Source organism: Coenobita brevimanus, chromosome 57 (genome assembly GCF_032717465.1).
Source record: "Coenobita brevimanus isolate Jiangsu-jjx chromosome 57, ASM3271746v2, whole genome shotgun sequence".
Classification (NCBI taxonomy): domain Eukaryota; kingdom Metazoa; phylum Arthropoda; class Malacostraca; order Decapoda; family Coenobitidae; genus Coenobita; species Coenobita brevimanus.
This window is the reverse complement of record NC_137010.1, coordinates 15,603,991-15,746,404: the sequence shown is the minus strand read 5'-3', so window position 1 is coordinate 15,746,404 and position 142,414 is coordinate 15,603,991. Positions and strand designations below refer to the sequence as shown.

The following is a 142,414-nucleotide window of genomic DNA, read 5'->3' as shown; positions in this document are numbered from 1 at the left end:
GGGAGCGACCATAGATCGTCTCTACCTTGACACTGTTAGAGCGACCATAGATCGTCTCTACCTTAGGGGCGCTGCCTGGAGTATAGTTTCTGACTCCACCCCTAGCTAACTCAGTGATTCCGCCACGCGAAGGTAGTGTCTTTCGCCTATGGTGGCGGCGGCGTGGTGGTTGAATGTCACAGGGGCGCACGGCCCGGGCTGACATGCGTCGTTGTTGCCCAGAGTGGTGATGGCTAGTGGCGGCTACCCCGTGGGGTCCGAGTGGGGGTGTCGGCATTCTCGTGGGCGAACTCCGTTGTTTCTGGTTCGCCCTGTTGTCGGGGATATTATGGTATTCTCCGGGATATTCTGGAGTACCGTATGTGTGTCTGTTAAAGCCACGCATTTCACCACCGTGTTCTTGAAAAAAGTGATGTCCCTGTGGCTGGAGGTGGAACGCTATAGTGTTCCTCCTCGTAACATAGGGTTTGGGTGGAGTCACCCCCTCCCTACACTAATGCCATGTTTCCTAACCCTACGATGTATAACGCCTGTGGTTTGTGTAGTAGGAATGATACATAAACATAACTCATACTAATATAACTGTAATGAAAGTGCTGACATGTATCAAGGAAGAATAAAACTATTCTGCATACTATATTATACGATAATAGAGAAACGTGGCATAAAAATTTGGCAGTGTTGCTCTAAAAATATTCTAATTATTATTTACTTTCCCAACACTTCTAACATTGCTAATTAATTTAGCAAGTATAATTGCAAGAAAATTTGAAGGGATAAAAGTGGGAAGAGGCGATCCTTTCATAATTAAAATAAATATATCAAACAGCTCTGGGGTGGCAGCACTCACGCGACACGTGTTTGTGTGTACGCTGTGGGAGGTCACCAACCCCCTACAGGATTTAGGCCTATTGGGGAAACCTCTATAAAAAAAACGCGCCGTGACTTTTACCTCAAGGGTGGTGCGGAAATAAAGTCAAAATTATAATCCATACATAAAAATGGAAGTAAAAAACCATGGATGACACATAACAAAATCTAGCGAGAGAGAGAGAGAGAGAGAGAGAGAGAGAGAGAGAGAGAGAGAGAGAAATAATAATAATAATAATAATAATAATAAAACTTTATTTCCACTAAACAGTGGGTATTCTTATACATTATACAGTAGTACAGCATACAGTATGAAAGTTCTATACACAATATAATACAAGTTGATACATATGGTGGAGAATAGTGACAGAGAGGTAAATGGTTTAAAAGGTGTGGGGACACTTAGGTTAAAAATAGATCAATTAAGGGATTTAGGAACGAAGGCAGTGGGAAGGATTAAGACAGATGGGATTGTAAGATTAGGGAGTTTGAGCAATAGGGTAGAATGTATGCTCTCAATAAAAGTATAGCAATTATCAACGGCTAATTATTATACAGGTGTTGATGGTGGGGGTCTATATTTATAGGAGGTGTTGGTGGTGGAGGTATAGCGGGTGTTGTTGATGGGGGTGTTGTTGGGGGTAGGGGTATAGGGGGTGTTGGTGGCAGGGGTATAGGGGGTATTAGAAAAACGGAGATCACAAGAGGGAAACAGTGTCAAGGTCATCGCTGATGGAGAGGTCAGCTCGGAAACGTGGCAACAGTGCAGGGAGGGGGTGACTCCACCAAAACCCTACGTTTCGATCTGTCAGACTATAGTGTTGGGGGTGGTGTAAACGGGCTGGAGGTGTCGGAATGTGTTCTGCCAGGCGACAGTGTAGGAATTTTCCTCCTGTGCTTGGTCATAGGTGAGGAAGAGGGTGGAGGGGGCGGTGGTGGACTGGAGGATATTTAACAGGTGGTGTGGCCCGCGGAGTCGGTGGTTCTTGGTAAGGGTAGGGGCCCATACGGCCCGCTTAATTCTCATGTTGCTTGGTGTGGCTGTCGGTGTGGTTGGAGGTTGAATGCTGGATAGAGTGGGTGAAGGCCGGGTTTTGTGTCGCGGTAATGCGGCTTTGAGTCTCTGGGGAGTACAGGTAGGAGGGATTTGGGCCTGATGTAGCTTGACGGTGTGTGTGTATCGGGTGGGTGGGCATAAGAGTCGGCCGGAGGGGGTGGTGGTGGTGGTTCTGAGGGTGGGTGTGGGTGGGGAAGCAGGCGTGCGGGGTGGGCGGGGTCGGTTAGCGCGGGCCGTCGCGCGCGTTGGGAACACGGAAGAAGGTGAGAACGTCGGAGTGGGCGTGCGTAGGTGTGGAGGGGAGAGGGCGGTGGTAGTGGGTTGTCCTGCAGGGGTGGCGGGGTGGGCGGGGCACTTGGGCTTGGGTGGAAAGGGTGAGGCGGCGGAGGGAAGGGGTGAGGGTGAGCGAGGCGTGGCGGGTGCGATGTCAGGTGCGGTGCAGGGGGTGGTGGAGGCGGTGGAGGCTGAGGTGGTAGGGGAGGTGAATGAGTTAACTTTGTGGGCGGGGAAAGCGAACGGTGGTGAAGTGATGGCGGTGGGTGGCGCGAGGTGGGAGGTGGAAGGCAGTAGACGGGGGGAGGTGGTTTTAGGAAGTAGGTTAGGGGAAGATGTGGAGAGGGTCCTAGGAGGCCTGTGAAGAGGGAGGCCGGTTTTGTGTTGCGGGAGTATAGTGGTGTGTGGGGTGGGAAGGTTAGAACTAGGGGCAGGAATAGGGGAAGGTAGAACAGAAGAGATAGTGAGAGGGGGGGAAAAAGAAAAATAACGTTCTCCCCTGTCGTAGACTGGGGGAGAGGTGAGGTGGCCCCCGCCATTACGGTGGGATGCGGGGGCAGGGGGGCGCTTTTTGTTTTTCCCTTTTTGTTTTTTCTTCCCCTGGGGCTTAGGGGAATTTGCGTATGGTGGGGAGGTTTGTAAGCGCCCTCGTGTCATTTGGCTGCACTGGGCAGCTTCTATAGTCGGCCTTGCGCCCGCAAGCGCCTGTGGTGTGGCTCGCACCTGTTTACAATGGTGCCACGTTTCCTCAACTTGCGATGTGAAACGGAAGCTATTTATGTACAAGGCATCACAAATTCGATAAATTCAGATGAATAAAACTTACACTTGTGTATTTTGATGGATGAATCAACAGTAATCTAATTATGCATAAAATATTTATACAGTAACACAGAAACATGGCATACATATTGTACAGTGTTGCTAAAAGAAATAGCAGTCACTTTTAATGTTTTTTAGCGTAGTTTTAGGGTGGGTAATAATATTACAGTTATGGATATAAGAGAATGAGCCTGAAAAAAAAGAAGAAATATGCCAATATCCAAAGTAAAAGAAATAATTCATATAATTCTTGTGAGTGGCAATACTTACACATCCATCTGGCCTAAAATAAATGTCCCAAGGGAGAATGAGGAGATTCAATGTCCCAAGAGAGAGAGAGAGAGAGAGAGAGAGAGAGGGAGAGGGAGAGAGAGAGAGGCATGCATTGAATGCATTGTCGGCATTACTTAATATAACAAAACCAAATTAACAAATGAAAGCACAATTATAAATAACTTATAAAAGAATCAAAAGTACTCAGGGTGGCTCACATTTCCCGCCATGTGGTAGGTGAATCCAGCCCCCCCTTCCCCTTCCCTCCCTTCTTAATCCCTCCTGGGTGTCTCAGGTCAAATCCCCCTTCACACTTCCCCTCCCCCCTGGACCACCACCCCAACAAACCCACATCCACACTCCCACCCACACCTACACCCACACCCCACTACGTCGGGGTGTATGAATCAGTAACGTAACAAACCTCTCAGCAGACAGTAACTTTGACACTCCATCTACTACTAAATATAACAAAACCAAATTAACAGATGAAAGCACAATTATAAATAACTTATAAAAGAATCAAAAGTACTCAGGGTGGCTCACATTTCCCGCCAGGAGAGAGAGAGAGAGAGAGAGAGAGAGAGAGATAACGGTATAGAAAACGTGGCAACACTGTACACAGGTGCGGACCACACCACAGCCGCAAACGTGCGCGAGTCCTACTATAGCTGCTCACGGATGTCGTGAATCGGACATCCGTGGTAGCACGGAGAAAATTCCCACGGGTTGATGGTGATGAGGTCAACGGGGAATTGATTTATTTCGCCGATGCGTTGAGGGGTGGCATGGACGGCTAAAAGGCGCCTCATTAAACTGATATCTCTATCCATGTCTCCTGTTGGATCATGGATAGTGAAGTGTTGTCTTACAACACTTGGGAGTACTCTGAGCAGAGTATTAAATGTGTGTTGATCCCGGGTTTCTTCATCTGCCTCCGGGTAGGCAGCAGTAACCAGGCGTCTTGCCTGTAACAGGGTATTATCTAAATCCCCGTCATAAGTAAAGCTATCCAATTTGGATAGAGCCACCACTTTCCCTAGTGATGGGGTGATGGCTTGGACCGTGAACTTGGTAAAGTTCTGCCAGGTGAGTTCTGGGACAATTTTTGGCGCAATATTTGCTGCGGCTTTACCCAGTAGTGGTAGTGTGACTGCAATTTTTTGTTGGTCATTATCGAAGCCAATATCTAGTAAGGGTTTAACTATTGCAAGATATGTGTGAATGTCATACTGGTCAGGGTCAAACTTGGATAACTGGACATGCGGTTTAGTTGCCATTTTTCCAAATATTTCCTATTTACCTCTCTTCTACGCTCGGATCTAGAACCACCGCTGGCCACCAGTGTAATGCTGAGTTGAATTTGGCTCGACTTCTCGTCCCAAATCAACTCAACACGGAGTGGGGTCCTCTTTCGAGACCGGAGCTAGTGCAATGAAGAGAGGTAGGACATAAAAACCTTCGGCAACACCATACACGTGTATTATTTCAGTCAAACACAAGACATTTCAGTAGACATTACATCACAATATAGAGCAATACAAAACCTTATCCAAAATATTGTGTATCTCGCAGGATACTAGCTTCCTAGATATTAATGACAATACAACAAATCTTAGTACTAGGAGTACAGTAAATACCCGTGCGCGCGGAGCGCGTGAGGGGAGAAGGGGGGGGGTTTGTGATCTACCAGGAGGGGGGGGGGAAGTAGGGAGACACGGAGAATGACTTAGAACGGCGAGGGGGAAGTTATGGTAATATTTAATGAGGCCCGAAATTAGCAAGGGAGTTTAGGTGTTTTCTGTTGGCAAGAATTCTTTGACAATTAACTCTGGTTCTTGTTTGAACTTTAAGAGCGGGGGTGAGGAATGGAGAGAGTTTTTAGAGATAGCGTGCGGAGCAGGGGAATATAGTTATTACTCGCTGTCCTCGTTGTTTTGGTGACACTAGGTTTCTGTCCGCACAACTTTTATATTACACATCTCCCCGATATGTTATGTAGGCTCGCACTTCCCAATGCGTAACAAAGTCGGAACCCTCGTAAATTCTATTCCACTATATTACTCAGAGCTTAGCCAATAGCACTCCAATAATGTGTTAATCTTTCTTCGGGCTCTAGAGAGAAGTCCTTAGAAAACTTCGGGATGACACTCTCACGTATTTTCACTTGAGGTCTCTACCCACATTCTTGCCCTTTAACGGAGTATTATGTCCTGGTTTACCCCAATGGAAATTACATGAAATTACTGCACTAGTCTTATTCTAAGAGGAAAGGAGTCACACTTAACCTACTTCACGATTATTACAGGATCACTCGTATTTCTCGTGGAGAGAAACACGGTTACCTCAGTGATGATCCGGTCGGACTGAGGGCGTCGTCAGGGTAGGGCGAGCCGGGAGGGCACGGGGCGACTCGCTAGGGCGTCCTCTCACGTCCGGGGGTTTCCGGACTGGGCTCCGGTGTAAGGCCCTTGGGACTGGGGCCGAAGAGGGCTAGGTACCTCTGGGTCAGGTCCCGGCGTCGCGGGGGCGTGGTGAGGTCTCGCCCGGGTGTCCTAGGGCGGGCCGGAAGAGGCGACGGACTGCGGTCTCCTATGAGCAGGGGCGCCGACAGGGGAGGACTGCGGCAGCGGCTGTCACGGGGGCCCGACAGGTGGGTCTTCTCAAGGGCCTCGCGCAGGGAACAGAGGCCGGGGGAAACAGGGAGGTCTTTCCTCCTTACTATACCCTGGGAGCGACCATCGATCGTCTCTACTGGAGTGCTGAGGGAGCGACCGTGGATCGTCTCTACCTGAGCTTTCAGGGAGCGACCATTGATCGTCTCTTCCTGATTTTTATGGGAGCGACCATAGATCGTCTCTACCTTGTTTTTATGGGAGCGACCATTGATCGTCTCTACCGGAGTGCTGAGGGAGCGACCGTTGATCGTCTCTACCTGAGCTTTCAGGGAGCGACCATTGATCGTCTCTACCTGATTTTTATGCGAGCGACCATAGATCGTCTCTATCTTTTTTTTTATGGGAGCGACCATTGATCGTCTCTACCGGAGTGCTGAGGGAGCGACCGTCGATCGTCTCTACCTGAGCTTTCAGGGAGCGACCATTGATCGTCTCTACCTGATTTTTATGGGAGCGACCATAGATCGTCTCTACCTTGTTTTTATGGGAGCGACCATTGATCGTCTCTACCGGGTTTTGATGGGAGCGACCATAGATCGTCTCTACCTTGACACTGTTAGAGCGACCATAGATCGTCTCTACCTTGACACTGTTAGAGCGACCATAGATCGTCTCTACCTTGACACTGTTAGAGCGACCATAGATCGTCTCTACCTTGACACTGTTAGAGCGACCATAGATCGTCTCTACCTTAGGAGCGCTGCCTGGATTATAGTTTCTGACTCCACCCCTAGCTAACTCAGTGATTCCGCCACGCGAAGGTAGTGTCTTTCGCCTACGGTGGCGGCGGCATGGTGGTTGAATGTCACAGGGGCGCACGGCCCGGGCTGACATGCGTCGTTGTTGCCCGGAGTGGTGATGGCTAGTGGCGGCTACCCCGTGGGGTCCGAGTGGGGGTGTCGGCATTCTCGTGGGCGAACTCCGTTGTTTCTGGTTCGCCCTGTTGTCGGGGATACTATGGTATTCTCCGGGATATTCTGGAGTACCGTGTGTGTGTCTGTTAAAGCCACGCATTTCATTTATTATATCTAATTATGTTTAAAAATATCATTGTTTTACATATGGCGCCAGATGACCTCGCTGTTGTGGCTCAATGATTTGTTTTCATTCAATCACTCTCTCCCTCTTTCCTTCCCTCCCTTCCTTCATCTCTCACTCAGCTGCACTCACACTGCCCCTGGTCTTCCTCCCCCCCCCTCTCTCTCTCGTCTGTGGTATTTTAGGATACATTTTGGTTATTTTCTTTTACGTTACAATGTACATATTGTAAATTTGACTTTATTTCCACACCACCCAGGAGGTTCCTCTATCCCTCACAGGTCGGATGGGTGTGTGTGTGTTGCCGCTCACGAGGGTTTAATGTATATATTTTTTTTACTAAGAAATTGACATATTTTTACTAATATTCCAGCACATTATCTTATAATCATAATTGTGACATTATTACCAACCCCAAAAATACGGTAACAGCCAATAAAAGTGACTACTTTTTTTTAAGCAACACTGTAAAATAATTATGCCACGTTTCTGTATTGCCGTATAAATATTTTACACATAATCAGTTTACTGTTCTTTCATATATTATAATACACATGTTACCAGTATATTGTTATGTGTTTATCTTATTGGGATGCCTATTACATATATCAGAGCCGTTCACATAGCGGGTATGGAACACGTTGCCACATGTTCGTGCCCCACCTAAACCGCCACTTAAGATTGGTACCACCATAGGTGCTCTAAAGACGGGAGGCCGACCCTAAAACACCAAGCATTACAATAATTGTCCAGCTTATTTGTATTTGTGACATCTGCTCGTTTCTGTGTAAGATTTAGTAATACACATGTAAGGTGTTGCCTAAAGTTTGTGTCCTGCCTCTCTCTTATTTGTCTAAGCTCCGGTCTAGAAAAGAATCCATCAGGGATGCGACCCTAACATTACAAGCTGCTCGGTGATGAGAGCCGAATTAACCCTAAATTGCAACCTCTTCAGGTTATTTTACTTAAATCTGGATCTCTGCAGTATCATCACTGAGCTCTATAATATGCAGAGGCTATCTCTGCAGCCGCGCAGCGAGCAACTTTGGGCGCCACATTCCCGCACTCGTCGCCTCCACCACTGATTCGCGGTTGCCATGTACATAAGCTACGCAGTGGGCCATGGCACTATATTTTCCGAATTCATCGGCTGATTTCAAAAGGCGTGGGAGTCGGATGTAGTGCATAATCAACATCAGCACCACCCTGCGCCCCTGGGTTCGGCGCCGGTTACACAAACTACGAGGTATCATCCTTCTAGAAGTTCTAGTTCTAGTACCCATGAGAAAGCCTCTTCATACTATCGAGCTCAGTGCGTGCCAGAGCTAGAGAATCCCTCACTTGCGCAATAAAAAGGCCACTGAAGTGACTGAACTGACACGTCACAAAGCCAGCCAGGAGACAGGACGTGTGTGCTGGGCAATCCCCAGGTCCTGTCCTCCCCCCTTACTGTTTTTTAACCCGCCCATACCCCACTGACCGGGCTAATGCATGGCCTGGCTTGCACTGTAGGTGCAGGGGATCTTTGAACGAACGACTGAACTGATTCAGTGACTTTGTAATGGTGCACAAAAGTACTTTTTTTTTTTTTTTTTTTTTTTTTTAGGATGCAGAGGATACATCAATAAACAAAGAAAATAAAATTACATAAGCGATAGGTTAAGTTACTGTTTGGTAAGGTTAGCATCACTGAGCTATATAGGGTTAACATAAAGTAGGTTAGGTTAGGTCAGGATAAATAAGGTTGGGTTGTTACGAAAGTTACTTAAAGAATTTCTCTTCTGACTTGAGTTCAAGATAGCAGACGACACGCTGCTTGGCCACAGGCTGCTAGGGATAAAGTCTATAAAGAAAAAGGAGAATACGGAGTTTTGAACAGCCACGGTGAGTGTGGTGTGGACATTACGAATAGGTGTGGCACTTTTGCGGTTTTCCACGCTTGTCTGTCCACGACCTTCGCGCTGCAGCAAATTTGGACGTCCACGAGTCCCTGTGTGATAGCCCCTTGAGACAGAGAGTGGTATGTTTGGTGCAGTGTTATCAGTCACAGGAGTGAAGTTATGCTAAGCCAAGTGTGCTAAATTTGCCCAAAATATGCCATAATGGAGAATTACGTTTTTCAGAATATATGCTAAACTGTTCATTACTTGATTATACTCCTCTTTAATACATAGAGTAACTGCAGTTGTACGAAATACGAGTTGGTAGAAAAAACTACCGCATTTACATGTGGACCCACACCGATTTTTATCCATAATTTCAGAATGCGGTGTTTTATAGTGTTTTTCATTTGAATCTGATACTCATTTCGGGCGGAAATGACCCTTTTTCAAGCTTACCCTCCCTCCCCAGTTAGGCAGATCAGGGGAGGAAGTTTGAGAAAACAGATGATTCCTGGCAGAAATATCAGAATTAAAATAAGAATAAAACACTGCATTCTGAAATTCTTATGAACACCAGAATCAATGGGAATTACCAAAACCTACCCCAGCTCACCCAACCTAGAATTAACTTAATGTAAAGTAACCAAATATCACCTCGAATTAACCTAACCAAACGTAACCTAACCCTAAAGGTTGCCTAATGAATTACTGAGCATCCTCATCCAATGAGTCATCACTTGGTGTTGGTGGGGGCTGCCACACTTGCTGACCTTGATGTGGGTAGAGGCGACCAGCTTCAGTGAGAAAATGGTGCTGCAGCTCCTATTCAGGATGTTGCTTGACGAAAAGGCACAGGGCAAGGTGTTGATAAAGGAAAGAAGCCCTGATGCCTGGCCTCTTCACCTACTCCATGATGTCCAGCCACAGGTGCTTGATGTTTTGAGTGTGGATTTGTAGATCTTCAGGATCCATAAAATGTTCTCTGTGATTAATCATGAAGTGCTCGTAGCTCAGTTAACTGAGTCCGAAATAAGTACCCCCATGAATCACTGATGATAGTAGTGTACTTCCAGGCAAAATATAGTGCTGAATTAAGGGGTGGATAGTGCCACGATCCCATGTTTCCACAATAGGACCATACTGTCGAATGACAGACCATTTTTTAGACACGTTCAACACCTCCAAAGAGCCAAATCTGTGAAAGGGTGCAGCCAAGTAAAGATTTCTTCCTGACAGTCAGTGTCTCATCTGTTTCTACAATGACGTCAGGAGCACCAATGGCTTGCCACTTTTTGAACCAGTGGTTAGTTACCTCGCTGCTGAATGACCACCAATCCTCAGAGGTGCACCCAGATATCTCCAAACAACTGATCACTGTGTGGTGGTCCCAGTGTTTGCTTAGCTAGTGATTTACAAACAGAATAAGTTTCCAGGGAGGTAGGTGCACACCATCAAGAAAAGTTCCCTTGTAATCCGACATAGAATAATCACAGCAACGTTGTTTTTCTTTTCCACTACTAGTAGGTAATATGTGTGGGAGAACCTCCGAAGGTGTTCCTCCTCACAGTAAATTAACTCAGTATTGTGCATAGGACGTGTAGGAGGATTCAGTGGTAGAACTTGGTGATGCCGTAAAAATTCAGTTACACTAATGTCTTTTTCATAAAAGGAGATGATTGCTGTAAAATAATTTTCCTCACATCCTCCGCACCCTGTCATGGCTGAAGGGGACTGAAAAAATTCAAATTTGAATCTGCTGCATGGTGACATGGTCTGTGAAGTGCTGACAGCTGTGACTAGTTTGACTATGATTGGATGATAAATGTTTGGCAGTATGGCATGCTTTTGACGCATGTGCAGTGAAAGCGCACTGGTCACTTTCTCATGGTCTTCACAGAGGACACACCTTCCTGTGACTTAAAGTTCGCCAGAATTAGAGAAACACATTAAAAATCAATATCTTGGAAAGTAAACACCTTCGCTGAGTAAGACCTATATAGAAATTAACTACAGTAAGTCCTCGTATTTGGAAGCATTTTACTTCGACGCCTCGTTTTTCACCCAAGAAAAAAGTTTCCGAGTTGTCTCACAATTCGCAAATTTCCCCACAATTCGATGCTCCCAGCTGGCAGCCAATGACGCTTACCATTGCTCATTTTTTAGCAGCCATCTTGCAACCACCCTGTCCACCATAACCGACGTGGCAACCACCTTCGATGCATACGTCAGGACTGTGCCTGAGTCTACCAACATCCTATCGACCTTGAGTGATCTGAAGTCTCAAGTGATGGCCGTCTACAACAGAAACATAAAGGAGCAGAGACAAGCCCGGATCACTTGATATTTTCATGAGAGACAGAATGTGGCTGCTATTCTGCAAGACTTGGACGGTGCCAGCAGGGGTGGATGAAGGAGGAGAAGTGGACAGAGAGGAAGTGGAGGTGCTGGAGCCTGAGTTCAGCTTCGAGGGCTTCGGCATAGGTGATGGGGCTTCCTCAGAGAGGCCCATGTCACCTAGTACCAGTACCTAGCCCATCTACCCTCAACACACCTTCACCTGCCACTCAGGCTAGTCTTCACTTTATTTCTGGTAAGGATTTTTGGTGTTGCAGCTCTTTATAACTGCTTTAATATCTTTTCAGGTACATGTTTATTGTGTAATGCTGTTTTAGCACTAGTAAACACTCTTCATTTAATTTTGGGTAGGGCCTGTTTGGTGTTATAGTACTTTCTGATAGGGTAGGTACATGTCCTGCCAGAAAGCACCTCTATTTTTCCCATTGATTCTTAACTTCACACTTCGACATTTCACGTTTCGTACGGTTTTAGCAGAACATCCACATTGCAAAAAACGAAGATTTTCTGTACTCAACATGATCTACAATATAAAGTAAATATGATTCATTGCTGTCTTGTGGGTCCACTTGTAAAATAATACCAAAAAAATGTAGTTAGGCTGTGTATCCAACAGGATAATCATTCACCGAATAGAGAATAAAAGATGAGCAAAGGTGTTCCATGGGTTTTATGGCTGTTAATCTGACACAGCCAGAAGAATTACATTTTGCCCTTCGTTTCGTTTCGTTTCGTTTTTAAAGGCTCCAACATACTTGCATGTGTCGGCCTTGGTCACCTAATGGCGGCTCTCCACGCTGCACGATCCATTGCAGCCTCCCTGTTCAGTCCCTTAACCCTAAGGTCACACTTAATGACCTCGTCCCATGTCTTTCTCGGTCTACCCCTCACAACCCCACCCCCAATATTAACACTTCTCACCTTCCTCACCCAATTATCATCCCCCATCCTCTCCACATGTCCAAACCACCTCAATCTACCTCTCCTCATCACAACACCAATACACTCCAGTTCCATCCTACCTCTCAACTCTTCCATTGTAAACCCAACACCTCCAGGCCTTGGACGCAGGGACGCACTGCACATCCACCTAATCATTGTCATTTCAGTACGTCTGAGCCGGCTAATGTCTTCCTCCTTCACTGCCCAGGTCTCACTACCATACAGCATTACACTCCTAACACATGCTGCATACAAAGACCCCTTAGCACGTAGGGAGAGCCCTCTCAATGTCAGGAGAGGCAAGAGCTCCCTGAACTTCTTCCAACCACTTCTCACCCTAGCCACAGAGCTAGCTCCAGCCCCACCTCCAGCACACAACATGTCTCCCAAATAACAAAGCTCTTCCACACACTCAAGAGATTAGTAAATAAAACATTGGTAGTCATTATATCTCCATGGCTCTACATCTAGCAACATTCAGTTTCATTTCTCCAAGATGTACTACACTATGACCAATGTCACTCAAGGTACTAGTGTCTTTGTAAATTTTGTTATGGATTGTTTTGGACTAAATAATAGCTTATACACCCCTCAATCTCATGCCCTCTCCAGCTATTAAATAATTTCCTAATGCTGCTTTTCAGCCTATTCCGCATCTGTGTCTTCGTCAAGTTAGTCAAAGAAATGTTCCTTAATCAGTCACCATTAGAAACTGGAATGCTTTGCACTGCATAATTTATATTGGTGAGGGTTAAATATTCTCCAGTTCTATAATACTTTAGTGCTACCTTTCTCTACCATGTAAGTGATATATGGATTCCTTCACAAATTACTGTATAGTACCGTATGTACCATACCTACTAATGTTTATTACAGCATCCCTGATGATGGTGTGTGTGTAGCATAACCCACCACATATGTGTTTGCTGAAGGGTGTGTGTGGCAAGATCAACTGCCTCCTGCTGTTGTATATGTACTCTGAATACCTTTAGAACAATATAAGTTTCAGTTAATCAGCCAGTCTGCCTTTTTATCAGAGGAGCTCACCATCAGTGTTGGTGTTTTGTGATAATATTTGTTTCTTCATCATTTAATATCAGTGATTTCCACTCTTTGTCCAAGTCTTGTTCTTGTTCCTCAGCAACAGTTCCATAGATCTTGACAGACATATCTTTGGAATTTATGCATGTCGTTCCTCCAAACATTTGTCACTAGACAAAAGTGGAAATATTTAGATCATACCACAAATTCATAAATTTGGTACCTGTAACCCAGTGGTTTGCAGCTAAGAAATATTCTAAACATTATTCTAGACATTGCAGGATTATGCTAGAATTGTGCTAAATGATCCATCATCTATCTATCTATCTACAGTATAGCCTGACGCCCTAATCCCGCAAAGGGTGGCCGCAGACAAAACGCCTCCAAGTCGCTCTGTCATCCACCATTTGACTACCCTCTCCCCAACTCACCCCCCCTCCCTCATATACCTCTCGACTCCATCCCTCCACCTCATCCTCAGTCTACCCCTCCCTCTCCCTCCCCCCACCTCACCTACATACACCCCCTAAGTCAGTCTTTCATTCTCCATTCTCTCCACATGTCCATACCACCTCAGTGTATTTCTCCTAATCTTCTCTACCACATCCACATCCACCCCACAATGTTCCTTCACTTCATTCATCAACCTGTCCCTCCATGTCACTCCACATGCTCCTCTCAAGTAACTCATTTCCACTGCTCTCACTCCTGACTTGTTCCCCTTTTGCAAGGTCCACGCCTCGCTTCCATACGTCAGGGTAAGGATCACAATACTATCATGCAGTGACTTCTTAACTTCCATACTCACCTCCCATTTCTCATCACTGCTTTCAGTGAACCAACAACCTTCCTTCCTTGCTGTACCCTTTCACGCACTTAATCCCCCAAAGTTCCATCCTTACTCATCACACTACCCTAGTACTTGAATGCACTCACATTCTCCATATCCCCACCATCCAACCTCACTGTACATTCTGTGACTTCTTTCCTCTCAAACACGATAACTTTACTTTTGTTTACATTAACTTTCAGTTTCCTCCTCCTACACACTGTCACAAATTCATTCACCAAACTTTGCAACTCCCATTCATCTTCCCTCAACAATACTGTATCATCAGCAAACAGCAACACCGAATCTTCCAAGTCTCACCCTCATTCATTAGAGCCACCCCCACATCCACTGCCCTACCTTGCACCTCCTTTACAACCCCATCCATGTATATATTAAACAGCCATGGAGACATCACACAACCCTGTTTCAGTCCCACATTGAGATCAAAGAACTCACTCAGCTCACCATCCATTCGTACTGTAGCCCTAGCTCCTTCGTACATACTCTTCACAGCATTCAACAATTTCCCCTCCACTCAATATATTCTTAATACCTTCCACATACCTTGCCTATCTATTCTGTCATAAGCTTTCTCCAGGTCCATGAAGACAGCATACACTTTCTTTCCCTTCTCTAGATACTTCTCCACTAAACATCTTAGAACAAATATCTGATCTACTCACCCTTTTCCCCTTCCTAAATCTTCCTTATTCTTTTTCAACTAGCTCCTCTGTCATATGCCTAACCCTATCAGTGAGTATTCTCCCATATGTTTTACCAGTCACACTAAGTAGGCAAATACCCCTGTGGTTGCCACATGCTTCTCTCTCCCCTTTTCCTTTGTATAAAGGAACAATTATACCTGATTTCCAGTCCTCTGGAACCCTTCCCTCTTCCCAAGCCAATCTACACAACTTCCATATCCACTCCACAACAATCTCACCCCCATACCTCAGCATTTCACCACACACTCCATCAATTCCTGCGGCCTTTCTCAACTTTATCTTCTTTGCTTCCACTACGTCCACCTTACTGATCTCTTCCTCCCTCCTCTCATCTCTTCTCCCAGCCATTCCCCAACCACTTATACTCACACTGCTCTCACTCTCTACATTCAACAAATCCTCAAAGTGCTCCTTCCATCTCCTCAATTTCTCTTTCTTCTCCACCAATAATCTATTATTCCTATCTTTCACTCCCCTACTATTTCCCCCTTCACACTGCCTTACTTTCTTTACCTCCTTCCAAAACAATTTCTTACTCTCCCTCCATTTCACACTCAGATTCCTCCCAAACTCTTCATCCACTTTCTTCTTACTCTCCTTCACCAGGCTCTTCACCTCCCTTCTCCTGCTCACATATACCTCTCTCTTTTCTCTCTCATCTTCTCCTCCACGTCTACTCACTAACCATTCACTATATGCCTTCTTTTTTTTGTTCCACAGCTCGTTTCACCTCATCATTCCACCATGCTGTCCCTTGCACACACTTGCATCTACTCCTCACTCCACAAACCACCTCACACGCTGCGCCTGTCTCTTCCATAAATATCTTACATACGTCTTCCACCCCTTCCATCTGCTCTAGCTCATACCTTCCCAATCTTTCTTTCACAATGCTCTTATACTCTGTCATTTTCTCACTATCTTGCAAATTCTCCACTCTTCTCACAGGAGCTGTTTCCTCCTGTCTTCCCCTTCGTCTCCTCAACCATTTTCTTTGCAGCTTTACCTTGGCCATCACTAAGTGATGGTCCGAAACTCCATTCCCCCACCCTCTCCACACTCTTGCATCCAACACTTGTCTTCTCATTCGCTTATCCACACACACGTAGTCTATCATTGCCTTTCGTTCAACAAGTTCACCATCCATCCTCCTCATTACTCTCCATGTATACCGGTGGATCATCTTATGACGAAAGTAGATGTTGGCTATTGCCAACCCCTTACCAGCACAGATGTCCACCAAAGCACTACCATTCCCATCTACTTCAGCTGGCACAACCCACTGACCAACCATTCCATCCACTCATATATTCTCAACTTTGCCATTCATGTCTCCAATCAAAAGCACTCTCTCGCTTCTCTCAGATTTGTCCATACATGCTTCTACTCTCGCCCAAAACTCTTCTTTCACTCTTGCCACTTGGCTCTCTGTCGGAGCATACACACATACAATCGCCCATGCTTATATACCTACTTTCATCCTCACCCATACAATCCTTGCACCCACTGTTCCATACTCTCTTATATTCTCCTTCCAATTCTTGCTTATCATCAGACATACTCCCTCTTTTGCCATCTCATTCTCATTAACTCCCGCACATATACCTAAACCATATTCCCATTCTTTCACCTTTTCAGCTTTCCATTTAATTTCAACCAATTCACATATATCCATTGTTACATCCTCAAGCACCTGAACACTCTCTCTCTCTTTCACTTCATCATTCACTCCTCTCACATTCCACGTTCCCACCCTCAGAATGTCCTTTGTCCGTTCCATAGTTGTCAACGTATAGTCTATCCTGGTCCGAGGCGCTTTATTCGCTTGTTTAGTTAGTTCTTTTTACGGGGTGGGGCACTAACTCACCACCAACCCTTTTAGTCGCCTCATACGACAAGCAGGGATACTGGGGGAGTATTCTTGAAACCCCCCTACCCCCAGGGGGTTCCATTATGCTAGAATATAATGCCAAACACCAAATCTGAGACCAAATGTGGTGACCATCATTCAGTCACATGATGTAGTGCTGCCTGCTTCATCCTTCACTTTTATCATTCTTTGTCTGCCTTCCTCTCAGCCTATTTGTCCCCATCTTTCTTATCACTTTTTTTTACTATTGTTTCCTTTTCAGATGGCCTTACACTGAGTGCCAAGCCAAATAGTTTCCTGTAAGCTAGGAAATCATTTACAAAACTGGGTGGTAACCAAATAACCAACCCATACATGTTCCCTATGTGTCAATAAGTGGGTTGGTGGAGGGTTAATTGACTAATTGCAAAGAGGTCACGTTCGGTAAAACCAGAAGTTCAGTAAATCCGAGGGTCCCTCCTTCAGGTTGGAATTCATTCACTTGTGAAAATAAATGATTACAATATCATATTCTAGTACAAAAAAATGAAAACTATTCCCATTTTACACTACCAGTAACTTGACCAATAATTTTACCCTTTTGCAACTTATTTCATTTCCAGAGGGCCATGTAATGCATCCCATTTAACCCCTAAAGACCTATGCCTTACGATCATGCTTTTGTGTAATTTGACACGCCAGCCTATCCTGCATGATCGATAAAGACACACCTGGGGGAGAGTAACTCCGCCCTATTGGTGATGTATATGAGATCAGACCAATGAGAGCTAGAGTGTCTGGGGTGGTATGACGTGATTGGCCTCCTAAGGTGGGGGAGAAGGAACCCCCCCCTCCACCATCACTTTACCTCCCACAGCCCCATTGCATCATCTCCACATTGTCCCCTCTCAACCAACCATACCCCGACATACCCTGTACAGCGGTGTGTGCATAGCAACCCTTCACCCTTCTCCCTCCTCCCCTATCCCTCCTCCCCTCTCCCTCCATCCTTCTCCCTCCTCCAGCCACACACACTCCACCTCCACTTTTTGCCTGGCTTGTTTTGTTGGTATGGGCATATGCCAGACTGACATTTCATGCCTAGGGAACACTTCACATTCACATTAGTTATGTGTATATAATTTCATTCATTGCCAGACGCCATGTATCCCAAACGGGGTGGCCAAGGCTTAGAGTTAATTGTTTTACAGGGAGGGGCACTAATCCTCCACCAACCCCACTTGACACGTAGGGAGAACGTTATGCCAACAGCATCTGGTGTTCCCAGGCGGTCACCCATCCAAGTACTAACCAGACCCAACGTTGCTATTTACTGTAAATAAAGCATTTTCTGTACATTTTCTATTTTCACCCATGGGGGATTGGTAACTTTTTTGCATCTTTGACAGGTGATTGTGCAGTAACTATTTGGTCAGTCTGGCTGAAACATACATTTCCAGGTGTGTAAATTCAGTCTCTTGAAATGTGGAAGAAAAATTTTTACCTTGGTGAAAGTCGAAAAATCGACCCTGTTTTGCGGCTGGAGGGACAGACCTCCTGAGCAAATTGCATTCTTTAGGGGTTAATGACCATTGTTCAGTATAGCTGATGAAAGTTCAGTGGGTTCAGAGGCATTCGCTAAATCTGAAATCCATTATGTCGAGAGTTGTTACAATGATGGTCTACTTTTACCATACGGTGATCCCTTGGTTATAGCAGTTTTCATTAGCACTGTGAGATGAAAATTCTCACTCCTGCTATTATAGTGCTTTTTTCAGCTCAAAAACATTATTATCGTACGCCTTCGCTGGGTCAAGCCTGTGACTCTCAAATACTGACTTGGTGCATCAAGTGAGCTGTTTCAGTTGGCCAAGAGATGAGTTTCGTGAAGCATTGCCCCACACTGCGAAGTTGTGAAGAGCAATAAATGGTCAGATGCATGCTAATATTTTCAGTTGTTCAAATTATAATGCTCATTTTGTGATTCATAAACTTGTAACACAATATATGAGGCCGCTAATAACATAGTGTACCGAACGCCATATGTTGAAAACGTAGAAAAACAAAGTTAAAGTTGTGTAATTTTCAAAATACCATAACTTTGGAACTAGTGAATATTTTTTAGTGCCTTTTTTTTTTTTTTTTTTTTTTTTTTTTTTTTAGCTTGAAGTTCGTACTTTCGTGTCATGCTAATCTTGGTAGAAGAGAAATTAGTAGCAATCTGGAAGGTACAACAATAGCTGCGTTTTTCTCCAGTGTGGTTGAGAAGATTAGGAGAAATACACTGAGGTGGTTTGGACATGAGGAGAGAATGGAGAATGAAAGGCTGACAAAGAGGGTGTATGTAGGTGAGGTGGAGGGAGGAAGAGGGAGAGGCAGACCAAGGATGAGGTGGAGGGATGGAGTTGAGAGGTATATGAGGGAGGGGGGGGTGAGTTGGGGGGAGGGGGGAGGGTAGTCAAATGGTGGGTGACAGAGTGACTTGGAGGCGTTTTGTCTGCGGCCACCCTTTGCGGGATTAGGGCGTCGGGCCATAGATAGATAGATAGATAGATAGGTTATTGAGAGACAAAACAGTCCCACCTCCCCATTTAGTCTTAGTTATTCCACATATGTCCACTTTTGCACCCTCAAGCACCTGGACAATCTTTCTTTCACTTCATCATTCACACCCCTTACATTCCATGTCGCAGTCCCTACCATGTCCATTGTTTGGTCCTTAGTCATCACCTGTTGGTCAATCCTGGTCTGAGGCTTCTTGTTAGGGAATACGTGTTGGTTTGTAATGAGGTTACCACCCAGCATGGTAAATAATTTTCTGGTTTACAAGAAATGATTTGGCAAGCTATTTAATGTGGAGCAAAACAGAGTACCGCTACCCTAAATGGGTGGATGATGGGCGTCCTCACCTAGCACTGATGTCTACTGAAATTTATTACAAGTCTGACATTACATATTCATTCACTGGCCCTACCTAACCTGAAGTGTCTGACCTAACAAAATAATGTAACCTAACACAAACAGAAATAAAAAAACCTAACCACACCCAACCCATCCCAGTCTAAGCTAACTTCACTTGCCTATAACCTAACCTAACCTAACCAACAGTAACAGCCAAACATACCAGAATAGCATAAAGTAGGTTAGGGTAGGTCAGGATAATTTTTCATTAAACTTTTTATAATTTTGCATTAAAGTACCTACTGAAAGTGGAAATACATGAACATACAAATCTTTCACCACCAGGCAGTCAGCTGACTTTTACAATTTACCGATGTGAATATCATGATGCAGTTGTGCAGTTGTTGAGTGTGCATACTTAATGCCCAGAATGCCTAGTTTACTGTTTATTTGTGATGTATTTGTGACATTATATATACATATAAGTGCATTATTGAAATTTTAATTACTGTAATAGTTAGTAAGGCCATTGAGTGATTTGCTTCTGACTGTTGCTGGCCTTTATACTCACCTCAACCTGTAGGCCTCTCCTGAACCATGATAATGATGTACTGTATTTTTAAAAGCAAAATTTTGGGGGGACATGTGTGTGTTATATGGTGAGAAATACAGTAGGTTGGGTTAAGTTACAAAAACGTACGTTAGGTTTGAATGAACCAGTGCTGATAGGGATAATTTTGTGCCAAAAATAGCCTTCCAAGATGGTACCCTTCTGTCTTCGGTACATCACAAGATGGCATCCGTGCCTTTGGCACTGTTAGGGTTCTAAACATTAACCACCATAAAAATTATCAGAAAAACTTGGAAAACAATCTTCAGTAATAAGTTAAAATCTTTGCTGCAACTTATACAGTACTAAACTGTACATTTACCTTAACGAGTTTACAGTTAGGGGCAAAGTGAGTGGTGGGTCAAGGTTCAGTGATGTAGGTGTACTCAGTAATAGATAAAATATTCCCCCCTATTTTGCACTTGTCATCACTTTCTATTAACCTAACCATACCTATGTGTGTTTCTGGTACTTATCATAACATTATGTATTGTATTTGTTGGTCTAAACTGTTGTAAAAGGGAAAATTTGGATTTGAGCTTAGAGTGCCCAGGACCAATTAGGATAAATCCTATAGTGTCTGTGTATTGATTATCATGCAGTTCTGTCATGACGTGCCATGTTCATTACCAAAAAGCGCGATAACCGAGGGATCACTGTATATTCCAATTAGATACAATACTGCAAGGATGAGGAGAACTCATGATACCCTAATTTTTTTTCAGGTGCACAAGACAGCAGCTTGCAGTAAAGATACGTGTGGCATTTTCTTTTGCAGAGTGTATAGAGTATTATATAATTTATAATGTTGGAGAAACCAAACCACAGCATTTGATACACCTTATCAACTGCACATGACCTGATACCTCATCACAGTGTGTACCTAAGAATACAGATAGTGTTGTTAGACACAATGACAGGCAAACAAATGGAGGCATTAACCCTTTTACACTTGAATCAAGCAATGCTGCTGTAATAGTCCGGTGTTAACAGACGGGTTAACAGTGCTACTTGCTCATGGGGCTTAGACTGAAACAAAGGACACACCAGCCTTGAAAAAGAAGAGGTGGCCAAGAAGGAAGAAGCCAGTAAAGAAACTGAAGACTGGGTGTGATCATTGTAGCGGAAATGCCAGTGACAGATACAAGAACAGTTGTGACCGCAGCCAAGAAAAAGAAACAAAGACGAAGAGGGAAACCTTCAAAGACTAAGAACACTGATAAAGCAGTGTCTGGCAAAACAAGGAATAGTTTAGATGTTGCATGCATATCAGAGAAATCACAAAATGTAAAAGTTGAAAAGGATGACACTTCTGACCTGACAAAGAAAAATGAGCAAATGGTTGACAGAACACAAGGAGTTAGCTTTCAGAATAATGATGTACAAGTAGCTACTAAAGTGGAGGCTCAGAAGAAAAAGAAAAATAGTAGGAAAAGAAAGAAATCCATCCAGGGGAATTGCATAGCAATGCAAGCATCAGAAAGTGCTTCTAAATCATATATTAAGTCTGTAAGCAAACCAACAACAGAATCTGAGTTGCCAAATACACCCAAGCCACAGGAAGCGTCTAAGAAAAAGAAAAGCAGAAATATGCAAAAGAGAAATCAGGCTAATAGAACTAAAGATGGAAAAGAAGTTTGCATCAGTAATCTGGTACATACCAGTAATGAGAAAAATGGCGAAGAAATTGCTGCCAAGAAAATGAAACTCTCACTAAAGGAGGAAGATGCAGGACTACAAAATCAAGATCCTTACACAAAAGTAATTGTAAAAAGGAAGAGAAGGAGGCAAAGGAAAAAGAAATCTGTAAAAGACAGTGACAGACAGACTGATGATATAATGGCAAACACATTGCCTCTTACCTTGAATTCTCAGCCAGCTAAGGAAGAGGAAACTCCTGTTAAGTCTGAAACAACGGAAGGAAGTTTTGAGCTGAAGCCATCAAAGGAAAAAGAGCGGAGGAGGAGGAGGAACAAAAAAAAGAAGAATAACCAAGTACTGGGAGAGGTAGAAGTGGGAGGAGCAGAAAAATTGAACCAAGAGACTGTTGGTCAACCAGACCCAGAAGATGATGGCAATACACAGCCAAAGAAAAAAAGGAAGATAGAGATGGATAAAAGCATGACAGAAACATTTACCACTATTTCCATTGAAGTTCCAAAGCTTGGTGTAGCTCACATGAAACGCAAGGATAGCATTAGAGAGAGTTGGAATGAGGACAGGAAAGGTGGACAACTATGGCAGGACACTAGAGTGGAGGTGATAAAAGACCCTTTCACGTGCTGTTACCTGCCGAATTTCCTGAGTGACCCCACGTACCTGAGTTGTGTGAAGGAGGAACTGGCAGACCTGGAGTTGGTCACGAAAAATAATGACCTTTATAAGGTAATTATGTTACCCAGTACAATAGTAAAATGTTAAAAATAGAGAAACAGCATAGTTATATAATAGGACAGTGATTTTGTTAACCACAGATATTGTAGTAGTTTTGCCATTCTGATTACAGTATACCAAGGGTGATTGTCTTAGGAGCTAGTGGTAACAATATAATGTTTGTGTATTCTCTGCCTGTCATAAAAGGTGATCTGCTTAGAAGGAATAGGAGGAGGGAGTTGGAAGTCCATCTACCTTGCCCCCATTTTATCACTGTAAAATAGGGATGTGCTAACTCCACCACTTACCACTTTTATTACAAAGAGCATCCCAGCTTATGTTATATAGGAAAAAAGAGTGATCAAAAAGCCTTGCACAAGATCTCACAGCCCCGTATTTTCCCAGGCATTGGGTTAGGATTAGGATCAAACAGAGTAATTTTAATGTTGGTCATAATGACAACTGTTAAGTAGCTACCAGGTACAGTAGTTTATACAGAAACCATTGGTGTCATTTTTCCCACAGTTCCATCAGACCAGTGACCTTAGAAATGTGGAATCACCTTACATAGCAGGCCTCAGACACTTTCTGTATGGGGAGTTCCGAGAATGGTTGAAGCAGGTGACTGGAATACCACTCAGTGACAAAGTTGACATGGGCTGCTCAAGATATGAATATACAGGTGATGTAATTTCATTGTTTGATTTTTTAGATGCACTTTGGTATTCATTGCAGTAAAGAGCAGATTCATTTCATTAGCTGAGAGCAATTTTGTCAGAGGACTGATAGAAACCATCTTAATTATCCCTTTCCCTTCTGTTCTTCCCTATACCAAAGGTGTTTGATTCAGGCTAATAGCTGGCAGTGATGGTTATCTGAGTATAGGCTTTCTTTTTGTGAATTATTGTTGGTGTACAGTATATAGTAGAATTCCAATAATCAGACAGTACAATATTTACCATATTACACTGGTACTGTATATCCATTTTTTTTCACACACAGTACATATTATTATTGCGTTATGGTAATATGGATAGGTGCTGGCAAATTATACTGTATATAAAGAAATGTTGTTATTGTCAGGACTATCATGGGTGCTGTGCTGAGGGTAGATTGACACAGATAGTTTGTCTGCATGTACTCTGTTTATTGTTTATTTCATTTAAGGACTTCCTGGTACTGTACAGTACTGTAGCCAAACTTATTTAACTTTCCAAACTGAATTTAACACTTAATATGATGATGACTTTATTGTGTTTCTGCTTTCACCAAATACTCTTATTTAACTTAAGATGCCCTTCATAGGAAGGGCTTAGAAACACACCAGTACACCTTCAGTACAGTGATGTCTTTTTGCTTTATTCTTGTTACCAGACAATTTCATTCATAGTGACAGGGTAAATACTGTTAAACATTGTGTTTGGCATTAGATAAATGTCTCTGTCATAATTCTTTTGCCTATCCAGGAACTTATCAGCAGAGAACCTGCATGACTAAACACTCTCTTGATTGCTTTGCCATTATAAATGGCAAAAACTAATCCCATATTACCTCCTTCGAGGCGTAAGGGCCTGATGCTAAGCTACTGTAGTCCAGTACAGTAAAGGGTAGATGACCAGCCTACTTCATTTGATTGATAGTATTACATGATCAGTAAACCTCAAGTCACTTCTTGGGATTTGTGCTAATGCACACATCTAGGCCATCATTCTGGATTGACTGATCACACAACCACTAGATTTTACACTTCTGGCTAATGCTCAAACAATCCTCTAACCTCTCATACCTCTCCCTTATAATTACTCAGCTCTCCTCTCCCATATTGCTTGACTGAAGTCTTCAATGTAGAATCAGTCTTTTACAGGCAGTCCTCATTGTAAGTTAGGGGTGTGGTTTCATTTTTCATGATTTTTCTCATACATTTGGTACTGCAAATAGGAGAAACTGGCAGATCAGCTTTATAGGTAGTGTTAGAGTTTATATACTTTAGTTTTCTCTCTCTCTCTCTTAACCTGAGGCGTCCCGTCGACGTATGGGTACATTGCAACATTTTGCATTTGCCAGTCCCGTCGACGTACTGGTACGTTGCGCAATTGCAGGGTTCATAATTTGCACAATTTTCAATTTTCACGTATGATTTTTCATACGTATACACGGGACACCTTCCTCTATTCCTCTACAAGATGCCAAGCAGGGACAATGCCTTACACCGCATAACCTCCCCCCCCCCTGCACGTCATTGTCTTGGCAATTCACCTGTTATCAGTGACCTGGCCAATAAAGACATTCAGGGCCAGAGTGATTCCCCAATCGATGACAATGTGGAGGACAAAGTTTACATAGCATTAGAGGAAGAAACAGTCAGAAATGATGATCAGGTAATGTGGCAAAAAAAGGTCAGGTATGGTGATGAGTTAGTGAGTGAAACAATGCTTATAATGCCTATATTACTGTTTGAAAACCAATATACTCTCGTCCTACATATAAATTCGTACCAAGTAAATAAATAAATACCGTTTATGAGTGGTGTGAAATAGTTACCCTCCTATAGAACTCGTTTTCTTTGGTGCCAGTCTGTTAGAAAACCCAGTAAGGTAAGGAGGTACTGCTACCTGGATCGAGTATTTTAAACCTCAGGTGAGCAATTTCTCTATGAATTTTCGATGTTTCTCACCAAAACCGGAGGTTTAAGCCAAAAAAAAAATTTTCAAAAATTCCTCGGGATTGGGGGGTGTCGGAGGTGCGAAATAGCTCGGGACGTGACGGGTTAAAGTTTATTGTTGCCAGTCTACTTCCAAATGGTTTTATTCAGCATTGGAGAAACTTTTTGAACTGGAGATGTTAGATATATCTTTCATTTACCACTGTCCTAAGAAGGTACCCCAAAAGCTGAATATAGTTGTGTAGAGGGAGTAAGAATAAATCATTAAAACATGTCACCAGAATTAAAGGCTTAACCCTTAGCCGCCGGGGGGTTCCCGGCAGCTGCACACTCCTCCCTACGGGCGATTTCCGAGACTTTGGAAAAAATGCCCTTATTTCAAACCCTTATATCTGACAAACTATAATAGCTAGAGAATTCAGTGAAAGTTCATAAGACTCACCAATTCTTCCTCTTTCCAATGAAGGTATTCCGAGGTCTCTAGGTGGTCTCGTCGATGAGTAAGGTTGAGTTGAAGACGACCAGTTTTTCACGTTTTGGCGTGTGGCTCCGAGCGTGCGCCGCTGACAATGGCCTTGGCCCGGCCGGCTAGTGTTGGCAGCACTGACTAGAGTGGTGATTGTAACGCTGCCCGTGCATCCTTGGAATGCGGAATATTCCACGCCGTGAAAATGAGTCATCACCCGGTTCATGTGGCTCACCCAAGGATTTACCGCCCACACCACCATGCCACTATGCCTTCTAGGTGTGTGGGAAAGGAAATATCTCGTTGTTTTTCTGTACTCACTTTTTCCGTAAATAATCATATTTCTCCTTTACTAAGACATTTAGAACTGCACTTATACATCACGATTACGGGTAATTGCACTTTGACAAGTAAGTGCTGTTGCTCATTCATGCATGATCATAGAGTATGAGGTAATTATTTGTACTGTAAATCAGACTGCTTTGTACTAATCAGGATTATAGTGAAAATCATATAAATGTTTTACACAACTAACATTATTTGTACATCACATCACAGATACACTGATGCTCATATTTGGCATAATCCCCCTGAGTATTGAGTGAAATAATTTATGTATAGCGAAGCAGGTATTATTCATTGTGGCCCTCTCACAAGTGGTTTTCTTTCAGGTAACAGGTAAGCAAACTCAAGGTATATCCAATAATTTTCTAAGCAATATCCAATAAACAGTATTAACTTTATTGCACTTACTATATGCACCTGTAGAACTTATAAAAAACTTATATCTTAGCACTTCCTATAATTCACCTATAATATCACACATTTCACTCATTTATGAAAATACAGGACACAAACTTCTGCACTGCTGTACACAATTTACACTTCCCCACACACCTGCTCAGTACTCATACCACTCCCGAAGGGCCTGATTGTGGAGATTCTGCCCCTGAAGTGGTAGGCTGAGGTGTGGGAGAACACTGGAGGAAGATACGTCGGCAAGCAGGCGGCGAGAGTGTGGGGGAAACGGCTCTGCTGCGTTTTTTTCCGCAGATGACCGCCAGATCCGCGTTACTTTCCCAACGCCCTGGGTCATCTTGCGCCTCCTCATCGCCGCAGTCATCACTTTCGTAGACTGTCCCTTCTTCCTGGAGAAGTCGGAGAGCCCTTTCTGATGTCGGAGGGCAAGTAGGGGTTGGAGGGCAAGAGAGCTCGCTCTCCACGTCATAGCTTTTTTTCTCCTCAGAGGATGTACTCTAGCTGAGTGTACGAGAGGAGACAGTATCGTCAAGGGCACTCCCCAAGGCACTATCACTAAGCCCTTTACATGATACTAAGGACTGAATTTTTGCGGCGGTTGATGAGGCAATCGGCCCTTCTTGCGGTGGGACGGAATCGGACGATGTCAAGAAAGATGACATGGGTCTTCTCGCTACCACTGCTGAGCACAAACTGAACTACACAACTGCGGGGTACCTAGGGGTCCTACCTACCCCATAGGTATCACAGTAAATGGTCCTGCACTCAAACAGTGGCAGGAAGGTGAGTGCGGTATACCAAGTCAACCGGCGGCCCTCCGCTTCCTGAATCCTATTGTGCATACACGTCAGCCGGCGGATAGGGGTTAATAATAGATGTGAACATGAAAAAAGTGATAAAATAATAATTTACTGTACAGTAAGTGCCACTGTATTGAACTCTGCCACCTCAGAATTGCTTTAACACCCACTTTGCTGGTCCCCACACAAAATGAAAGATATAAACAAGATTGAGAGAATACAAAGAACAGCAACCAAAATGGTCCTATGTCTGGCAAATCTGTCATACAGAGAGAGGCTGGAAAGGCTGGATTTTGCCTTTCTTAGAGGAAAGGAGGGAGAGGGGCGATATGATTGCAGTGTTCAGGACCATGATGGGAGTAGATAAAATTGACAGAGATCTGTTTTTATGGGATAAGAGAGTAACAAGAGGACACGGAATGAAACTGAAGAAGCCAAGCTGCTTGAAGGATATCAAGAAACATAGTTTTCCCTATAGATGTATAGACCTGTAGGATAACCTGGACAAAGAGATCGTCCAGTCTAAAAACTTAAACGAGCAGAATTTGACTTATTGAGAAATAGAGATGGGACCCCACAAGCGTAGCTCATTTCCTGTACATCACAACTTGGTAAATACAACTAGATAAATACACACACACGTATCCTCATACCTAGTTGCATACTCACTAATTTTATTTCATTATTAGTCATGACTGACTTTCACTCACGCTTGCAGTGTCACCTGTCCCCTCACTTTCCCATTTTCACTTTCTCTTTAGCTTTCATTTTTCTCATTCATAAAAATACTCACCAATGCCAGGCAAAAAGACTCACATTCTCTTACACATCCAGTCACACTAACTCTGTCTTGCAATACAATATTTCCATTAACTATTCCTCAATCTCATTCAAACTCTTACTTTCTCAAAAGCCTGCCACCTCCTTTCTTCTACACTCTCACATTCCTGATATTTTTCTTGAGCTAACCCACATTTACATTCATAGTATGGGGTGGGAGGATGGGGTTTAGGAGAACCAACAAAATTTATGATTCCGTTTTCACTTGGCTGATATGACCAATTAATGGATTTGCTAAACTGATATACAGTGGTCAGATCTGTTGTATTTGCAAGGGGACTTATACTGTGTTACCTCAGTACAGTAATATCTCGATATACAATACCCCTAGATGCGATACCTCGGCTTAACGATGGGGGTAGAAATACCACCATACCTGGCCTAACGATGGCCAGACCCCAGTTTAACGATGGGTTTTGATTTTTTTTTTTCCGATTTTGATGATATTTTAGACTAAAATTGTGTTTTTAGGTTGCTTTATAAACTGTTTTTAGACTTAATGTGTTGTAGCCATAGGTGAGGTGTACATTATCATTTTGGGATACAGTCTTCTAAGCTTGATTTTTTTTCCAGACTTATATTTGACAATTTTCAGATTTTATTTATTGGTTTAGTGAGTTATTTACAGGTGTTAGGCTAGGTTAGCTTCCTTGACAGCTGTTAGGCCATTTATATTGGCTTTAACCTTGTTTTAGGGCTCATTTGGGTGGGTTTTGGGCTTGGTTTGGAGGAAAACCCAAGGCTGGTAAACACTCCACATTATTATACTTGTACATGTTAAAAGTACCCCGATATACAATACCCCGCCTAATGATGGGGTTTTACCTAACCAATTACATCGTTAAACCGGAGTATGCCTGTAATTAGAATCAAATGCATCCATAACTCATAGTCTTGATAGAAAACATCATCTCTGGTTCCTTTCATACTCTCAAGGAGCTCCCCAGATGGGGATGGCTATAACAGAACCATTATAAGATATCCTCTCTCTCTCTCTCTCTCTCTCTCTCTCTCTCTCTCTCTCTCTCTCTCTCTCTCTCTCACACACACACACACACACACACACACACACACACACACACACACACACAAAATTATGGTGTTCCATACTATTCATTTGTACTGCATGAGGTCTCCTTTCAATATTTCCATTCATTTCAAAAATTTTACTTGGCACCCACCCTGCCTGTGTCAGTCTTTCTGTGTTTATACTTTTTTCAGTTCAATCCTGTTTGTCCATTCAGTATTTCCACATTTCACTCTTATTGCCTTTGTATTACAAACTACATATTTTGCAGTATTATTTTACACCATTGATCCTGATTATGCCTAAAACTATTCAGAAGAAAGGTGATAGGAAGCGTTATGGGGAACACACTGAGGTGGTTTGGCCATGTGGAGAGGATGGAGGGTCAAAGACTGACGAAGAGAGTGTATGTGAGTGAGGTGGAGGGGGAAAGAGGGAGGGGGAGGCCGAGGATGAGATGGAGAGATGGGGTGGAGAGGTATATGAGAGAGGGGGGTGTGAGTTGGGAGCAGGGGAGTGAAATGGCGGGGGACAGGGCGACTTGGAGGCTATTTGTTTGTGGCCACCCCAAACGGGATTGAGGCGTCTGGCAATAGATAGATAGATAGAAGAAAGGTCATATATATAACTTGTAACCTAAAAGGTTCTCCAGTCTGCCCAGGTTTCTCTCTTATATGAGTGTCAAGTATAACCATTTCACACATCATGTCACCCGATCACAATGGAAATCCTATTTAGAGGTGTCAGTACATTCCTGTAAAAACACAGATGTTACCTGAATGACCATTACTACAATACTTTATGGTGGAAGGAAAGCCAGAGAAGAACAGCGGTCTGGATGAAATTGAGTGTGCTTATGTGAATGGGTGGGTGGCTTGTTTGGTGGGTGAGGGAGGGGAGGGGAATACTGTAGGGTAATTTCTCCAAAATTTATACTGTAAATAAAACACAATGGTTTGCACATGTATCACAAAAGCTTGTAGTGATACCCCACTGCTCAATAATATGGTCAGAGTTAATACTGTTTCATCATACAGGTATATATTATATGAGTGAAAGTAATTTTCTTACCCTCTTCCACTCTTCTTCTTCCCTCTGTACACAAATAATTCTTATTCCCTACACCACACCACCCGTCATCCCTCTGCACTCCTCTTCTCTTTGTACTGAGTGCTTGGACATTCCATACTTTGAAACTCCAGGCTTTCAGACCTTTCACAAGGAGATTAGCAATGCTAAGTGTTAAAAACTGAAAATTTGGTCAACTGTACATTGAGAGAAACTGGCAGGTCAGCTATATAGGTAGCCGTGGAACTTTAATAAGCAGTTCTTCTGTATCTTGCTGTGAGATTAAGAGCAAAAAGAACATCAAAGTAATAGCATGTACAGTAAGAAAACTTACTATATACATTTCCAGATGTGCTACTGTGCCATGATGATGAGCTGGAAGGGCGCAGGCTTGCCTACATTCTCTATCTTGTGCCACCATGGAGCCAGGAAGATGGTGGTACACTGGATCTTTTCACCACTGATGGTTGGTTCACAAAATTTGATATGTGTTTGATCAGCTGAGTAAGGTCCATATATTATGACCTCATAGTATTCCCAGTCTTTCAGAAATATTAGTCTGAAATTTTGGTTTGGTCTCTGAAGTTCAGAAATGGGTAGGAAAAACAAAATCATTGGTATGTGATCAGCAGAACACTAGAATTGTGTATCATTGTTTCAGCATTTAAATATTCTTAAAACCATCTTGATTGTGAAGGACAGTAATAAGTATATTAATTAGCTTGGAACAACAGCATCAGTTGTTGTTGCTTTGGTACCTGTGATTATGCTATAAACAGCATACTGTAAATTAGACCCACTACAGAGCAGAGACCCAGTTTATTGGATGTTTCACCAAAGCTGCCTCCTTCATGAATAACACACACACAGGATACAGGTAGTGCCTTAAGTAGGCCATACAATGAGGTGACTGTGACAACAACAATGACATATGATAAACAGCCTAAACTATCAGCCTGGCTTCCTGCTAGTCAGTTGGGAGGATAAAGGTTTAGTTAGATTAAAGAACCCCTTATAATGATTCATATTGTTACAGATAGATATATGAGCTGATTCATAACCTTAATAGTGTCATTTACTTGCCTCAAGAATTTCGTATCACTCTGTCTCATTTTGTGACCCATGTCTAATCTGTGTTTTACCATGGCATTATTCAAAGTACAGTAAAGCTTTTCATATCCTGTTTATGTTCCTTAATTCTCTTCTCCAGCCCTGGAAATGTCTCCCCAGTATAAACCGTGTCACAATTCAAACAAAAGATCTCAAAGTTCAGTAAAATCAACTAGTGTACCAATAGCAATGGCAGAAATACTGTACAGTGGTCCCTCGTGTTTAGTGTGTTTCAAGTTACCGATTTTTGCATTTAGCGATAGGTTAGAAAAGGTACCAATCCCGCGCATTTAGCGATTGTCTTACGCGTAGAGCGATGTGGGGCGCGAAATGCCTTGCCCATCTTCCCACCAGAGTGCCATTGTTATCATTGTTGTGAGCGTCTGGTGACCTTGGGTGCTTTTTTTTTCTCTCATAGTGCTGAGCATTGGAGTTTTTGACTAGTGAGTAGATGTATAACCATACAGTACTGTATTTGTATAATTTATTGCTAATACACTGTTTCATTTTCATCACTTCAAGTAGGAAATTGGGGGTCAAATAGAGTGACTTTGAGGATGAAGCAGACTAATTGATATTTTTCCCATATAAAGTACACTTCGCATTTAGCTATTTCGCAGTTAGTGATGGTTTCGCCAGACAAATTAACTCGCTAAATGGGAGGGACCCCTGTATATATATGTCTCTCTCTCTCTCTCTATACATATATATATATGTATCAAGTGGGGTTGGTGGAGGATTAGTGCCCCTCCCTGTAAAACAATTAACTCTAAGCCCTTGGCCACCCCGTCAGGGATACATGGCATCTGGCAATGAATGAAAATGAAATATGTATATATACATATATATATACACGCATATATATATATATATATATATATATATATAAATATATACACACATGTATATATATATCTATATATATATATAATATCAATCGATCTCTCTATATCTATATACAGTCGGCGCAATGGAAGTCTGGACCCTCTAATTCGCACCATATATTTGGTAGGGTCCAAGAAATATTGTAGGAAAATTCCTGTAGTTGGTGGATTTTTTTCTGGTGGTTTCTGGTGACTTTACAGGCTTACCACCACATGCTGTGAGTTTATGAGCTCAGTGCCATCCTGACTGTGGATGGGAAAGCACGTCAGATTTTCTTGTCCTGGCTGTCCATTGTTAATTTCAAAGCTCTCGTTTTCACGCTCTCCTCTGCTTTAGTGAATCATTGGAGATGGGTCCCAAGCAAGGATCTTGCTAATGTTTGACATACACAGCTCAGTCCTGCCTTCCATCACGCTAGGCTGCTCAACTTAACTCTGTCTGGTGCATCAACATGATGACACGTGACGCCCTCTGTGAGGGGTGGTTGCGCACTAGTAGAAAATGGCATTTTTGAGCCACTCCTTGCCTCTGCCTCGCGTTCTGTGTGGTAAACTCGCGCATTAAAGGGTTTTTGGTTATGATTTTTGGTCACTCGTGCACAAGGCGAATCACGCACTGTGCGAGCCCACTGTATTTCATTTTTTTTTCATTTCGTTTCATTTTTTAAAGGCTTCAGCATGCTTGCATGCGTCGGCCTTGGTCACCTAATGGCGGCTTTCCACGCTGCACGATCCATTGCAGCCTCCCTGTTTAGTCCCTTAACCCTGAGGTCACACTTAATGACCTCGTCCCATGTCCTTCTCAGTCTACCCCTCATAACCCCACCCCCAGTATTAACACTTCTCACCTTCCTCACTCAATTATCATCCCCATACAGTAAATCCTTGTTTTTCACTGCTTGGATGTTCCACCAAAACCTCGCGAACTGTGAAATGTCGAAGTGTGAAGTTAAGAATCAGTGGGAAAAACTGAGGAGCATTCTGGTAGGACACATACCTACCCTGTCAGAAAGTACTATAAGACCAAACAGGCCCTACCCAAAATTAAATGAAGATTGTTTGTTAATAAACATGTGCCTGAAAAGACATTAAAACTGTTATAAAGAGCTGCAACATCAAAAATCCTTACCAGAAATAAAATGAAGACTGGCTTGAGTAACAAGGGAAGGTGTGTTGAGAATGGATGGGCTAGTTCCCGATGTCACTAACCAAGGAGAAGCTGCCACTTTTCACCAGATTATTTAATTTTTGACATCAAAGTAGGTTAACTAAACCCCGGTCATTTTATGGGCCCCCTTTGTCATTGAAAGGAAGGGAGAAATTATAACAATATTATTTTAGTCACTGCTACAAGGAAGAGAGGCTGTAATATAGTCAGATAGAATAAAAAATTGGTGGGCTGAGTCTACCATCTCTGTATTGGGACGGTTATTATTCTTTCCTTCCTTAAATATCGATAAGCTTTATTTTACACCCATTTCAGGTATTTATCCATAAAAAAGATAAATAGTGTTACGAGCAACGTAATGATTCTTTGTTAAGAAATAGTAGCACGACACGGCTGAAGATCGTTCGTTATGATCACAAACAATAACACTCTCATGTGTGTCTACTGCCCAGCTGGACCTGCTGTGTATTCACGATATGGCTGAAGATCGTACATTACAGTCATAAACAATAACAAACTCACCTGTGTCTACTGCTCCGCTGTACTTGCTGTATAATGATCATGGAAAACTGTTACATAGAAAAGTGGACAGTGCCTAGACTGAGCATCGGTACGCATCGTCTGCTGAGTGTTGCTGCCGGCTGGGAGCATCATATTGTGGGGAAATTCGCTAATTGTGAGACAACTCACAATTTTTGTCTGCGGCCACCCTTTGCAGGATTACGGCGTCAGGCTATAGGTAGATAGATAGTGAGACAACTCGGAAACTTTTCTTGCACGAAAAACGAGGCATTGAAGTAAAATGCGTCCAAATACGAGGATTTACTGTATATATGTGTGTGTGTATACTGTATATATATATATATATATATACACACACACACACACACACACATATATATATATATATATATATATATATATATATATATATATATATATATATATATATATATATATATATATATATATATATATATATATATATATATATATCATCATCATCCATTTGAGTATGCACTGCAGGACCGGCCTATCCCGACCGATTTCGGGACGATACAGCCAATGTCTCTACCAAGTGGCTTAGGCTCTCTGATAGAGATTGTGTGTAGGGTGAGAAGTGCTTGTAAGTGTAATTGTAGTGCTAGAGTGGCTTTGGATGTGTGTGTAGTTTGTGAACCAAGTGTAATCGGCCCACGCAAGCCAAGCAACACTGGTTCAACCACGGCACCCCTTGTGTCCGCCAAAGCAGTACTTAGCCGGGTGAACACTCCCAAAGTTTATTACCCTGGCTGGGTGCGAACCCTGGTTCACCTGTGTAAGAAACGCACTCTACCACTGTACCACAGAGGCTCCATATACTGTATATATATATTTACAGTGGAAGCTCGATTATCCAGGCTCGGATTAACCAGCTTTCGGTGACCGAATGATTCAGTGGTACAGTAATACTTAAAATTATCTGTATGATAGCTCCAGTTTAAACAGGAAGCATCCAGTTGCTAGTGAGCGAGGCATGGGTAAACCAGAGAGAGTCTGCCCCTCCTGCCCCCACCCACACCTCCTGCTCACAACTCGATCACAAGGGTGGTAGGGTGGAGTTTGGTGAGGCAACTGATACACCTGACCTAGCCTAACCTTGCTTAACTACCTAATAATTTAACCTAATTTAACCTAACCTAACCTGGGCTCCAGTTGGGAAATTGGGAAGCTAAATCCAATTTTGCGTACGATGAGTTTCTTCCATTATGCCTGAAACAATCGTATGTACAACTTAAAGAACGTGATAATAAAGGAGGAAATCTTTCAGGAAGAGAAGGTAATTTACTACCTTCAAAATAGAAAAATACAGAAAACAAACTGGAGGAATATGAAGTGAATTGGTAAAGTCTTTAGGCTGTATGCTTAGATGAAAATTAATGGGTTTCCCAATTTTAGAGAATGAAATGGAACAAAAATGTCTGCTAATCAGAAAAAAATGACTCATCTCACGTCTTCTCGTAAGTTAGCATTCAGTTCTGCATTCTTCGTTAGATATCGCGCTTTCCAACACATTTCGTACCGACAGAGCAAACAGTTATTTCTTCGTCGTACATTTACTGTTCATTCTTAAGTGTACTGCATGTGTGAAAGAGAGTATTAATACAAACAATAATGCATTCCATTAACCTTATCAAAGCTGCTAGCCTCGAACAATGCTTTACTGTACCGGTGTCAGGGATGTTGAGTTAGGAAGAGCTAGAAAACACTGTGAACAATTATGGGAAGGGAACGAAGGTCGCTGGTATATTTACACGACCCTACTCTAACATCCCAAACAGTCAGGCAGCCTGCCATTTCATCTCAGTTGTTTTTGCTGATATGTTTAAATGCTAATGTAACATGCACCCTAATTATGAGTAAGTTTCTTCCATTATGCCAGAAACAATCGTAGGTAGGGCTTAAGGAACGTTATGATAATAAGAGAGGAAATCTTTCAGTGAAAGGTAATTTACCACCCTCAAAACAGGCAGAAAAATACAGAAAACAAACTAGAGGAATATGAATTGAATTGGTAAGGTTATTAGGCTGTATGCTTAGATGAAAATTTATGAGTTTTACAATTATAGGGGATGAAATGGAACAAAAATGTTTACTAATAAGAAAAAATACTTTCATCTCACATGTTCTCGCAAGGTGGCATTCATTCCACATTCTTCGTTCGATGTCGCTTCCCAACACATTTCGGACCGACAGAACATACAGTTATTTCTGCTCCTTACAGTTAAGTTTACATTTACAGTATTGCACATTCTTTTTGGTCGTTCTTAAGTGTATGTGTGAAAGAGAGAGTATTGATACAAACAGTAATGTATTCTATTAACCCCTTCATGGCTGCCAGCCTTGAACAATGCTTTACTGTACCGGTGTCATTGACGTTGAGTTAGGGAGAGCCATAAAAACTATGAACAATTATGGGAGGGGAACGAAGGTCACTGGTATGTTTACACGACCCTACTCTACCATCCCAAACAGCCAGGTGGTCCATTCATCCCAGATGTTTTCGCCGATATGTTTAAATGCTAATGTAACATGCACCCAAATTTTATATTTCAATGCTAATGTAACATGTCCCCTAATTTTAATAATTCTTTCACGAATCATAGCAAATCACAAGATGGGTTTAGGGGGGAGGGGAAAAAGCCCAGTGTACCAGGATGAGTCTTTTCACATTGGTAAAAAGAAACTGATTTTATAACTTTGATGATGATGGTGATGAAAAAATTGTTCCAAGGTCTGCCTCGGGAGCACGCAAATTTCTGAACTCACGAACTTTGTGGGGGGTGAAGATACTCTTTGCTGTAAGCAGTAAAAACACCTTACCAAATCAGTTCATCCTGATAGTCTGTAATATTTTTCTGATTATTTCTGGGTTGGTAAATAAACGTTTTTTGTTAAATCTGTTTCCCCGCTGTTTTTAGCTGTTCTGGTGTGACGGCTCTTTGTTTGATTCGTTAACGTAATGGCAGAAGACACTGTTCTAATCTGTGTTTAACTAAAGGCCTAACGTAGCTTAAGTGCACCTGATAATTTAACCTAACCTAATCTTCAGTTGGGAAGTTGGGAAACGAAGTCCACATTTGAGTACGATGAGCTTCATCCATTGTGCTGGAAACAATCGTAGGTACAGCTTAAAGAACGTGACGATAATAACAGGGAGGAAATTTTTCAGCAAGGAAAAAGTAATTTACCAAAGTGAATATAGTCTGAAAAATACAGAAACAAGCTGGAGGAATATACATTGAGCTGGTAGGGTCTTTCTGCTACTTAAAGTGTACATTTACTGGTAAATAAATCAGTCTAACGGTACAATACTTGTGTTTTGTTTCCACCGGATTAATCGTTATTTCGGACTAATCGGGCACCCCTTCACACCATATAGCCCGGATAATCGGGCTGTCTCTGTATACGGTACCCCAGATCTTCCTATCCAAAATCACTTAATCATGGCAGTTGTTTCAGAGAGCCTCGAAGGGCCCAATACCTGCCCAGGGTCCCAACCAAATGGGCAGATTCGTGTGGCCATGTGAAATGTGAGAGGTGTGAATGAGGAAAGCAAGAGAGTGGAAGTGGTGAATGTGTTCAAGAGGCTGAGATATGCCGTGATGGCATTGTGTGAAACGAAGATGAAAGGGTGCGAAGTGGAGGAGTGGGAGGGTGTGAAATATGTAAGATCGGGAATGAATGGATGAGGGAGATGCAAGGAAGGAGTTGCTTTGTTGATGAATGAAGTGTGGCAGAATGGAATGGGAGACTACAAATGTGTCAGTTTGAGGTGTATGTGTGTCAAGTTCAGGTTTGAGATGGTGAAAGTGGCAGTAATTGTAGCATATGCACTGTGAGAGAACAGCAGTGAGAGAGAGAGAAACACAGGTTTTGGGATGAGCTGGGTGAAGTAGTGGGAGAAATGCCCAGGAGCTATAAAGTGATCGTGATGGGGGATATGAACGGAAGAGTAGGCACTGGTCCTGAGGATGACATAATGGGTTGTTATGGAGTAGCAGGAGAAAATGACTTTGGGAAGAGACTAAAGGATATGCATCAGGAGAGGAGGTTGTGCAACTCATATTTCAAACACAGGGATGCACATAAATATACATGGTATAGAGGGAACAGGGATCATGTTGAAAGAAACCTGATTGATTACATGCCGTAGAGAGGTCAATAATGGGAATGGTTGCTGATACGAGGGCCATGAGAGGACAGTGTGGAGGCCTGTCAGATCATATGGTTGTGGTATGCAAGATCAAGCTGAGAGGAGTGAGGTGGACCAGGGGAGAGAGGAGCAGTCAGGGAGAAAGACTGAAAGTTGAGAAGCTGAGGATCAGAGAAATGGCAGATGATTACAGGACCAAAGTAGAGGAGGAGTTAGAATTACTGAATTGGAATGAAATGGATCTGGACAGCCTGTGGAATGCATATAGGGATTGCTTAGTCAGGAATGCTAAAGCAGTGTGTGGTGTGGCAAGAGTAATAACAAAGAAGAAAGGTACAGCATAGTGGGATGAGGAGGTTAAGAAAGCAGTGGAAAAAAGAGGAAGAAGTGGCTAAAGTGGTTACAGGACAGGAGTTCAGTTGAAATAAAAACTGAATATGTTGAAGGTGAGAAGCATGTAAAGAGACTAGTGAACAGGAAAAAGGAGGTAAATGATGATCTGGGAAGAAAAATGAATGCGAACTACTCTGAAAATAGAATGTTATTCTGGAAAAAGGTGCAGAAATGTTGAAGGGAAAGTGGAAAGAAATGTGATAGTGTGAAGGATGTAGGTGGTAGATTATTAATGCATGGGGATGAAGTAAGGAACAGATGGAAAGAATATTTTGAAAGCCTGATGAATGGGAATAGAAAGAGCAGAGCAGCTGTAAACATGATTGGTTTTGGGGTTGTGCAGAGAAGGAATGCAGTACCAGGAGAAGTGACACTCACACAGGTGAAAAGTGCTGTGAAGCAGTTGAAAAATGGGAAAGCAGCTGGGGTTGATGAGGTGTATGCAGAGATGATTAAGTGTAGTGGAGAGAGAGGAATGAAGTGCTTGTTGGAAATATGTAAGAAGGCATGGATGAGTGAAACTGTACTTGCAGAGTGGAAAAAGGCCGTGATTGTACCCCAGTACAAAAATAAAGGTGAGCGAAGTGAGTGCAAGAATTATCGTGGCATAAGTTTATTAAGTGTGGTAAGGAAGGTATATGGAAGAATTATTATAGAGTAAGTACGAGAGATATCAGAAGTCCTGGTGAGTGATGAACAGGGTGGCTTTAGGAGAGGCAGAGGATATGTGGACCAATATTTGCAGTGAGACAGATAGTAGAGGATTCATGTGAGAAGGACCATGAGGTGTTTATGGCATTCATGGATCTGGAAAAAGCATATGACAAAGTGGACAGAGAAGGATTGTGGAAAGTTTTGCGCATGTACGGTGTAGAGGGTAAGGTGCTAGGTGCCGTCAAGAGTTTTTATGATGGTAGTGAAGCATGTGTCAGGGTTAATGGGCATCTGAGTGAGTGGTTCACGATCGGTGTGGGCATGCGACAAGGTTGTGTGATACCCCCATGGTTGTTCAATATATATATGGATGGAGTGATGAGAGAATTAAAAACACAAATAATGGCGAGAGGGATGGTGTTGATAATGAATGGTGATGGATGGAACATCTCAAATTTGTGGTATGCTGATGCAGTACTGCTTGCAGGTACCAAACAAGAACTGGATAGGCTAGTGCAGGATACAAATTGTGTGTGTAAAATATTGAAAGGGGTGTATTTTTCAGAACATGGGCAGCCTAGCAGCATTGTACGGTCGCTTGTTCCAGAGTGGAATGCATTTGCATTCTTTGAGGTTTCTCCAGTATCATTCCATCAGGTACGCTTATGTTGAATGAATGATTGATGAATTGTGTTAATAGTGAGATGAGGGAAGTGTGAATATGAATAAGTTGTGTGTTGAAGAAGTTAATAATGGAATTAGATGTAACAGTAATAAACATTCTGTAATATGAAACAAAATTTATGATCATGAAGCAAATAAGAGGACTTAAAAGAATGATGTGAGGAGAGTTATAAGACGTCTGGTATATTCTGTGCCAGCCTACTTATCCCTAAAGTTGCACCCTTTCAGGCATTATCAGAAACTCATAGAAATTCATTGTGAAATTTACTAATATATATATGAACGTACTGTGTTTCACAGGTCACCATTTTATTGAAGAGCTTCATCCTATCAGAATTCTTTCATTCCCAGAACTGCATCTCTTTGGAACTCACTTCCCCAGGGTGGTTTTCCCCCAGATGTCAACCTATGGCTGTTCAGGTCCAACTGTTATAGATTTCTTATTAATGGAGGGCACCTGTAATCTAGTGTATGGATTTTTTTTTTTTTTTTTTTTTCTTTTCCTTGTGCTCTGTTATGTATTAAAAAAAATGAATATCCATCCAACCATCATCCAATCCTATGTCACCTCATAAGGAGCATAGGCAAGTTAGTCCTGAAATTTAAGATGAGAGTGACCAACCTGACTCATCCCAGAGTGGCATTACGTGAGCAGTAAACCCCAACCACCCTTTGGATATAAACCTACACAGGTTCAATCCGATTGGAGCACCATAATTACCCATTAAACCAGCAGGTGCCATAATTTGGTTATATGGTTAAATAAATGAATAAATAACCAGCTATAGGTAACTTCTTTCGTTTTGTTTCATTTTTAAAGGCTCCAACATGCATTAACACATCAGCCATGTCACCTAATGGTAGCTTTCCATGCTGCTTGAACTCTGGCAGCCTCCCTATTCAGTTCCTTATCCATGAGGCCACATTCTATGATTTCATCCCAGGTCTTTTTCAGTCTGCCTGTTGCAACCTTACCCCCATCATTAGCACTTCTCACTTCCCACACCCAATTGTCATCTCCCATCCTCTCCACATGCTCAAACCATCTCAGTCTACCTCTTCTCATCACAACACCAAAACACTCCAGTCCTATCCTTCTTCTTAAGTCTTCCATCGTAAACCTAGTCTCCTCCCCAGGCCTTGCATTCAAGGACGTTCAGCACATCCACCTAATCATTGTCATTTCTTTATGTTTGAGTATGCAAATATCCTCATCCTTTACTGCTCAGGTCTCAGTAGCAACATTCCACATGCCGCATGGAACAATTCCTTATCACAGAGGGAGAGCCTTCTCAGTTTCAGGAGAAGCAACAGCTACTTGAACTTCTTCCAACCACTCTTCACTCTAGCCACAGAGGTAGCTCCAGCCTCACCTCCAGCACATAGTTTGTCTCCCAAGTAACAAATGTCTTCCATGCACTCAAGAGACTCACCAGCAGGATCAGTCCGTTCCATCCATCCATCCATCATCAATTCCTGTGTCGCCCCATGAGGATCATTGGAACCTGGAGCTAAGCAAGTTGGTCCTGACATTTAACCCTATAGGAAGACGTCCCTTCTGACCTAGGGATAGGAAGACCTGTGCCAATTGGATACACTGAAGGAAAATAATTAAAATTAATATACAAAGATGTTTTATTCAAAACTAATGGAGCTGAAATACAAATATAACTCCTGTGGAGACCAGATGACTAGGAATCAGTTAAACTTAGCTAATATAAATACATTTTATAAGTTACTTGAAAAAAAAAAATAGTGAAGGAAAAAGGTAGTACTGACTTATTTTCTTCCTGAAATGCACATACATGGAATTGAGCAAAAAAACTACCTAAACCTTTAAATCTAATACCTAAATATCACAGAGTTGGCCTGCCAACCCTGGGCTCCACAGAAAACTGGGTGCCTGGCATAAATGGAAACAGGTAATAAATATATACACCTCTGCCCTCAAAGCACTCAGTCAATTTGTCAGGATCCTGTTGTGGGTCCTTGTGAGGTGTACGGCCGTCACACCACCATTAGGGTCACTGGAGGAGGGAGCTGGGATGAGTATAGCAGTCAGAAGTTTCCATGCAGGAGTACACTATTCATTATTTTTAACTTTTAGTTTTCTTGTATTAAATAAAGCGGTTGTTTAGTGTTCTTGTATTAAATAAAGTGGTTGTAAACATGCACATAGGGTTTTTCATTAGTTATATAAGGAAATGGGGGGTCCAGAGGTGTTTTTAAGGGGGGGCAGCAGATATCCGCGGATTTTTAACATTTGCGGGTGTCTCTTTTACCTAACCCCCATGAATGTTAAGGGATGACTGTATAGTCGGACAACCCCCTGGCGCAGCCATTATAATCCCAATTTTGCTGACTGCACACACATAATTTCAAGAAAATTATATTAAAATAATAAGATTACATTAGAATGTTGAATATAAAAACAAAAAATAATGCCATTTACCTTATTTAGAGGTCAGCCTGGCTTGCTGGGAAGGAGGGACAGTATCTAAGGCATGAGCCGTCTGTTGTTGCCCCGCGAGGTGACCGTTTGCCCCGGCATCATTATTGTCACTGTCACTGTCACTGATATTTTCTCCTTTCATTGCCTCAGTCGCTTGTAAGAATCCTTGAAAGTCATTCTCTTCCTCTTGACTTGATGACGTTGAAGGCACGGAGTCGGTGGTGGTGGTGGTGGTGGTGGTGGCTGTGATGGTGGCGGTGGAGGTGGAGCGACTAAAGAATTTGGTGATTAATGTTTGCAGTCGCTTATTCGCTCCCTCTTGGTGTTTGTCGGTGTAATAACAAAGCAGTCTCTCTAATCCCTGGCACATCTCCTCTGCACAGAATTTATCATCATCACTGGTCTTGACGACTTCTTTGAGGTTATCCATCGCCATCAAAATCTTGGAGAAGTTACTCATGTTCACTACTTCATCCATTGGTTGCATTTGTGGTGCAACCACTGCACTCTCATGCTCTTGCCTGGCCAACTCATCCTCTTCATCTACACAAATCATTGCACTTTCTTCATCCCCTACTGTCCATATTTCTTGAAGTTCTTCTGCGATTACTTTCAAATCCTGCCACTGACTGTGCCGCCGCCAACATTGTTTGGTCTGATTCAGACACCTTTTGGACCTGGCTACCTGGCTCTTTGGGGCACAGGTGGGGGACTAGAGCACACCATGCATGATGAATTGTTGCAGAGTTTACATTGTCCCATGCTTCCAGCAAAAAGTCCACGGCGTTGCTTATGGTGAATGACTTCCAGAAGTGTGTCATTGTCATTTCAGGTGTTGATTGCTCAGTTACTGGCTGTGGGTCTGGTAACTCTTCAGGGTAAGGGTCATCCACATCCAGGTCATTAAAGAGGTCTTCTGCAGCGATCTGTTGCAATTCTTCATTTGTTTCTGTTTTGGATTTGAGGTAGTCTTAGACACGGATGTAGTAAAAATTCTTAACATTGCAGATCACCTCCTGGTCGAGGGGCTGCACCAATGAGGTTGTGTTGAGGGGCAAAAAGAGAACTTTAACATTGGGATGGATATCATCCAGGTAGGCAGGGTGGCTGGGAGCATTATCCATCAAAAGGAGAATCTTAAAGGGAAGGTCAAATTGGCAGCAAAGCAGGTGAGCATCGGGACCAAAGTGGTTGTTCATCCACAACTGCATGATCGACGAGGTCATCCAACCATTAAAGGAGCTGCACCAGTATGGACAAGTTTGAGAGGAGCGAGAGAGTGTTGTTGATTGGAGATATGAATGGCAAAGTTGGGAATGTACGAGTGGATGGAGTGGTTGGTCAGTGGGGTGTGCCAGCTGAAGTAGATGGGAATGGTAGTGCTTTGATGGACATCTGTGCTTATAAGGGGTTGGCAATAGCCAACACCTACTTTTGTCATAAGATGATCCACTGGTATACATGGAGAGTAATGAGGAGGAGGCATGGTGAACTTGTTGAACGAAAGGCAGTGATAGACTACATGTGTGTGGATGAGCGAATGAGAAGACAAGTGTTGGATGCAAAAGTGTGGAGAGGATGGGGAAATGGAGTCTCAGACCATCACTTAGTGATGGCCAAGGTAGAGCTGCAAAGAAAGTGGTTGAGGAGACGAAGGGGAAGGCAGGAGGAAGCAGCTCCTGTGAGAAGAGTGGAGAAATTGCAAGATAGTGAGAAAATGACAGAGTATAGGAGCATAGTGGAAGAAAGATTGGGAAGGTATGAGCTAGAGCAGATGGAAGGGGTGGAAGATGTATGAAAGATATTCACGGAAGAGATAGGTGCAGCGTGTGAGGCGGTTTGTGGAGTGAGGAGTAGATGCAAGGGTATGCAAGGGACAGCATGGTGGAATGATGAGGTGAAACGAGCTGTGGAACAAAAAAAGAAGGCATATAGTGAATGGTTAGCGAGTAGAGGTAGGGGAGAAGATGAGAGAGAGAAGAGAGATATGTGAGCAGGAGAAGGGAGGTTAAGAGACTGGTGAAGGAGAGTAAGAAGAAAGTGGATGAAGAGTTTGGGAGGAATCTGAGTGTGAAATGGAGGGAGAGTAAGGAATTGTTTTGGAAGGAGGTAAAGAAAGTAAGGCAGTGTGAAAGGGGAAATAGTAGGGGAGTGAAAGATAGGAATAATAGATTGCTGGTGGAGAAGAGAGAGAAATTGAGGAGATGGAAGGAGCACTTTGAGGATTTGTTGAATGTAGAGAGTGAGAGCAGTGCGAGTATAAGTGGTTGGGGAATGGCTGGGAGAAGAGATCAGTAGGGCGGAAGTAGTGGAAACGATGAAGAAGATTAAGTTGGGAAAGGCCCCAGAAATTGATGGAGTGTTTGGTGAAATGCTTAGGTATGGGGGTGACATCATTGTGGAATGGATATGGAAGTTGTGTAGATTGGCTTGGGAAGAGGGAAGGGTTCCAGAGGACTGGAAATCAGGTATAATTGTTCCTTTATACAAAGGAAAAGGGGAGAGAGAAGTATGTGGTAACCACAGGGGTATTTGCCTTCTTAGTGTGACTGGTAAAATATATGGTAGAATACTCATTGATAGGGTTAGGCAAATGACAGAGGGGCTAGTTGGAGAAGAACAAGGGGGATTTAGGAAGGGAAAAGGGTGAGTAGATCAGATATTTGTTCTAAGATGTTTAGTGGAGAAGTATCTAGAGATGGGAAGGAAAGTGTATGCCGGCTTCATGGACTTGGAGAAAGCTTATGACAGAATAGATAGGTAAGGTATGTGGAAGGTATTAAGAATATATGGATTGGAGGGGAAAGTGTTGAGTGCTGTGAAGAGTATGTTCGAGGGAGCTAGGGCTACGGTGCGAGTGGATGGTGAGCTGAGTGAGTTCTTTGATCTCAGTGTGGGACTGAAACAGGGTTGTGTGATGTCTCCATGGCTGTTTAATATATACATGGATGGGGTTGTAAAGGAGGTGCAAGTTAGGGCAGTGTATGTGGGGGTGGCTCTAATGAATGAGGGTGAGATTTGGAAGCTCCCGGTGTTGCTGTTTGCTGATGATACAGTATTGTTGAGTGAAGATGAATGGGAGTTGCAAGGTTTGGTGAATGAATTTGGGACAGTGGAGGAGGAATCTGAAAGTTAATGTAAACAAAAGTAAAGTTATGGTGTTTGAGAGGATGAAGTCACAGAGTGTGCAGTGAGGTTGGATGGTGAGGATATGGAGAATGTGAGTGCATTCAAGTACTTGGGTAGTATGATGAGTAAGGATGGAACTTTGGGGGATGAAGTGTGTGAAAGGATACAGCAGGGAAGGAAGGTTGTTGGTACACTATAAGCAGTGATGAGAATTAGGGAGGTGCGTATGGAAGTTAAGAAGTCACTGCATGATAGTATTGTGATCCCTCCCCTGACGCATGGAAGCGAGGCGTGGACCTTGCAAGAGGGGAACAAGTCAAGAGTGAGAGCAGTGGAAATGAGTTACTTGAGAGGAGCATATGGAGTGACGTGGAGGGACAGGTTGACGAATGAAGAAGTGAAGGAACGCTGTGGGATGGATGTGGATGTGGTTGAGAAGATTAGGAGAAATACACTGAGGTGGTTTGGACATGTGAAGAGAATGGGGAAAGAAAGACTGACTAAGAGGGTGTATGTAGGTGAGGTGGAGGGAGGGAGAGGGAGAGGTAGACCGAGGATGAGGTGGAGGGATGGAGTTGAGAGGTATATGAGGGGGGGGGGTGAGTTGGGGGGAGGGTAGTCAAATGGTGGGAGACAGAGCGACTTGGAGGTGTTTTGTCTGCGGCCACCCTTTGTGAGATTAGGGCGTCGGGCTATAGATAGATAGATAGACCAGTAGAAACCTTCCATTGCATCTGTACTCCTTACATGCCTATAGTGCCTAGGATGCATAGCAGTGTGCACGATGACTGGCTTCATCTTGCATGATCCTGAAAGATTGCAGGTGAACATGACTATGATGCGGGACTTATCAATCGTCCTTCCCTCGGCTTGTTTTTGAGCTTTACTAATGTATGTTGGCCTTGGCATTCCAGTTTAATCCACTCTCATCCAGATTAAAGATTTGATCTCTGGTGTAGCCACCTCCTTCTATAATGGCTTTCAAAACGGATGGAAATGAATCGGCTGCATTATGATCAGCACTTGCATGTTCACCATACAACTTCATGTTTTTAAATTGTTTTCACATCAGAAACTTTGCCAGCCAGCCCCTGGAAGCTTTGATAGGTCTAGTTTCTGGGCATGGTGACTTCTTCAGGCATGTCTTGTAAAACAGCTTGGCTTGCTCCCCAATGTGCCTGCTATCCAAGGGTAAACACTCTTTTTCCTTGCTGTGTATGTAAAGTGCTAGATATCTTTCCATTTGGATAAGAGCAGGATTAACAACTGTACTGCGCCCGTCGAGTTGCTGGCCGCCATACGTTATGATGATGCGTAAAATTTGGTCTTTACTCTTCCAAGTGTTTCTCACTGTAGACACACCCAGGCATAGTTCTTGCCCGATACACTAGTTGCCCTTTCCTGTGTTTTTCAACTCAGTGACCTTTAACTTCACTTCCAGACTAATTTTCTTGTTTTTTGAAATTCTTTTGCAGGGCCATGAAGCCACATGGTGTTCTCAACAATGGTAAATTGATGGAAAAAAATGAGAGGTACACAAAAAAAATACGGTGCGCAGCTAGTAGAGGGGTCTCTGACTCACTGGTGGTGGGGGTGCGCTAGTGCCACTGACTAGCATGCGGCTGGCAGACTCGTGTGTCTTACTGGCGCGCAGCAGGTAGACTCGTTTGTCTTACTCGTGCACAGCTATAGACTCGTTTTGCACTCGAAGCTTCAAAAAAATACTTCGTTTTTGCCCTAGAATCAAACGCTGATTCGCATACGCGGAATCTCACCTCACATATTGAAATAAAAAATAAAAATTTACATTTTCTGAGTCACCTCGCCTTGTGGTGGACTTGCATACTTTGGAGATGCATATTGAGGAGATTCACTGTATACATAAGCACTATTGGTATAATGAAATATGTCGTGCGGCTGGGACGGGGGTAATGGAGGAGTTTTAAAGGGACAAGGGACCGCACACTACCTTCTCCACTGACAGCTCGTATGGTACTGAAAAACCTGTATGTGCTGTCACGAGTATCGGGACCTGCCATTGCCAACTCATTACTTTTGACATGAGCCAGGTAAGCTGTGACGCCTCATAAAATGATGCAAATTGACCAAAACCCTTTTTTTTTTTAAATGACACTAAAGGCATCATCGTGCATTTGTGGGGAAAAACCCTAATAATGGCAACCGCGTCATCGTGTATGAAACGGTTAATAAATAACAAAATATTTTAAGTGTCTGTAGCTCCTTCTGGGGAAAAAAATTAAATGTTCATGTAAATATGCACCATCCAGTGTCAGTCTGTCGCTTTTCTTACCGTTCATACATAGCTAATCTCCTGCTTGTAGTTCTACTCATTTCCATCTATGGAATGTTAATGATATTCATAGTGCCCGTATCTGTGCAAGTATTCAGTGTGAATGAGACATGACAATGGTGAAAGGATATATATAAAGGAAACACATTTTTAATTGTTAGCCCCAAACCGCCGGCTGCTGTGTATTGCCATCATGATTCAGAGCGCGGAGTGCCACCGTCTGATAGCATATACCACACTCACCTTCCCGCCACCCTTTGAACTCGCAACCATTATCTATGATACCCGCCAGGTAGGTAGGACCCCCAGGTACCCCACGGATGCGCGGTTCAGTCTGTACACAGCAGTGGTAGCGTAAGGAGCCATGTCTTCTTTGTCATCATCCTCTTCCATAACACTGCGTGAAGGGCCAATATTTTCATTGACCCCCGCAAAAGTTCTGCCCTTAGTGCTGGGGAAAGGGCTCAGTGACTGAACAGGTGTTTGGGAAATTGTAAATACTTTAATCCCTGTACTATCTGGACGCCCACTTTCCGGACTCCCCACTTACCGGACATTGTGGGCCTGGACCTTTAAAAAAAAAAAATAAAAAAAAAAAAAAAAATATCCCCCCCCAAATCCGAATTTTTTCCCACCCATAATTTGAAATTGCCCCGCGACGCCGCATGGTGCCAAACAGCTGTTTACACCATGGCCCCTTCACCCCTTCCTTCCTCCCCCTTCTCCCCTCTCCAGTCATGGTTGCCATTTGGTAGTTTTCATTATCAAGTGTGGCCTAATTTGGTACTAAAAAGTTTGTTTTTTAGTGAATCAGCATGATCCATTACCAAACAGATTTTTCACATGTATAAAGATATAGAGAATGGAGATGGTGGACTGTCTGCTTTCTTCGATTAATCTGCTAGCATACATAGCGCAAAAATAAACATGCTGCTTATTATAAGGAGAGTGATTATTTCCATTGTACATATAATTAGTGAAGAATAAATGCTTCCTTTAAGAATTTGGTAATGAAATTGAGGAGTTTGGTAATATGGCCGAGTTCAGATCTGGCAACCCTGTCCTCAGTGTACTGCCTAACCTTCATTCAGGGAAGACGTCCATCTTAATGGATGCTGCACGTGCTCGTTTTTTTACGAAAGAACAGTGAGTAAACTGCAATACCTCACCACTATACTACATGGGAATTTGCAGTGTTGTGTAATGTTAAGTAATCAGAATTTAGAGTGCAAAGGATTAAGTGTGGAGTGAGTGTGGAGTGCAAAGTGGCAGTTGAAACTGGCACGGTTCAGTTAAGAAGAATGTGCAGTGTTAAACAATTATAACTCACAGTGCAAAGAATTAAGTGTAGCACAACACTGGATTATGGTATGTGCTTTAAGATCATTTTCACAACTAACAGAGCCTTAGAGAGTTCAAGGCGGCGGCCACAGATGTACCGTAAGTACAGTACCCTATACACTGCTAGGCCAAAGTATTTTCCATGCTTCTAATTTCTCATTCTCTGGTGTCTCTTCATGTTTTTCATGCTTTATGTGCATTAGTGGTGTGAATAGGGTCATTAATAGGTTTAAGTATGTGCTATGCATGTCTGGTAGGGAGTTATTTAGGTGGCTTTCAAAGTTAGGCTGGGTTAAGGTCATAAGTACAGTCATGGACAAAGAAACCTGGACACTCAGGGGCTGAGCTGATAGTTTCTTTTTCCTTTTCGATTTTTCCACTAAATCTTCGTCCATATGAACCGTACCCCTCCATCCCCTTCCTTCCCTCACCTCCTCTCCGTCCTACCCACATGACCCGGGAAGGCTGGTCATTCCCAGGGAACAAATGGACACTCCTCACCTCTCTCTCTCTCTCTCTCTCTCTCTCTCTCACAATCCCTGCTATATATATATATATATATATATATATATATATATATCTGTGTCTGCGTGTGCAATTGTCATTATGACTTTCATGACTACTGGCCATGATCTGAATCGGAAAGTAGAGATGAGGAGAAATATAGTGGAGTCTTTGGCAAAAATGGTGGCATCTCTCTCTCTCTCAAACTAAACACTTGCTTCCATCCTTTCTTCTCCCCCTCCTCCCTCCCCCATCTACAATCTCTCTGTTTCTGTCTGTCTGTCTTTATATATATATATATATATATATATATATATATATATATGTGTGTGTGTGTGTGTGTGTGTGTGTGTGTGCAATTATTATCATAACGAATGGCATGCTCTCAATTGGAAAGTAAAGATGAGGAGAATTGGCAAAAATGGTGGCAGAAGGGAGTAGGCAAGTATGAAGGTGGACGTTAATTGGCCTGCAGGGAAATAATGACAGTTCCACATGCTGATGTCTCGAGAGGATTTCCTGCAGTTGTTCCCTCTAAATATGTTCCAGTGTTTTAATTTGTAATGCTTATATCACAGTAAAGGCATACTTTGCACTGACAATATTATTCACTCCTACAGAATACTGAGAGAGAGAGAGAGATGGGGGACAAGTGGTCACTCCTCACTTCTCTCTCTCTCTCTCTTTCTCTTTCTCTTTCTCTCGTATGCAGATCCAAAATCAGGAGGAGATGCCTCGCATGGGCTAACCAGCCTACTGCAGTTGTTTTCTTTAAATATATTCCTAAGTTTTATTTTATAATACTTATATCACAATAATAAAAGCATACTTTGCACTGACATTACTGTTCACTCCTACAGAATCTTGAAAAAGAGAGAGAGAGAGAGGGAGAGCAGCTGCATATACGAAGAATGAAGATGAGCTTCTCATTGTGTGTGTGTGTGTGTGTGTGTGTGTGTGTGTGTGTTAGCAGAGTAGTCGTAGGGAAGAGGGAGGGATGGGTTGTGATCGGAAAAATGTAGGGAGTTGCTTGTGTCAAGGATGCACACACACACACACACACACACACACACACACACACACACACACGGTTCAAGGTCGGCGGATTAGCAAACTGGTGTGTATGGGGGCAGGGAAGGGGTGATGGGGAGTGCAGCCTGGCAGGTGCTATGAAGAGAGGATAAACGGGATGGGGGGTGGGGGGCATGGGGGAAAGGAGTCGTGAACGAAGAGTGATGGACGAGCTGGGGGAAAAGAAAAAATATGACATTTGCCTCACCTCACCTGTCCAGGTTTCTCTGTCCATGACTGTACCAGTCCAGCAGTCAGAGGCCCACTTTCCGGACGGGACCACTTTCCGGACATGCCTTTGGCTCTATTACATCAGATAGTGGAGGGATTACTGTAGTAAACAGGTATGCACAAGTGTGTTTTTTTATACATAAGTGAAATGTAAGATATTGTAAGTTATATCAAGTAAGTGTTGTGAAACAAGTGTTTTAAAATAAGTTTTACAAGTGCATTGCAATAAGTGTTACTGTTTAGGGTTATTTGTGAAACAGTGATTGGAAATACCTTGAATAGCCCTCTCTCCTATAATGAAAGAAAACCAAAAGTGTATGGGAGAATAAGAAAATGACCTGATTGGCTGTAACTAAATTTTTTCCTTTGTTACTTAGAAAATAATGTTGAATATGTGAGCATTAGCATATTTGTGATGTGAAATACAAAAAATGTAAGTTGTGTATAACATTAGTAATATTTTCACATTGCCCCTGCTTAGTACAAATAAGTCACAATATCTGTACAAGTAATTACAGTACAGTACTTCATATTTAGCCATGCTGCGTGAAACAGCCAGAGCATTTATATCTCAAAGTGCAGTTACCCATAATTATATGTCAAGTGCAAGTATAAGTGGCGTAGTAGAGGGAAATTATTATAATTGACACAAAAAGTGAGTGATAAAAATAAAGAGCTATTCTTTTCCCATACATCTATGGGGCTTAGTGGCGCTATAAAACAGGTGGAAAACCCTATGGGGAGCCACATGGAAAGGGTGATGACTCATCCTTATGACGGTGAGTAAAGAAAAGTAGAAAAAATGATTGGAATATTCCAAGAGGCCGGGCAGTGTTACAATCACCACTCTGGTCAGTGTTACCAACGTTAGCCAACAAGTCCAAGACCACTGGCAGTGGCACGCATCCGGATGAGCCCGAAAAACACGGAAAACCAGTCATCTTTAACTTATCCTTGCTCATCGAAGTGACCACCTGGAGACCTCAGGAGACTCTCATTTGAAAGAGTTGGTGAGTCTTATGTACTGTATACTTAATTTTTTCTCTAGTTATAATTGTTTCGTGGATATTAGGGTTTGAAGTAAGGATATTTTTGCCAGAATCTTGGAAATCCCCTGTAAGGAGGAGTGGGCAGTGGCTGGAAACCCCCGGCGGCTAATGGTTAAAAATCAAGTTAACTAAATGTGTGAGTGGTTGCACAGAATTTATATAGCTACAGTACAGTAATGATTACCATACCATATATGTAAGCAACCATCAGAAATTCAACATTGATGGGATTTGTTATCGATGGCATTTTAAGAAAGTAAGCTGTTGATAATGAAAGAAACCTTTAATTACACTATGCTATTTTGCAAATATTTACACCCAGGACATCCCTGTCACCCATGCACTGATTACGTGATTCACCTCATGTAACTCATCCATGTTGTCTAACACCTCACCTGTGGCTGTCTGGTAGGCTGCCACATGCACTCCCAGTGCCAAGCCTGGGTTCAGTGTTTTTAGATTTGTTCAGCAGGTCATTGGATGTGCTACCTACACTCGTCCTTGGTTTGGTACAATCACACCTTGCTATACGATGAGGCAGTGTCAAGTGAAAACTTATCTCATGGCAATGTACTGTACAGTACAATATAGCAAGGTTGATATAACATGGGTTCGGTGGAGATAAGGAGGAGGCCTATGACCATGTAGCCTAAAAATATCTATCTATCTATCTATTGCCAGACGCCTCAATCCCGTTTGGGGTGGCCACAAACAAATTGCCTCCAAGTCGCCCTGTCCCCCGCCATTTCACTGCCCTGCTCCCAACTCACACCCCCCTCTCTCATATACCTCTCCACCCCATCCCTCCATCTCATCCTTGGCCTCCCCCTCCCTCTTCCCCCCTCCACCTCACTCACATACACTCTCTTCGTCAGTCTTTCACCCTCCATCCTCTCCACATGGCCAAACCACCTCAGTGTGTTCCTCATAACGCTTCCTATGCAAGGAACAAGGAACCAAAGGCCCTTTTAGGTTTGCCTTCGGCGCCTTCAGTATCACCGCACTTTCCACTCGGGTAACATCCTTGCCAGACACAATTTCCAAATCACAAGTTCCAGTATTTCACACCAAAGTTATCGCTTCTTTTCACATGACACTGCACTGTTTATTACACTCTTGTATTGTTATTTGGCGATAGCAGTGGGATTTCAGTGGCCATGCATGCATAAAATGGAATGAAAGGGAGACAGTCACAGTGAATGTAAACATTGGGTAGCAATATTAGCTCACAGAGCTGACTGTCAGCTTGTTCGAGGCACCATTATATGCGTGGGATTGTCGTACACGGCTGCTAGAATTATCGTTCTAGCAAATTGGAATAATTTTACCAGTGTAATGGCAAAACTGGGTATAATATTTAGTTCATTGTTCTAGTGATTTACCACAGTGAACAAAGGTACAGTGAGGCTTGATTATACATAACAGTAGTTGTCCTGTGGGGTCAAGGGACATGTTTTATATCTGAAATTTGGTATAAACGGACCCATTAAAACAAGGTCTCACTGTATGAAGAAATATTTTTATGAATTCCCGGCTGTCAGAATCTGAATTAACCGCCCGGTTCATAAACCCTGCCATGCTGGCCTCAGAAACACAACCACGTTGTTTTGTTCATAATCATCATCATCATCATCATCATCATCATCATCATCATCATCACCATCATTATCTTCATCATTTTCATAATAACTGAAAGATGGAGAGAACAGAGGGATGGCAAAATGAAAATTATAATGAAAAGGAATAAAATGTGGAGTGCTATTTAGCAGTTATTATTTATACATGTGGTATGAATATTTTGGATAATTTCTATCTATCCATCTATTGCCAGATGCCTTAATCCTGTAAGGAGTGGCCACAAACAAATTGCCTCCATATCGCCCAGCTCACGTCCTCCTCTCTCATATACCTCTCCATTCCATCCCTCCATCTCATCCTTGGCCTCCACCTTACTCACATACACTCTCCTCATCAGTCTCTCGCTCTCCATCCTCTCCACATGGCCAAACCACCTCAGTGTATTTCTCCTAATGCATCCTATCACATCCACATCCACACCACAATGCTTCTTCACTTCCTCATTTGTCAGTCTGTCTCTCCATGTGACTCCACATGCTCCTCTCAAATAACTCATTTCCACTGCTCTCACTCTTGACTTCTTTCCCACGAACGAGGTCCAAGCTTCTCTTCCATATGTTAAGAGTTGGTATCACAATACTGTCATGTAGTAACTTTTTCACTTCCATGCTTATTTTCCTATTTCTTATCACTGCTTTCAAGGAACCAGCAACCTTTCTTCGTTGTTGTACCATTTCAAGCACTTCACCCTTTAAACTTCCATCCCTACTCATCACACTACCCAAGTATTTAAACGTAATAGTACTCACATTTTCCATTTCCTCCTTATCCAACCTCACTGTACGTGCACTGACTTCACTTCTCTCTAAGACCATAACTTTACTCTTCCCTACATTCACCTGTAGATTCCATGTCTTACACACTCTCCCAAACTCATCCACCAAGCCATGCAACTCCCCTTCGTCTTCACTTAACAATGCAGTATCATCTGCAAACAACAGTACAGGGAGTTTCCAAATACTGCCCTCTCTCACTAAGGCCACCCCAGCATCCACTGCCCTACCTTGTATCTCTTTTATAACCCCATCCATATACAAATTGAACAACCATGGTGACATGACACATCCTTGTTTCAGTCCAATCTTCAAATAGAAAAATTCACTCAGTTCACTATCCACACGCACTTTAACCTCAGCACCCTCATACAGTCTCTTCATGGCCTTCAACAACTTCCCATCTACTCCATATACTCTTAATACTTTCCACAGTCCTTGTCTATCCACCCTGTCATATGCTTTCTCCAAATCCATGAAGGCTGCATACAACGTCTTTACCTTCTCTAGAAACTTTTCCACTAAAGATCTGAGAATGAATATCTGATCTACACAACCTCTTCCCTTCCTAAAACCCTCTGTTCTTCTCCAACTAATTCCTCTGTTATTTCCTTAACTCTGTCAGTAAGTATCCTACCATATACTTTTCCTATTACACGAAGAAGACAAATGCCCCTGTGATTACCACACACTTCTTTTTCCCCTTTTCCTTTGTACAGGGGAATAGTTATACCTGACATCCAATTCTCCGGGACTCTACCTTCCTGCCAGGCCAATCTGTATATCTTCCACATCCATTTTACTACTATCTCTCCCCCTTGCTTCAGCATTTCACCATGCACTCCATCAATTCCTGGGGCTTTCTCCATTTTACCTTTCTTCATTGCTTCCACACCTTCCATCCTACTAATTTCATTTTCTCTTCTCACATCCCTCCTCCCAGCCATTCCCCAGCAACTTATACTCGCATTACTTTTATTCTCTATGTTCAACAATTCCTTAAAATGTTCTGTCCATCTGCTCACTTAAATATTAAAGATAAAAAATATATGGCAACTTTAACTCTTGTCCCAACATATTCCTCAAAAAAAAAAAAAAAAAAAAAAAAAAAAAAAAGAGGAAGGTATTGAATGGGGTACTTAAAAAGAAACTGGTAGAAAACAAGACAGTTTGTCGGGGAGGGGGGGTGAATCTTAGGAAAAACTACTAAAGGGATGACATTCCCCTTTGGTTGACATACGCTTGGGTTGTGTGAACCATTTCTGTGGATGGGATAGTCTCCCAGCATCACCAAAATTTTTAGGGGAGATTGACTATTAGGAGTCTTTTTTTTTTAAAGTGGCAAAAACTTAGTGTTTTGCAATAAACTTTTTTTTTTTCCTTATCAGTGCCTCTGTAACTGAACTGTCTGTCTGTCTATCTATAGCCAGATGCCATAATCCTGTAAGGGGTGGCCATTTGTCTTTGACTTAATTGTTTTATGGAAAGGGGCACTAACCCTCTGCCAGCCCACTTGTAGACATGTAGGGAACATGTATGGGCTGGTTTTATGGTTACCACCCAGCATTGTAAATGGTTTTGTGGCTTACAGGAAACCATTTGGCTTGTCACTCAATGTTAAGCCATCTGAAAAGGAAAGAAGAGTAATAAAAATTGACAGAATAAATGGGAGAAATAGGAAGAGAGGAGGGCAGACACAGAAAAAGAATGATAAAGGTGATGGTAGAAGTAAGCAGCACTAAATCAAGTGAGTGGATGATGGTTGCTCCCACCTTAAAAAAATAAAAATAAATAAAAATGTGTTAATTAGTGAGGTAAGGGTTAAGAGTTCTGGGCAAAATCCGAGCCCATAACAGAGGATGCAAACCAAAAAATGGCACTGGGAGGGGGGAGGGGATGACTGATGGGAAATATTTTAGTTTTTTGCAACGTGATTCACCCAGTAAATGATCAGTTTTTAATATGCATATATGACAATGATGATGGTGATGATGATGATGATGATGATGATGGTTATTATTATTATTATTATTATTACTATTATTATTATTATTATACATGACTGATGGGAAATATTTTAGTTTTTTACAGCGTGATTCACCCAGTAAATGATCAGTTTGTAATATGCATGTATGATTATGATGATGATGGTGATGATGATGATGATGATGATTATTATTTTTATCCATCCATCCATCCATCCATCCATCATCCAATCCTACATTGCCCCGTGAGGAGCATAGGAGCCCAGGGCTAGGCAGTTGGTCCCGACATTTAAGATGAGAGTGACCAGCCTCACTCATCCCTGAGTGGCATTACATGAGCAATCAACCCCAACCACTCCTTGGATATAAATATTTACCAGCTCAATCCGACTGGAGTGCAATAATTACCCATTAAACCACCCGGTGCAAAATTTGGTTATATGGTTACCACCCAGCATAGTGAATGGTTTCCTGGTGTACAGGAAACCATTTGGCTTGTCACTCATTGTAGAGTCACCCACAGGCAGAAGGAAAAGGAATGAATGAAGGAAAGAAAGATAGAGGAGGGAGAGTACAGTCACCCGTAAGCAGAAGGACAAGGAAAGGATGAAGGAAAGAAAGACAGAAGAGGATGGAAGGAAAGAAGGATGGAAGAGAGGAAAGGGCAGACACCCGAGAGCAGCACTACATCGACTGAGTGGATGGTGGGGGGCTGATGATGATGATTATTTTTATTATTATTATTATTATAAATAAGAATTGCAGGAATATTCCAAGACCATTATAACTTACCTAGGCATTAAAGCAGTAAGTACAGGCTGGGTAATAGTGTTGAGGCCAGACAGGTTGTCCACACAAATGACACCTGTGCCGTGTCTCCCTTTCTGATCCTGAAAGGCAATTTTGACATCTCAACAAGCCCATTGTGTAACTGGTTCTGTACTGCCTGTAGCAGTGCTAGGGGAAGGAGGGTGTAAAATTTGACCACTTCAGGCAGGCCAGCCTGCCCAAAGTTTGGCTGTGTGTGCATTGATAAAAGGAGCAAGGCATGCATCTTTTTGCTAGGTGTGTCAGGAATGTAGGACACTGTCATTTCCATGGTGAAAATGAAAGTAGTGGAGCCTAGTGGTGGATTTGGTGTCTGGCACTGCCTGTGGTACCTCCATTTTTTACCCATCACTGTCTGCCAGAGGGTATTGCCACAGTTCTTCAGCAGGTCAGGCACTTGGGGCTCTGAGGTGAACCATTTCACAAGGTTCCTAATCTTTGTCCAGGTCACTGTCATACATTGTTTTTGCTTCTACATTATCAGCATCTTTATCACTGCTTTTTATGTTCATATTCTCACCAAGTTCCTCCTGACAGTCACTTCACTCTTTTCGTCTAGATTTTTATTGTTTTTTATTGTTGTTTTAATTGAATCAATCTGAAATAAATATTCTTTACCTGAAAGAGGAATGAGAGAGTACATAGAATTGATTCACAAACTAACTTTGGGTGATTTCCACTGAAGAAAAACAACTCCAATATCATTAACGTCAGATGGAATTCACCTGAATAGAGGTCTGTGGAAAATAACCAGGACGGGAGCTGCATGCCACACCTTGCCTGTACATTGTCATGAGGTAGAATGAGGCTACTTAAAATGCCTCAGCCATGCCCGTGTGACAGTGAAATGTCAAATGATCGCCCAGTGTGGGTGAAAATGTGTCTTTAGCTTCTGGGATCAAGAATGCAAAAAAAATAAATAAATAAATAAAATAACTGCCCACCTGGGACAGCATTAACAAAGACCCTATTCAGTGCCGGTGGTAGAAGTTGTTACTTCATATTTGGCCCACTGCATTGGCACCATTGATCATAGATGGATTGCAGCAGGAGTGGCTTAGCAGGTGCTGGGGAAGGGTATTGTTACCATCATTCATGACGATATCCTTCACATTATTGATGTCTCCCAAAATGACGATCAGCGACTTCATTGATCGTCACTTACTTACCGCTTTGTACACTCTAATTAACTCTTTTTCATGTCCATTGCTGTTCCTTGAGGTTATATGTGCACCACAATGAATGTTAGGTATGATCAAGAGGAGGTAAAAAATTTTCAAGAAAGCAAAAGAGGGCACTTTGGGAAAATTTTGGGATTTCACTAGACCAGTTAGCCATACAGTAAACCCTCCCTTAATCAGCATTGCCTTATGTTGGGATTATATATAAGTTCAGAATATCATATTAGAAAATTGACCATGTGGCCAAAAAATTGTCGGCAAAATTGATCCTAAGTTGGCAAAATGCCGACTTATAACAACTCAAACTCGGCATCACGTGAGGCATGAGGCATCAGTGTATCCTTTTCAGACTTGTAGAAGACAAAATTAAGTTGGCACATTGGTTGTTAGACAGCAGTATACTGACTTAGGTGGTATAAACATACCGAGCCGCCGCACCGTGCATGACGTGGAGCTCAGTCTTGCCCCAGCCACCACCACCAACTGGTCTCTCCCGCTTGCTCGTGTTTGTGACAAAGTGTTGCGCACTATTCAAGTGAACTTATCCTGCATCCTGCCATCATGTCATCTGCACGGTACCAAGGGAGCCTCTGGGAAGAAGGGAATAAAGGTGAAGACTCTGAGCCAGCAGGAGAACCTAAAAGTTTTGGCATGAATGGATGCTGGCACCTCCATGTGATCTGTTTTGTGCTGAGTTCGACATCAAACCCAGCACCTTCTACGACATCAAGAAAAACAAAGAGAAAATTTGTGCCTATGCTGTTAGCCTTGACCCAGGCTCTGCCAAGAGGACAAAAAAGAGTATCTGGCCAGTGAAGCACCTGACCTTAGACATTGCTGTGTTTAAGTGGTACAAACAGGAGCATGCCTCTAGTGTGCTTGTGAGAGGTGTGGACTTCCAGCACGCTGCTGTGAGGTTGCCCAAGCATCTGAAGATTCCGGATTTCAAGGCAAGTTCTGGTTGGCTCTTCAAGTTCAGGACCTGACACTGCCTTACTGACCGGAAAGTTGTAGGGGAAAGTGCCAGTGCCGACGAGGCTGCTGTGGAGCGTTTCAGGAAGAAGCTTCACAAAATTCTCAGTTCGTCTGGCCTCGTCCTCTCACAGCTGTACAGTGCCGACAAGACAGGGATATTTTGGAAGTCCATCTCTAACACCAGGCAGGCAGGCAGGCATACATCCCTGGGAGGAAGGCAGCCAAAGACCTTATCTCTGTCTTGTGCTGCGCCAACGCTAACGGGACCCACAGGCTGAAACCCATGGTGACTGGCAGGTCCAAGAAGCCAAGGACCATCAAAAACATCATGGACAAACTCCCGGTGATCTACAGGGGCAACAAGACTGCATGGTTCACCAGGGAGTAGTTTTTGGAGTGGTTTCAAAACCACTTCGTGCCTGCCATCATAAAGTTTCAGACTGAGGAGCTGGGCATTGCCAGGGACGCAGTCAGGGCCGTTCTTCTCCTTGACAATGCCCCAGCACATCCCAGTGCAGAGGAGTTAAAGGCTCTTGGGGGAAGGATCAAGGTGCCTTTCCTACTTCTCAACACCAGCTCCATAATGCAGCCCATGGACCTGGTAGTGATTGAGCAGGAACAAGACCAAGAGGAGGATACCATGGGGGCTCGATCACTTGAAAACTTCGAGGCCTATAACATTCACAGTTCACTGTTCAACTGGGCTGAAGCCTGGGATGAACATAAAGCCTCCACCCTCAGCAGTGCTAGGAACAAATTGCTGCAAGGAACTGATGTGGAGATTAATTTTGCTGGTTTTGACTCAGAGGACTTTGTGGAATCTGCTCATTGTGGTGGAGAACCTGACGTCACAGAGGAGAATATCATAGAGTGGCTGGAATGTGACAGCCAGGACCAGGGCTACCACCATCAGTATGAGGCAGAAATTGCCTCCAGTGTGTCTGAGGAAGCTGCTGCTGCCACTGTGGAGAGTGATAGTTGAGAGTGATAGTAATGAAGGAGGAGACATGCCACCCACAGTGAAGCAGTCATAGCTCTGTTTTTACCTTGATAATCCTCTGGAGGGACTGATACAGTGTGATGGCTTTGAAAAATATTACGATGGACTCAGAGATATCAGAGCTGGTGTGATCAGGAGACAGCATGCTGTTCGGAAGCAGAAGAAAATCTCTGACTTATTTAAGCCAAAGCCAGTACCCAGGGATCCCCAACCCTCCACCAGCAGTGAGTCTTCTTGCAGCTTACTCGGCAGTATTTCCTCAAACTTACCTGAGAACATTTTTGACAGTGATAATGATTAAGTGATAATAGTGAATAAATGTACTGTATATAAAGTGTATGTTAAGTTCAGTAGAGTAAGTCAGTATAGTAATTTTAATACAATAGTAATGTAAATTAGTGATAAAGGCCTGTATTGTTTATACTGTAATATGTTAAGTGTGATGAAATGTACAGTACGGTATGTTAAGTGTGGTGATTTGAAAATTGTGCACAAAAGCAATCTTGAACCCCCCAAACACCTCCACCTTCCACCAAAAGACCTCTTCTGTGGATTACACCCTTCTACTGTATGCAAACACGGTAAGTGATCTTACACACTTTTTTTTTTTTTTTTTTTTTTTTTTTTTTTTTTTTAATGGGGGGGAGAGGTGATTCTCTTAAGTCGTCAGTTCGCCTAAGTCGGCACGGCCACAGCCCCTTTCACGCTGACTAAAGGTGGTTTTACTGTATAACACGGGTTTTTAATGTGCGATTTGCATTTAAAGCTTTTGGATACATTAGCCATGAAAACTGAGAGTCTGCTGCACTGTACCTGTATGTATGGAGATGCATAGGACAAAGGTTACACCACTTTTTAAACTTCACAGTCAACAGAATTGTGTGCATCCTACATGCATTATGAAACATTTTATTGTTTGGATCATCCAACCTGTGAGTTTGAGCTGAAAAACTTGAAAGTTTGAGTGATGTGTAAATGGAATTGTGGGCTATTTTGCTGGGCACTCTGTTGATGGTATGCCTACTTCTCTGATTTCTGGTTACTGTTTACCCATGTTTTGATGTGCAATAAGGTTATTATGTTGATGATTATCAACCACTACATTCAAAGTTTTGTGTGTGTTGCCAGGTGTCGGAAGTGCTGTCACAAGACAAGGTGCGCCTCTCAGTTAATGGTTGGTTCCATGGACCACCTGTAGAATGTCGAGAGAGACACTTCAGCCCCCTAACTCCACTCCTCCCAGGCCACATTGAGGTGAGTTTCAGCCACACAGATAATTCCATTACTTAATATTCCCAGTCACTGCAGGTACACACAGCCATAGCTTTTTACCTTGGAAAACAAAAATTTTTGCATACTGTAGTAGTAAACCTCCACCCAAATAAGGTTATAGGCTAGATGAAACTGTTGAGAGGTGCCCCCATGAGGGGGAGGGGGATGGCAGTGAAGGGTGATTAGATTTTTGATGGTTTGTATTTTTAATGGTGATTCAGTTGTAGAAATGGATGCGGTTTCACAGTGAACTTGTCTCTCTTAGAAGTGTTCTTTTTGTGGGACATATTTCTTTGTGTGGCTCTGGTAGGATGCTGTTTGACTAGTAGTTTTTTATGGCTGTGTTTGTGTTGTGTAGTGTTGGATGATGGATTTTTTTTTTTTGGGGGGGGGGGATGGGGGTTAACAACATACAGTTTAACCCCTACACCGCGGGCTTGTTTACCAATGACTTGCGTTTGCCGCGGGGTTATTTGGGCTCCGACAGACTCTCAAAAAATATTTGCCAAAAATCAGTTATTAGTCCTAGAATAATAAAATTACATATGCTTATGGCACATACCTTCAGCTTTCTCCTGGAATGATTGTTGAGACTTCGTCAGTTACCGTAGGACTTGTGGAGACCTCTGAAGTAGGGTAACGAAGTCTCCACTTTACACTTCCCGACAACCCGTAATATGATTACCACAGCCAGATACAAACACTATAAACACTATTCTACAATTTTCAAGTAGTTTGGGATCCATACTAAAAAAAAAAAAAACACTGTGAAAGCAATGGAAATTACGAGTGCGTCTGATCGTCGCACTGGCACTAGTTCGCTCTTAGTAGTCTGTCATTTATTATTCATAAAACCCCTCACACTTTATATTTCTATTACTACATAACACTTATATATATCTACAGTCTTTATTCATAAGTTTCCTTCAGTAGTATTAGTTTATTGTCACTGTAGGGATTCAATTTCTTGCAGTAAAATACGTAGCATTCACTTTCTCGTCCTGTATACTGGCATTGAGAGTGAATGTCACTTTCATCTTCACTCTCATAACTCATAGCATTCAGACATGCTAGAGTGAAACTTTCACTTTCATTACTCCTAGGGTATATACTCGTATTCTTATAATACTACTCATTTACATTTCTATTTACGTTCTCTATTTTATTTACGTTATTTACATTTCTATTTTATTTACACTGTGTTGTGCACTGTCACTTGAAATAACTTATAAAACTATTTTCCATTGTTCACGTATATTTACATTCATTACTTTCACTTGCTGTTTACACATTATTTACAATTCCACTTGCACTGTTTTACTCAATAGAAAGATCGTAGTCACTCTTTTATCAATTGTCAGCCCTTTACCTCTTTCCACACGAGGTTTAGTAGGGGGTAAAGGTCACAGGGCCATTTGCATGGGGGTGAAAAAAGGCCTTGAAGTCAGCAAGAAGAAACATACGTACTCTCGCTTTGGAAGTTGAGAGTAACCTGATAACGGAGGGCCAGCTGGAGGCCTGCTAAGGGGTTATTCAGAGTTACCAATATTACTTCTTGAAACAGCTAAGTCTAGCACTGATATGATTGGCAGGAAATCTAGACAATACATTATAAATTTGGTAGTTCCAGGTGAATGTAAATATCACTTAGGCTTCTCCCTTCCCTCCTTACATGTATATTTATTTCGAAAATAGATTAGAGGCCTACTTGGGAGATATATATTCAGAGCTACCAATGTTAGATCTTGAAACATCTTAGTTTAGCACTGATATGATTGGCAGGAAATGTAGACAATACATTATAAATTAGGTAGTTCCAGGTGAATGTAAATATCACTTAGGCTTCTCCCTTCCCTCCTTACATGTATATTTATTACGAAAATAGATTATAGGGCATATTTCAAGGGGAAAAAAACAGCGAAAATTAGCGAACGAGTGCACGTGAGGTGTTGTCAGGTGATAATTAGCCAATTCCAGGTGTTTGGCACTCTCACTTACCTTATTTCTTTCTTGTATATATTATTTGGTATAAGAATAGGACATAGGGCTTATTTCAATGGATGAAATCAGTGAAAAATTCCAGGGAAGATTTACTTAGCGTAGCACGGCCGGCCAGGCGAGAGGATAGGGTAATGGAGGGGGGGTAGGGAGGGGAGTCAAGAATGGGGAGAAATGGCTAAATTGTCAACAATGGATGGGAGTACAGATGAGATTAGGAGTGCTGACTAGTGTTGGACATTGGCAGTACTGATAGATGATACAAGCCCCCACTTGGAAGCCCGGGTGAATTCAAAATAACACAGAATCACAAAAGCGACGCCCCGCGGTATGATCCCTTGCTCCCAAGCATCACGAAAGTGACGCCCCGCGGTTAAGGGGTTAATGGATCAAGTCCTGAGGCAGATGACAATTGCCGTCCTATATTTGCAGCACCTGTTTCGGATGAAGGAGAGTATATCTATCATTGTGCATTTTTAAAATTTTAGTATTGTTAGAATTTTAATATTTTTATCTATCTATCTATCTATTGCCAGACGCCTTAATCCCATACGGGGTGGCCACAAACAAATCGCCTCCTACGTTGCCCTGTTCCCCGCCATTTCACTGCCGTGCTCCCAATTCACAGCCCCCTCTCTCATATAGCTCACTACTCCATCCCTCCATATCATCCTTGGCCTTCCCCTCCCTCTATCCCCCTCCACCTCACTCACATACACTCTTCTTGTCAGTCTCTCACTCCATCCTCTCCACATGGCCAAGCCACCTCAGTGTGTTTCTCCTAACGCTTCCTATCACATCCACATTCACACCACAACACTCCTTCACTTCCTCATTTGTCAGTCTGTCTCTCTAGACGTTGTTAGAATTTTTTTTTTTTTTTTCCAGGTTTGTGTCTGGTTCTTACGTAAACCATGTGATGTAAAAAAATAGTTGACTGATCATAGGGGAGAAGAGTGTCATCCAGTGTGCACTTTTAATAGGCTAAGAAACTGCAGCTGATAACAGTGTATATTCAGTGGATTGCTTAAGCTCACGGAAAGATTAGATGTGAATAGGGTGGTGAAAGGGATGTATCTGAGCAAGTTTGAAGGTGGGAGGAGGCATGGTAGGTCAAGAAATAGGTGGATGGATATGGTAAACGAGTTCCTAAGGAAGCGAGGTATGGAGGTTGATCAGGCTAGAGAACTCATAATGGATCAAGCTGGTTGGAAGAATTTTGTACAGAGAAATGTTTGACAAGGGTTTGGCTGTTTTTCCCAGTGATGTGATATTCATTATTAAGCACATATTTTATGTGGAAAGATGTGCCTTTCTGGTGGAGTTAGGATTCCATGGACTTGAATGATGAATGATTGAGAATGTAAATTATTTGTTAAGGCCGAGGTTCCTAATTTGTCCTACATTTTTTATTTATTTATTTTTTCCTCTCTCTCTCTCTCTCTCTCTCTCTCTCTCCTCCAGACCTTAGCTCACCCTATTCTCAGTTGAGAAGTGAGATCTGGAAGGTAATGTTATGTTCAGTGTAGTTTTAAACTTTCAAGCTTTTTATTTGTTTTTTATTATTATTAATATATATATTTTTTACTTAGTATTTGTGGTAGGTGGGGGCGCTTGTGGTAGGTGGGGGCGCTCACCATCCACTCACTCGATGTAGTGCTGCTCTCGGGTGTCTGCCCTTTCCTCTCCATCCTTCAGTCCTTCCTCTCTCTTCTGTCTTTCTTTCCTTCATTCTTTCCTTGTCCTTCTGCCTACCGGTGACTTTACAGTCTGTCTTCTGTCTTTCATTCCTTCATTCTTTCCTCTTCCTTCAGCCTGTGGGTGACTCTACGTTGAGTGACTAGCCAAATGGTTTCCTGTACACCAGGAAAGCATTTACTATGCTGGGTGGTAACCATATAACCAGATTTTGGCGCCTGGTGGTTGTAGTGGGTAATTATTGCGCTCCAGTCGGATTGAGCCGGTGAAGGTTTATATCCAAGGGATGGTTGGGGTTTATTGCTCATGTAATACCACTCAGGGATGAGTGAGGCTGGTCACTCTCATCTTAAATGTCGGGACCAACTGCCTGGGCCCAGGCTCCTGCGCTCCTCGTGGGGCAGTGTAGGATTGGATGATGGATGGATGGATGGATGTTATATAAATTATTTCTATCAATCTATCTATCTATAGCTCGACACCCTAATCCCGCAAAGGGTGGCCGCAGACAAAACGCCTCCAAGTCGCTCTGTCACCCACCATTTGACTACCCTCCCCCCAACTCATCCCCCCCCTCCCTCATATACCTCTCAACTCCATCCCTCCACCTCATCCTCAGTCTACCTCTCCCTCTCCCTCCCTCCACCTCACCTACATACACCCTCTTAGTCACTCTTTCATTCTCCATTCTCTCCACATGTCCAATCCACCTCAGTGTATTTCTCCTAACCTTCTCAACCACATCCACCCCACAGCATTCCTTCACTTCTTCATTCGTCAACCTGTCCCTCCATGTCACTCCACATGCTCCTCTCAAGTAACTCATTTCCACTGCTCTCACTCTTGACTTGTTCCCCTCTTGCAAGGTCCATGCCTCGCTTCCATACGTCAGGGTAGGGATCACAATACTATCATGCAGTGACTTCTTAACTTCCATACTCACCTCCCTATTTCTCATCACTGCTTTCATTGTACCTATAACCTTCCATCCCTGCTGTACCCTTTCACGCACTTCATCCCCCAAAGTTCCATCCTTACTCATCACACTACACAAGTACTTGAATGCACTCACATTCTCCATATCCTCACCATCTAACCTCACTGCACACTCTGTGACTTCATTCCTCTCAAATACCATAACTTTACTTTTGTTTATATTAACTTTCAGATTCCTCCTCCTACACACTGTCCCAAATTCATTCACCAAACCTTGCAACTCCCATTCATCTTCACTCAACAGTACTGTATCATCAGCAAACAGCAACACCGGGAGCTTCCAAATCTCACCCTCATTCATTAGAGCCACCCCTACATCCACTGCCCTACCCTGCACCTCCTTTACAACCCCATCCATGTATATATTAAACAGCCATGGAGACATCACACAACCCTGTTTCAGTCCCACAGTGAGATGAAAGAACTCACTCAGCTCACCATCCACTCGCACCGTAGCCCTAGCTCCCTCGTACATACTCTTCACAGCACTCAACAATTTCCCCTCCAATCCATATATTCTTAATACCTTCCACATACCTTGCCTATCTATTCTGTCATAAGCTTTCTCCAAATCCATGAAGCCAGCATACACTTTCCTTCCCATCTCTAGATACTTCTCCACTAAACATCTTAGAACAAATATCTGATCTACACACCCTTTTCCCTTCCTAAATCCCCCTTGTTCTCCTCCAACTAGCTCCTCTGTCATATGCCTAACCCTATCAATGAGTATTCTACCATATATTTTACCAGTCACACTAAGAAGGCAAATACCCCTGTGGTTACCACATACTTCTCTCTCCCCTTTTCCTTTGTATAAAGGAACAATTATACCTGATTTCCAGTCCTCTGGAACCCTTCCCTCTTCCCAAGCCAATATACACAACTTCCATATCCACTCCACAATAATGTCACCCTCATACCTAAGCATTTCACCACACACTCCATCAATTCCTGGGGCCTTTCCCAACTTAATCTTCTTCATTGCTTCCACTACTTCCGCCCTACTGATCTCTTCCTCCCTCCTCTCATCTCCTCTTCTCCCAGCCATTCCCCAACCACTTATACTCGCACTGCTCTCACTCTCTACATTCAACAAATCCTCAAAGTGCTCCTTCCATCTCCTCAATTTCTCTCTCGTCTCCACCAGCAATCTATTATTCCTATCTTTCACTCCCCTACTATTTCCCCTTTCACACTGCCTTACTTTCCTTACCTCCTTCCAAAACAATTTCTTACTCTCCCTCCATTTCACACTCAGATTCCTCCCAAACTCTTCATCCACTTTCTTCTTACTCTCCTTCACCAGTCTCTTAACCTCCCTTCTCCTGCTCACATACACCTCTCTCTTCTCTCTTTCATCATCTCCCCTACCTCTACTCGCTAACCATTCACTATATGCCTTCTTCTTTTGTTCCACAGCTCGTTTCACCTCATCATTCCACCATGCTGTCCCTTGCACACCCTTGCATCTCCTCCTCACTCCACAAACCGCCTCACACACTGTGCCTATCTCTTCCGTGAATATCTTACATACGTCTTCCACCCCTTCCATCTGATCTAGCTCATACCTTCCCAATCTTTCTTCCACTATGCTCTTATACTCTGTCATTTTCTCACTGTCTTGCAATTTCTCCACTCTTCTCACAGGAGCTGCTTCCTCCTGTCCTCCCCTTCGTCTCCTCAACCATTTTCTTTGCAGCTCTACCTTGGCCATCACTAAGTGATGGTCCGAGACTCCATTCCCCCACCTTCTCCACACTCTTGCATCCAACACTTGTCTTCTCATTCGCTCATCCACACACACGTAGTTTATCATTGCCTTTCGTTCAACAAGTTCACCATGCCTCCTCCTCATTACTCTCCATGTATACCAGTGGATCATCTTATGACGAAAGTAGGTGTTGGCTATTGCCAACCCCTTACAAGCACAGATGTCCACCAAAGCACTACCATTCCCATCTACTTCAGCTGGCACACCCCACTGACCAACCACTCCATCCACTCGTACATTCCCAATTTTGCCATTTATGTCTCCAATCAAACAGCACTCTCTCGCTCCTCTCAAACTTGTCCATACATGCTTCTGCTCTCGCCCAAAACTGTGTATGTATTAATTTATTGATTTTCTTTGAACTAGCATTTAATTGAAGTGTGTTGTATTTTTTTCAGGAGGAGGAAGTATATGCTTGGGTGAACCACATATACTTGGATCAGGGAACCCAGCAAAAAATCAGACAAAAGTTTCTAACAGAGTCGGCCATTGAGCTTGAGAACTTTTTGACTGAGGACAAGTATGAAGAGCTTTCCAAGGTCTTGAAGGCAGGAGGGTTACCTTGGGAAAGAATTGGGCCAGCAAATAAACAATCTATCCAAGTAAGAGATCTGGTATTCCTGCTCTTAGTCAGATTACTCTCTTCACTTTGAGGATGACTTTTTTTTTTGCGAGAATGGTATGAAGAGCACTCCAAGGCCTTGAAGTCACAATGGTTAACTAGGGAAAGCATTGGGCTGGCTGGTAAAGTCAGGTCAAGTAAACAATTGTGCTTTCTTGTTTTTAGTCGGATAAACCTCTTCCCTGTTTTTTTTTTTCCCTTCTGTCTCTAGATGTTTTTATTAAACTTCAGTGAGAAGTTTTGAACTTGAAAAGTTAATTATATCATTCATGAGCTTACACCTAGAAAGTATTCTGAATTGAATGTACGCTACTAGCAGTAGCTAGAAGTAAATAAAAAATACATCCTCTGAGTGCAGGAGTTAAGTAGGTACAATTTTATCTTAGTAATCTTTCTTGTCAGTCAGAATAATAAGATTAGGTGTACTTTCCTTTCCCCAGTGCCCTTAGAGGGATACTGTGGGATTGGTGAGTTTTACAGTCTCTTCAGGCATTTAGAATCAGGAAAGCAGTTGTGCTCTTCCTTTATAGGTAATGCTGGTTTCATATTAGTTGGCTGGCTGCTGTCTAACTGGTAGGTAGTATGTGAGTATGGTGTGTTGCTACATACGTGGTGACTCCTCATGCAATCATTTTATGCTAAGCCAGAGGGTTCAGTCATAAGTACAGTAAACTCTCAGTTATCCATCGTCGCAATATCCAACACTGCTGGCTTGGCTCTGTTAAAGCAATATCCGGCAAAATTATGCAATATTGAGCGCCGAAACGGGATGTAACCAGCAGTTCTGTGCTATATCCTGCATTGAGTTGTATCAACCAGCTTGAAAATGATAGCCAACTGGCACTTTATTACTGTATTACTGTGCTGTATCAATATTTTATTGTAATTCATGCATAATTATCATCTTTATCTGATGGGAAAGTTGTTGGTATAGGGGTTGGAGATGAATGGTAATGCAATATCCGGCTCAGTGCCAAATATTGAGCCACTGGGGGGTGCTATGCAGTATCTGGCAGTTTGCTTTGACCGGCACTGGGCATGATTGAATTACAGCAGATTATTGAGAGTTTACTGTACAAAGCTCTGACCTGAAAGTCCTAGCACAGATTCACACATACACACCACTTTCCTAACATAAACATTGATATTGAAAATAGTAGTACTTAGGGGTAGGGAAGAGAGAATACCGTACTGCCAGCATATTCCATGCTTGTCATAGACAGCTAAAAAGAGAAGGTGGTGTGGATCAGGCCTTACTACGTATACCCTTATCCCCCCCACACACACACACACACACACACACACACACACACACACACACACACACACACACACACACACACACACACAAAAAAAAAAGAATAAAGCTTCATATATGGGTTCCATGCCTGTCCAGGGCTTAGTAATGCAAGTTTTAAAAACATTTCTTAAAATGTACAAAGGTGCAGGGATGGCAATTTGCCAAAAACCATTGGAACAAGGTCAGGGCAGTAAAACAATTTATTTATTTATTTATTTATTTTTTGATGTGTCCGACTCTCGGCGTAGGCTTCTTGGCCCGTTACCATTGCCCAGTTGTCCTCCTACGTCCACACACAGCTCCACATGTCACCACTTTGGCACAAACACCCACCATCCATATTGAATACATGCTAGGACTGTCATACAGGACTGGTGTATTAGTATTAGTGGGGGTATTTTTATGACATGTCGGCGGGTTGTCTGGTAAATCAGTAAAGTTTGCTTTAATGACATTTAAATCCTTAAACTGTTCCCTGCCCCAGCGGGGATTCAAACCTGGGTCCATTAGGACTGCATGCCAACTTTCTACTGATTCGACCACCGCATTCCCCATGGCGACCCTGTATCTTTTTTTTTTTTTTTTTTTTTTTTTTTTTTTCATACTTTTGTGTGCTGTATAGTTGGTTAATAGTTATACCTTTATCATAACACTTTTTGGGCACACTTATATTACTACATAATATTACACAGAGTAAAAAAAAAAAAAAAAATGTAAGGATGGGATTACATGTCTTATTGCCTTGACCCTGTTCTGATGGTATTTGGTACACTGCCATCCCTTCATCTTCATACTTTTATGAATTTTTGTATTGCTTGTCTTACTGATTTTTAAAACATCTTTGTAAGAAAGCTCCAAAGGTTTTTGTGAATTATTGTGTGTAAGAGCATCATAGTAGTGAAGGGATTAATGAAGGCTCTGACTAATGCATTTCCATTTGAAATAGCTGGGTAAAATCATACTGAAATAATAATAAGGAACACTGAGAGAGTGTAACACTCATACCTTGCAATCTGACTTTGACAGAATTTCTACTTAGCATTATGACCATTACATTTGAATGATTGTTCTCAAACTTCAGTTACTTCGTTCTTGCCTGACCAGTAAATCTCTTCACTAAGTTTTGTCCAAATTGGATCAAAAGTGTTGGTTAATAGCCAAAGGTGGCTGTTGTGTATATATACACAATGACTTATCTTGCTCTTGAGTTCCTGAACTCGATTCTTCTGAATTCTCTACAGTCTAGCTTCGGCTTTCCTGTCATTCTCTGACTAAATATATCTGCACTGTTTACTTATCCTCTAATTCTACTGACTATCACAAATTCTTTGACTATGATGGAACACATTCTATCCATTTCTCCTTTCTCTGAAATCTGCATTTTAGGAGATTTTAGTGTTCACCAACATCTTTGGCTCTCCTCTCCTTTCACTGATCCACCTGGTGAACAAGCCTACACTCAACCCCCTGCTATCGTGCATTCAGTTATCGCGGTTATCTGCTATCACGCACACATCAAATGCACAACCATACATGCTATCACGCATCCCAAGACCGCTATCACGCATCGAGTTTGAAGACAGGCTAAGTGAAACTTATTCACACGGCACTTCATACGAGGTTTGCCGAGGATACAATGGTTAATCGGAACGGTAACAAGGTAAAATTGCTGATGATACCTCGGGCATTTGGAATGCATCTGAATGGATTCCTGCCGAGGATACAACGGGCAAAACAGTGTGACTAAAACCCAGGCGACTCGGCAGAATATATCGTACTACAGCATTGAAATTTAGCCTAAAACTGAATCCGTATTAATACTGTATTTTAGAATTAATATCAATCGTTTTGAAACCCTTATAAAGAGTTAATATTTCCTATGCCGAGAAAACTGTGATGTCGATAAAGTAATCACGTGTTTATAACTGAGACGGAGCCCTGGCAACAGTACTGTGTGAGGAACATGTGTGATAGCGTACAAGTTTTGTTCCACTTAAATCTTCCTTGGCCGTTCCTGATACGATGAACTGTGTGATACCCCCTTTAGCTGTGGACACTAAGAAATCATGGAGACAGCTAAAGAGATCTGGTGGCAACTAAGTCACTCCCAAGCCTCGGAACCCTTCAAACCACCCAAGCCTTAATCCTTATAAAAGTTTGATGGCCTTTTATGTTGTTTATTTATTGATTATAATGTTGTTATTAATATAATAATGCTTTATTTCATGTTGGAGGAGAGATTGGCAGGAAATCGTAGGCATAAAGTGGTTAAAAGTTAGAAAAATGGGCCACCGAAAACCAATTAGATATTTTCCCATTGTTTGTTCAGTTCAGCTATCACGAATTCAGCTATCACACACGTTTGCTGTAACAAATTAGGCGCAATAGCGGGGGGTTGAGTGTACACCTTTTCTATCCTTAACCCCTAAAGTACTAATCTCATCGATCAGGCTTTTTGCACAATTTCTTAAAAGGACGAGCAACACCGATCGTGCAACATCCACAAAAAACTGGCAGCAGCTGGCTCCACCCCAACTGTGATGCAGATGACTTCTAACCAATCAGAACTAAGTGTTGGACACACCAGAGGGGGGACCCAGACCAGTACCCAAGTGGTGGGGGACCCCCCACCTCCCTCTCGCCACGTCCCTCTACCCCACTACCTTGTTGCTACCCTACCTCCCACCACTCCTACCACCACCACCACAACTCCTACACCCTCCTCATGCATCCCCCCCCCTCCCATGTGGATCTCCCCATGACTTGGGGAGGATATTTCCCCCCTACTCTCCCTCCATATCCCCGTACTCTACTTTGTGTCTTGTGGTGGTCTCCTCCCATCCCTCCATCCCCATACTCCCCCTCCTGGCCGTACCACCTCCCACCACCACCCCCAACCCCCCACCCCAACCCCTACCCTCACCTCCACCCCCTAGCACGCAGTATCTTTACCTCCCCAGCCTCGAATATTGCGTAATTTTTACAGTTTATGGCGCGTGTTTTTGAATCATTACCTGTAATTTATTCATGTCTTTGCATACAGATATGCACACCACAATTATTTTAGCTGCCTTTATTCACAATCCACTCGAAAAAGAAATTTTATTTTATGCCGACGCATGCAAACATGTATGAGCCTTCAAAAACGAAACGAAACGAAACGAAAACTAGCTAGATTTGGCATCTCGGGGGGGAGGGGAGGAGGGAGGGGAATGGGGGGAGGGGAGGTTAGGCGAGGGGAGGGAAAGGAAGGGAGGAAAGAGGAGGGGAGGGAAAGGAAGGGGAGGGAGGGGACTGGAGGTGTGGGGAGGGGAGGATAATTTTTACTGTTTATCATATTTTTATTGGGAGGTTCATGACCATTTTCCCTAGGTAGATTTGACAGCTCAGTGGGGAGGGGAGGGGGGAGGGGAAGTTAGGGGAGGGGAGGGGAGAGAAGGGGAGGATAATTTTTACTATTTATCATATTTATTGGGGGGGGGGGGTTGTCACCATTTTATTTTCTTCTAAGCACATAACAGTGGTTTATAACATCAATACATAGCAAAAAAAAATTGATTTTGGTTATTTTTGTACCTATTTTTGTGAAGAAAACAGGTGCGAGCAGCGTATTTTCTTTCTCTCGAGGGCCATGACAGGTAACTATTATAAAATTTGACGGGCTATAGCTCAGTAACTATTGGGTCTAGGAGAGTGGGGTTTGTGTTTTCAGGTGTGTAAATTCAAGCTCTATAAATTAGGCATAAAACTTTTAACTTTTGAGAAAGTTGAAAAATGGGCCTGTTTTTGCATCCTGGAGGGCAGTCGAGTCTGGAAAACTGCATACCCTAGGGGTTAATGACCTAGAGCAGCTTGTACAGCATCCTACCCATATCCCTGACCGCCTTGGAGAGAGCTCCAACATACTTGACCTCTTCCTTACAACTAATCCTTCTGCTTGCACTTAATCTTTTCTCTCCGTTGGGCTCCTCCGATCACAACCTTATCACCTTAACCTGTCCTCTCGCTCCAGTACAGCCTGTGGACCCTCCAAAGAAATGTCGGTTGTGGCACTTTGGAGCTGCAGATTGAGATGCCCTCAGGCAGTACTCATTTGATTTTTCCCGGAATGATTATTGCTTCCATGGCCGAGAGCCATCTGAGTGGTCCTTGCGCATTACGGAGGTTATTCTCTCAGGCATGGAAGCATACATTCCTTTCTCATATCCTTTGATTAATGCAAGAAAGCCTTGGTTTGATCACGCTTGTTCTAATGCTGTCTTCAACAAGGAGAGGGCCTATTAAAGGTATCGGAGCCAACCCACCCCTGAATCACATCTTTTATACATTTCTGCCCGGCATCATGCCAAGTGTGTTCTTTGCTAAAAATAATTTCATCCACACTAAATGCTCTCAACCCTCCAACTTGAATTCTTCTTGCTTCTTCTGACACCTTGCCAAAAACTTTTCTAACAACTTTACCTCATCATCCTTCCCTCCTGTTTTCTACTCTGATGACTCTGGTTATTTCTTCTACTGATAAGGCAGATCTCTTCGCTTAGACTTTCTCCTCCAATTCTACCTTAGACGATTCCGGTGCTGTTCCTCCATCACTTCCCCCCTCTGACTTTCTCATGGCTAACATTGAAATTTCTTCATCTGATGTATTTTCTGCCATCACAGGCCTTGATACTAACAAGGCATATGGGCCTGATGGAGTCCCTCCTGTTGTTCTCAAGAACTGTGCCTCTGTGCCTACATCCTGCCTAGGCAAACTCTTTCACCTTTGTCTATCAACCTGTACCTTTCCTTCTTGCTGGATGTTTGCTCTCATTCAGCCAGTCCCAAAGAAGGGTGACCATTCCCAACCCTGTGACCATTAACATCCTGTATCTCAAAAGTTTTCCAGTCAATTCTTAATAGAAAAATTTTAAAGCATCTTTCCTATCACAACCTTCTTTCTGATCGTCAGTATGGTTTCCGTCAGGGACGCTCCACTGGCGATTTCACCAACCTTTCAGACTCCTGGTCATCCTCCTTTCAGGACTTTGGCGAAAGCTTTGCTATTGCACTTGACATCTCAAAGGCTTTCGATCAAGTCTGGCATAAATCTTTAATTTCCAAACTGCCCTCTTATGGTTTCTATGCTTCTATCTGTGCCTTCATCTGCAGCATCCTTTCTGGTCGTTCTGTAGCCACTGTTGTAGACAGCCATTGTTCTTCTTCTAGATCTGTCAACAGTGGTGTTCCTCAGGACTCTGTCCTATCACCAGATTTCTTTCTCTTATTCATCAAAGACCTTCTAATCTTTACATCTAACCCTATCCACTCATACACTGATGACTCCACCCTTCACCTTTCCATTAAGTTCCCGCAACGCCCATCTCAGCAGTTACTTCAACAAACAAGGGATGAGGCTATGGCGCACCTAATATCTGACTTGGCTCGTATCTCTGACTGGGGTAAAAATAATCTCGTTGTTTTTAATGCATCAAAAACTCGGTTCTTACACCTATCATCCCGAAAAATCTTCCACTGGTGTACCCACTTAATGTTTAATAATATTCAGCTTAATCCTGCATCATCCTTGAATGTGCTTGGGGTTTCATTCACTTGGGACTTATCTTGGGAAAAATCATATTACTTCTCTTGTAAAATCTGCTTCCAAGAGATTAGGTGTGCTAAGCCGACTCCATTCCTTCTTTACCCCTGCACAATTGTTGACTCTGTACACGGGTTTTATCTGCCCCTGTATGGAGTACAACTCTCATGTGTGGGGAGGTTTCTCACATACAGCTCTTCTCAATAGGGTGGAGTCAAAGGCTTTTCATCTCATTAACTCTCCTCCTCTTACTGGCTTCCTTCAACCTCTGTCTCTTCACCGCACTGTTGCATCTTTATCTCTTTTCTGTCGCTACTTCAATGGTCATTGCTCCTCTGAACTGTCTGCTTGCATCCCTCCACCTCTACGACAGGCGCGCAGCACCCGTGTAGCAGCAAGTTCTCATCCCTTTTCTGTCCAACTCTCTAATGCAAGAGTTAACTGTTACTCCCAGTCCTTCATTTATGCAACAGATCAGCTCTGGAACTGTCTCCCTCTGTCTTTATTTCCTGCTTCCTGTGATCTCCAGCCTTTCAAACGCAGTATGTCCAGGGATCTCAAAATGATCGGATCTTGAATTTGGCTCTCTCTTGTATTTTGTATCATTCTGCCTTGGTAAACATGGATGATAACAAAGATGATGGTATCCTTTTAAAGAAGAGGGAGAGTGACCATGTGTGATTTGCCACAACGACGTGGGAAGTAATTCCATTATGTGCAGTGTTTGTGATAAATGGTTGTAAGAGAAATATAGTGGTTATAGAGTTGGACTGTGAGATAATGCTGATTTCATGTGTGCAGTGTGTCGAAGAGAGCACGTGGAGTTTGTCAGGCATGAAAGGATTGATCTTTCTGGTGAGTCACTTGAGTTTGTGGAAGAGTTTTGTTATCTGGGAGACATGTTAAGAGCTGGAGGTGGGGCTGGAGCTAGCTCTGTGACTAGAGTGAGGAATCATTTGAAAAAGTTCAGCGAGCTGTTGCTTCGCCTGATGCTGAGAGGGCTCTCCCTCCATGCTAAAGGATCTCTGTATAAAACATGTGTTAGGAGTGTAATGCTGAATGGTAGCGTCTCTGTATAAAACATGTGTTAGGAGTGTAATGCTGAATGGTAGTGAGACCTGGGCAGTAAAGGAAGAGGATATTCACAGGCTTAAATGTACAGAAATGACAATGATTAGTCAGATGTGCTGTGCGTCCTTGAGTGTGAGGATGGGGGGGCTAGGTTTACAATGGAAGAGTTGAGAGGTAGGATTGAACTGGAGTGTATTGGCGTTGTGATGAGGAGGAGTAGACTGAGGTAATTTGGGCATGTGGAGAGGCTGGGGGAATGACAGTTGGGTGCAGAAAGTGTGAAATGTTAAATTTAGGGTAGAGTTGCAAGAGGTAGACCAAAAAAGACCTGGGATGCAGTCATTGAGCATGACCTCAGTGATAAGGGAGTGCATAGGGAGACTGCTAGAGATTGAGTATCATGACGAGCCGTCATTAGGTGACCAAGGCGGACACATGCAAGCATGTTGGAGCCTTTGAAAACAAAAATGAACAAAACATCCTTTCACATACAGTTCAGTCATTCAACATCCTGGCTCTACCTAATAAACAAAACCATCTACATATTCTTTCTATTTTTCTTTGAATATATAATTTCTGTGCAACTGTGGAAGAGCCATGTAGTTGACTTTTAGTTAGGTAAGTAAGGGATGCATTGTCACTGTCAGTTGCTTTTCTTTATGTACGAGTACTTTATCCATCCATTTCATTCCTGTGAGAGTAGTGGAAATGAGTTATTTGAGGGGAGCATGTGGAGTTACCTGTAGAGACAGACTGACAAATGAATAGGTGAAGGAGCGCTAAGGTATGGATGTGGATGTGATAGAAAGGATTATGAGAAATACATTGAAGTGGTTTGGCCATGTGGAGAGGATGGAGAGCAAGAGACTAATGAGGAGAGTGCAAGCGAGTGTGATGGAGGGGGGGGAAAGGGAAGGCGAGGCCAAGGATGAGATGAAGGGATGGGGTGGAGAGGTATATGAGAGAGGGGGGTGTGAGCTGGGAGCAAGGCATTGAAGTGACACTGGACAGGGCGTCATGGAGGCGAGTTTTTTCTGGCCACCCCTTATGGGATTGAGGCGTCTGGCAGTTGATAGATAGATATATAGCTATTTCTTAAACTTGTTCAACTTCCATACCACACTTTCATACACATTAATTTTTCATATGTTTCCACCTTCTGCATGGCATTTCACACCTGATACAGTCTTCAACTTTATGATATACTTTATTGTTTTATGTTTTTCTCCTTTTCTATCCCTTAAAGGAGGAGGATGGACTGCAGGAGAAATGCAGCTTCAGTCTGTGATCCTTTGGGCTCATATTCTGTTAAACCTTGGGCAACAACAGTGCTTTTTTTTTTTTTTCTTCTTTTTCTTTTCTTTCTTTCTTTTTTTTTTTTTTTTTTTTTTCAGACCCTGAGTATAGACAGAGCTCCAGAAGTGGTAAGCAGTTGTGCTGAGCTTCTAAAATCTGAAGCCATGTTCCTGATCCTCTCGCAATTGACAGGTCTAAAGCTGCACCACCTTGCACCGCCAGACTCTGACCCAGATTCGGATGATGAGAATGAAGCAGGTGTGTGTATGTTGATATTTGTGAATGTAATATAAAGGATGCTGGTTTAAGAATGGTCAGTGCTGTATTGGCCAAGTTTGAGGCTCAGTTTTGGTCCCTAGTATTTTCCAGTGTGCTTTTTCTCTTTGAGGATTCAGCACAAAGGCTGGTAACAGTAACAGCCATTCCTACATGACACCTTTATGTTGGCCAGAGGCTGGACTTTTCTTAATCCAGATAATTAAAACTCTAACATGACTTAAATTCCATCACTTCATCTTGAATGTTGACTCGTAGCAATAGATTAAGCCTATCAGGTTTCTGGGCAGGGCAGATTATGTCTGTGCTAGAGTCAGCCACTCACGCTGACCCACATCTTCGCGGCCTGATATTTTACTTTGATCGCTGTGTGTAAATACACTTTTCATGATAGAATGTTGGTTTTGGTGTCATTTTTAAAGCTGAATAGTTGTACTTTGTCATAGTATGTTCAAAAAAGGAGAACAAAGAAAATAAAATGTCAAAATGACGAGATGAAGTTAGGTGAAAAACAAAAAATTTATACCTTGCCATACATAAATATTTGGCAAAAAATAACGAGTAAAGTTATGTAAATTTGGTTTAAACCATGCAAAAATACAATAAATAACCTTTAAAATGATACATAGATTATGGTAATACTTGCATTTCTTTTTGCAGTAAAGCAAAGGAAAAGAGATGCACAATTTTATTTTTGTCTCGGCCGCATATTTGCTTCACGATATTTTTCTTTGATCGGTCAGTATAAATACACATTTTATGATAGGATGCTGGTTGTGGTGTTATTTTGAAGCTGAGTAGTTGTACTTTATCGTAGTATGTTCATAAAAGGAAAACAAGGAAAATAAAAAGTCAAAGTGACGAGTTGAAGTTAGGCAAAAACCAATAATTTTATACCTTGCTGTAGAGAAATATTCACCAAGAATAAAATTATAAAAAAAACAAAGCCATGAGTTACACCAGCTGTGCAGTACCACCATGCATAGAGCAACCATTCCCTGACATCATGCTCGAGCCTCTTTGTTATGATGATTAAACGCGATTTATGGTGAATATTTCACAAAAGTTTCGTAAAATGAAAATGAAAAGCGTCATCGGAATCTCTGAGGTTGGATTTGAAATGACGATCGAAATAGTCATAAGAATCTCAAAGGGTTAACACTAGACTGTGGAAGAAGTGTTATGGAAAGCAAGGTGAGCCGAGATAATGTCTTTTTCTTCTATTAAAACCACATAAAACAGACAACGAAAGTACGAAAATCTGGGCCAGCTTACAGTAAAAACAGTACACCAGGGGTTTCTGAATTCCATTCTCCACTGATCCATATTCACTTCAAAGAAAAAGCAAGCAAACATGCTCTGGATCTCTCCACCCTGTTTAATTTTGGAAATCAGAATTAGATGGATAAGCTAACAAAAAGATGTGTGTGAATTGGTCTGTCTCTTGGTATCAGATCCTGGCTTTGTGTCGTATCATGGCTGATTATATTAAAAATTCCCCATGCATCCTTGTCATGTATCACCCACAGTCTTTTATTCCATCCCACTCAGCCTTATGCATATGCAGCTCAAGGATATCAGGACATATACTCAATTACAGCATATTCATTCACCATGTTTACTGTGTAAAATAATGGTGATTTAATGAAAATTATTGCCTAGATGCCGGTCCCTACATTTGTGATGGGGCAGCACAGAACTGAGTGATGGATAATGAATTTACTTACTGCAATATTATTTTGGCAGTTATGGATGGTTGAGCTGTAGGATGTATGTCTTGGAATGATGGTGATGGTTGTAATGAGAGAAAGTGAGAGTGAATATGGTTGACATGGCCAAAACCATAGCTTCTCAGGCCTTTATATTTCTTCACGTGTTGCAGCCATGATTCTTCACCTAGCACCACATCTGCAGGCAACTCTAGTTTACCTAATCAATTTTTTTTTTTTTTTTTTTTTTTTTTTTTTTTTTTTTAAATAAGGCTCCAACATGCTTGCATGTATTGGCCTTGGTTACCTAATGGTGGCTATCCATGCTGCTCGATCTTTGGCAGCTTCTCTATTCAGTTCCTTATCCTATAGGTCACACTCAGCGACCTCATCCCAGGTGTTTTTTGGTCAACCACTCGCAGCCCCACTCTGAACATTAACACTTCTCACTTTCTGCACCCAGTTATTATCCCCCATTCTCTCCACATTCCCAAACCATCTCAATGTACCGCTCCTCATCACAACACAAATACACTCCAGTCCCATTCTACCTCTCAACTCTTCCATTGTAAACCAAGCCCCCCTAGGCCTTGCACTCAAGGACGCACTGCATATCCACCTAATCATTGTCGTGTCTGTTCATTTGAGCCTGTGAATATCCTCTTCCTTTACTGCCCAGGTCTCACTACCATACAGCATTACACTCCTAACACATCCCTCATACAAGGGTCCCTTTCCATGGAGGGAGAGCCCTCTCAGTGTCAGGAGAGGCAAGCTCTCTGAACTTCTTCCAACCACCCCTCACTCTATACACAGAACTAGCTCCAACCTCACCTCCAGCACATAACATGTCTCCCAAATAACAAAACTCTTCCACACACTGAAGAGAGTCACTAGCAAGATCAGTGCTTTCGCACCTGACAATCTCCATGTGCTCTGACACTTCACACATGAAATCAGCATTATCTTGCAGTCTACCTCTAATACCACTAGGTCTCTTATGCACTCACTTATCACAAACACTGCACAAGATGGAATTACCACGCTCTTGTGGCATATCACACATGGCTACTCTCTCTCTTCTTTGACAGTTCCACCACCAGCCTTAAATACCATCACTTTTGTTTCATCTGCATTTACTCCTAATCCCTTGTGCTTCATGCCATCTCACCAGTTTCTGAATCTTTCCTCCGGCTCCCGTTCATTTTCTGCAGTCAGCTTCAAATCATCAGCAAACAACATCTACCATGTGAGTCCATTTCTAAAGTCAAGTGAGAGGGTGTTAAGTACCATGATAAACAACAAGGGGCTAAAGATTGACCCCTGATGCACACCATCATTCATTGAAAACTCATCACTCAAATATCCGGTCACCCTTACCTGGGTGTGAGCATCCACATACATAGCCATAACCACCCTAACCTGCCACTCCTCGATCCGAAGCTTTCTCATTGCCCACTTCACCACCTCCCTAGGGACTCTGTCAGTGGCCTTCCAACTCAACAAAAACAAAGTACGGATCCCTTTTCTTTAATATATGTTTTTCCTGAAGCTGTCGAACAATGAATATGGACATATTTTTTACTTTATTCTAGCTGTCACCAGAATTTTTTGTTCTGGAGAGACTTTTTAAACTGACATTCATTCATTCATTCATTCAATTATCATCCAATCCTACGTTGCCTCATTAGGAGCGTAGGACCCCGGGTCCTGACATGTAAGATGAGAGTGACCAGCCTCACTCATCCCTGAGTGGCATTATGTGAGCAATAAATCCCAACCATCCCTTGGATATAAACCTTCACTGGCTCAATCCTATTGGAACTCCGTAATTACCCACTAAACCACCAGGCGCCAAAATTGGGTTGTATATCACCTTCATTAACCCCATAACCAGCTGGGTGCTTTCCTAAGCTGAATCAAATATTCAGATTGTAACGAGATACATGTGAAGAGACATCAGTGGATTGAAGGAACTAAAGTGTGTACAGTAATGTGTGCAAACAGTGTGCCTTTACTGCCTTTCTTCTTTTACATTATTTAGTAAAGGGAGGGAGAATTCGACTGGGGTTAACATCCCCCAAATTTTCGTGTTTTAACTCAGTGGCAAGAATTCAGGGAACCTCAGAGTGTCAAATAACTGCCCAGGCATGGAAATGCCCAAATGAGGAGGTTCATATGGCCATTTGGTATGTGAGGATTATGGATGAGTAGTTTAAGATGGAGGAAATGATGAATATGTTAACAAATGCCAGGTATGCCATAATGGGACAGTTTGAAATAAAGGTGAATGGATGTGGACTGGAGAAGTGGGAGGGTGTGAAATGTATAAGGTTGGGTATGAATGCATATGGAAGATGCAAGAAAGGAGATGCATTGCTGATGATTGATGAACGGCAGAGGGGAATGAAAGAATACAAATATTTTACCCCCAGTTGTATGTATGCATGTCAGGTTCCAGTTTGAGAAGGTGATGTTGACAGTGATTGTTGTACTGTATATGCACCGTGTGATGATAAGGGTAAGTGGGGGGGGGGGGAAGAAATTCTGGGATAAACTGGATGGAGTACTGGTAAAAGGACAGATGCCCAGGAGTTTTGAAGTCTTTGTAATGGGTGACATGAACAGGAGAGCTGACACTAGTCCTGTCAGTGACGTAATGGGTTATTACAGAGTAGGCCTACCTGGGGAGAATGATAATGGAAGGCAACTGAAGGGCATGTGTCGGGAATGGGCTTTATGCATTTTTACTGGTAATTCATATTTCAAGTACAGTGCCCTTTGCACGGTGAACGTATTCGGAATAAACGATTCACCTAGTGAACAAACGGGGTAATCAGATCCACATAACCATAATGAACTAGTTGAACCCCGAGTGAAAAAAATCGGGGGAAAGAGTAGGCCATAACTACCATCTCCCATATTGAACGACCCCCTCCCCTAGTAGACACTGCACAAGAGGCCAGATCTGAGCAGCTTGTGGAGCAGAATCCAGTAGAGGACGAAGATTTGCCTATGTCGAAGATTAGTAAAATTCTAGCGGCAGTGGATGTTCACAGAGAAGAGGTCAAGACAAATGAAACCAGCTACCTTAGGACACAAGAAATGCTCAGTGGAGTAGAAACCACTTTTCATTATTATACTGAGAGGCACAATATGGAAGTCAGCATAAGAAAAACACACTTCACACGCTACTACTGAACTCAAGAACAACAGGAGCCAGTTGCCTCCGCATCGTCTGCTACACTTCCAGGTGAAGACAATGATGTGATGTCAGTGGTGTCATCTTTGGACTTTGAAGGTTTTATGAGAGAGGTGAATGAGGTAAAGGCACATGGGGAAATGGTTCAGTCAAGTGATGAGGGCGGGACTGGCGATGGGAACGAGGGAGTGGAAGGTGATGTGGTGGGACACCTTAAGTGTATCTCCCTGCCTGGGAACCACCCGAATTCAAGCCAATCAGGACTGCCATCTGCATCACTTAAGGTAAATAACCATGTATTTTATATCTTATATATCTGTACTGTATGTGTTTGAAATGTGCCCTTTAGTACATCTCTGTGGCACAAAAAATGGACTTTGAGGGAGCGGTGCCGCCCATATGCTATTTTTCCCATAAGATACAGTACGTTGTTCACAGTGAACAAATTCACAATGAACGAGCTCGTCTGCCTCCCATAAACTTGTTCACTGTGCAAGGGCATTGCACAAAAATCTTTGTATCTATCTATTGCCAGATGCCTTAATCCCTTATACGGGCTGGCCACAAACAAATCACCTCCACGTCACCCTGTCCCCTGCCATTTCACTGCCCTGCTCCCAGTTCACACCCCCCTCATATACCTCTCCACTCCATCCCTCCATCTCATCCTTGGCCTTCCCCTCCCTCTCTCCCCCTCCACCTCACTCACATACACTCTCCTCATCAGTCTCTCACTCTCCATCCTCTGCACATGGCCAAGCCACCTCAGTGTGTTTCTGCTAACGCTTCCTATCACATCCACATCCACATCACAACGCTCCATCACATCCTCATTTGTCAGTCTGTCTCTCCATGTGACTCCACAGGCTCCTCTCAGATAACTCATTTCCACTGCTCTCACTCTTGACTTGTGTCCCTCCAACAATGTCCAAGCTTCACTTCCATGTTAGAGTTGGTATCACATTACTGTCATGTAATAACTTTTTTGCTTCCATGCTCATTTCCCTGTTTCTTATCACTGCCTTCAGGGAACCCGCAATCTTTCGTCCTTCTTGTACCCTTTCAAGCACTTCACTCTCCATACTTCCATCCTTACTCATCACACTACCCAAGTATTTAAACATACTCACATTTTCCATTTCCTCATCATCCAACCCCACTGTACATTTACTGACTTCACTTCTCTCGAAGACCATACCTTTACTCTTCCCTACATTCACCTTTAGATTCCACTGCTTACACACTCCCAAACTCATTCACCAAGCCTTGCAGCTCCCCTTCGTCTTCACTTAACAACACAGTATCATCTGCAAACAACAGTACAGGGAGTTTCCAAACACTGCCCTCTCTTATTAGGGCCACTCCAACATCCACTGTCCTATCTTGAATCTCTTTTATAACCTCATCCATATACAGATTGAACAACCATGGAGACATGACACATCCCTGTTTCAACCCAACCTTCAAATAGAAAAACTCACTCAGTTCATTGTTCACACGCACTGCAACCTTAGCACCCTGGTACATACTCTTCACAGCATTCAACAACTTCCCATCTACTCCATATATTCTTAATACCTATACTTTCCACAATCCTTGTCAATTCACCCTGTCATATGCAATCTCCAAATCCATGACGGCCACATACAACTTCTTTCCCGTCTCTAGAAACTTTTTCACTAAAGATCTAAGAATGAATATCTGATCTACACAACCTCTTCCCTTCCTAAAGCCACCCTGTTCTTCTCCAACTAATTCCTTTGTTTTTTCCCTAACTCTGTCAATAAGAATCCTACGGTATACTTCTCCTATTACAGTAAGAAAACAAATGCCCCTATGATTCCCACACACTTTTTCTCCTTTCCCTTTGTACAAGGGAATAGTTATACCTGACTTCCAATCCTCCAGGACTCTACCTTCCTCTCAGGCCAATCTGCACATCTTCCACATCCATTCTACTACTATCTTTCCCCAATGCTTCATCATTTCACCACACACTCCATCAATTCCTGGGGCTTTCCCCATTTTGACTTTCTACATTGCTTCCACAACTTCCATCCTACTGATTTCTTCCTGTCTTCTCACCTCCCTCCTCCCAGTCATCCCCAGCAACTTATACTCACATGACTTTCATTCTCTATGTTTAACAGTTCATTAAAGTGATCTCTCCATCTGTTCACTTTTTCTCCCTTCTCAACTAGTAATCTACGATTTTTATCCCTCACTCCCCTGCTAACTTCACTGTACAAAGTTTCATTTTCGTTTTCGTTTTTAAAGGCTCCAACATGCTTGCATGTGTCGGCCTTGGTCACCTAATGGCGGCTCTCCATGCTGCACGATCCATTGCAGCCTCCCTGTTCAGTCCCTTAACCCTAAGGTCACACTTAATGACCTCGTCCCATGTCTTTCTCGGTCTACCCCTCATAACCCCACCCCCAATATTAACACTTCTCACCTTCCTCACCCAACTATCATCCCCCATCCTCTCCACATGTCCAAACCACCTCAATCTACCTCTCCTCATCACAACACCAATACACTCCAGTCCCATCCTACCTCTCAACTCTTCCATTGTAAACCCAGCCCCTCCAGGCCTTGGACGCAGGGACGCACTGCACATCCACCTAATCATTGTCATTTCTGTACGTCTGAGCTGGCGAATGTCTTCCTCCTTCACTGCCCAGGTCTCACTGCCATACAGCATTACACTCCTAACACACGCTGCATACAAAGACCCCTTAGCACGTAGGGAGAGCCCCCTCAATGTCAGGAGAGGCAAGAGCTCCCTGAACTTCTTCCAACCACTTCTCACCCTAGCCACAGAGCTAGCTCCAGCCCCACCTCCAGCACACAACATGTCTCCTAAATAACAAAACTCTTCCACACACTCAAGAGATTCACCAGCAAGTTCAATTCTTTCACGTCTGACGATCTCCACCTGCTCACCCCGGCACGCCGTACACATAAAATCAGCATTATCTCGCAGTCTACCTCTGATACCACTACATCTCTTATGCACCCATTTATCACACACACCGCACAAGATGGAATTACTTCCCACGCCCTTGTGGCAAACTGCACATGGCCACTCTCCCTCGTCTTTGACAGTACCGCCACCAACCCTAGATATCATCACTTTTGTTTTATCTGCATTTACCCTAAAACCCTTTTGCCCCATACCATCTCTCCACTTCCTAAACCTTTCCTCCGCCTCCCTTTCATTCTCTGCAATCAACACCAAATCATCAGCATACAACAACTCCCACGGGAGTTCGTTTCTAAAGTCACGTGAAAGGGCTTCAAGTACCATGATAAACAACATGGGACTCAAGACTGACCCCTGATGCACACCAACATTCATGGAAAACTCATCACTCAAATCTCCATTCACTCTCACCTGGGTGTGAGCACCCACATACATGGCCATAACCACCCTAACCAGCCACAAATATGGATGGTACATAGGGAATATAGACAGTGCTGAAAGGAGGTTGATCTCTTATGTTCTTGTAGAGAGAAGGATGCTTGGAACTGTTGTTGAAACAAGGGGAGTGAGAGGATGATGCAGAGGTCCGTGTGATCATGTGATTGTGGTATACAAGGGTAAGCTGAGAGGTGAGATGGATAAAAAACACTGAAAACGGAGAAGCTGAAATACAAAGAAGTGGTGATGAATATCATGCTAAAGTAATGGATGAGTTGAGGGAACAAATGGATCTGGATAACTTATGGAATGCAGTTAGGGAATGTTAAGCAAAGTGGTGTATGGTGTCATGAGGTTAGCAATTGAGAAGAAAATTACAGCTTGGTGGGATGAAGAGGTTGAAAGAGCAGTTGAGGAAAAGAGGAGGAAGTGACTAAAGTAGATGGAGAGAAGGGGTTATCATTAAATAAGAAGAGAGTTCGAGTTGTTGAATGCTGTGAAGAATATGTATGATGGTGCTAAGGCTGCAGTGCGTGTGGATGGTGAACATAAACATCTGAGTGAACACCTGAGTGTTTTGAAAATGGTATCAACAAGTGGAAAGTTATCTGGTGTTAGCAAGAAGCATACACATGAGGCGTTGCCTGTTGCCCGGAAAATTGAATTGTTGAAAAAATAATAGGCTGGTATGAGTAGAAAGTAGATAATAGAGGACTTTAACGTGAGCTCTGCTACCAATGATATAAAGGAACAGAAGGACGATCTGTTTAAATTTGTGTCTCAGGCCCCTGGTACAATTCAGAGAAAAGTGATGAAAAAGCAAAGTTATACGAGCTGGATGAAATGCTGCATAGGTTGTTTGTGTCACAGCATTCTAAAGGGAAGCCTGTTTTGGGGCCTCTCATCATAGAGAAAGCCAAAATGTTGTGGTTTCCTGTACACCAGGAAACCATTTACTATGCTGGGTGGTAACCATATAACCAGATTATGGCACCTGGTGGTTTAGTGGGTAATTAAGGCGCTCCAGTCGGATTGAGCCGGTGAAGGTTTATATCCAAGGGGTGGTTGGGGTTTATTGCTCATGTAATGCCGCTCAGGGATGAGTGAGGCTTGTCACTCATCTGAAATGTTAGGAGCGACTTGCCTAGCCCCTGGCTCCTACACTACTCGTGGGGCAACGTAGGATTGGATGATGGATGGATGGATTCTGTGCTGAAATGAAGATAACTAAACCATGTGTTTTCTGTGATGGGTGGTTGAGAAATTTCAAGACTTGGCATGGGATCATGCAGCTGGATGCGAGTGATGAATCCCTGTCTGCTGATGGTGATGACCCCGAGAGGTACAGCAAGATCTTCTGTAACCTCATAAAAGCCCATGAGCTTCATCCTTGCCAGATATACTGTGCTGATGAGACAGGTCTTTTTTATAAGAGCATTCCTGAAAGGACTCTTAGCAGGGACAGGAGGGAACTCTGCTAAGAGATTTAAATGCAGTAAGGAGCACTTAACAGTGATAGTGTGTTCAAATGCTTTGGGAATGCACAAGCTGAAACTTTTTATTGTTGGAAAATATAAGCAACTGGTAGCATTGAAAAATGTCCAGCATTTGCCTGTATGTATGATGCTCAAAGAAATGCTGGGATGACTGCAGCAGCATTTTTGTACTGGTCCACCACCACATTCATTCCATCTGTGAAAGCTAATATGGCAAAAGATGGTTTGCCTACAGACTCTAAGATCATCCTCCTACTGGACAACTGCAGGGCTCATCCTCCTGCCAATGAATTAGTGAATGGGAACATTTTTGTTGTGAGTCTGCCCCCAAATGTGACATCATTAATTCAGCCAATGGACCAGGGAGTGATTCAGAAAATCAAGACAGCATACCATGCTGCTTTTGTAGACAGTTGTTGAATTCCACTCTTCCAGTGCATGAATTTCAAAAATAGTTTACCATCAAGGATTCACTTTTAATGGCTACCCTAGCCTGGCAAGAAGTGGAGCATTCAACTTTATAAGTTGCAAAGGTGCTGGAGGAAGCTGTTACCATGTGCAATGCTGCAGGAGGAATTGGATGACACAGAGGAGTTTGTTGGCACTGGGGACAAGAGGGTAAGTGACTACAAAAACATTGTATAGATTGTTCGAGGTCCCCCACAGTTCTGTGCCCTAAACTCATTGACGGATGATGACATTGCTGAGTGGGTGAAGCAAGACACAAATACAGTACACTGGTGGTTCAAGAGTTAACCAATGAGCAACTAATTATGAGTGTGGCAAATCCTGAGGCTATGGAGGTCCAGGAAGTTGAAACTGATGATGAATGGAGGCAGATGAGCAGGAGAAGGTCACCTTGAAGGAAGCAGTAAAGGCCCATGAAAAATTTTTATGGTTTGTTGAGAGCTCATTTTAACAGGGGTGAAGTGATGCATTATCACATCATGTTCAGGGACATGTAGACTAAAAGGGTAGCATCTGTGAAGTAGGTAACCTTATTTGACCGTTTTAAAAAAGCTGCCAAGAAAGCCACATCCTCTGCTGCACCCTTCCAATCACCAGCAGCAATCCCTGAACCTCAAGCCCTACTGCTGTTGCAACAGGAAGATGACTGTATCATTCTCGATGTGGATGACCTGGAAGTGATGGACAGTGTTCAACCAGAGCCCTTTGAGGAGTCCTTATAGCCCATTGCAGGGCCCCCTACTGCTGGGGACTTCTCCCAACAGTAGCAGATGCCAATCAACCTCTTCTGCTGTACATATGTAAATACGGAACTTAAATTTAGGTAAGTGCATGTGAACTTCCAGGCCCACTATGTCATTACACTTGTATATGTGCACTAATTTCTATATTTTTCAGATTCAGGTATAGTACTGTATTGATTACAGTATTGTACAGTAGTGACATGAGTAGTGATGATAGTGTTCACCTATATATATACAGTGTAAGGTACTGAGTGGGTAAGTTTTTCGAATATTTGGCAAATCCGATTACTTGGCATCGGCCCGGTCCCATAGGTGCTGAATAATCAGACCTCTGCTGTAGTACAGAAATACAGTGCATAATATAATCTTAATCATACTCATCTTGTGTTGGCATTGCCACAAAAGCCACAAACTCGGCCATCACGCAGAACTAGGGTACAGTGGTCAGAGCACTAGGGCATGGAGCACTGAGGGGCCACAGCACTACAGCAACGAGTGAGGCACGGGGGACCACATGCTGTCACAGTGCTGTGGTGTAGCCACTGCATGGGTCACAAATGCTCAAGGCACAGATACATCCTTACTATACGGCATCCAGTGGAGAGAACTGGAGAGTGACGATTGGCTTGGCGCATTGGGTGGGCAGCTCCTGCAATGCAATGTAATTGGTTGGTGTTTGTTGCTGTATTGCGGGGTCTTCCCATGTGCCAATCTGGTCCCGTGTCGGAGCCGGATGACACACATTACCGCCGAAAAATGCGTAGTACACCAACTGCATGTGAGGTCACGTGGAGAAACAGACTGACAAATGAGGAAGTGAAGGAGTGTTGTGGTGTGGATGTGGATGTGATAGGAAGTATTAGGAGAAACACACTGAGGTGGTTTGACCATGTGGAGAGGGTGGAGAGTAAGAGACTGATGAGGAGAGTGTATGTGAGTGAGGTGGAGGGGGGGAGAGGGAGAGGGAGGCCAAGGATGAGATGGAAGAATGGAGTGGAGAGGTATATGAGAGAGGGGTGTGTAAGCTGGGAGCAGGGAAGTGAAATGGCAGGGGACAGGGCAACATGGAGATGATTTGTTTGTGGCCACCCGTTACGGGATTAAGGCATCTGGCAGTAGAAAGATAGAGCGCCTAATGCTTCCTGTTTCTGAGCCGGATGTTGCCTAATTTCGCAGGACATTGTTTTAATAGAGCCAAGCAGAAATCTTGGCATATTGTGACAGCAAATATATTGCACCTGAGCATATATGAAATTATGTTTTGATGTATTACACACACAAAATATGAGATATAATTTGTAAGAGCCAAGGAAAAAATAATGGGAGGAAGAATATTGGAAGGCTGATATAAGTGGGTCTTCCCTTAATTAGCAGTCTTCTGTGTTTTCCTTCAGAACCAAATGCACGCACAACTCTGAGCATCTACCGCTGGGGCCATGGAAGCTACACACTGGTAAGGGACGACTGTGTGGAGACAGTGGCTGCACTTGATGCTCATCTGTTTGTAAATGTGGCTGAATCTTGGTCACAAGAGCATGGAGGCTTTATTTCTTATATAACCAAGGATGAAGATGAAGAGGTAAGATGGAGTGTCAAAATTTAATTTAATTACAGGTATAATCTTTGGTGTGATAGTCATCTCTTAATATATGCATATGGTAAGTTCTTATACCATCCAAGGAAATGCAAGGCCTGCAAAAATCATAGCCATTCTTATATGATGAACCAAACAATCCTGGACAAAAGTTTGTAATTCAGTCAAAGTTTAGGGTTCAGAGTCCAGTCAACCTTACTGGGTTGATTGGTCATTTAATAATCAAGGTATTATACTTCCTTTTCTCAGTAGGAACCAGGAAACTTTGTCATTGTTTTGTATAGTAAGTCCCCCCCCCCCCCCAAAAAAAAAAAAAAAAAAAAAAAAAAAAAAAAATCACTTACATTTTTCCTTTTCCAGATAGTAACACTGAACATAATGAAGTTATCTTGATCATGATATATTCATTACATGACTGAAACCTCAAGTGAGTGTTTTTTTTTTTTTTTTCTGATTCCTCCAAGTGATGTAATCCTTCTAATTCGTGGTTAGAATACTAAAGCATGAATCGATGGAATAATCTGGTTTTGAAAATGGCTTTTTTTGTCACTGATACAGCTACACCATCAAAGCTTCCTAGCACATGGTATTTCCTATAGAAGTTTTTGCTCTTTCTCCAGTTCATTTTAAATATGTGGTTTAGGTGAGAGCACTCACTATCCACTTACTTGATGTAGCGCTGCTCTCAAGTGTCTGCCCTTTCCTCTCTTCCTTCCTTCCTTTCCATCCTTTCTCTTCTGTCTGCCCATTCCTATCTTCCTTCCTTCCTTCTTTCCTTCCTTCCTCTTCTGTCAGTCTTTCCTTCATTATTTCGTCTTCCTTCTGTCTGTTGGTGACTTGACACTGAATGACAAGCCAAATGGTTTCTTGTACACCAGGGAACCATTTACTACATAGGGTGGTAACCATATAACCAAATTTTGGCACCTGGTGGTTTAGTGGGTAATTAAGGTACTCCAATCAGATTGAGCTTGTGCAGGTTCATATCCAAGGGGTTGTGGAGTTTATTGCTCACGTAATGCCACACAGGGATTAGTGAGTCTGGTCACTCTCATCTTAAATGTCAGGACCAATTTGCCTAGCCCTGGGCTCTTACATTCCTCATGGGGCAACACAGGATTGGATGGTGAATGAATGGTTAAGACAAGGTGTTTCCCAAAACTTTTATTACTATCAGAATTTTATTGTATTAAAGAAAAAGCACTTCCACAGCTAATTTTAGTTTTGATGAGAAATGAAAGACAGTTTATTGAAATTCACACAGAAATCCAAAGATGACCATTTTATGCATATTGATCATAACTGTCATATTCATTTTGGACACTATGATAGTTGGAACAAACATTATCTCAGTTCTGAAGTTTTCATTGACTCTACAAGTGTTCCAATACCTATGAAGCCTTCCTCTTCATTCTTTAGAGAAGTGAAGGCATGGGAGTCATTGTTCATTGTGCAGTAATGCAAAAGAAAAAATGGGAAGGTTAAGATCAGGGCTGTGCAGAGTCCATTCATGAGTGGTGCCAGATCTAATCATGCAACTATAAAAATTTTTTCTCTGATAATGAGATGTAGCACCATCTCATTTAAATTTGACAGATTTTATGTAGGTAAAGGAAATAATGGCCCCCAAATCGTAATAAAACTTCACTAGAACATTCTTATATCTCTTCTTGTTGACACTTTTGTATTTATTTTTATTTTTCTATACAATTATAATGTGTCCAACTCAGGGCATAGGCTCAACAGCTCATTCTGTGTGGTCCAGCAGCCCTGCTACATACCAAACGGTTTCATACATCACTGTTAAGATTGTGTATAATTTCAAACCAGTAAGGTCTCAGTATTGCTCATCTGGCCTTTCATACATCGAAAGCCGTGACTTCTGGATCTTTTAGAGACTTCTTTTGCGACTTCAGGGTGTTCATTTTCCAGGTGGATGCTGTTGTGGCGGTTCATAGTCCCACTGACGTGCAAAGATGCATCATCATAAAATCAAATGTTGTCTTCTTCCTTCACTGTTTATCATTTTTGGGGGGGTGTACACTCCACTTTTCCTATTTCTTCCATCCTTCTTGTCACTTTTTGTTACCCTTCGTTCCAGTCCAGGTGGCTCTGCATTGAGTGACAAGCCTAATGGTTTCCTGTAACCCAGGAAACCATTTACATTGTTGGGCGGTAACCACATAACCAGGTACTGGGGTGATGTGGAGCCTGCTATGGTGCCCCTGTTAACCACACTTTTCCCTGTGCATTGCTGTGGGAAAACTCTGCTTATCACAAGGGTACATCGATCCATTGCACAGAATGGCCCTGCAGGGGCAGTTGCTTGCCAGTGGTTGATGGTCTGCTTGACCAGACAGACTGGGGTTGAATAGCAGTAACAACAACCCGATGTTTTCTTTTCAGCGCGGAAAACATACATGCTATTGTGAATCCTTGCAGCCATATCTAAATGCTTCTGCATGTCATCACCAGTAACCTTACAGTGAATAGTAATTTTGTAAGGACATAGATTGGGATAATTTTGCTTTACCCATTGGATACCACTTTGACATAGGTTTAGTTCTGGGGATTTCTTCTAACTGCACACGATCAAGTCCCAAACTAAACCTGGGCTACATTTTCAGGGATTTGTAAAATTGATGGTCGACAAGAATTGTCCTTGTTTTACCCTTAGGGCAAAGCCCTTCTCTGTGAACTTCAAGTCAAAATTATGTATGAGGACTCAGGTGTGTGATTCATATTAATATTAATTTTTAGAACAGTATCTGGACCTCATTATTTGAGGGATTTTCTTTCAAGCCACTAGGTGATTATCTTTTTTTTTTTTTTTTTTTTTTTTTCCCTGAAATATTGAGAGCACTGGGTGATTTCGTATGGTTTTGATATATTTTTTATACACTGTACCTTATCAATACCTGTTCCCCTCCCATGCTTCAACCCATTAATCTTCATTGTCACTTCAGCCAGTTACAGACTCTGGTTTCACATTCATTTGAGGAACTTAGTTTCTTATCAGGCTAAGCACGAAGATGGCCAGAATTGAGTTATACCTGCCATTTCCTCCCCACACCCTTCAACTGTCTCAGGAAGCTGAGAGGTACCCAGATTGCATCTCACAGTAGGGTAAAAAATCCAATGCAGTTAACATATCTTCTTTGCCTTGTAGCATGGCAGTATGGTGTAAGCTGAGTCTTGACTGCCTACTAGTTTAAGTGCCAGTGCTCACTTCTGTGGGATGGACCAACCACTTATCACCTAGTATACCTTGTGGACTGATTACAACCAGTCCCCTTGTTCCTAACATGCTGAGCACCATTGGAACTTTGCCTAGCAGCTAGTGTATACCTCACGCCTCCCATTTTATTGTCATATTGTATTGTATTTCCTGTAAAGGCTCCAACAGGCTTGGATGTATCGGCCTTCATCACCTAATGGCCGCTCTTCACACAGCTCAATCTCTGGTAGCCTCCTTGTTCAGTCCTGTATCCCTGAGGTCACACTCTATGACATCATCCCAGGTCTTTTTCAGTCTGCTTCTCGCCGTCCTACCGCTGATGTTCACGCTTCTCATGTTCTGCACTCAGTTGTCCTCCTCCATCTTCTCAGCATGCCCAGACCGTCTCAATCTATGCCTCTTCATCACAGCACCAATACATTCCAGTCTAATCCTTCTTCTCAACTCTTTAATCATAATCCTAGGCCTCCCAGGCCTTGCATTCAAGGACTTATTTCACATCCATCTAACCATTGTCATTTCTGTATGTTTGAGCCAACAGATATCCTCATTGCTGCCCAGGTCTCATGACCATACAGCATTACAGCATCACACTCAACACATGCCGCATACAAAGGTCGCTTGGCATGCAGAAAGAGCCCTCTTAGTGTTAGAAGAGGCAACCGCCCCCTGAACTTCCTCCAACTACTCCTTACCCTAGCCACATAACATGCCTTTCAAATAACAAAACTCATCCACACACTCAAGAAGCACACCAGCAAGATAATGCTTTCACACCTGGCAGTCTCTACATGCTCTCCCCAATGCATTGCACACACGAACTCAGCATTATTTCACAGTCTACCTCTAATACCACTTCATTTCTTATGCACCCACTTATCACAAACACTGCACAAAATAGAGTTACTTTCCATACCTTTGTGTCAGACTGCGCTTGGCCACATTCCCTTCTTGTTGACATACCGCCACCAGCCCTAGATATCATTGCTTTTGATTTATCTGCATTTACTCTAAAATCCTTGTGCCTCATTCTGTCTCTCCATTTCCTGAATCTTTCCTTCACCTCCTTTTCATTCTCTACAACCAGCACCAAGTCATCAGCATACAATACTTCAGTAGAAGTCCCTTTCTGAAGTCATGTGAGAGAGCTTCAAGCATCATTTACAAACAGAAAGGGGTAAAAGACTGACTCCTCATGCATGCCAACGTTCATGTCAGCCATCACTCAAACTTCCATTTACTCTCTGCTGGGTGCAAGCACCCATATACATAGCCATAACCACTCTAACCAGCCACTCCTTGATCCTAAGCTTTCCCATTGTCCACCTCACCCCTCCCAAGGGACTTTGTCAAAGGCCTTCTCCAAATCAACAGAAACAAAGTACAGCTCCCATTTCTATCGTCAGACGATGAATATGGCATCAGTGGTCTCTTTGCTTGACATAGACATAAACTGCATCTCATCAGTATTCGGTATTTCCCTTATCATAACTTGGCCATGTGGAGAGGATGGAGGGTGAAAGACTGACGAAGAGAGTGTATGTGAGTGAGGTGGAGGGGGAAAGAGGGAGGGGGAGGCCGAGGATGAGATGGAGGGATGGGGTGGAGAGATATATGAGAGAGGGGGGTGTGAGTTGAGAGCAGGGCAGTGAAATGGCGGGGGACAGGGCGACTTGGAGGCGATTTGTTTGTGGCCACCCCAAACGGGATTGAGGCGTCTGGCAATAGATAGATAGATAGATAGATAACTTCTAGGATTCTCCCCATTACCTTCATTATCTGTCCCAAAAGTTTTGTGCCTGTATGATTTCCTCTTTCCAGGGCATCACCCTTCCTCCTGTATGCATATACAATCACACTCTTCAGCCAGTCATCTGTGACAACACTCTTAATATAATCTATTAATCAAATCAGTAAAAAAACCCACTCCTACATCTCCTGAGGCCTTCAGCATTACAGCAATCAGCCCAGACACCCTCTGCCATCCCCAACAACATCCTGCATATTGCCTTGCTCACAGTAGCAGCATCAATCAAACGCCTAGGGCCAAACACTGGCTTCTCTGACTGCAAACGTGTTGCAGGCAAATTCCTCATTTAGCAACTGGTTATAATGCTTTCCCCAGGTGTCTTTAATATGCTGTCCACCACTACCTTTCCGTCATCAGACACTGGGCACCAATGATATCCATGTTTTCCCTCTTCATCTGATTTGGCACCGTAAGTATAATATTCTTTTCAGTGCTATTTAGGTTATCCAGTAAAAGTTTCCAAGGCTCAGATTTTGCCCTGTATACGTTGTTTCTAGCCCTGCACGTGGCAGCCAGATATTCCAGTTTGTTACCACCATTTTTCCATTCCTGCTTTTCTCTTTTGATATACCTTGATAGACTGGATGTTGGATTTATTGGACACTACAGTCACCCAGACAAACCATCAGACATACTGAATAATATAGGCTGTTGCATTCACCATCCACTCACTTGATGTAGTGCTGCTCTTGGGTGCGTGCCCTTTCCTCTCTTGGTACCTTTTTTCCATCCTTCCCCTTCTGTCTTTCTTTCCTTCTTTCTGTCCTCTTCCTTCTGTCTGCGGGTGACTCTACACTGAGTGACAAACCAAGTGGTTTCCTCTACACCAGAAAACCTTTTACTATGCTCGGTGGTAACCACATAACCAAATTACTGTGCCCAGTGGTTTAGTGGGTAATTAAGGCGCTCCAATCAGTTTGAGCCAATGCAGGTTATATTCAGGGGATGGTTGGGGTTTATTGCTCATATAATGCCACTCAGGGATGAGTGAAGCTGGTCACTCTCATCTTAAATGTCAGGACCAACTTGCCCACCCCTAGGGTCCTGTGTTTCTCATGGGGCAACGCTGTGTTAGATGATGAATGACTGAATGAAAAATGAGGCACATCAGACAGACCTTTCAGATATCTCTGAGCCCACTGGACAGTTTTTTGTCTTTAACATATATTATCTGTTACAGGGGCCACATTATGCATCCCTTTCAGATCACTGTGTGGGGTGACTCAGAATGCAGTTACCAACATTGGTGGCAGATTTTCTCACACACTATGGCCAGGTTGGAGAGATTGCAGAGGGGAAGTAGTGTTGAATTGAGCTATTTTGGAGCTACTTTTAGTAGGCGTGAGTGAGACCAGAGTCTGTGAACATATTGTACTGCACATGGTCAGCCTTAGTGTTGCTGTGCCTTTTGTTGCATTAACACAACAGCATGCACCATTCAAGTGTGCCAGGTGTTTTCCCATTGTGATTTGTGAAAAATGGCTTCATGTAAGGAATCTCCTAGCGCCTCCACTTCTGAAAAAGCCAAGAGGAGGATTATGACATTTGTAGAGAAGATGGAAGAGATCAAGATGCACGAGAAAGGCATGAGCGGGTGTGACCTTATGCTCAAATATGGCCGTAATCCTTAAACAGGAGGCTACTTTCCAATTTTACATCCGTGTGGGATTAATTATTTTGGAAAAAATAAAGTGTTAAGAAATCCGGCAAAACATGCATAAATGTATCAGGATAGCTGAAAAAATAAAGAATTTGGTGTTGCTTTCTTCAAATTGTGTGTGGGCTGGGTGGTGGTGAGAGGTGAGTGAGAAGGGTGGTGGTGCGTCAAGGTCACTCTCAGTAGCACAAGACTGAGAGCAGGTGGGGAGAGAGTCTGGTTTTCTGCTCTTATTTGTAACAGCAGCCTAAATTATACTATTTTTACATTATGTACTTAGTTTTGTCTTCGTGGTATGCTTTGAACACTACACACTTTATTGTAATGTAAAGTTTTTCTTATGTTTCTGCAGTTATGATCTTACATATGTAAATACAGTAATCCCTCCACTATCCATTGTAATAGAGCAATGTAACATGCAAAGGCATGTCTGGAAAGTGGGCCCCTGGCTCCTGGACTGGTACTTAACCCGCGCCGTCCCGGCGACGTGAATTAACTCGGCAACATTGCAAGGTCCCTAATTTGCACAATTTTCAATTTTCACGAGTGATTTCGCGAGTGATTTTTGGCACGTATACACGGGACACCTTCCTCTATTCCTCTACAAGATGCCAAGCAGGAACAATGCCTTACACCGCATAACCTCCCCCCCCCCCCTGCACGCCATTGTCTTGGCAATTCACCTGTTACCAGTGACCTGGCCAATAAAGACATTTAGGGCCACAGTGATTCCCCAATCGATGACAATGTGGAGGACAAAGTTTACATAGCATTAGGGGAAGAAACAGTCAGAAATGATGATCAGGTAATGTGGGAAACAAAAGGTCATGAATGGTGATGAGTTAGTGAGTGAAACAATGCTTATAATGCCTATATTGCTGTTTGAAAACCAATATACTCTTGTACTACATATAAATTCGTACCAAGTAAATAAATAGATACTGTTTATGAATGGATAAAATAGTTACCCTCCCATAGAACTCGTTTTCTTTGGTGCCAGCCTGTTAGAAAACCCAGTCAGGTAAGGAAGTACTCGTACCTAAATCGAGTATTTTAAACCTCAGGTGAGCGATTTCTCTATGAATTTTCGATGTTTCTCACCAAAAGCGGATGTTTGAGCCAAAAAAAAAAAAAGGTCCAAAAACTTCGGGATGGGGCGGGTTAAGGATCCTAACCCAGCCTAACTTTGAAAGCCACCTAAATAACTCCCTACCGGACATGCATAGCACCTATTTAAGCCTATTTAAGACTCTGTTCACACCAATAATGGAAGTAAAGTATGAAATAAATGAAAAGGAACCAATGAATGAGGAATTAGAAGTGACTGTACCTTACAGCATGTCTGTGGCCGTCTTCACAAAGGCTTTGGCAGTGGTGAAAATGCTCTTGAAGCACGTACAATAATCCAGTGTTGTCAGCACTTAATTCATTGCACTGCGAGTTATAATTGTTTGACACAGCGCATTGTTCTTAACTGCACCAAGCCAGTTTCAACTGCCAATTTGAACTCCACAGTTGATCCTTTGCACTCTAAGTTCTGATTTCTTAACATTTCACAACACTGTAAATTCCCGTGTGGTCTAGTGGCGAGGTATTGCAGTTTTTTCACTGTTCACAAAAAGCGAGCACGTGTGACTTCCATTGCGATAAGCATCTCCTCACCATTGAAGTTAGGCAGTAACTGTTGATGATGTTGAAACAGAGTTGCCAAATCGCAACGGCCACATTACCAAACTCCTCAATTTTCATTACCAAATTTAACTTTTCAATACCAAATTCGTAAAGCTAGCATTTATTCCTCACTAATTATATATACAAGTGGAAATACATGTAATCACTCTCCTTATAATTAACAGCATGTTGATTATTTTCACGCTATGTAGGCTAGCAGATTAATCAGAGAGTGCAAATAATCCACCATCTCCTTCCTGTGTATCCACATACATGTGAAAAATCCATTTGGTAATGCATTGTTCTGATTAATTACCAAATGAATTTTTCATTACCAAATTGTCCCACATTTGGTAATGAAAAATACCAAATGGCAACCCTGTCAGGGGAGGGGGGAGGGGGGAGGAAGGAAGGGGTGAAGGGGCCATGGTGTAAACAGCTGTTCGGTGCAGCACGGCAATTTCAAATTACGGGTGGGAAAAAATTTGGATTTTGGGGGGATTTTTTTCTTTTTTTTGGCCATTTTTGGGTTCCAAAGGTCCAGGCCCACAATGTCCGGTAAGTGGGGTGTCCAAAAAGTGGGCATCCGGATAGTACGGGGATAATTGTATTATGTACAACTGTAAGAGATTGAGAAAGGCAGAGTATTGAATCCTATGTTGTTGACCAAGGTGTACCGCTGCTTGGTGGAGGAGACAAGTTGGAAACCTAACTACTGCAATTAAAGAACCTCTCAGGAAATTCCATTAACTATTTTTGGCCAACTTCTTTGTATCACATGGTATTACATAGTGACCCTTTATGAGTTTTTTTCTTAGCACATTCTTTGTATTCATGAAAAAAAAAAAGAAAAAAAAGTTGACATTATTTGGAGCAGATAGATAAAGAAGTAACCAGTGCAGGAAGAGAGAGAGGGGACGAATTTAGAAGGAATATAATAGAAGGTTGGTGCACAGAGGAGTTGTTCAGTATATACAGATATATGTGTACTTTCCATTCAGTTACTGTAGTACTTCTCAGAATCTATATAGAACTACAGTACTACTAAGCTACTCAGCAGTTTTGATGGGTAATCACTAGAAGTAAAAAAACACACAATATATCTTGCCTCGTAGTTGGTTGATCATTTTATGTAGTGAATGCTTGTGGTTCTACTGCTCTGTATTTTCTGGAACTTCTGAAGTTTGCTAAAGGAGAAAGGTTCAGTTCTTCATGCCTCCTGTTAACATTACATCAATCATTAACCATTTTACCATGGTGATGTACTTTTTGTAATATTCTTGCTACCTTCAGGCTGTTTTTCACCTTGGGATAGACTTATTGAACTGAAGGTGTTAGGTACTGCCTTTGTTAACCCTTCAGTATGAGAATCCTTTCCCAGGTTGTAATAAAATTATTCTGGAGGGAGCATGAAGAAAACCAGAAATATATAACCAAATTGAAGAGGTTAATCGAGGCAGAAATGGTAAATTACGGTAGTTAAGCAACGCTGGGTCTGGTTAGTACTTGGATGGGTGACCGCCTGGGAACACCAGATGCTGTTGGCATCCCTACGTGTCAAGTGGGGTTGGTGGAGGATTAGTGCCCCTCCCTGTAAAACAATTAACTCTGAGCCCTTGGCCACCCCGTCTGGGATACATGGCGTCTGGCAATGAATGAATGAATGTATATTACAACTCTTCACACTAATATGTCTTTAGTGTGTGGTATTCTGTAAAGCAATTGATACAGAGACCCACACCACATTCAGGGCACCACGTAGTCACATCTCTGCGTTTACCTGAGCATCTTGCTGAATTCTTGCACACAACACATCTCTGTTGTTTACGGCCACGTGCATCAACTGGAAGTGACTTAAGGTGGTGTTGTGAGATACATTCACATCATAACAGGCACTGTTGCCATATCTCCCATTTGTTTCATAATTATATTAGGCCCTCAGAATAGGAATTCATTCCGGAACGTCAACTGCCCTTTCCTTAGCGGACGTTTGGGAACGTTGACCGCCCTTTAGGAGTTAAGAGGTCAACTCTTCATGATATCCTGAAGGCTAAAGACAAAGCAAAGGAGATAATGAAGAAAATGGAAGGCAGGTTGAGGGGGATGTATGTGTTCAGGACTAGGAAGCTGCCTAACAAGAAACTCAACTAAGTAGTGTAGTATTGGTACACACGGGAGTGAAATGAGGATGTCCCTGTGTGTGGCATGGACATCCAGCACGCAGCGCAAAGGCTACATCCCTTAGAATAAAAAAGTTCAAGTGTAGTAATGGCTGGCTGTGGAGATTCAGAAGGTGCCATGGCATTGCTAACAAGACCATAACTAAAGAGATGCTCACTGCTGATGTTGGTGCTGTAGAGCAATTCATCCAGCATCTTTGGATGTTGATAGTAGAGGAGGGCTTGCATGAGTTTTAAATCTACAGTGCAGATGAGGCTGGACTCTTCTAGCATGTTCTTCATCAAAATAGCCAGGCTTTGAAAGATACTGGCAGCACACCAAGGCATAAAACAACTTCACTCTGGCCTGTGCTGGTGCTGATAGTGCTCATTGCCTACTGCCAGTTGCAGTAGGTAAGAGAAAGTGACCCAGGTCGCACAAGGACATCATAGCCAAGCTTCATGTGGAGTACCATGGTATCAGTTCCTCCTGGTTTACCCAGAATATCATTCATGACTGGTTTCACCACAGTTTCGTCCCTTTTGAGGCAATACCAAAAAAGGTATGGCATCAGTCCTGGTGACATGAAGGCAGTGCAGCTGTTGGACAGTGCACCAGCCCATCTTTCATGGGGAAAAGCTTTGTCTCTGCCAGCCAACACCACTGCCTTTATCTAACTCATGGACCAGGGAGTTATAGACAGTGCTAGGAGGCACTACAGAAACCTCTACCTGCAACAGTGCCATGTTGTGACGGAGGATGGGATGGACCAGGCTGACTGTGAAGACACCAGAGGGAAGAAAACCCTCCACATTTTCAAGAAAAACATCAGAAAGGATGCCACCTTCAACTGGACTGAGGTGGGGAAGAAAGTGCCCCTTGTCCTGCTCAAGAATGAGTGGTGCAAGCTCCTCAGAACCCCCAAAACTCCAGCACCACAGCATGATTTTGAGGGGTTAAAGCTGCTGAGGATGGAAGAATTGTTGGAAGCTGCTGAGGAGGAGCTGCAAGAGTGACTGGATGATGATGCTGGTATGCCTAGCTACCATCACCAGATGGAGGAGGAGATTGTGACTGAACTACAAGGCAAGGCACTGGCAAAGGGGGAAGAGGAGGAGGAGTAGGATGCACCTACTACATCACTAACGGCAGACATTGATGTTACAGATTCAGTCCTGTCCATCATAGTCAAAGTTGGAGGACCTCTGGCTCAACATTAAGAGGTCATGCTCATCCGACTGGAGTTAATGCAGCCGCAACAACCAACGCAGATCCAGGCAAAGATCTCCCAGCTTTTCAAGCCTGTGCCCTCTCCAGCTGCCAAGAGGCACTACACAGTCAGAGAACTCCACTGTGACTGTGGTGTCATCCTCAACCAGCCTCCATATAACCTTACGATCCAGCAGTACAGCCTCCGGTACCCCAACCCCCATCACCTCTGGACTCTCTACCAGATGTAACACCAGAGCCATCAGAAACCATCTTTACCAACAGTGATGATAAATGACAGTTAACTCAGTATACAGCATACCTGAAGAGTGGCAACTTAAATATTGTACCTCCATCTGTACAGGTACAGTGTATAATACATGTTTCCTATGCCTTTACTCCAGTGTGACCTGAGATTCCCATCTCCCCATTATGACTGCTGAGTTGTAATAGCTGAGTATAATAATATTGTACTAATCATGAAGAAATGCTATGACAAGGATATGAAATAAGCTGTTAAAGAGTGAAATTATGGACCAAGGTAGTGTAAAATTTTTCCTTTTCAGTACCGTACTACTGTTTTACTCATGTATTTTAAAACTTATGCTTGAAGTCCCACACCAGGGGAGGGGGGAAGGACCGTAGTATATGACGGGCTATCAGCTTTATCAGATGTGGCTCCCCTGCAATTAGTCCGTTATAGCATGGGTCTACTTATATACAAAGTCAGTCCAAAATCAACTGAACTTTTCAAATATCACACCAACTAACCAGCGAAGTGTGATCGCAATGGGAGCAACTTTCAGCCGTGGTCTAACATTTGCTGCATCATGTCTCGTCGCTTAGTCATCAAGGCACACGTGCATGAGTGAACATGTTAGTGCACTTGACAGTTCATTGGTCTCGTCTCGTGCTAAATTGGCAACCTTTCAAGGTGGATTTCAATTCTGGGTACAAATAAGAGTCTGCACGGGCCAGATCTGGAGAGTAGGGCAGCTGGGGGATGATAGTTGTCTTGTACTTTGCCAGAAAGTCATGGATAGGTAGTTATGCATGAGCAGGTGCATTGTCATGGTGCAGCATCCAGGTTTTGTTTTCCCATGTCTCAGGTCTCTTCCTTTGCACTGCCTCTCTCAGACTCTACAGGACGTCCAAGTAAGACTCGTTGTTGACTGTATAGTCATGTGGAGCAAACTCATGATGAATGATGTCCTTTCAATCGTTGTCCAGCTTGCAGCAAACCGCCAGGTTCACTTAACACATTTTCACTCAAGTGCTTGTACCTTGATGGGTGAGTGATGTGGTGTGATGCGGGTAGAATTAGACTAAAGCTCAAAGTTGCTGCTACACGTGCTCCTGTCACAGTCATGCTATGCCAGCTAGTTGGTGATCTGTTTAAAAGTTTGGTTTCTTTTTGGGCAGACCTTGTGTGTGGGTGTGGGTGTGGGTGTGTGCGTGTGCGTGTGCATGCGTGTGTGCATGTGTGCATGCATGTGTGCGTACAGTAAAACCTCAGTAAGTTGACTCTGCAGAAGGTGGAATTTTTGGTTAGTTGAGCTCTGACCAGGGTGTGACTTAAGTCTTTATTCAAAGGGTTACATTTTAGTTTCATATTTTCCATGTGCTACATTTTAGTTTATTGTATTCCAGGTGTTACAGTTTAGTTTAATTGATAGTATAATGAAGTACGGTACTGTAGATAAGTGCAAAACTTATGTAATTAAGTGACTGTTGCACCTCTCCATCTATACGACCCCGTATCCTAGTTTGGCGTATGACATGCACCGAATTGTTTTTATTGTTTATTTTTATTGCTTCTTAAATGCATCATTAGTTTAGTGTTAATAAACAAGTAATCACATTAATAGTTTGCAGTTATTGGGGGCTAATATAGTTTTTTTTTTCAAGTATTTCCTATTAGAAAATTCGGTTCGTCAAATTCTCCTAGAGCCTCATATAGTTCAGCTTATGAAGGGTTTACTGTATACAGTAAACTCTCAGTTATCTGCAACTATCTTGGCTCTATTAACCCGTGGATTGCAAGCCACATCTTAGGCTGGGTAGCATTGCGTTGCGAGCCACAGCTCAGGTTGTGCTGGCTGTGCATCACCGTAAATAACTCGACCCCCACGAAAACTTACGCATGATGATACGCAAAGATGGAGAGAGAGAAATTTTTTTCTGTTCACCAGATGATGCCCTGGATGTTTATCTTCAAGTTTATAATTAAAAAAAAAAAAAAAAATCATTTATTCACTACTCCCGTATGTAAACTTACGCATGGCCCTACGCAGAGACAGAGAGAGATATTTTTCTTTTCACCAGGTGATCCCCTGAATGTTTATCTTCAAGTTTATTATAAAAAAAAAAAAAAAAAAAAAAAAAAAAAAAAAAAATCCCTTCTTTTTTTGTGCACCATGGGGTGGGATAAAAAAAAGGTAATTGCGCAATCCATGGGTTAAAGCAGTATCCAGCGATTTTTATGCAACATCCAGTGCTGAAATGGAGAACTGGCAGTCCAGTGCAATATTTGACACTGAGGGGTCTCAACCTGCTTGTAAGTAGTAGCCAACCAGCGCCAGGGGATATCCCGAAACTCGGGAGCCGATGAAAACGCCTGCTACATGCCAGCCAATCAGAATCTGTCGTGGGTGTTGCTTATCTGGCGCACCAAAAATACAGCCATGCATTCATTCTCGTCTGTGGATGTTGTAGAATCAAGACATGCCTGTGCACTCCCGCTCTTCTGACCATGCAGTCACAAATCCATGGTCGTTTGACTAACTCTTTGGCATCCTATGTTCAATCTGCTGTACTATATTTTATTGCAAAGCTACTGGCTTATCAGTGCTCATGTCCAAGTGCTCTGTTGTTTTTGTTAAAATTCCCCTGTGCTATATTGTGTACTGTAATGTTTCTGAGTGCGAACCCCCCAGTGCAGTTTCTCCCCATCAGTACCAACATTTGGCAGGTACATACAGTAATACACTGTGTACAGTGCTTTATCATTGTACTGTATCATTACTGTATTGTTTTTATATGCTTAGTTTTCATCTTATACTCATGGGCAAGTTAAGGATAGAGGCTTGAGATGGATATAATCGCAATATCCGGCTCAAAGCCGAATGTTGAGCTCGATATGCAATATCCAGCATTACACATTATTTGGCATAGGGCTCGGTTGAATTACAGTGGATAATTGAGAGTGTACTGTGGACATATGTGGATTAACTGTGACTAAATGGATGTGTGAGAGTGTGAGAGAGTTGGAGTATGGATGGGGTATATGCGCGGGAGTAGGTGAGAATGAGACAACAAAAGAGGGTGTATGTATTTTTGTGTGCAAGAGATGGAAGGGGAATTTAAGAGAGCATGGATCGGTTGGTGTAAGGATTGTGTGGGTAAGATTGAAAGTGGAAATACAAACGTGGGAGATTGTGTGTGTTTGTGTGTGTGTATGCGTCGATGCAAGATCGTGCAAGCAGAGTGAAGGACGAGTTCTTGGCACATCTGGAAATGTACGCGGAAAAGTTTGAGAGGAATGAGAGTGTTTTTGATTGGAGATATGAATGGAAAGTAGGGAATGTGAAGGTGAATGGAATAGTTGGTGAATATAGTGTGCCTGCAGAAGTGGATGATGATGGCAGTGCTCTAGTGGACTTACATGCAGGGAGGGGGTTGGTGATAGCCAGTACCCTCTTTAGGCCCAAAATGAACCACAGGTATATGAGGCAAGTGATGAGAAGGGTAGGTGGTAAATTGAATGAACAGAAGGCATTGTGTGTGTGTGGATGACAGAATGAGAAGGTATGTAATGGATGCAAGAGTTTGCAGAGGTTGGGGGGGTGGTCTTTCTGTAAGTGGTGGTTGGTGAAAGTCAGGGTTCAGATGCAGTGGAGGAATAGGAGGAGGGAAGGACAGGAGGAAGTAGTCCATACAAGGAGGGTAGAAAAGTTGCAAGAGTATGGAAAAAAACACAGAAAATAAGAGAGAAGTGGAGGAGCGATTGTGTAAATATCAGTTGGAGCAGATGACGGAGGTGGAAGGTGTGTGCAAGATTTCCACAGGAGAAATCTGTGCAGCATATGAGGTGGTGTGTGGGGTGAAGAGAAGACAAAAAGGGGTGCAAGGAACAGCTTGGTGGAATGAAGAGGTGGGACAAGCTGTGGTGCAAAAGAAGAAAGCATTATAGTGAGTGGATGGGAAGCAGAGGAATGGAGGAAGCTGAGAGATGAATGAGAGAGATATATGTAGATAGAAAGAGAGAGGTGAGAAGATTAGTAAGAGAGAGTAAGAAGAGAGTGGATGTGGAAGTTGGAAGGAATTTAAGTGTAAAGTGGAGGGAATGTAAGAAAATTTTCTGGAAGGAGGTAAAGAGAGTTAGACAAGTAGGGGTGAAAGATAGAAATGATAAATTGATTGTGGAGAAGCAAGAAAAAGTGAGCAAATGGAGAAAACACTTTAAAGAATTGTTAAACATAGAGAATGAAAGTAATACAAGTATAAGTGGCTGGGGAATGGCTGGAAGAAGGTGGGTGGTGAGAAGGGAAGATGAGATCAGTAGGATGGAAGTAATGGAAGCAATGATGAAAGTGAAAATGGGGAAAGCCCCAGGAATTTATGAATAGTGTTGTGAAATGCTGAAGAGTGGGGGAGAGATAATTGTAGAATGGATATGGAAGATGTGCAGATTGACCTAGGAGGAAGGTAGAGTCCTGGAGGATTGGAAGTCAGGTATAATTATTCTCCTGTACAAAGGAAAACGGAAAAAAAAAGTGTGGTAATCACAGGGACATTTGTCTTCTTAGTGTAATAGACAAAGTATATGGAAGGATACTTAAAGCCCCAGGCATTTATGAAGTGTGTGGTGAAATGCTGAAGAATGGGGGAGAGATGGTTGTAGAATGGATATGGAAGATGTGCAGATTGACCTAGGAGGAAGGTAGAGTCCTGGAGGATTGGAAGTCAGGTATAATTATTCTCCTATACAAAGGAAAAGGGGAAAAAAAAAAAGTGTGGTAATCATAGGAACATTTGTCTTCTTAGTGTAATAGGCAAAGTATATGGAAGGATACTTATTGATAGAATTAGGAAAATAATAGAGGAATTAGCTGGAGAAGAACAGAGAGGTTGTAGGAAAGGAAGAGGTTGTGTAGATCAGATATTCATCCTTAGGTCTTTAGTGGAAAAGTTTCTAGAGAAAGGAAAGAAGTTGTATGTTACCTTCATGGATTTAGAGAAAGCATGTGACAGAGTGGATAGACAAGGAATATGAAATATATTAAGAATATATGGAGTAAATGGGAAGTTGCTGAATGCAGTGAAGAATATGTATGAGGGTGGCAAGACTGCACTGCATGTGGATAGCGAACTGAGTGAATTTTTCTGTCTGAATGTTGGATTGAAACAGGGATGAAACCATGTCTCCATGGTTGTTCAGTCTGAATATGGATGGGGTTATAAAAGAGATACAAGGTATAGTAGAGCATTGGATGTTGGAGTGGCCCTAATGAGAGAGGGCAGCATTTGAAAACTTACTGTATTGTTGTTTGCAGATGATACTGTGTTAAGTGAAGATGAAGGGGGAACCACAAGTCTTGGTGAATGAGTTTGAGAGAATGTGTAAGAAACGGAATCTAAAAAGTGAATATAGGGAAGAGTAAAGTTATGGTCTTCGAGAGAAGTGAAGTCACTGGACATATAGTGATGTTGGATGATGAGGAAGTGGAAAATGTGAGTGCATTTAAGTGCTAAGGTAGTGTGATGATTAACAATAGAAGTTTGGATGATGAAGTGCTTGAAAGGGTACAACAAGGAAGAAAGATTGCTGGTTCTTTGAAAGCAGTGATAAGAAATAGGGAAGAGGGCATGGAAGTAAAAAAGTCGCTGCAGGTTCTTTGAAAGCAGTGATAAGAAATAGGGAAGTGAGCATGGTAGTGAAAAAGTTGCTGCAAAATAGTATTTTGATACCAACTCTAACATATGAAAGTGAAGCTTGGACCTTGTTGGAAGGACACAAATCAACAGTGAGAGCAGTGGAAATAAGTTATGTGAGAGGAGCATGTGGAGTTACATGGAGAGACAGACTAACAAATCAGGAAGTGAAGGAGTGTTGTGGTGTGGATGTGTGTGTGATAGAAAGCGTTAGGAGAAATTCATTGTGGTGGTTTAGCCACGTGGAGAGTATGGAGAATGAGAGACTAACAAGGAGACTTTATGTGAATTGGGTGGAGGGGGGGAGAGGGAGGGGGAGGCTGAGGATGAGATGGAGGAAAGGAGTGGTGAGGTAGATGAGAGAGGGTAGTGTGTGCTCGGGGAAGTGCAGTGAAATGTCAGGCAACCAGTGATTTGTTTGTGGTCTCCCCTTATGGGATTGAGGCGTCTGGCAATAGATAGATATATACATACATACATAGATATATACAGGTATATACCATAAACTTTCAGTTATCCATTGTTTCAACATTTGGCCTAGTGCAATATCTGTCGCTGTTGGCTCAGCTCTGTTAAAGCAATATCAAGTTAAATTATGCAACATTCGGCACCTAAACGGGACATAACTGGTGTTTCTATGCAATATGTTGTGTTGAGGTGTATCAGCTGGCTTGTAAGTGGCTGCCGACTGGTGCACTCTTACTGTACTGTATCGTTATTTTATTGTATTATATGCTTAGTTTTCATCTTTTACTCATAGTAAAGTTTTTAGGATAGAGGGTTGAGACGGATAGTAACACAATATCGGGCTTGATGCCAATTGTTGACCCAATGGGGGGTGCTATGCAATACAGGTATACCTCGAAATACGATACCCCTACATGTGATACCCCGGCTTACCAATGGGGGTAGAAATACCACCATACCCTGCCTAACAATGGCAAGACTCCTGTTTAACAATGAGTTTTGATTTTTTAAAACTGATTTTGATGATATTTTAGACTAAAATTGTGTGTTTAGGTTGATTTATAAACTGTTTTTAGACTTAGATTAATGTGTTTTAGCCATAGGTGGGGTGAACATTGCCATTTTGAGGTACAGTTTACTAAGCTTGAGTGTTTCCAGACTTATATTTGATGGTTTTTAGATTTTATTTTTTGGTTTTAGTGAGTTATTTACAGGTGTTGAGCTTAGGTTAGCTTCTTTTACAGCTGTTAGGTCATTTAGATTGGCTTTAAACTTGTTTTGGGACTCATTTGAGTGGGTTTAGGACTTGCTTGGGAGGAAAATCCAAGGCTCAAAAATGCTTCCCTGTACTTTACATGTTAAATCTACTCCGAGATACAATACTTGGCCTTAGTTAGCAGAAGTGTTTTGCCTCTAGCCTAACAACTCGCCTTGGTGGACTTTTGTTTTGCATAAATATCGATTTACAATGCAGATACATTTTTTTGTACTCAGAATAAATATTTATGCAAAATAGAAGTCTGTCAAGGTGTGCTTTATTATGTCAGCAGTAAACCCAAACCCTTTTTGGATATAAACCTTTATAAACCACTTTTGGTGGAGCATTGTGATCCACTAGATCATCAGGTGTCCTAACTGAGATTTTCTTGTCTGCAGCTGTTGACAGTGTTACCCCGGGCCAACTGTCTCGCTCTTGTCTACCGGGATGCTGAGACACTCAAGTTCACTAAGCACATCAATGCAAGTGTTGCTAAACTGGGAGAAGCAGATACTACTTACCATACTTTCTCCTCAGTTTATTATGAGTGATCTAGTTCTAAATTGGTTAGTATCACAGTATTTATTGCCCGAATACTTAAGGCTGTGTAAGCTTCGTTTTATAGTGTGTTCAAGTGAGAAAGTATTGTTTGAAAGTATGATTACCTCAACTCTACATGTGAAGAATATGCTGAACTTTTTTTTTTTTTTTTTTTTTTAATATGTTGCATGTGATAATCAACATATTTCTCATTTAGGTGATTGTAATATTGAAAGAACACATGTTATTAAGCTGCATATCCTGTGCAGTGGTCCTAGTATTTGATATCATCATCATCATCATCATCATCATCATCATCATCATCACCTTTTTTTTCCCACCCTAGGATGGAATAAGTTGGGTCCAGAAAACAAGGAGAGAAGAACCATAATAGAGGGAGAACTGTGAACAGCATACTCTTGAAAATGACCCATGCATTCATTCAAACATCATTCAGGGCCCTTTAAGCTTGATCAGTTCGTATTAACCCTTGCACATTCACCCCCTAAATTATTTTATGAGGGAAATTCACTCACATAACATGATGAATAACTATGACCAATATCGCTCCTGAAAATTTGTTTTTATCGGCATACATAGTACAATACTGTATTACCTTTTCAGATGTTTGCTCTGTATTTTCAATTCAGTAAACGGTTTGAAAACACAAAGCTGACTGTCATTCTGCATTGAAATAAAGAAAAACACTTGTTAGCTAAAACTATGCCAAAGCCAATACTATTTAGGAAATTGTTTAGAAGTAGAATTTAAGAGGATTTGTGATAAAACAAAAGGTTGCCAAGAAGAATGTAAAGTGAAACATCTGGCAAAACATGACAGTTGAATGCTTTTGGTGTCACACTTGTGACTGGGAAGTAGAACATTGGCAATTGTTGCATTTTATGCAACTAATATCTTCCTTAGACACATTAGAATATGATGCAAATTACTGCAAAATTTTGGCATCTACAACAATGTATATAAATTTGATGCAAAACAAGCATAATTGAATATAGAATCTTGAAAATATTTGCTGTAACAGCTGAATCAAATTCCATGAAAGGGTTAATATAGAGGAAGCATACTGCTGTTGTTTTATAAGCAAAGCGGTAACAACGAATCACATATTAAACCCTCTTAAGAGTAGGAACCTGAGGCAGGGTGACCAACCTGTGACCTTTGTAGCATGATATGAATTAAAAACTTTCAGTTCCCAGCAAATGAATTTGAGCCTTTTGTTTTACCATCCATCCATCATCCAATCCTACGTTGCCCAATGAGGAGCGTAGGAGCCCGGGGCTAGGCAGTTGGTCCTGACATTTAAGTGACCAACCTCACTCATCCCTGAGTGGCATTACGTGAGCAATAAACCCCAACCACCCCTTGGATATAAACCTTCACCGGCTTAATCCGATTGGAGAACAATAATTACCCACTAAACCACCAGGTGCCAAAATTTGGTTATATGGTTACCACCCAGCATAGTAAATAGTTTCCTGGTGTACAGGAAACCATTTGGCTTGTCACTTGGTGTAGAGTCACCCATAGGCAGAAGAAAGAGGAAGGAATGAAAGACAGAAGAGGGAGTGTAAAGTCACCCGTAGGCAGAAGGACGAGGAAAGAATGAAGGAAAGAAAGATAGAAGAAGATGGAAGGAAAGAAGGATGGAGGAGAGGACAGGGCAGACACCCGAGAGCAGCACTACATTGAGTGAGTGGATGGTGAGTGCCCCCACCTTTTGTTTTACATTATAGAATATTACTGGTACTCTAATTGAAATGTGGTTTGTAGTGTTTTATATTCATGAAAAGTATATGTTTGACAAGACTACCTGTATTCAAATATATGCACTGAAAAAAGGAAGCATTATACTCCCTAGCAGAAATTTCCCAACAATATGGTTGCTACAGTTTGGTAATCCAGATGTGGGTATTCAGTGTTTGAAGAACTGTACTCCAGTTCATTATCTCCTTATAAGAAAAATGGATAATTACTACTTTCTTATATCTTCTCCACCAGCCATGCTGGAATATGAGCTGTTTAGTTTAAAGTTTTCTAGGGCAAGAAAATAATGTAAGCTGGCATTTCTGTCTTCCAAACTTGCAGACATGCAGTAGTTCACAGCCCTACTGGAACTGGTTGATTTAAATTTAAGAGTGGAGTAGTGTGTTGTTGCTGGTACTGTACTTTAGCAGCACAATATATAGTTGTTGTTGTGACCTCAGGCTCAGCTGAGTGTGATTAACCCTGTAATTCTACTGTCCCAGTTTTTTGATGATTCATTAAAGAAGTGGGTGAAAAATATACTGTACTGTACATATGCTTGGAACTGTAGTGGCTCGGTGGTTAGTGTTCTGATCTAATGATGTATATGTCCCTTGTTTAGGATTTGAATCCATGCTGTTGCAGACATTTATAGTGGTTGCTGTAGTATGTTCTTTTATATGCTTTCATATGTTCACACACTGTTGGTTCGATTGATGACATAGACTCTGACATACATGAACATAAACAGTAGAACACTTCCACTTTTTTAAGTATTGGAAGTAAAAATGAAAAATTTAGGTATGCTATGGATAATATTCAACTCGAGAATGTGAATCAGGAAAAAAAAAAAAGAATAATAAGAGCAAATGGTTTGAAATCAAGTCAGCAGTGCATGGAGGCAATAAAAAAAGGTACCGGTAATAAACTGCACCGAAGCCCCAAGTTTCCATGAAAAGTACCACAAACCAGTCATTGATCCTATGGGAAATAGGCTAAATGGTTCCAGGTCCCATTCCAACTCCCCCTAAAACCCATTTATGCAGTGTAAAATTTACTTATCACGCCTGAAAAGAAACTAATATTAACCCTTTGAGATTTTCGGCCCTCCGCCGATTGTGTCTGTGCCACATTCAGCCTTGTACACATTGAGCGCACTGTTGCGCACCAATATTTGTACTTAATCGGCCACTGTACACCAACTTATTATGATAGACTAATGAATTTGGTACCGTCTTAAAGGTGAATAGTTGCCCTTTATCGTAGTATGGTTGAAAAAAGCAATACGATAGCTGAAAGGACAAGTAGAAGTTAACCGAAAAGGAAAAATCGCACACCCTTCCATAGAAAAATATTTGTAAAAAATAAAGTATTAGAGTTACATGAAATTTGATAACACCATGTCAATCTACAGTAAATTCCCTTTCTATTGATGTATAGGTTATGGCCATTTATGTTACTTTTCACAGAGAAAAGCGAAAGCTCTCACTGTCACGCAGGCAAACATCCATGCTGGTAATACCGATATTATTCATAGTAAGAAGCTATGTATTGTGCATATCTATCTCACGTACTCGTCACTGTAAAAACAAATAGTTGGAAAAGTTTAAACAAAATGGTGTATGTGGAACAAGACCAGACAGGAAATGAAAAACAAGCAAAAAGAAAATATTGTTTCATATGACTTCGAGTCATCAGAATCTCAAAGGTTGGATTTATGATGACTTGAAATCGCGTCATCGGAATCTCAAAGGGTTAATACAAAGTACTGTACATAATAGGCAAGGAAACTCACTTAGAAGGCTGGAGCGAGGTGCATAATGGAAGAGATAGGGGTGTAATTTCTGAGGCAGGTGGTGAAGGTACTGCGCCCTGCCACCCCTGGCACCTCCACCCTCCTCTGCCTCTGCTGGCTCCGCCTCTCCATGCAGCACATCCATCCTGTGCTGCATCTCTTCTGTGGCAATGGCAGCGACCAAGTGATGATCGCTTTCTGTGCGCATGGTTTGTTTACATTTTCTCCCTGCGAAAGGAGGGCTTTTCACGCGAAACCCGATGTTTAGGAATATTTGCAGGCCACCACTAACCATGAAACCATGAACGAAGATGTTGCTAAACTTGGGACTCCACTGTAGTCGGTATTGCAGGCAGCGGATTTGAATTCAAATTGGAGGATATCATTATTACCTTATACAGTTCCTTAGAAATGCCCCATTTAAAGTACTGTGTTCAGTTTTGGTCTCCATATCATAAGAAGGATGCTGAGAAGTTAGACAAGTGCAGTGAAGGGTTACAAAATTTATATCCATTTTAAAGAACAAACCATATGAGGAATGTTTAGCAAAGCTAAAGCTGCTTAACTTGTCTGAGTGCAAATTATGAGGGGATCTGATTCAGCTGCACAAAATTTTTAAAGGACATGACAGTATGTTAGTAGACAAGTACTTTTTAATAGACCAGTCGAATTACACCAGAGGTTATTGCTATAAAATCATCAGCAAATGTTTCTAGTCTAATGAAGCAAAATAAATTTTTTCAATAAAGTTGTCAACATATGGAACAAATTACCTGGAAATGTGGTAGGCTTTAATACAGTAGTAACATTTGAAAGTCAGTTTGTTAAGTACATAGCCTCAGATCCTCAGTTAAACACGTTCATAGCTGAATAATTAACATGATTGACTGACTTTTCTCTCTCTCGCAGATTGTGGCAAATACAGCAGCAATTTTCCAGACAATGCTAATTTTCCTTTACAGATTTAGTTAGTGTAGGGTATAATTGTTTTCTTTTCAGTCTTTTCTATAAAATTTCCATGACAGTTTTCTATGGTTCATGGTGCTCCCTCTAATTTTTTCCTGCTGGTTTCGTTTAGAGGATATGTTGGGCAGGGGAAGCCTTCTTGCTTTGCTATCCATTAGCTCATAGAATTAGGTACAGTTATCATAGGCATATTCTTCTTAACAATCTTTCCTGAAAGGATCACAAGGTCTCTTGCTGTTTGCTTTCCTTTGTACATCACCCTTCTTACAGACATCCCTTCCCCATTCATACTTCATCAGCATTAGTCCGGAGGTGAGAGGTAGAAGGGTAATCCTGGCTATCACTTTGCTTCTAAACAGAAGGTCCAGTTCTGCAGTAAGGACTTCATTAAATTGTTACAGGTATTGTACTGACTACTGATACGTGTTGTGCAGACTATCTATCCGTCTATCTGTATCTGTTGCCAGATGCTTTACTCCCGTAAAGGGTGGCCACAAACAAATCACCTCCTTGTCACACCATCCCCCACCATTTCACTACCCTTCTCCCAATTCACACCCCTCTCTCTTATATACCTCTCCACTCCATCCCTTCATATCATCCTTGGCCTCCCCCTCCCTCCTCACTTGACATACATTCTTCTCATCAGTCTTTCACTCTCCATCCTCTCTGCATGGCTAAATCTCAGTGTGTTTCTCCTAACGCTTCCTATCACATCCACATCCACACCATAATGCTTCTTCACTTCCTCATTTGTCAGTCTGTCTCTCCATGTGACTCCACATGCTCCTCTCGAGTAGCTCATTTCCACTGCCCTCACTCTTGACTTGTGTCCCTCCAACAAGGTTCAAGCTTCACTTCCATACTTTAGAGTTGGTATCACAATTCTGTCATGCAGTAACTTTTTCACTTCCATGCTCACTTCCCTGTTTCTGATCACTGCTTTCAAAGAACCATCAGCCTTTCTTCCTTGTTGTTCCCCCTCAAGCACTTTACCCTCCAAACTTCCATCCTTACTCATCACACTACCCAAGTACTTAAACGTATTCACATTTTCCATTTCCTCCTCATCCAACCTCACTGTACATTCAGTGACTTCATTCTCTCAATGACCATAACTTTACTCTTCCCTACATTCACCTTTAGATTCCATTTCTTACATTCTCCCAAACTCATCCACCAAGCTTTGCAGCTCCCCTTCGTCTTCACTTAACAACACAGTATCATCTGCAAACATATGTTGTAACGACTACTAATACAGATACTGTACTGACATGCAGATACATAAGTTCAAATTTAAATGTATGTTGGGAATAGGTGGGGGGACTCACGATCCACTCACTCAATGTAGTGCTGCTTTGGATGTCTGCCCTTTCCTCTCTATCTTCCTTCCTTCCTCTTCTGTCTTTCTTTGTTTCATTCTTTCCTCATCCATCTGTCTACGGGTGACTTTACACTCCCTCTCCTGTCTTTCTTTCCTCTTCCTTCTGCCTGTGGGTGACTCTACACTGAGTGACAAGCCAAATGGTTTCCTGTACACCAGGAAACCATTTACTACACTAGGTGGTAATCATATAACCAAATTATGGCTTCTGGTGGTTTAGTGGGTAAATAAGGTGCTCCAATCGGATTGAGCATGTGTAAGTTTATATCCAAAGGGTAGTTGGGGTTTATTGCTCATGTAATGCCATTCAGGGATGAGTGAAGCTAGTCACTCTCATCTTAAATTTCAGTACCAGCTTGCCAAGCCCCGGGCTTCTACACTTTTAATGGGGCGGCATGGGATTGGATGATGGATGGATGGATAAATGTATGCTGGTATTTGGAATGACATATGAAACCCAAAATAACATTTGGAAATAAGGGGGGAGTGCTGTAGTGAAAAATACCAAAGTTCAGTTGTGTACCTTAATAAAGGTAGTGCTTTTTTTTTTTTTTTTTTTTTTTTTTTTTTAAATCTGTTGGGGACAGATTTTAATTCACTGTACCATACTTTGATTAAGAGAAGTACAGCAGTGATAACAGAAAGGTATAATTAGAATATTTTAAAAAGTGAAACCATAAATGATGTGAAATGGAGCTGACTTTAAAGGTTCATTAAGAAATGCTGGCACTGTATGACCCTTTTATTTGGTTTGCGAAACTTTAGTACCTAGGAAGCAATAACAGTTTAAATTCATTTGTAGCCTAAAGGCAACCATTGTAACTATCAGAAATGAGGTGGTCTGAGTTCTTGGGGGGAGGCCAAAGATAAGCCTTGCTACTGTGTTCAGTACAGACTGAACCTTCTTCAGTAGATTATTCAGGAGGTCAGTCCATAACGAATTACAATAATTAACACAAGACAAGACCATAGCATGAACCAGTGTTAAGTGACAGCTTCTATTCAGCAGCTGTCTCACAGAATACAGATGCTGGTTTCTGATGTGCAGGTTACAATCTCTGTCAACTTGGCTATTATGTTCTTTATAATTTCATTCTACATGAAAATATAAATCCAAGTATTGGACAGTACTAGCTGTGTGAATTTGTGACTTTCCAGAGTTCAGAGTCAGGGCATTATCAGCATCACCACTCCTCCTGTTTCCTTGCATGATGATTTTTGTTTTACCATTGTTCAGTTTAAGTTTTCCGTATGCCATCCAGATTTTAATGTCAGGCCTCAGGAATTTCAGTTTATTTTTGGTATCATTAATATCTGTCATCTTAACTTTTAACTGAGTGTCATCAGCATGAATATGGTAGGACACATCGTGTTTATCAAGTAGAAACAATAAACTACCCCTATAAACTGTGAATAAAACTGGACATAAAACAGATACTTGGGGAATTCCAAACAGAAGTGGAACTGAGCACTATAGTCGCGGCGCGCAACTCCGAGGTTGTTATTATCGTGCCCTGGGAACCTACCCCTCAACAGTGCTTCTGATTCCGTGTATGATATGAGACGCATGGGATTCTTGTATAATATGTTCGTGTATAATAATATTCGTGTATAATATTCTCGTGTATAATCATATGATTTGGGTATACTATGATACGAAATCAGACGCACTTTTGAATGGTAGGTTGCCAGCGTACGATAATGACAACCTCAGAGTCATGTGCCGCAACTATAGTAAGTGTTGTTCACCACTGCTTTTCGAGAATTTTCTGACAGATACAACTTAAGGAGTGGAAGACCGTCATCATGGGCACCATAAAAATGCAGGTCATTTAGCAGCTCACGATCAACTGTATCAAAAGCCACAGACAGAGCCAACAGAACCAAGAGAGAGGACATCCCACTGCAAGTGTTCAGAGCCAACATGAATCTTCATTAGTTCGGTTTAAGTTTAGTGGTACAGGTATTTCCTTTATGCCAACGGAACAGGAGTAACAACTGTTTTATTCCAGTAATTGTATGAGTTGATGTGGTATAGACTAGTCAGTAAAATTGGACAAGTTGGAGGCAAGATGATAGTTTAACATGCTCTCAACATTGAGACCAGGTTTCTGAAGGAGGGACGAGAGGAAGGCAAGTTTCATGGACTGCATGAAGTTATTTTCTAAGAAGCATCTGTTTACTAATTTACAAACAGTCTGCTGCATGTTCATATACATGTAGCAACTGTGACACACTGAATGGATCAAGTAGGCAGTATGTTTTATTAAAATCTGTGCTCTAACATTTAGCTTTGGTAACATCCAGTGGATGAATTGATGAAAGGACATGTCCTCTTGTGCACCATAATTGGAATTCTGTACTGAAAGAAACGTCATTTAATTTGCTTCATTTGCAAGATATCTTGACTATAAAGAATAAAACAAAATCAGAAGCCAGTTAGACATCAGCTACAGAAGTTGGCTTGTCAATTGCTGTATATTCTTCTGACCGATCAGATTAAACAAAACTGCAGTCAGCTTTTTAAATTTTTATTGCTACCACATAAATCAGCTTTTTATTGATAATACTTTGCCTTTTGGGTTTTTACAGTACGGATGACATCCCTTCTCACAACAATAATGCAAATAATTCTGCATGGTTTGATGCAAGTGCCATTCACATTCTGCTTTCCTATGTTATCTACACAAAGAATTGATAAGTGGACCAAACCACAGAGGATTATTATGTATCATGATTGTCTTTTCTACTTCCGGACAGTGATGGTCAAAGATAGACCCAAGTTCATTATTATATACCAATATAGTAGTATTCACCAAATCATTAGAAGAAAGTTCAGAAGAATCGGTGTTGATTAAATACTGATCAGCTTCACAGCATATCACATGATTGTCAGTATTCCTGTATTTTCTAAACCTGATAATCTTCTTATAAAAAGCGTTTTTTGGGACATTAAACCTGAAAGTAATTAAAGTATGTTCAGAGATGATGGGATCAGTCTAATCAACCTCCACATCCAGTATGTGACAGCAACCAACAGGGCATAAAATCAAATTGAGGACATATCCCAAGATGTGAATCAACTGATACACATGGTTAAAAAAATTATTCTAGTCAGTCAGTTCAAGGAATTCTGAAGAAAAGGGTTTCAAGTGTGGGTGACCAAGGCCGACGCATGCAAGCATGTTGGCGAAGTCAGAAATCAGTTGGGTACAGAAGGCGGGAACGGTGATCATGTCGAAAGGAGCCTGATTGATTATGTGCTCACAGAGGTCAATGCTAGGGATGTTTACTGATATAGAGGCCATGAAAGGACGATGTGGAGGTCTGTCAGATCATATGACTGTGGTATGCATGATCAAGCTGAGAGGAGTGAGGTGGACCAGGAGAGAAAGGAGCAGTTAGGGAGAAAGACTGAAAGTTGAGAAGCTGATGATCAAAGAAGTAGGGGAGGAGCTAGCATCAGTGAATTTGAATTAAGTGGATCTGGAGAGCCTATGGAATGCATATATGGACTGCTTAGTTAGAAATGCTAAAGCAGTGTGTGGTGTGGCAAGAATAACAACAAAGAAGAAAGGTATGGCATGGTGGGATGATAAGGTTAAGAGGGCAGTGGAGGAAAAGAGGAAGAAGTGGCTAAAGTGGTTACAAGACAGAGGTTTGGTTGAAATGAGAACTGAATATATTGAGAGCAAGAAGCACGTAAAGAGACTAGTTAAGAGGAAAAAGAAGGAGGTAAATGATGAGCTAGGAATAATAATGAATGCAAACTACTCGGAAAATAAGAAATCATTCTGGAAAGTGGAGCGGAAATCTAGAAGTGAAAGCAGAAACATGTGATGGCGTGAATGATCTATCTATCTATCTATCTACAGCCCGACGCCCTAATCCCGCAAAGGGTGGCCACAGACAAAACGCCTCCAAGTCACTCTGTCACCCACCATTTGACTCCCCTCCCCCCAACTCACCCCCCCCTCCCTCATACACCTCTCAACTCCATCCCTCCACCTCATCCTCGGTCTACCCCTCCCTCTCCCTCCCTCCACCTCACCTACATACACCCTCTTAGTCAGTCTTTCATTCTCCATTCTCTCCACATGTCCAAACCACCTCAGTGTATTTCTCCTAATCTTTTCAACCACATCCACATCTACCCCACAACGTTCCTTCACTTCTTCATTCGTCAACCTATCCCTCCACGTCACTCCACATGCTCCTCTCAAGTAACTCATTTCCACTGCTCTCACTCTTGACTTGTTCCCCTCTTGCAAGGTCCACGCCTCGCTTCCATACGTTAGGGTAGGGATCACAATACTATCATGCAGTGACTTCTTAACTTCCATACTCACCTCCCTATTTCTCATCACTGCTTTCAGTGAACCAACAACCTTTCTTCCCTACTGTACCCTTTCACGTACTTCATCCCCCAAAGTTCCATCCTTACTCATCACACTACCCAAGTACTTGAATGCATTCACATTCTCCATATCCTCACCATCCAACCTCACTGCACACTCTGTGACTTCATTCCTCTCAAACACCATAACTTTACTTTTGTTTACATTAACTTTCAGCTTCCTCCTCCTACACACTGTCCCAAATTCATTCACCAAACCTTGCAACTCCCATTCATCTTCACTCAACAATACTGTATCATCAGCAAACAGCAACACCGGGAGCTTCCAAATCTCACCCTCATTCATTAGGGCAACCCCCACATCCACTGCCCTACCTTGCACCTCCTTTACAACCCCATCCATATATATATTAAACAGCCATGGAGACATCACACACCCCTGTTTCAGTCCCACATTGAGATCAAAGAACTCACTCAGCTCACCATCCACTCGCACCGTAGCTCTAGCTCCCTCGTACATACTCTTCACAGCACTCAACAATTTCCCCTCCACTCCATATATTCTTAATACCTTCCACATACCTTGCCTATCTATTCTGTCATAAGCTTTCTCCAAGTCCATGAAGGCAGCATACACTTTCCTTCCCTTCTCTAGATACTTCTCCAATAAACATCTTAGAACAAATATCTGATCTACACACCCTTTTCCCTTCCTAAATCCCCCTTGTTCTTCTCCAACTAGCTCCTCTGTCATATGCCTAACCCTATCAATGAGTATTCTACCATATATTTTACCAGTCACACTAAGAAGGCAAATACCCCTATGGTTACCACATACTTCTCTCTCCCCTTTTCCTTTGTACAGAGGAACAATTATACCTGATTTCCAGTCCTCTGGAACCCTTCCCTCTTCCCAAGCCAATCTACACAACTTCCATATCCACTCCACAACAATCTCACCCCCATACCTAAGCATTTCACCACACACTCCATCAATTCCTGGGGCCTTTCCCAGCTTAATCTTCTTCATCGCTTCCACTACTTCCGACCTACTGATCTCTTCCTCCCTCCTCTCATCTCTTCTTCTCCCAGCCATTCCCCAACCACTTATACTCACACTGCTCTCACTCTCTACATTCAACAAATCCTCAAAGTGCTCCTTCCATCTCCTCAATTTCTCTCTCTTCTCCACCAACAATCTATTATTCCTATCTTTCACTCCCCTACTATTTCCCCTTTCACACTGCCTTACTTTCTTTACCTCCTTCCAAAACAATATCTTTCCCTCCATTTCACACTCAGATTCCTCCCAAACTCTTCATCCACTTTCTTCTTACTCTCCTTCACCAGTCTCTTAACCTCCCTTCTCCTGCTCACATATACCTCTCTCTTCTCTCTCTCATCTTCTCCCCTACCTCTACTCGCCAACCATTCACCATATGCCTTCTTCTTTTGTTCGACAGCTCGTTTCACCTCATCATTCCACCATGCGTGAATGATGTAGGTGGTAAATTATTAACCCATGGGGATGAAGTAAGGACCACAGATGGAAAGAATATTTTGAAAGGCTGATGAATGAGCATTGAGAGATCAGAGCAGCTGTAAACACAACTGGTTTTGGGGGATGTGCAGAGAAGGAATGCAGTGCCACCAGACGTGACACTCGTACAGGTGAAGAGTGCTGTGAAGCGGCTGAAAAATGGGAAAGCAGCTGGGGTTGATGAGGTGTATGCAGAGATGATTAAGTGTAGTGGAGAGAGTGAAATGAAGTGCTTGTTGGAGATATTTAACAAGGCATGGATGAGTGAAACTGTGCCAGCAGAGTGGAAAAAGGCTGTGATTGTACCCCTGTACAAAATAAACGTGAGGAAAGTGAGTGCAAGAATTATCGTGGCATAAGTTTACTGAGTGTAGAACGGAAGGTATATGGAAGAATTGTTATAGAGAAAGTATGAGAGATATCAGAAGTCCTGGTGAGTGATGAACAGGGTGGTTTTAGGAGTGGCAGAGGATGTGTGGATCAAATATTTGCAGTGTGACTGATAGCAGAGATGGCTTGTGAGAAGGACCATAAGGTGTTTATGGCATTCATGGATCTGGAAAAAGCATACAACAAAGTGGACAGAGAAGGATTTTGGAAAGTTTCACGCATGTACAGTGTAGATGATATGCTGCTAGGTGCCGTCAAGAATTTTTATGATGGTTGTGAAGCATGTGTCAGTGTTAATGGGGATCTAAGTGAATGGTTCACAACTGGTGTGGGCATGCGACAAGGTTGTATGATGTCCCCATGGTTGCTCAATATATATATAGATGGGGTGATGAAAGATGTAACAACACAAGTAATGGAGAGAGGGATGGCACTGGTAATGAATGGTGATAGATGGAATACTCAAATTTGTTGTATGCTGATGATGCAGTACTACTTGTAAATACTGGACAAGAACTTGGTAGGCCAGTGCAGAGTTTTGCTGATGTCTGTGAGTGTCGTTCCTTGAGATTAAATGTAGAAAAGAGTAAAGTGATGGTTATCAAGAGAAATGGTGACTCCCAGTGTGATGTTACAGTGAATGGAGAGAGACTGGAATTGGTGAGTCAAATACCTGCATATAGTGATAGAAAAGAGAGGAATATGTACAAAAGAAGTGGAAAGTAGAGTGACACAAGGAAGAAAAGTGGCTGGTGCAATGAAGGCCTTGATAAGAAACAGAGGCTTGAGTGTTGCAGCTGCATGAGGCTTACATGAAGGAGTGTTAGTGCCAACTTTAACATATGGATGTGAGACTATGGTGTGGCATGAAAATGAAAAGTCAAGAGTAAGAGCAGTGGAGATGGGACTGCTGAGGAATGTATGTGGAGTACAGAGGGTAGATAGGATACGAAATAATGTGATTCGTTAAAGATGTGGAGTCAGGAAGTCTGTGGACACCAGAATCGAAGAGAGTGTACTGAGGTGGTATAGTCATGTGGAGAGAATGGATAACAATAGAGTGGTGAAAAAGGTATATCAGAGCAAATCTGAAGGAGGGAGGAAGCAAGGTAGGCCAAGGAGAAGGTGGAGAGATATGGTAGATGAATGTGTGAGGAAGAGAGGTTTGGAAGTTGGTGAGGCTAGGGAACTGGCAAGAGATCGAGCTGGCTGGATGAATGTTGTGAGGAGAAGTGCATGATTAGGGATTTGGCATCCCATTTTAACGTGGCAGTGTCCGGACTGACTCTATCAGATATGTTATGTGAAGCTACCGAACGTGGTGAATGTTTTTGGAGTATCTGATACAGCCAGGATTCCGGGGGCTTGAATGATGAGTGCATGGAAGCGTGGCCCATTGGACTGGGTAAATTTGGGATGCTGGACACTGCTACTCCTCACCCTGCCCTAGGGTGGGAAGGGAGGTCCGGATGATGATGATGATGATAATGATAAAGCTTTCAGACCAGACAATGATGGTCATGGAGAGAGTTCTAGAAGATATGATTTAAGAAAGAGTGAATATTGATGAGATGCAGTTTGGGTTTATGCCAGGCAAAGGGACCACTCATCCTATATTCACTGTTCGACAGCTTCAGGAAAAATATTTAGGAAAGAAAAGGGAACTGTATTTTGTTTTTGTTGATTTAGAGAAGGCCTTTGACAGAGTCCCTAGAGAGGTGGTGAAGTGGGCAATGAGAGAGCTTAGGATCGAGGAGCGGCTGGTTAGAGTGGTTATGACCAAGTACACCCAGGTAGGGGTGAATGGAGATTTGAGTGATGAGTTTTCCATGAATACTGGTGTGCATCAGGGGTCAGTCTTGAGCCCCTTGTTGTTTATCGTGGTACTTGAAGCCCTCTCATGTGACTTCAGAAATGGACTCCCATGGGAGATATTGTATGCTGATTATTTGGTTTGACTGCAAAGAATGAAAGGGAGGCAGAGGAAAGATTTAGGAGGTGGAGAAATGGTATGGGACACAAGGGCTTTAGAGTAAATGTAGATAAAATAAGTGATGATATCTAGGGTTGGCGGTGGTACTATCAAAGAAGAGGGAGAGTGGCCATGTGCGATTTGTCACGAGCGTGGGAAGTAATTCCATCTTGTGCAGTGTTTGCAATGAGTGGGTGCATAAGAGATGTGGTGGTATTAGAGGTAGACTATGATATAATGCTGATTTCATGTGCACAGTGTGTTGGGGAGTGCATGGGGATATTGCCAGGTGTGATAGGATTGAACTTGCTGGTGAGTCTTGAATGTGTGGAAGAGTTTTGTTAATTGTGACACATGCTATGTGCTGCAGGCGGGGCAGGAGCTAGCTCTGTGGATAGAGTGAGGAGTGGTTGGAAGAAGTTCAGGGAGCTGTTGCCTCTCCTGACAATGAGAGGGCTGTCCCTCCGTGCTAAAGGATCTTTGTAAACGGCATGTGTTGGGAGTGTAATGCTGTACGGTAGTGAGACCTGGGCAGTAAAGGAAGAGGATACTCGTAGGCTTAAACGTACAGAAATGACAATGATTAGGTGGATGTGCAGTGTGTCCTTGAGTGCAAGGTCTGGGGGGAATAGGTATACGAAGGAAGAGTTGAGAGGTAGGATGGGGCTGGAGTGTACTGGTGTTGTGATGTGGAGAGGTAGATTGAGATGGTTTGGGCATGTGGAGAGGATGGGGGATGATAAATGGGTGCAGAAAGTGAATGTGTTAATGTTGGGGATAAGGTAGTGACAGGTAGACTGAAAAAGACCTGGGACGAGGGTTAAGGGACTAAATAGGGAAGCGCCAGAGATCAGTCGGCATGGAAAGCCGCCATTAGGTGACCAAGGCTGACCTATGCAGGCATGATGGAGCATTCAAAAACAAAAACAATTCCCAGCACCAAATCATTGCCCTACCCTGTTTACCCATAACTGACATTCATTTGGAGCGCAACGGTCTATCTATACAAACATGGTTACATGATCTCTCATTGAACATAAATTAAACTCCCACTGCTAATCTCCTGTTGCCTGTTTTGAGCCTAACATTGCTCAACAGACATTAGTCATTGTTCTAATTGCTTTATCAATAAGTAAAGTAGGTAGCGTAAAACCATACAACACATATCTAACACCATTTGTCAATTTATGTATAAAATATGGCTCATTAAAGAGATTTTGTTTAACTGCACTATTGTTTTGAAAAACAAAAGGTGGCTTTGTATTACTAAGCAAACACAAAGAATGAATTAGTCACTCTGTATTCACTGCAGTTAGACAACAACCACCTACATAAATGGAAAAATCAGTGAATAACTGGGGACCCTTCTATGCAGCCCCTGCAATCATAATTTAACTATGATTGCCAGCACACCCTTTGCAGTGATGAACATCAAATCAGACATTACAACATACTTCTGTAAAGTGTATATTAAGATGATATAACAACAGCTGTTAAACCATCTTGGAATAAACTTAGAATAGATGGTAAACTGTATACCCACTGATAACTGTAACTGAGAATACAGAAACCACAAATATGGAGAGCCAACTGTAGTCCTAAAAAGACACAGACAAAATACTTCTTAATTTTGAATTAAATCTAAGCATAAATTTCCTTACAGTTTATGAAATTCAATTTCTGCCCAATTAATCCTGTCATTACCTCAGCTCAATGCCTGTCACCTCCCAAAAGAACATCATACATTACCAAATTTATATGCACTACAGTTACAATTTTTTTTTTTTTTTTTCCCCCACTACCAACTTAAGGTGCGTATGCTTTATGATTCTCCCACCTTAACTTACCCAGCTAGATGTAACTTACCACCTAATTATGCCTTCCCAATAATTATTAGCTTGCATGTCTAGGGTAATACATACCAGGTATGATCATCTTTTTTCACAATCATACAAATTTCTGTTAACCTCTGATACAAATTTTATATTTCTGGGTAAGATTTTAGCTGTACCAGTACTCTTATTGCCATTTGCATTATCACTGCACTTGAACTTTTTCTGACTGTTCGTTAGCTCCCCACCCGCTCTCAGTTCCAGTCCTTCCTCGCTCCACACAAACACCTGTTTATTTTTAAATTTTGATTTGGTCTCATTGTTCAATACACCGTCACTCCCTTTCACACAGTTTGTTTCTGAAGTCTGAATTTTCTTTTGTTTGCTGCTGGCTTGGATATAAACTCTTTTGTAAGTGTTTCTTTCCTTCTCTTCAATCTGTCGCTTTCGCCTCCCATTTTCACAACGAGTCTTGTCCTGCTTCTCCTTTACTCGGTTTGCAGCCAAGGCACCTAGAAAATAATTATATACCTGTAAGCTTATGCAATTCTGAAAACATAATTGCATGTTATCATGGAGACCAGTTACTATGGATAATTGGTACTTTCCTCAATAACTTTTGATGGTGCATACTTTAACCTCAAAGAAAGAGTTCAGACACCTCTGAAGGAGAGGTCACTACTATACTACCAAGTGGGTAAATTCAGAGTGTGTGTGTGAGTGCATTCAAGTACTTGGGTAGTGTGATGAGTAAGGATGGAACTTTGGGGGATGAAGTACGTGAAAGGGTACAGCAGGGAAGAAAGGTTGTTGGTACACTGAAAGCAGCGATGAGAAATAGGGAGGTGAGTATGGAAGCTAAGAAGTCACTGCATGATGGTATTGTGATCCCTACCCTGACGTATGGAAGCGAGGCGTGGACCTTGCTAGAGGGGAACAAGTCAAGAGTGAGAGCAGTGGAAATGAGTTACTTGAGAGGAGCATGCGAAGTGACGTGGAGGGACAGGTTGACGAATGAAGAAGTGAAGGAACGTTGTGGGGTAGATGTGGATGTGGTTGAAAAGATTAGGAGAAATACACTGAGGTGGTTTGGACATGTGGAGAGAATGGAGAATGAAAGACTGACTAAGAGGGTGTATGTAGGTGAGGTGGAGGGAGGGAGAGGGAGGGGTAGACCGAGGATGAGGTGGAGGGATGGAGTTGAGAGGTATATGAGGGAGGGGGGGGTGAGTTGGGGGGAGGGGAGTCAAATGGTGGGTGACAGAGTGACTTGGAGGCGTTTTGTCTGCGGCCACCCTTTGCGGGATTAGGGCGTCAGGCTATAGATAGATAGATAGATAGTGTGTGTGTGTGTGTGTGTGTGTGTGTGTGTGTGTGTGTGTGTGTGTGTGTGTGTGTGTGTGAGAGAGAGAGAGAGAGAGACTGTCTTAATTAACCTGGAGACTGTGATATAAAACACAAAAATACATCATCATAGTGAAGGGATTAACACTGATATTTACATTTTGTTCAGGTGGCCTCAATTAACGGATCTCTATGCCTTTCTGTCCCTACTAAGTGACAACCACTCCTCTCATACTACATCAATAGTCTTCATGTACAGTACTCTCCTACCTTGTCCTTGCGCTAACTGTTTTTCTTTTAACCACCCAACTTACACACATTAGTCAGTCTCTCTCCCTCTCACAGACAACCCTTACCTCACAATACTTAGCTAGGTTTCCACTACAATTGCTGCCTTATTATTCACTGCCCATTTGTTCCTCCTTGCCACTCCTAACACAATTTTATAACCTTACAGAGCAGGATATGTGGTGGACTTTACACTATGCATCACTAAAGGTCCACAAAAGGAATAATGGTAGTGCAATTCTCCATTCTGTATAATAAGAATACTACCTTTATAACCTTCACCACCAAAGGACAGATTCTGAAGGCTTGAGTGGTAAGCAAATGAGAGTGTAGCAATTTAAATGGGCAGATTTTCAGTTACTTTCTCCTTATTTTTTCTTGCTATTTGGACCCCACCTCACCCCATCCCTAGATGGAAGAAGAGTTCGCGATGATTATGATGATGAATGATGACCAGTAAACGTTGACGGAAGTTACAATTTCATCCATGTGTCTGTCTGCATGCAGAAATAAGTGAATCACTAGAAAAATCAATATGGGCATTCAAACTAACTTGGTAATTAAATTAGCTATCATGCCTGTATTAAATTCTGGTGAATGTAATTTAAGGGAAAACAAAATGGTGTATTATTACATGGAGAAAAACAAAAAATTAGCACAATAAATCAACTACCGGTACTACTTTTAGGGTATAACACGAAATGCATAAAATTCCTGAAGCAGCTACTGTAATCAGTGCAAATTAAATGAATTAAATATACTAGCATGTAACACTGTACAACTATATACCTGTACCAGCTTATCATGTAGGCTAAGGGATTAAACACATTTTTAAATGCATTCATGTTAAAGTTTTAGATGTCAAAATGCAAGATCTTCAGAAAAGTCTAAGCTGAATAAAATTAACTTGATATGTTAACAACTGCAAGGATTAATAATGCTCAGATGCTGATCTTACTGGTCGTAATTGCTGAATGTGAACTCTACCGTACTGTAATTGCCAGGTACAGTATGGGAATTTAAAAAGATCGCAGCGCACCAGATACCGGTATTATCAACATATTCCATGACGCACCAAGAAGTGTGTTGTGAAGAAAGGTCTTGTTTGTGGATGGCAGTCGGCACTTGAGCCAACCAGAGGGGCCTGATATTTCTGCTCGCTGAGCTCCTCTCTGGGCCTCCCGTAACAGTGCCTCCTCTGCTAGTCTGGAGAAGATACCAGTACTGTACTTAAGTGACAGTGATAAACACCAGAGTCAGGTGCATGTTTATCAATATGTCATGTTTTGTTTCAGGGTTGCTCTCATAATTATAATGGTAAATCACAGTATGCAATGTATTATGCTGTATTTAAATAACGGTAACTTTACTTTGCAGAAACAGGGAGAATAACAAGTCATACTAGTGGGTTTATCATCTGTCTCTCTATCTCTCTATTGCCAAAGGCCTTAATCCCATAAGGGATGGCCACAAACAAATCGCCTCCATGTCGCCCTGTCCCCCACCATTTCACTGCCCTGGTCCCAGCTCGCACCCCCCTCTCTCATATACCTCTCTACTCCATGCCTCCAGCTCATCCTCAGTTTATCATACTGCTTTATAATCTAAGCAGTAACTGGCTCAGGAAAAATAGTTTCTCCAGGTCTAAATTTTCCACTGTTTATAACTGAACACAAAGAAAAGCAAACAGCAAAAGAGCTACTTGTCCTTTCAAGACAGTGTTCTTGGAAGTGTTTTATAGTTAGATCTCTTAAGTGCAAATACCCTTTGTTCTGTGACGCTTCCATCAGAAATAAATAATAATGGATATATCATTTTTCGATCTAGCCAGCTGCTGGCCAGGACAAGAGTCATGTCATTTACATACTCTCGCCAATCAATAACTGAGTTGCGGCCTGGCAACTCAGTTTTGCAATGGCCTCTGACAGCAACAGTTTAAGTGCTCTCCCATTCCTGGTTTTGTTTTCAGAAATGTGAGACTGACAACTAAGGTACAGTTGGAATTTGTCTTGGTTAGGACTGAGTTGCATAGGGTCTAGGTCAAGTTAAATGGGGTCAGGGTAGGTTAGTGCCCATAATGGTTTGTAATTTATTCATTTCAGGGGAAGAGGGAGAGATATCTCAAAAACTTGTAATTTCCAACAGAAATGAACTACAAATTGAACAAGCCAGATAAAAAAACAAGGGATAAACCAGATTTATAACAAAGTCAAATATGGTATGAAATGAAAAAATTACCTGTTTTAACAAATACTGTACTTAGAATTGAATAAGGAAAAAAAAGGGTATTACTGCATTTTATTTATAACCCAACATAGTACAGAGATTTATGAATTTTCTCTGGGTTCCTGTCATCAATACCAACAACTTTTTCTTAGACTATTTACTTTAAAAATTAGTCAATGGAAATGTGGGATTTGGAAAAATACAGTATACCAAAAAAAAAAAAAAAAAAAAAAAAAAAAAAAGTACAGGGGGACCCAGAAAAACCTCCCACATTTCAAAAGTAAATGAAAAAATAATGGTTAAAGATAATCAAAATATTATTTGCACACATGAAACTTCATTCAATACTGGTACAGTTTTTATTCATCATGTTTTAAAGATGACATCCTCCAAATGGTGGCCGTCATTGTCTATACACACTTGGAGGCGATTCTGAAGGCTGCCATGGCTCGATGGGTCATGTCGGGTGGAGCAGCGGCTATCTCCTGCTGAATAGCAACCTTAAGGACTTCAAGAGTTTGGGGTCGATGAGTATACACTCGTGATTTAAGGTAGCCCCACAGAAAAAAATCACAAGGGGCGAGGTCAGGGGAACGGGCCGGCCACTCAACATCGCTACGCAACGAGATCACCTGATCCAGAAACATTTCCCTCAGCACTTGCAATGATCTTCGAGCTGTGTGTGCCGTAGCTCCATCTTGCTGAAACCACATATCAAGTTCTTCAAGCTTGAGGTGTTCGAGTTGTGGCCTTATAAAGTTTTCGAGCAAATCAATGTAAAGGTCAGAAGTTACGGTAACAATAACACCACCATCTTCAAAGAAATACTGGCCAACGACGCCAACATCGGCAACAGCGATGGGGCTACATTTAATCACGAATGTACACTTATCGACCCCAAACTCTTGAAGCCCTTAAGGTTGCTATTCAGCAGGAGATAGCCGCTGTTCCACCCGACATGACCCGTTGAGCCATGGCAGCCTTTAGAAATAGCCTCCAAGCGTGTATAGACAATGACGGTCACCATTTGGAGGATGTCATCTTTAAAATACGATGAATAAAAACTACTGAATGAAGTTTCATGTGTGCAAATAATATTTTGATTATCTTTAACCATTATTTTTTCATTTACCTTTGAAATGTGGGAGGTTTTTCTGGGTCACCCCGTACATGGAAGTCTAGTTGGACCAATATTTACTCCTTGCTTACAAAACGAACACACACCAACAACCTCTCCATAAGGTTAGCAACTATAGGTTTTGTTTAGTGGTGGTCTGGGTGGTTGACATCATGAAGGGGGGCCTGGTGGGGCAATGCCTCTTAGGAACCTAGGGTTTTTCTTCCTCGTGTGTGCGTGTGTGTGTGTGTATTTACCTAGTTGTGATATACAAGAAATAAGCTACGCTCGTGGGGTCCCATCTCTGTTTCTCAGTACCGTTGTCAAATTTTGCTTTGAATTCGTTTAGGTTTTTAGACTGGACGATCTCTTTGTCCAGGCTATTCCACAAGTCTATGCATCTATAAGGAAAACTATATTTCTTGATATCCTTCAAGCAGCTTGGCTTCTTCAGTTTCATTCCATGTCCTCTTGTATCCCATACAAACAGATCTTCTCTGTCAATTTTGTCTACTCCCATCATGGCCCTGAACACTGCAATCGTGTCACCCCTCTCTCTCCTTTCCTCTAAGGAAGGCAAATTGCTGAAAGACAGATCTGCCAGGCTGGGGCCCTTCTTGGTTGCTGTTCTTTGTATTCTCTTGAGTTTGTTTATATCTTTCTTTTTGTGTGGGGACCACACTACTGCTGCATATTCTAACCTGGGATGGATCATGCCCACTATCAATTTTTTCATCATCTCCTCATTCATGTAATGAAATGCTACTCTTACGTTAGTCACGAGTTTATACATCTCTCTAACTGTCTTGTTAATGTGGGGACAGGAAGGTAGTATTCTACTTCCCCCTTACTGAGGGAATACCCCTACTCCCGGGGAAGGTACTGAGGTGAAAACTGCATTCCGTGTGTGGAATTTAAACATATATTCTGGGGGAAAATTGAGTGGCTTGTAGTATTCATGGAAAAAAAAAAAAAAAAAAAAAAAGTGACAAGTACAGAAAGGGGGCTGCTGTTGTTTCACCTTAAGAATGCAAGTTTTTGAGAACTGTGGGATCAAATATAGGGAGTGAGTACACTCAAGCCTCATAAATTGCATGTTCATAAATCAATGATTTGTAAATCACGACTAAGTGGCCGTCAGTCTGCCGCCAACCTTAAATCACTGTTAAGTCATGAAAATCGCGGACCTAGGCACTGAAGTGGGCCTTTTCCGAGGAGAACCGTAAACCGCGGCATTCAAACTGAAAATCGCAACCCAACAACCAATCACCACATGTCCCTGGTGGCAAATGTGCATACTAATGCCACCAAGTTGTTGTTGTTCTTATTCCGCCAGTCTGCACACTACAGACCATCACCGTGGAGTACTAGAGCTACCTGCCTTTTTTGTGCAACTTTCCCCCGCCTCCTACATGCCATGAACCCTCCCGACCCCCCAATGTAACGCTCTAAGCAGTATGGCATCAGGAAGCTGCCGCCGTTGTCGTACAGTCAACGTTTGGAGCTCATTCATCGTGTTAAGAAGGGAGAGATGTTTTCAAAGCTGGCGAAAGAGTTTGGTAAGAACGAGTGCTGAGAGGTTCTAAGTTCTTCCTAACACCACCCCACTCCATTCACTTAGGCCTATGCAACTTCGTCATAGGATTAAGGTGAGATCCCTTAACATTGCTTATTTCTGTTTATTACATGCACTGAATATTCCTAAATTTGTATGTTTATGTTTGATGGTGCCTAGATGGGCGTAGGTAGGGTGCTGTGGGGGCGAGTTGGCCGAAGTCCAGACCCAAATTAATTTTTCACATAAGAGTTATTATTCATAAATCACGGCAGTGGTCCAGACCCAAATTGCCGCAATTTTTGAGGATTGAATGTATATATAAACTGGAGGAATCAATGGCTGAAGTAAACTATGAGAAGGATAACAGTCATAACTGACAATAAGCTCATTTTCTCAGAGCATGCTGCGGAGAAGATAAATTAGGCAACGCGCACAGGCTAACTGAGCTTATTTGGCGAACATTTGTGTCTTCAGATGAAGAAATCTTTACACTGTTATATATAAATCTGGTTAGACCCTATTTAGAATATGCAATCAGATCTGGTGTCATTCTTGGTGAAGGATGTGGACACAGTAGAAAATGTAAAAAGGAGAGTGACCAAATTACAGCAGTTGGATCACTGAAGGGTCTGAGCACAAAGAAAGGCTAAGGAAGCTCAGATTACCAACTTTAGAATATAGGCTAGGTGGGCAAGAGGAGACATGACTGAGACCTGTGTTTGAGCCCAGTCTAGCCACCACCACCAGAGGTCACCCATACAAGTACCTGGTCCAACACACACAAGGTACACAAGGTGTCAGATCAAACTTTTTTCAACAAGAGTAATCCGAGCTTGGAACAACTTGATGGAGGACACTCTCCAGCCCCATCATCAACTATTTCAAGGGACGTCTGGCAAGAGAATGGCACATCACCAGGACCTTTATGACTACACATTCTACTACTGATCCCTGAACCAGTGATTTCAAGTCACTCCAGCCCCTAGCTTTACCGGCCCTAGTCACTCCAGCCCCCAACCCTAGTGACTCCGGCCTCCCACCATAGTCACACCAGCCCCCTACCCAAGTCACTTCAGCCTAACCAAATCTAACCTATCACTCTTGTAGGAGACATTTCTGTATCCGACTATTAGGGAGGCTGCAGTGATTAGGGCTGGCAAACTAGGGGCTGGTGTGACTAGGGTACCAAGAACTATGGGCCGGAGTGACCTGTGTCTGAACCAGCTACATTATTCTACATCATCTACTGTTAACATATTGGTACGGACTCTTTACCCCCAAGGGTACCTATTGACGTACTTAAGGTAAATACAAGATACTATGCAAAAAGTATGATCCTGAAGTGTGCCAGGATATTTTTGAGTTGCGAGGGGACCAGTCAACAAGAGGCCATAAAAATTTTATACGGAAAGAAGCTAATTAAATACCAGTAAGTGGAACTACTGTATTCATTTTGCAATAGCACTGTAATTAATTGGAATGTTTTACCCCTGTGTCCTATGTTGTGGATTCAAAGTCAGTTGCATTTTGGGTTAAAATTAGATAAATTTTGGAATACCGTACTCAGGAATTAATTTATGATTATAAAGCTATCTATCTATAGCCAGATGCCCTAATCCTGCAAAGGGTGGCCGCAGACAAAGCACCTCCAAGTCGCTCTGTCGCCCACCATTTGACTGCCCTTCCCTCAACTCACTCTCCCCTCCCTCATACACCTCTCAACTTCATCCCTCCACCTCATCCTCAGTCTCCCCCCCCCTCCACCTCACCTACATACACCCTCTTAGTCAGCCTTTCATTCTCCATTCTCTCCACATGTCCAAACCACCCCAGTGTATTTCTCCTAATTTTCTCAATCACATCCACATCCACCCTACAACGTTCTTTCACTTCTTTATTCGTCAACCTGTCCCTGCATGTCACTCCACACCCTCCTTTCAGGTAACTCATTTCCATTTTTCTCACTTTTGACTTGCTCCCCTCTAGCAAAGTCCACGCCTCGCTTCAATATGTTAGGGTAGGGATCTCAATACTATCATGCAGTGACTTGTTAACTTCCATACTCACCTCCCTATATCTCATCCTTGCTTTCAGTGAACCAACAACCTTCCTTCTCATCACCGCTTTCAGTGAACCAACAACCTTCCTTCTCTGCTGTACCCTTTCAAGCACTTCATCCCCCAAACTTCCATCCTTACTCATCACAATACCCAAGTACAGTACTCGAATGCACTCACATTCTCCATATCCTCAACATCCAACCTCACTGTGCATTGTGTTACTTCATTCCTCTCAAGCACCATAACTTTCAGATTCCTCACCTTACACACTGTCCCAAATTCATTCACCAAACCTTGCAACTCCCATTCATCTTCACTTAACAATATTGTATCATCAGCAAACACCAACAGTGGAATCTTCCACACCTCACCCTCATTCATCAGAGCCACCCCCACATCCACTGCCCTACCTTGCATCTCCTTTACAACCCCATCCATGAACATATTAAACAGCAACATCACACATCCCTATTTCAGTCCCAATTTTAGGTCAAAGACCTCACTTAGCTCACCATCCACTCACGCTGTAGCCCTAGCTCCCTCATACATACCCAATACTCTTCACAGCACACAGCAATTTCCCATCCACTCCATACTATATATTCTTAATACCTTCCACATACCTTGCCTATCTACTCTGTCATTTGCTTTCTCCAAGTCCATGAAGGCAGCATACACTTTCTTTCCCTTCTCTTGATAGCTACTTCTCCACTAAACATCTTAGAACAAAAATCTGATTTACACATCCTTTTCCCTTCCTAAGTCCCCCTTGTTCTCCAACTAGCCTAGCTCCTCTGTTATATGCCTAACCCTATCAATAAGTATTTTACCATATATTTTTCCAATCACACTAAGAAGGCAAATACCTCAATGGTTACCACACTTCTCTCTCCCTTTTTCCTTTGTTTAAAGGAACAGTTATACCTGATAATTTCTAGTCCTCTGGAACCCTTCCCAAGCCAATCTACACAACTTCCATATCCACTCCACAACAATCTCACCCCAATACTTCAGCATTTCACCACACACTCCATCAATTCCTGGGGCCTTTCCCATCTTGATCTTCTTCATTGCTTCAACTACTTCTGCTCTCATCTCTTCTTCTCCCAGCCATTCCCCAACCACTTATACTCGTACTGCTCTCACTCTCTAGATTCAATAAATCCTCAAAGTGCTCCTTCCATCTCCTCATTTTCTCTCTCTTCTCCACCAACAAGCTATTATTCCCATCTTTCACTTCCCTACTATATCCCCTTTCACACTGTCTTACTTTCTTTACCTCCTTCCAAAACAATTCCTTACTCTCCCTCCATTTCACACTCAGATTCCTCCCAAACTCTTCATCCACTCTCTTCTTACTCTCCTTCACCAATCTCTTCACCTCCCTTCTGTTCACATATACCTCTCTCCCCTCTCTCTCATCTTCTCTCCTACCTATACTGGTACTCATTAGCCAGTCATTATCCTATATGCCTTCTTCTTTTGTACCACAGCTCGTTTCAACTCATCATTCCACCATGCTGTCCCTTGCACACCTCTGCATCTCCTCCTCACTCCACAAACCAACTCGCACGCTGCGCCTATCTCTTCCGTGAATATCTTGCATATTTCTTCCACCCTTTCTATCTGCTCCAACTCATACCTTCCCAATCTTTCTTCCACTGAGCTCTTATACTCTCCCATTTTCTCACTCTCTTGCAACTATGGTACTCCACTCTTTTCACAGGAGCTGTTTCCTCCTGTCTTCCCCTTTGTCTCTTTACCCATTTTCTTTGCAGCCTTGCCTTGGCCATCACTAATTGATGGTCCGAGATTCCATTCCCCCACCCTCTTCACACTCTTGCATCTAACACCTGTTTTCTCATTCGCTCATCCACACACATGATCTATCATTGCCTTTCGTTCAACAAGTTCACCATCCATCCTCCTCATGACTCTCCATGTATACCTGTGGATCATCTTATGCCGGAAGAAGGTGTTGGCTACTGCCAACCCCTAACTAGCAAAGATGTCCACTAAAGCAATACCATTCCCATCTACTTCAGCTGGCACACCCCATCGACCAACCACTCCATCCACTTGCACATTCCCAACTTTGCCAGTCATTTCTCCAGTCAAAAACACTCTCACACTCCTCTCAAACTAAAATACAAATTAATAAAATTAACTTGAATACCATAGCATATGAAACTAAGGTAATACAGCTGGACCCACAGGCCTAACTTAGGCCTCATCCAGGTCAACCGTGTTACAAAGTATACAAATTAATGAATGCATAATATAAAATTTTGTCCTGGCAAAACTATTCCTATACCAAATAAGAACTGGCTACCTATTCGTGAAGGTACCATCGTAACGAAACCTTGTCCTGATTAGCCATGAGTGTTAGCAACAGCACCCACCAAAATTCCCGTGATCAAAATTGGGCTTAAATTAGCCTATATATATATATATATATATATATATATATATATATATATATATATATATATATATATTTATATAAATGCCCTATCACGGGGAGCTCACAGTAACTAGGTAATCAGCATCAGTTTCCATTAGGCTACCATGTACCCTGCTAATTCATCATGTATGGGCTTCCTAACTTCAGGTAACTCTATGTACCTTGATAATTCATCATCTGTGGGCATCCTTGCCTCACAACGTAAGACACTTCCGAGTCTCTTACAGTAAATCCGACCCTTCTCGACCAACCTACACACTTCAAAACAAAACAATGTCCAAGTAGCCTATGCGATAGAGGCTCACGATGCCTCCTGGGGTGCCACCATTTGTCTTTGTATGTTTTGAAGGTGATTACAAAACGAGTCTAGGCGGTCAGATATCTTTTTCAAGTAATAGCAGTACTTTTGCTTCAAGAAAACGCATGGAAAATATCATTCGACCATTTTTTATTTAAAGCCAGAAGTTGATTCTAAAATAAGATTGCTTTTCACTAGCTTATAGAAAGTGGTAAAATACATTTATATATTTTCAATGTTAAAATCCATATTTGAGTATTAAAGGAAATAGAGATAATTTGAGTCAATTAATAACCTGGTCGGTTTATCGTATTCAGCAAAAACGAAAAACAGTAAATATCACAATGTAAAGCTACTAGGCCAAGGAGTGTAGGTAAAAATGGCGTCAGGTCGTGTGTTTGAGAAGGTCACAGTGTTTGTTTTACATGAGGACGGCACTAGAATCAACAAATACTCGGAACAAGTGACATTAAGACTTGAATATGACCCTCATGGATTGTCCTGTAGAATTAGACAAGGTAATTTGGCCGGGTTTTCGACAAGGCAGCCTAAGTTTACCCGACCATTGTCACCTGGGAATCAACAATAACAAAGCACATGAAACCGTATTTTTACTATGAAATTTTAATATGAAGTGGCGGTGGGATATATTGGAGCAGTGAGTGCAGTTTCTAATCATTATTTCAACATTGTATTATTTAGGCGTTAGTTGTAGATCACTATGTTGACGCGCATCGTTGAATGTCTTAAAATGTCACGATATTGGCCACAGTTTAACGTCATTTGTTGCCTACCGTAATGGGTTGTTTTAGTTTGGTTTGTTAGGTTGTAATTATAAATAACGTCGGTGAATGTATGGTTTAGTTTAAGTAGCACAGAGAACTTTATACCAGTTCACTCATTAATTTGTTTTCCATAATTTTCTGATAAAAATTTTCGGGTGGTAAACAATTGCTTATTGGTAATTTCCGTCTTGCTTTTATTCATGTTCCGTTTTCTAGATGCATATTGTTTCTTGAACATAATGAGTGATACTAAAAGTTATCTTTACTAAAATTCATTTTTTTTTATCCATTTTGGTGTGTTTGGTTGAGTTATAGATGGTTAAGGTAGGTTATGCTATATTATATTGGGTTGTTATGGTTAGGTAAGGATAGTTTAAATTGGATTCGGGTAATCACTGCTTAAAAATTAATATAAATTTTGGTATTTTCGGCATTTGGAGGATGAAATAAATGTTTGTCATTTAGTTTATGCAGTTTTAATCAATTTTACTTCTATATACGTCCATTACAAATGCTCTTTTTAGTACCAAGTCGATAAGGCATGAGGGTTGTTCAGCTCGTAGTTCCATATGTTAATAAATCTACATCCAGACTAAATTAAATTTGATTCTCCATCTGTTATCAAGTCTGTGTTCAGACTAAATTAAATTAGGTTGGGTTAGGTTAAGTTAGATGCAATGAAAGACGGAGATAGGAGCTAGAGACTCCCCTTCCCATCACCTTTTCGTATGGACGAAGAAAAGTATTTGTGACAAACGCATATACATTAATCACTCGATTATCCGACATAAAAGAGCCAAAGGCATGCCTGGGTAATGGTTCCATCCGGATAGCTGACTTCTCTCCTAGCCCCCACCCCCTCCCTCTTACATACCCCTTCTTTGAAAGCGATTGTAAAAGGCCACTACTGTACCCTGTACAACACTTGTTCCTGGGTTTTACACTACCATACTGTATCTGATGAGACAGACCTATAAACAACAGTCAAGCAGTTACCATGATCAAGCAGACCTGTCAACCAAAGACAAGTATCACCTTTTGCTCTCCAAACCTCGCCATCACAACATCCTGGAAAGTGGTCAGAGGCCTTGGCTTTGACCACCTCCCATTCATCATCACTACCAAAATCAGAATCACCCCAGCTGGCTACAGACACACATACATTAATTATAAGAGAGCCAACTGGGAGGCCTTCACAACTGAAACAGAACAGCACTGAAACATTAAACAGTACATCCATCACAAACATCAACACTAACATGGGGTGGATCATGGCCACTATCAATTTTTTCATCACTTTCTCATCCACATGGAAGTCCACCTAAATTGTGTGGAAAGGAAGAATAACATATTTAAGATGGCAGATCAGGTGAAGAGGGATGATCGGGATATTATTGGTGAACAGTGTGCGAAGAATGATGAAGGAAGGGTAGTGGTGAACAGTGGGGATATTTAAGATACATGGAGAGAGCATTATAGCTGGTTGTTGGTTGAGGAGTTTGACTGGGACAGGGGAGATTTGGAGCCAGCAGATCCCGTGTTTGGCCCTTGGCCTTTGATTGATGCTGCTAGGCTACTGTGAGTGAAGCAACAGGCAGGATGCGGATGAGGAAGGCAGCGGGTGTGTATGGGTTGACTGCTGAAATGGTGAAGGCCTCAGGAGATATAGGAGTGAGGTTAGTTACTGACCTGATAAATATGACTATATATGAGTGTCTTGTCCCAGATGATTGGCTGAAGAGTGTAATTGTAAATGTGTACAAGGGGAAAGGTGATGCCCAGGAAAGAGGAAATTATAGAGGTATAAAGCATTTAGGTCAGATAATGGAGAGAGTTCTATAGTCGTTCTATTTTATCAAGGCAGTTTGGGTCGGGCTCTCTGGGACCTCACACTGTTAGCTCTGTTGTCACATCGCCGCCAACACACGTGTAATTATTTGTGTTCACCTCTCTCTCTCTCTCTCTTTCTCTCACTCTCCTGTTTTAAGCTAGTAACTACTTATAAATGAATTTTAAACACTCTGTATAGATGTCTATCTATCTATCTATTGCCAGACGCCTCAATCCCGTTTGGGGTGGCCACAAACAAATCGCCTCCAAGTCGCCCTGTCCCCCGCCATTTCACTCCCCTGCTCCCAGCTCACACCCCTCTCTCTCATATATCTCTCCACCCCATCTCTCCATCTCATCCTCGGCCTCCCGCTCCCTCTTTCCCCCTCCACCTCACTCACATACACTCTCTTCGTCAGTCTTTGACCCTCCATCCTCTCCACATGGCCAAACCACCTCAGTGTGTTCCTCATAACGCTTCCTATCACATCCACATCAGCACCACAACGCTCCTTTATATCCTCATTCGTCAGCCTGTCTCTCCATGTGACTCCACAGGCTCCTCTTAAATAACTCATTTCCACGGCTCTCACTCTTGACTTGTGTCCTTCCAACAACGTCCAAGCTTCACTTCCGTACGTTAGAGTTGGTATCACAATACTGTCATGTAGTAACTTTTTCACTTTCATGCTCACTTCCCTGTTTCTTATCACTGCTTTCAAAGAACCAGCAACCTTTCTTCCCTGCTGTACCCTTTCAAGCACTTCACCCTCCAAACCTCCATCCTGTATAGATGTAATTCAATAAAAAAGCTGTAGTATAGTATGCATCTCATAAGACTTGTCAGCATTGCCTTGGAGACATTGTCAGGTGGTGACACGAGGGACAGCCCTGCGTGAGTGGGTCATACTCAGTCAGTCTCCCGCCATGGAAGCTATTTAAAAAAAAGAAAAAAACGCACCTATAGACTTTTACCTCAGGGTGGTGTGGAAAAAAAAGTCGAAAACAAGAGAAAAAATTAAGAAAATACAATTAGTAGTAGTTAATATATAATATGAGAGAGAGAGAGAGAGAGAGAGAGCGCACGTGTGTGGCGACGATGTGGCAACAGAGCTAACAGAGTGAGGTCCCAGAGAGCCCGACCCAAACTGCCTTGATAAAATAGAACGACTGTAGAAGGTATGATTAGAGAAAGAGTGAATATTGATGAGATGCAGTTTGGGTTTATATATGCCAGGGAGGGGAACCACTTATGCCATATTCATTGTTGACAGCTTCAGGAAAAATATATAGGAAAGAAAAGGGAACTGTTGATTTGGAGAAAGTCATTAACAGAGACCTTAGGGAAGTGGTGAAGTGGGCAATGAGAAAGCCTGGGATGGAGGAGTGGCTGGTTAGGGTGGTTGTGGCCATGTATGTGAGTGTTCACACCCAGGTAAAAGTGAATGGAGATTTGAGTGATGTGCATCAGGGGTCAGTTTTGAGTCCCTTGCTGATTACCATTTTACTTGAAGTCCTCGCACGTGACTTCAGAAGTGGACTCCTGTGGGAGATGTTGTATGAAGATGGTGATGATTGCAGAGAATGAAAGGGAGGCGGAGGAAAGATGTGGGAAATGGATAGATGGTATGGGAGGAATCAAGGAAGAACCCCTGAATTATAGACCAGTGTCCCTGACCAGCGTAGTTGCAAAATTGTGTGGGAGAATCCTGAAAGACAGATGGATAAAATATCTGGAGGAGATGAACATATTGGCAGAGAGCCAGTTTGGATTCAGAAGTGGACGGTCATGTGTTTCCAACTTGTTGAGCTTTTACTCGAGAGTGATTGACGTGTTACAGGAGAGAGACAGATGGGTGGATTGTATGTATCTAGATCTGGAGAAAGCCTTTGACAAGGTACCCTGCAAGCGACTAATGTGGAAATTGGAACACATAGGAGGACTGAAGGGAAACGTCCTGGAGTGGATGTGTGACATCTGGAGAGACAGACAAATGAGGACAGTTATAAAGGACAAGATGTCCAGATGGAGGGAAGTAACAAGTGGAGTCCCACAGGGCTCGGTGTTAGCGCCAGTAATGTTCCTGATTTATGTAAATGATTTGGTAGATGGAGTGAACAGTTATGCAAGTCTGTTTGCTGATGATGCAAAGATCTTGAGGAGAGTAGAAGTAAAGGAAGACTGTAAAATGCTGCAGGAAGACCTGAATAGGATCCAAGATTGGAGCCAGATGTGGGGAATGAAATTTAATGCAAAAAAATGTAAGATATTGGAAATG

At 42.4% G+C, this 142,414-nt stretch overlaps 3 protein-coding genes across 4 annotated transcripts in view; 2 read left to right on the top strand and 1 right to left on the bottom strand.

The window, feature by feature from the left end:
• The first annotated feature begins 21,260 nt into the window (after positions 1–21,260).
• On the top strand, positions 21,261–110,393 carry LOC145402101 (prolyl 3-hydroxylase OGFOD1-like). Its single transcript, XM_080274217.1, has 9 exons — positions 21,261–22,534; positions 23,048–23,204; positions 30,494–30,610; positions 39,615–39,706; positions 61,330–61,455; positions 68,338–68,541; positions 77,908–78,067; positions 90,522–90,706; positions 110,024–110,393. Exons 1-9 carry the CDS (start codon positions 21,278–21,280, stop codon positions 110,174–110,176), a joined length of 2,451 nt encoding a protein of 816 aa, XP_080130343.1. The 5' UTR covers positions 21,261–21,277; the 3' UTR covers positions 110,177–110,393.
• A 15,147-nt stretch (positions 110,394–125,540) lies between these two features.
• LOC145402289 (uncharacterized) lies at positions 125,541–137,478 on the bottom strand. Its single transcript, XM_080274420.1, has 3 exons — positions 137,384–137,478; positions 128,873–129,003; positions 125,541–126,677 (listed from the first exon to the last, which is right to left on the bottom strand). The coding sequence occupies exons 1-3, from the start codon at positions 137,407–137,409 to the stop codon at positions 126,265–126,267; spliced, it is 570 nt and encodes a 189-aa protein (XP_080130546.1). The 5' UTR covers positions 137,410–137,478; the 3' UTR covers positions 125,541–126,264.
• Positions 137,479–137,899: 421 nt separating this feature from the next.
• The window catches only part of Art4 (arginine methyltransferase 4), a 178,835-nt gene continuing 174,320 nt past the window's right edge, over positions 137,900–142,414 (top strand). For both annotated transcript variants that reach the window (XM_080274219.1, XM_080274218.1), the window contains exon 1: positions 137,900–138,038. In XM_080274219.1, coding sequence (XP_080130345.1) covers positions 137,900–138,038 — 139 coding nt within the window. The remainder of the gene's footprint in view (positions 138,039–142,414) is intronic.

What these genes read in the sequence shown, in the direction of transcription:
- LOC145402101 (XM_080274217.1), top strand. Translation starts at nt 21,278, where the DNA reads ATGCCAGTGACAGATACAAGAACAGTTGTGACCGCAGCCAAGAAAAAG. An exon ending in CAAATAAACAATCTATCCAA is followed by an intron (nt 68,542 to 77,907) that starts GTAAGAGATCTG and finishes TTTTTTTTTCAG; the next exon opens with ACCCTGAGTATAGACAGAGC. An exon ending in CCAAGGATGAAGATGAAGAG is followed by an intron (nt 90,707 to 110,023) that starts GTAAGATGGAGT and finishes TCTTGTCTGCAG; the next exon opens with CTGTTGACAGTGTTACCCCG.
- LOC145402289 (XM_080274420.1), bottom strand. Translation starts at nt 137,409, where the DNA reads ATGCCCACAGATGATGAATTATCAAG. An exon ending in ACAGATGATGAATTATCAAG is followed by an intron (nt 129,004 to 137,383) that starts GTACATAGAGTT and finishes TATCTTCTCCAG; the next exon opens with ACTAGCAGAGGAGGCACTGT. An exon ending in TCTTCACAACACACTTCTTG is followed by an intron (nt 126,678 to 128,872) that starts GTGCGTCATGGA and finishes ATTATTTTCTAG; the next exon opens with GTGCCTTGGCTGCAAACCGA.